The sequence below is a fragment of the Triticum aestivum genome, chromosome 4D (genome assembly GCF_018294505.1).
Source record: "Triticum aestivum cultivar Chinese Spring chromosome 4D, IWGSC CS RefSeq v2.1, whole genome shotgun sequence".
NCBI lineage: Eukaryota > Viridiplantae > Streptophyta > Magnoliopsida > Poales > Poaceae > Triticum > Triticum aestivum.
The window spans coordinates 9,451,230-9,595,408 of NC_057805.1; the positions used below are offsets into that span (position 1 = coordinate 9,451,230).

The window sequence follows — 144,179 nt, forward strand, 5'->3', positions numbered from 1 at the left end:
AACCAAACTAAAACATAAAGTTAAACTAAACTAAAAGCAACTAAACTACTTCCGGTCGAAGTGGAGGTCGAGCCAATCCTTCCTCGTCAGGTACGGTGTGCCGTGAGCCGGGTCCGGGCCGGTGCCATCGCCGGGGTCGTTGGGGAAGACACTCCTGCACTCTTCGATGTCAATCTCCTCATCATCGCCACCCACCTCGCCGCTATCCTCGCCGCCTTCGACCTCGTTGTCAGATGGGATAATGATAACCTCACCGCCGGCATCGGCAAAGGTCATCCGCTCCGCCTCCATGAGCTCCGGGTGCTCCCGGCGGAGCTCTTCCATGTAGGCCTCGTTGACGGCCTCGGCCTCGAGGTTTCCCTCGCCTCACGGTCCTCCCGCACCATAGCCGAGCTCACTACCCCCGGCTCCGGCGAGACAAGGTGGATCGAAGCCGTGCCGAAGGGGAAGTTGAGTCGGGCCGTCGCGCCGTGGTAGGGGACCTGCCAGTGGTCGTACTCCATGGCCGCGAGCTCGGCCGAGTGGAAGGTTCCGAGCCACCGCGGGATGTGGGTCTCCCGATCCGTGATTCGGCCATCCACATCCCCCAGTGCCGCTGCCGGACCCCGAGGTAGGTCCTCGTCAGCTGTCAGGGCGGAGGGAGGACGGGGAAGTCCTCAAACCAGCATAGGGCGCGACGGCGGGCGGATTGGGCGACCGACACGGTGGCTCGATGAAGAGCCCGCGGAGGACGACCCGCGCGCGTGGCGGCACGGATCTGCACTGCGGATCGGCAGACACCACGTCTGGCCATCGGAGGGGCGGGGGAGGGCGGGGGGCGCGTCGGCGGTGGTGTGGGGGGAGAAGAGGAGGCGGGGAGAAGAGGCGCCGATTTTACTCGACCGCGTAGGGATGGAGTAAATATACTCAGATTTTTAAGGATGAAGTAAAATGTTTACTCCACTAAACCGTATAGGGGATCGGCTAGGTCAAACTTAGTGGAGTAAAAGGCCACTAAGTTGATATAGGGGATCGGTTAGAAATGCTCTAAGATTCTGTTTCTATGCGTATATCTTTTGTTTTTTCCCCTTTTCTTTATTAGTTGATTTTCCTTTTCTTTTATGGTTATTTTTGGGATGTTGGATGAGTGTAAATGTATACACGTAAATAATATACAATATATGCAAAAAATTGCACTACTGTATTCCTATTCTTTGCATAAAAAGAGTGCAACTCAAGTGCAAAGTTGTGTGATGTTTTTGTTTCATTTTGTTTTTTCTGAAAGGATAATACATTCCTTGTACTGCCACCCACCTCTTTTTTACTTGTCCCGTGGCTCGTGTGGTCTGGAGGTCGATTGGGGTGGTATTTGGGACTGATTTGTGTCCTAATGATTATTGGCAATATTATGTTTGGTGTCATAGATTTCTCCCTGTTGAAACAGAATTCCATATGGTCGGACTGGCGGCGGTGGCTTGGGCTATCTCGCTGGCACGCAACAGGGCTACTTTTGAAAAAAAAAATGATCAAATGAGTAGGGCGTTTCGGTGCCCAGGCTCATCTGCACCCGCTTAGAAAATAATTCGTAAACAATACAAAACAAATTCAAAAAATTCCAATTTTTTTTGTGTGGTAGAAAATTTGATGCGTGAGACCCGCTCCAAATTTCTAGTCATTTGGACATCTGAGCAGCTCTCAGAAAAAAAAACAAATCGGGTCAAAACAGTACATGAATAGTAAACATTTTTACAGACCCCCAATTTGTCTCTTTTGCTGAGAGCTTCTCATAAATCCAAATAACTTGAAATTTGGAGCGGGTCTCACGCAACAAATTGTCTACCACACAAAAAAATTGGAATTTTTTGAATTTTTCTAGTATTTGTTTTGATTTTTTTCGTCAGCGCGGGTGCAGATGAGCTCGGGTGCAGAGATGGATTTTCGTGATCAAATCTCCTTTTGAGATTGTGTTATTGGTTTGTTCTTTTCTTTTATACTGGGCAGGTCTCCAACCAAAGGGGGAAGCAATGAAGCTACGTCAAGGCGTTGAGATGATTAGATCGAACACGATGAAGCTGATGAAGCTCTGTGAAGAATCCACACGGGCGGTCTATGATGCGGGGGGTGTTCTCTCCTGGTGATTTGGTGATCTGAAGACCTGTTGATACGTCGCTGCTGTTGCTGGCTATGCTCTTGCTGTTTAGTTGAAAACGCAGGCTTAGATTACTACTGCTCGCTGCTTTTGGTCTTTCGTATGCTAGACGATTCCTTTTGGTTCCCTAGATGTCTTGGGTGATGTTGCCCTGCAGTCTTTTGGGCGTGTAATAGGGTTAGGTACTTGGGTGCTGTCAGGTTTTCACCCCATAGCATTCGTTTTGACGGTGGGCGAATGCGGCGGGTTTCCTAGCTGTGCGTTCAATTTGCTACCTCTCTTTTTCTCTCCTCCTGAATGTTTCTGAAATAGTTGTATTTCCGTTCTTCGTAATGTAAAGGGGGTAAGCCCGGTTCAAAAAACATAATACATTCCTTGTTAGAAAACTCCTTTTTTTTTTTTACAAAATTTAACTATTATAAATTTCTTTTTTGCATATTATTAAAACAATGAAATTTCGGTGTTGTGTGCAAATTTTGTCATTATTTCGCTTACTTTAAATGTTGTTTTCTTCTTCTTGGAAGGTAATAGCAATGTCACTAATTCATTTGTTTTTATGTTTTTCATTTTGTTTTTCGTCTTAAAGAGTAATATCAATGCCACTAATTCATTATTCATTAGAAAAATTTATTTCTAGTTCTTACAATTGCGTGCTAGTATTTTAAAGGTTTTTTGTATTGTTTTATTATTCTTAAAGTTTAATACCAATGTCACCGATTCATTAATTCTTAGAAAATTTCATTTTTCATTTTGCTTTAGTTTTCATTTCATTTCTTTCTTCCTTAAGTGTAATACCAACACACCCAATTCACTCTTTTTTAGAAACTTCTTATTTGCGAACATTCCACCATTATATGCTTATCCTTGCATATCATAACAAAGCCCAATGTGTGCATTCATACGGGTGAGTGTATGTGCGTGTATATGAGCGCTTGCGTCTGTACTGTGTTAAAAAAAATAAAAATAAGAAAGCGCAATATGTAAAATGTGTGCAAATTTTGCCTTTATTTTTTTCATTTCCCTTTTGTTAGAGGGTAATACCAATGCCACCAATTCATTTTTCTTAGGAAATTTCATTTTCCATTTTTCGCATAAGTATGAATGCAAGCGCCATGCAATATGTAAATTATACTAGAGTGCAAAAATTGCACTATTATATGGTTATTTTTTCCATCTGAAAAAATCACAATTTTAGTGTAAAATGGTGTGCAAGTTTTTCGTTTTTGTTTTTATTTTCATTTTCTTTCTTCTTATAGAATAACACCAGTGCCACTAATTCATTCATCCTTAATTATTATTATTATTTTGATTTGTTTTAATTTCTCCGATAGATATTAGTTGACCCTCAAACGGATGTATCTAGCACTGAAATACGGTTAGATGCATCCGTTTGAGTGTCAAATAATATGGAACGGAGGGAGTAGTTTTTTATTTCCTTTTTCTTCTTAAAGGGTAAGACCAATGCCACCAATTCATCCTTCCTTAGTAACCTTTTTTAGTTTTTATTACATTTTCTTTCTTCTATAAGGGTAATAGTAATGCCACTAATCCATTCCTTCTAAGAAAACCTATTGTTTGCAAAAAAATCAATATAATATGCTTATTCTTGCATATTAGAAAAAGTGCTTTTTTTGTGCAAATTGTCTGCATTTTTTTCATTATTTTTTAGTTTGTGTAGGATCGAAAGTATGTCTAGAGGGGGGGTGATTAGACTACTTGACCAAATAAAAATCTAGCCTTTTCCCAATTTTAGTTCTTGGCAGATTTTAACAACTTAGCACAAGTCAAGCAATCAACCTACACATGCAATTCTAAGAGTATAGCAGCGGAATGTAAAACAATTGCATATGAAGGTAAAGGGAGGAGTTTGAGGGAGCAAACGCAATGTTGACACGGAGATTTTTTATCCGTGGTTCCGATAGGTGGTGCTATCGTACATCCACGTTGATGGAGACTTCAACCCACGAAGGGTAACGGTTGCGCGAGTCCACGGAGGGCTCCACCCACGAAGGGTCCACGAAGAAGCAACCTTGTCTATCCCATCATGGCCGTCGCCCACGAAGGACTTGCCTCACTAGGGTAGATCTTCACGAAGTAGGCGATCTCCTTGCCCTTACAAACTCATTGGTTCAACTCCACAATCTTGTCGGAGGCTCCCAAGTGACACCTAGCCAATCTAGGAGACACCACTCTCCAAGAAGTAACAAATGGTGTGTTGATGATGAACTCCTTGCTCTTGTGCTTCAAATGATAGTCTCCCCAACACTCAACTCTCTCTCATAGGATTGGATTTGGTAGAAAGAAGATTTGAGTGGAAAGCAACTTGGGGAAGGCTAGAGATCAAGATTTATGTGGTTGGAATGGAGTATTTTGACCTCACCACAAGTGTAGGTGGTTCTCTCTTAGAAAATATGTATTGGAAGTGTAGGCATGTTCTGATGGCTCTCTCCACGAATGAAGAGTGGGTGGAGGGGTATATATAGCCTCCACGCAAAATCTAACCGTTACACACAAATCACCAAACTCGGTGGGACCGAATCAGAGAAACTCGGTCAGACCGAATTGGTTCATAATGTGACCGTTAGGTGTTTCGGTGGGACCGACATGTCAACTCGGTGGGACCGCTATCATTAGGGTTAGGGCATAACGTAATGTCGGTGAGACTAATTACACAAACTCGGTGTGACCGATTTTGGTAATAGACTAACAGAGAGTTGGTCAGGCAAACTCGGTGGGTCCGATTCGCTCATCTTGGTGGGACCGAAACGTTATGCAAAGGAAACAGAGAGTTTGCATTGCAATCTCGGTGGGACCGATCGCTCATCTCGGTTGGACCGAAACATTACGAAGGGAAACAGAGAGATTACAATCCCATCTCGGTGAGACCGAGATCCCTATCGGTGAGACCGAAAAGACTAGGGTTTCTGGCAGTGGCTATGTCAAGTGAATTCGGTGGCTCCGGATAGAAAGAATCGGTGGGGCCGAGTTGGACTTTTGGTTTGGGACATATGTGGATATGAGAAAGTAGTGGAGGGTTTTGGATCATATCACTAAGCATTTTGAGCAAGCACCTCATTAAGCAACACCTCATCCCTTCTTAATAGTATTGGCTTTTCCTATAGACTCAATGTGATCTTGGATCACTAAAATAGAAAATGTAGAGTCTTGTGCTTTGAGCTTCAGCCAATCTTTTGTCCTTAGCATTTTGAAGGGTCCACTTTCTAATCCATGCCATGCCAATCATTGAGCTTTCCTGAAATATCTATCTTGAAATAGCATTAGCTCAATGAGCTATATGTTGTTAGGAATTACCAAAACCACCCAGGGATAGTTGCACTTTCAATCTCCCCCTTTTTGGTAATTGATGACAACATATAGATCAAAGCTTCGACAAATGATAAATAGTATTGAAAAAACATCGTCGCTTTGAGAAGTATGTGATAAGCAAGAGCTCCCCCTAAATTTGTGCATTATTTAAAATTTTCTTTTGAATGCAAATGCACAATCGATTAGGATCATGGGTTACTCTTCCATGTCACATACATCTTGGTGGAGCGCTCAAAATGATAGAAGTTAAAACACATGCACTCATCACCAAGCAAAGTGAATGATCATAAGAGGATATAAAGATAATATCATCCAACAAGCATTAAGGGTAGCATATGATCAAACACATGATCAACAAGTATCTCACAAGAACATAAAGTAGCATCACAAGCACACAATAAAGTTTCAAACCAAACCAAATAAGTGCAAAGAGAGATAAAAACCAACACTCTCTCTCTCGAAGCCTATGATCTATACATTTTTCTCCCCCTTTGGCAACAAGTTACCAAAAAGTTCAAAAATGCATAGTGCTAAACGACTCTCAGGCTTGATCTTCGGTAGGAGGTGTTGAGAGAACTCCAAGGACGAAGGCTTCTGATGAAGTAGCTGGAGCTGGTGGAGTAGCTGCTGGAGGTGGAACTGGAGCTGTAGCTACTGGTGCTGATGCTGTGGCTCTAGTGTCTGTCACTGGCACTGCAGCAGATCTCTGTCCTATGGGCACTCTGGCAAAAGCATCTGTGGTAGACCTGCCCTTCTTCTCCTCTGCTTTCTCCTAAAGTTGCTCAACTGCAGTTTGGATCTCTGTTACCTTGACATCAAGGTCATAGAATTTTGTCTCAATAATCCTTTCCAAGCTCTCCTGGTTCTTGGTCAGGGTGGCCAAGCCCTTCTCAATCCTCAGGGTGGATTGAATCAGATATCCAAGCTGGTCTTGCTTGCTCTTCAAGAATACCTGAGATGCCTCTTCCACAGTTGGCATCTTTGCAGCCTTCTCTGCCTTAGCCTTCTCTCTCTTTTCATGTGCTTGAGCTGAAGACGGTTCATTCTCATTCATCACAACAGTGTCATCTTCAAATTCAGGATAGATGGGCAGGTGCTCCTTATCCAAGATGCGCTTGCATTTGCCCATCTTTGAGTTGATGAGCTCCTGAATGTGTGGGGCATACCCACAACTTCTCTTCTGATCAGCTGCAGTCCTCTTGATTGTTTTAACAACCAGGCTCATGACTTTGAACTTCTGTGGGACATCAAATATGTGCAACAAGTTGATGGCATGTCCTCTGATCATCTTGTGATCACCTGACTTGGGTAGCAGTGTGTGCCTTAAGATCCAGTTGATAGTTGGCAGACCAGACAACAGATAGTGTACATATCCAAACTTGTGTGTATCCAAAGCAGCATCTGGGATCTCCTTGTACATGTTGGCCATACTGTTGTGGCCTTTCTTCTTCTATGCATAAATGCCCAAGTCATCCTCATGTTCCTCAGGAGCATTTATGAGCTTGGCCCACTCATCAACTGTAGATTGGTACCTACTACCCTCAGACATCCACACTATTCTTCCATCTGGATAGAAGTGGGCAGTGGAGTAAAACTGCATGATGAGCTCATCATTCCACTTGGTGAGCTTCTGGGCAACAAAAGTGTCCACTCCACATGCCTTGAAGCTATCAAGCACACCAGGGAAGTGATCTTCATTCTCCTTGATGAACTCCCAGTCAACCCATCTCATGTCACACACAATGGGCTTCTTGTCAAGCAGAATAGTCTCATAGAAGTCCTGTTGTTACTTAGTGTGGAATCTGTAGTCCACATCAGTCCTTCTCCTGATAGCATAGGGATCAGACTCTCTCCATAGTCTCAATCCTGCATCCTTCCTGATTTTCATATTCTCTGCAACTGGGTGTGCATCAGTGTGGTCAGGGATCTTGGGCTTTAGCTTCCTCAGCACAACAGAATCATCTTCTTCTTCTTCAGCAGCTTGAGGCACTGGGGCCTTGTTCTTCTCTTCAGCAGGTATGTTCCTAGTGCTTCTCTTGGATTTTGGCTTTGGAGCTGGAGCAGCAGCCTTGGGAGCAGCTTTGGGCTTTGATGGAGCAGCCCCTGATTTAATTGCATCTCCCATAAGCTTTTGTGCTTTGGGTGCTGGTGCAGCATCCTCTTCCTCTTCCTCTTCTTCAGAATCTCTCATCATTGATGGCTTCCCAATAACTCTGGCAATGGTCTTCTTGACCCTTTATTTTCTCTTCTTCCTTGTCCTTGTGGCAGCCTTTGGCAGATTGCTTGGTGTGCTCCTGCTGCCCTCATCATAGCTGCTAGAGGGACTAGTGCCCTCACTCAACTGAACCTGCTCTTCTGAATTGTTCTGGCTGTCACTTTGGTTTGACATCTCTGCAAATACTCTGACAGCAGACCCTGTGAATAGGTTATAGATGAGGTAGAGTGGATGAGCATCACAAAGTACAGAAGTTTTGCAAAAAGGATGACTTAAAAACTTAGTTTTAGTTCTTCATAGAAAGCATTTCGGATCTACCAATTTGTAATCTCGGTGATACCGAAGCAGCTTTTAGAACCTAAACTAGTGAACTCGGTCAGACCGAGTCACAGTTCGGTGGTACCGAGACTGCTAGGGTTTCACAAAGAATCGAACTCGGTGACACCGATTTGCAGTTTTCGGTCAGACCGAAAACGCGTGTGCTTTGGCCTAGGCCAAAATCGGTGAGACCGATTTCTACAACTCGGTCGGTCCGAGATGAATTCGGCGGAGACCTAACCCTAAATTTTCAAAACTAATATACGGGATGTTTTCGCTGGACAAGATGATTTCAATCGTGGCAAAGATCATGGCAAAGCAATGTGCTAAGAATCGGAGTTAGGGATTAGCACAAAGGTCAAGTTCGTACCCTAGTTCGGCGACGAACTTGCTACGACGGCAACGGTGGTGAGGATTTCCGTTGACGGCGGTGGAGACCAGCGGCGGGAGGTCGCTGGCGACGAGAGGACGATCCGGAGACCCGAAGAGGCAGAGCGGGTTATGCGCGGGCGAGAGGGTTCGGAAAAATTTCCAAAATTTGGCCCGTTGGTATATATAACCTGGCCCTGTCGGTGGGACCGAGTGGAACGACTCGGTGGCACCGAGATGCAAAACTGCAAGCAGTTACTGCAACTCGGTGTGGCCGAAAAGTTCTAATCGGTTGCACCGAGATTGAAAACCCTAGATCAACTTAGTGACTCGGTAGGACCGAAAGTAATGAATCGGTCAGACCGAGATGCACAAAGAGGTTTTGGAGGTTTAAGTCTATGACGAATCGGGAACTCCGAGTGCTCCTCACACAGAGTGGTTCGAATCTGACTTGATCAAACTTTGTGATGTAGCATGAATAGAGTTTGAGACGAGAAAAGCATAGATAGCTAGAGGGAGTTCTTAGGCATTCTTGTCCATCCATTTGGCAAAAGAGAAAGAGCCAAACAATCAAAACAACAGATGGATGTCCTCGAATGAGTGAAATATGCAACCAACATGCTCACACAATAAAATGGCAAATGAAATATGTGACAAAGCATGCACAAACACTCTAGCATCTATCAAGCAATTTGGCAATGACTAGGTCATCTATATATGAGTATATTGACTTAGGAGTCAAATGAGAACATTTGATCATAGGTCATACTCATCGTTTAAGCTCAAGTGGGGTTATCACTTTTACATAAAGCATTGATGTGTTCACACCATTAGAGTTGCTTTGACTCAATTGATTAGAGTAAAGCTCCCCCTAGATGTGATATCCCCCCTTAGAGGGATGAACTAACCTTGGGTTTTGTCGAAGATGACTTCATGTAGGTGTTGAAGATGTAGATGCTCAATGTTGATGTAGATCATTTGGAGCAATCCTTTGGAGTGAGTTGCACTTTCAATACCTACACGGGTTAGTCCCACAAGGAACAAACAAGGATATCCATAGACATAGAGTGATGCATACACAAGACGATGTCCATGAAAGCATTAGGTTACCTTGTCCCTTGTCTTACCAACAAGAGGGTTTGTGACTCCTTGAACTACTGCAAGATATGGAAGTTGTTTGCACTTGTTCTTGCCAAAATGATAAGAGTGAAGTATGTTGGCGGAGTCACCCTCAAGAACTCTCTAGTTCTTCTTCTTCTTCTGGATCCACACCATCTTGATGGGAATCCTTGGAGTTGTAGTTGTACTTGATGAAGTAGAACTTGATGTAGTCTTGGGAGCCCACTTGACCAAGGCCTTAGGTGCTTCTTCAAATGCATCAATTTCCTCTTGAAGCTTGTCCTTGCCTTTTTGCTTGTAGTCTTGTGGTGGAAGATCATCTTGAGCTTGTGTCCCTTTGAAAGAAGTAGGATCATACTTCTCTTGTTGAGGAACAAACTTCGTCTTGGGGTATTGATCTTCTTCCCACTCAACTCCATTGGCATTGAACTTTCGTTCAAAACCAACACCTTGATTCTTCTGGTGTCTTCCTTGCTTGCGCACAATTTCCTCAAATTGCTTACTTCCGGCAAGGCTCTTGTAAACACCTTTCTCTATAATTCCCTTCAATAAGCTATTTTCTTGCTCAAGTGTAACTTGGCTAAGAGAATCATTAGTGGAATCAAGAGAATTACTAGAAGCAACAATATTGGATTTAGCATGATTGTTGTTACTACTAGATGAAGCATCTTTCTTGTTCTTGTTGCTAGTTTTAACTTGTGGCATGTAAGTAGACAAGAGTAAACGCTTGGCAATGTAAGAACTTTTCTTGCGAAGATCATCATTGACTGCCTTTAAAAACTCATGCTCTTGCTCAAGGTTGAGCTTTTCAAAGCGTAGCTTATCATGAGTCTTTAAAAGTTCTCAATGATTTTCCAAGGTAGTTTCATGAGCTAACTTAAGAGTGTTTAGTTCTTTAGTTAGACGGTCAATCTCCTTCTTATCATCATCATTCGTTTTATCTTGATTAGCATGATTCATTGACGTTTCATCATAGTCTTCATCACTAGAGTTGTCAACAAGTAAATCATCATCACCTAGCAAATCATCTTCATCACTATTGAAATCAACATACTCGAGATGTGTTACCTTTGGACCTTTGGCCATGAAGCATCTTCCAATTCCTTCATTTGGTGAGTCAAATATGTCGTAGGAGTTGGTTGACACAAGTGCTAGACCGGAAACACCTTCATCTTGAGTATATTCGGAGTCGGAGTGATTGTCGGAGTCGGAGCCGGATACCCATTCAACAACATGAGCTTGATGTCTTCTTTTTGTGTAGCTCCTTGATGACTTTTCCTTCCTTTCCGAGTCCTTGCTTCTCCGAGAGGGTCTTCGTTCATAACGAGCATCTCTACTCCTCCTTTCTCTTGGTGGTGATTCTTCTCTTCTACTTCTTCTTTTGGGAGAATCTTCTCTTCTTTTGTAGGGTGTCGTACACTCATTTGAGTAGTGTCCGGGCCTTCCACAATTGTAGCAATTACGCTCACAACTAGAAGATCTTTTATCATTGTAGGACCTTGACTTGGAACTTCTTTCTTTGCTTCTACTCTTGTAGAACTTGTTGAAGTTCTTGACCATTAGGCTCAATTCTTCATTGAAGGTTTGTTTCTCACTTGATGATGTGGGAGCATCGCACGAAGCTTTGTAAGCACCACTAGACTTGTTGTGAAGCTCTTCCTTATCCTTGAGTGACATCTCATGAGCAACAATTCTTCCAATGACTTCCGTTGGCTTGAGATCTTTGTAATTGGGCATCATTTGGATCAATGTGCACACGGTATCATATTTTCCATCCAAGGCTCTTAGGATCTTCTTGATGATGAATTTGTCGGTCATCTCTTCACTTCCTAAGCCGGCAATCTCATTTGTGATGAGAGCAAGCCTAGAGTACATTTCGGCGACACCTTCACCATCCTTCATTTTGAACTTGTCAAGTTGACTTTGAAACACATCCAATTTGGATTCCTTGATGGAGTCGGTACCTTCGTGCATATCAATCAAAGTATCCCAAATTTCCTTTGCATTCTCAAGACGGCTGATTTTGTTGAATTCTTCGGGGCACAATCCATTGAAGAGAATATCACAAGCTTGAGCATTGTATTGTAGCATCTTCAATTCTTCCGCGGTAGCTTCACGGTTTGGTTCTCTCCCGTCAAAGAATTCACCTTGCAAGCCAATACACACAATAGTCCAAACGGCAGGGTTATGTCCAAGAATATGCATTTTCATCTTATGCTTCCAACTAGCAAAATTTGTACCATCAAAGTAAGGACCTCTACGGTGGTAATTTCCCTCGCTAGACGCCATACTCTCCTAGGTTGTGAAACCAAGGCTATGACCACCAAAAGCTATGGAAATCAAAGCAAATGGAGACCAAAGCTCTGATACCACTTGTAGGATCGAAAGTATGTCTAGAGGGGGGGTGATTAGACTACTTGACCAAATAAAAATCTAGCCTTTTCCCAATTTTAGTTCTTGGTAGATTTTAACAACTTAGCACAAGTCAAGCAATCAACCTACACATGCAATTCTAAGAGTATAGCAGCGGAATGTAAAACAATTGCATATGAAGGTAAAGGGAGGAGTTTGAGGGAGGAAACGCAATGTTGACATGGAGATTTTTTATCCGTGGTTCCGATAGGTGGTGCTATCGTACATCCACGTTGATGGAGACTTCAACCCACGAAGGATAACGGTTGCGCGAGTCCACGGAGGGCTCCACCCACGAAGGGTCCACGAAGAAGCAACCTTGTCTATCCCACCATGGCCGCCGCCCACGATGGACTTGCCTCACTAGGGTAGATCTTCACGAAGTAGGCGATCTCCTTGCCCTTACAAACTCCTTGGTTCAACTCCACAATCTTGTCGGAGGCTCCCAAGTGACACCTAGCCAATCTAGGAGACACCACTCTCCAAGAAGTAACAAATGGTGTGTTGATGATGAACTCCTTGCTCTTGTGCTTCAAATGATAGTCTCCCCAACACTCAACTCTCTCTCATAGGATTGGATTTGGTAGAAAGAAGATTTGAGTGGAAAGCAACTTGGGGAAGGCTAGAGATCAAGATTTATGTGGTTGGAATGGAATATCTTGACCTCAACACAAGTGTAGGTGGTTCTTTCTCAGAAAATATGTATTGGAAGTGTAGGCATGTTCTGATGGCTCTCTCCACGAATGAAGAGTGGGTGGACGGGTATATATAGCCTCCACACAAAATCTAACCGTTACACACAAATCACCAAACTCGGTGGGACCGAATCAGAGAACTCGGTCAGACCGAATTGGTTCATAATGTGACCGTTAGGTGTTTCGGTGGGACCGACATGTCAACTCGGTGGGACCGATATCATTAGGGTTAGGGCATAACGTAATCTCGGTGAGACCGATTACACAAACTCGGTGTGACCGATTTTGGTAATAGACTAACAGAGAGTTGGTCAGGCAAACTCGGTGGGTCCGATTCGCTCATCTCGGTGGGACCGAAATGTTACAAAAAGGAAACAGAGAGTTTGCATTGCAATCTCGGTGGGACCGATCGGTCATCTCGGTTGGACCGAAACGTTATGAAGGGAAACAGAGAGATTACAATCCCATCTCGGTGAGACCGAGATCCCTATGGGTGAGACCGAAAAGACTAGGGTTTCTGGCAGTGGCTATGTCAAGTGAACTCGGTGGCTCCGGATAGAAAGAATCGGTGGGGCCGAGTTGGACTTTTGGTTTGGGACATATGTGGATATGAGAAAGTAGTGGAGGGTTTTGGAGCATATCACTAAGCATCTTGAGCAAGCACCTCATTAAGCAACACCTCATCCCTTCTTAATAGTATTGGCTTTTCCTATAGACTCAATGTGATCTTGGATCACTAAAATAGAAAATGTAGAGTCTTGTGCTTTGAGCTTCAGCCAATCTTTTGTCCTTAGCATTTTGAAGGGTCCACTTTCTAATCCATGCCATGCCAATCATTAAGCTTTTCTGAAATATCTATCTTGAAATAGCATTAGCTCAATGAGCTATATGTTGTTAGGAATTACCAAAACCACCCAGAGATAGTTGCACTTTCAGTTTGCTTTCTTCTTAAAGGATAATCCCAGTGCCAATAATCCATTCTTAGGTAAACTTAATTATTTTGATTTTGATTTAGTTTTATTTTCTTTTTCTAGGTGTAATAGCAATGCTACTAATTCATTCCTTGTTTGAAAACTTATCTTTTGTGAAAGTTTCACTATTACATTCTTATTTTTACATATTATAAAAAATGGTTAATTGATAAATGCCACTTCAAATCTGGCGATTCCAAGAAATTCCACTGCAGTTTCCAAACTTTGAAAAATGCCATTTCATGCCATTTCCAGTGGCATTTTTTGAAGTTTGGAGTGGTGGTTTTCAAAGTTTGCAAAAATTGTAGTGGCATTTTTCAAGTTTGGAAATTGCAGTGGCACTTTTATGAATCGCCATAATTGGAGTGGCATTTATCTAATTAACCCTATAAAAACACAATTTTTGTGTGCAAATTTTGTCATTTTTTTCAATCCCTGCTTAAAGGGCAATGCAATTGCCAGTAATTCATTCCTATCAATGCCATTTTTAGATTTATTGGTTCCAAAGATTCTTTTCTACGAAATTTCATTATTACATTCTTATTCTTGCATATTATAAAAAAGCAAATTTTTGTGTAAATTATGTGCAAATTTTGTCATTATTTGTTTTTATTCTCTTTCTTCTTAAAGGGCAATGCATTTGCCACTAATTCATTCCTATCAACACCGTTCTTAAAGTTCTTGGTTTTTGTTCATATATTCTTTAGGTGTATAATAGGGTTATTATTGCATATTATAAAAAAGTGTAATTTCCATTTAGATTGTGTGTAGGTTTTTGTTTTAAGTTTTTGCTAGTTTCTTTCTTGTTTAAGGGTAACCAATGACACTAATTCATTCTTCTTTAATTTTTTTTATTCTTTGTTTTTTAGTCTTTATTAAGTTTCAATATAGGGGGAGAAGAAGGGTGGAGAAAGATGTTGGAAATATGCCCTAGAGGCAATAATAAAATGGTTATTATTATATTTCCTTGTTCATGATAATTGTCTATTGTTCATGCTATAATTGTGTTATCCGGAAATCGTAATACATGTGTGAATACATAGACCACAACATGTCCCTAGTGAGCCTCTAGTTGACTAGCTCGTTGATCAACAGATAGTCATGGTTTCCTGACTATGGACATTGGATGTCATTGATAACGGGATCACATCATTAGGAGAATGATGTGATGGACAAGACCCAATCCTAAGCATAGCACAAGATCGTGTAGTTCGTTTGCTAGAGCTTTTCCAAATGTCAAGTATCATTTCCTTAGACCATGAGATTGTGCAACTCCCGGATACCATAGAAGTGCTTTGGGTGTGCCAAACGTCACAACGTAACTGGGTGGCTATAAAGGTGCACTACGGGTATCTCCGAAAGTGTCTGTTGGGTTGGCACGAATCGAGACTGGGATTTGTCACTTCGTATGACGGAGAGGTATCTCTGGGCCCACTCGGTAATGCATCATCATAATGAGCTCAATGTGACCAAGTGTTTGGTCACGGGATCATGCATTACGGTAAGAGTAACGTGACTTGCCGGTAACGAGATTGAACAAGGTATTGGGATACCGACGATCGAATCTCGGGCAAGTAACGTACCGATTGAGAAAGGGAATTGTATACGGGATTGATTGAATCCTCGACATCGTGGTTCATCCGATGAGATCATCGTGGAACATGTGGGAGCCAACATGGGTATCCAGATCCCGTTGTTGGTTATTGACCGGAGAGTCGTCTCGGTCATGTCTGCATGTCTCCCGAACCCGTAGGGTCTACACACTTAAAGTTCGGTGACGCTAGGGTTGTAGAGATACTAGTATGCGGTAACCCGAAAGTTGTTCGGAGTCCCGGATGAGATCCCGGACATCATGAGGAGTTCCGGAATGGTCCAGAGGTGAAGAATTGTATATAGGAAGTCCAGTTTCGGCCACCGGGAAAGTTTCGGGGGTCACCGGTATTGTACCGGGACCACCAGAAGGGTCCCGGGGGTCCACCGGGTGGGGCCACCTATCCCAGAGGGCCCCATGGGCTGAAGTGGGGAAGGGAACCAGCCCCTGGTGGGCTGGTGCGCCCCCCTTGGGCCTTCCCTGCGCCTAGGGTTGGAAACCCTAGGGGTGGGGGGGCGCCCCACTTGACTTGGGGGGCAAGTCCCCCCCTTGGCCACCGCCCCCCCTTGAGATGGGATCTCAGGGGGCCGGCGCCCCCCCTGGACCCCTATATAAAGAGGGGGGAGGGAGGGCAGCAGCACCCAAGCCCTGGCGCCTCCCTCTCCCTCCCGTGACACATCTCCCTCCTCCCGCAGCGCTTGGCGAAGCCCTGTTGGAATCCCGCTACTTCCACCACCACGCCGTCGTGCTACTGGATCTCCATCAACCTCTCCTTCCTCCTTGCTGGATCAAGAAGGAGGAGACGTCGCTGCTCCGTACGTGTGTTGAACGCGGAGGTGCCGTCCGTTCGGCGCTCGGTCATCGGTGATTTGGATCACGACGAGTACGACTCCATCAACCCCGTTCACTTGAACGCTTCCGCTCGCGATCTACAAGGGTATGTAGATGCACTCCTCTCTCTCGTTGCTAGATGACTCCATAGATTGATCTTGGTGATGCGTAGAAATTTTTTAATTTCTGCAACGATCCCCAACAGTGGCATCATGAGCTAGGTCTATGTGTAGTTTCTATGCACGAGTAGAACACAAACTTGTTGTGGGCGTAGATGTTGTCAATTTTCTTGCCACTACTAGTCTTATCTTGTTTCGGCGGCATCGTGGGATGAAGCGGCCTGGACCGACCTTACACGTACGCTTACGTGAGACAGGTTCCACCGACTCACATGCACTGGTTGCATAAGGTGGCTAGCGGGTGTCTGTCTCTCCCACTTTAGTCGGAACGAATTCGATGAAAAGGGTCCTTATGAAGGGTAAATAGAAATTGGCATATCACGTTGTGGTTTTGGCGTAGGTAAGAAACGTTCTTGCTAAGAAACCTATAGCAGCCATGTAAAAAACTTGCAACAACAATTAGAGGACGTCTAACTTGTTTTTGCAGCATATGCCTTGTGATGTGATATGGCCAAAAGGATGTGATGAATGAAATATATGTGATGTATGAGATTGATCATGTTCTTGTAATAGGAATCACGACTTGCATGTCGATGAGTATGACAACCGGCAGGAGCCATAGGAGTTGTCTTAATTTTTTATGACCTGCGTGTCATTGAACAACGCCATGTAAATTACTTTACTTTATTGCTAAACACGTTAGCCATAGAAGTAGAAGTAATCGTTGGCATGACGACTTCATGAAGACACGATGATGGAGATCATGGTGTCATGCCGGTGACGAAGATGATCATGGCGCCCCGAAGATGGAGATCAAAAGGAGCAAAATGATATTGGCCATATCATGTCACTATTTGATTGCATGTGATGTTTATCATGTTTTACATCTTATTTGCTTAGAACGGAGGTAGCTTAAATAAGATGATCCCTCGCAATAATTTCAAGAAAGTGTTCCCCCTAACTGTGCACCGTTGCGAAGGTTCGTTGTTTCGAAGCACCACGTGATGATCGGGTGTGATAGATTCTAACGTTCGAATACAACGGGTGTAAGCAAGATTTACACATGCAATACACTTAGGTTGACTTGACGAGCCTAGCATGTACAGACATGGCCTCGGAACATGGAAGACCGAAAGGTCGAGCATGAGTCGTATAGAAGATACGATCAACATGAAGATGTTCACCGATGTTGACTAGTCCGTCTCACGTGATGATCGGACACGGCCTAGTTGACTCGGATCATGTTTCACTTAGATGACTAGAGGGATGTCTATCTGAGTGGGAGTTCATTGAATAATTTGATTAGATGAACTTAATTATCATGAACTTAGTCTAAAATCTTTACAATATGTCTTGTAGATCAAATGGCCCACGCTAATGTTGCCCTCAACTTCAACGCGTTCCTAGAGAAAACCAAGCTGAAAGATGATGGCAGCAACTATACGGACTGGGTCCGGAACCTGAGGATCATCCTCATAGCTTCCAAGAAAGATTATGTCCTAGAAGCACCGCTAGGTGAAGCACCCATCCCAGAGAACCAAGATGTTATGAACGCTTGGCAGCAGCGTGCTGATGATTACTCCCTCGTTCAGTGCGGCATGCTTTACAGCTTAGAACCGGGGCTCCAAAAGCGTTTTGAGCAACACGGAGCATATGAGATGTTCGAAGAGCTGAAAATGGTTTTCCAAGCTCACGCCCGGGTCGAGAGATATGAAGTCTCCGACAAGTTCTTCAGTTGTAAGATGGAGGAAAATAGTTCTGTCAGTGAGCACATACTCAAAATGTCTGGGTTACACAACCGCTTGTCTCAGCTGGGAGTTAATCTCCCGGATGATGCGGTCATTGACAGAATCCTTCAGTCGCTTCCACCGAGCTACAAGAGCTTTGTGATGAACTTCAATATGCAGGGGATGGAAAATACCATTCCTGAGGTATATTCAATGCTGAAATCAGCGGAGGTGGAGATCAAAAAGGAACATCAAGTGTTGATGGTGAATAAAACCACTAAGTTCAAGAAAGGCAAGGGTAAGAAGAACTTCAAGAAGGACGGCAAGGGAGTTGCCGCGCCCGGTAAGCCAGTTGCCGGGAAGAAGCCAAAGAATGGACGCAAGCCTGAGACTGAGTGCTTTTATTGCAAGGGAAGTGGTCACTGCAAGCGGAACTGCCCCAAGTACTTAGCGGACAAGAAGGCCGGCAACACCAAAGGTATATGTGATATACATGTTATTGATGTGTACCTTACCAGCACTCATAGTAGCTCCTGGGTATTTGATACCGGTGCGGTTGCTCATATTTGTAACTCAAAGCAGGAGCTGCGGAATAAATGGAGACTGGCAAAGGACGAGGTGACGATGCGCGTCAGGAATGGTTCCAAGGTCGATGTGATCGCCGTCGGCACGCTACCTCTACATTTACCTACGGGATTAGTTTTAAACCTCAATAATTGTTATTTAGTGCCAGCTTTGAGCATGAACATTGTATCTGGATCTCGTTTAATGCGAGATGGCTACTCATTTAAATCCGAGAATAATGGTTGTTCTATTTATATGAGAGATATGTTTTATGGTCATGCCCCGCTGGTCAATGGTTTATTCTTAATGAATCTCGAACGTGATGTTACACATATTCATAGTGTGAATACCAAAAGATGTAAAGTTGATAACGATAGTCCCACATACTTGTGGCACTACCGCCTTGGTCACATTGGTGTCAAGCGCATGAAGAAGCTCCATGCTGATGGACTTTTAGAGTCTCTCGATTATGAATCATTTGACACATGCGAACCATGCCTCATGGGCAAAATGACCAAGACTCCGTTCTCCGGAAAAATGGAGCGAGCAACCAACTTATTAGAAATCAAACATACTGATGTGTGCGGTCCAATGAGTGTTGAGGCTCGCGGAGGCTATCATTATGTTCTCACTCTCACTGATGACTTGAGTAGATATGGGTATGTCTACCTAATGAAACGCAAGTTTGAGACCTTTGAAAAGTTCAAGGAATTTCAGAGTGAGGTTGAGAATCAACGTGACAGGAAAATAAAATTCTTACGATCAGATCGTGGAGGGGAATATTTGAGTCACGAATTTGGCACACACTTAAGGAAATGTGGAATAGTTTCACAACTCACGCCGCCTGGAACACCTCAGCGAAATGGTGTGTCCGAACGTCGTAATCGCACTCTATTGGATATGGTGCGATCTATGATGTCTCTTACCGATCTACCGCTCTCATTTTGGGGCTATGCTTTAGATACTGCCGCATTCACTTTAAATAGGGCTCCGTCGAAATCCGTTGAGACGACACCGTATGAATTATGGTTTGGGAAGAAACCTAAGCTGTCGTTTCTAAAAGTTTGGGGATGTGATGCTTATGTCAAGAAACTTCAACCTGAAAAGCTCGAACCCAAGTCGGAAAAATGCGTCTTCATAGGATACCCTAAGGAAACCATTGGGTATACCTTCTACCTCAGATCCGACGGCAAGATCTTTGTTGCCAAGAACGGGTCCTTTCTGGAGAAAGAGTTTCTCTCGAAAGAAGTGAGTGGGAGGAAAGTGGAACTTGATGAGGTGATAGTCACCCCTTCCGAACCGGAAAGTAGCGCAGCGCGGGAAGATGTTCCTGTGGTGCCTGCACCGACTGGGGAGGAAGTTAATGATGATGATCATGAAGCTTCAGATCAAGTTACTGCTGAACTACGTAGGTCCACAAGGACACGTTCCGCACCAGAGTGGTACGGCAACCCTGTCATGGAAATCATGTTGTTAGACAACGGTGAACCTTCGAACTATGAAGAAGCGATGGCGGGCCCGGATTCCAACAAATGGCTTGAAGCCATGCAATCCGAGATAGGATCCATGTATGAAAACGAAGTATGGACTTTGACTGACTTGCCCGATGATCGGCGAGCCATAGAAAATAAATGGATCTTTAAGAAGAAGACAGACGCGGATGGTAATGTGACCATCTATAAGGCTCGACTTGTCGCTAAGGGTTATCGACAAGTTCAAGGGGTTGACTACGATGAGACTTTCTCACCCGTAGCGAAGCTGAAGTCCGTCCGAATCATGTTAGCAATTGCCGCATTCTATGATTATGAGATATGGCAAATGGACGTCAAAACGGCATTCCTTAACGGCTTTCTTAAGGAAGAATTGTATATGATGCAGCCGGAAGGTTTTGTTGATCCTAAGAATGCTAACAAGGTATGCAAGCTCCAGCGCTCCATCTATGGGCTGGTGCAAGCATCTCGGAGTTGGAACATTCGATTTGATGAGATGATCAAAGCGTTTGGGTTTACACAGACTTATGGAGAAGCCTGTGTTTACAAGAAAGTGAGTGGGAGCTCTGTAGCATTTCTCATATTATATGTGGATGACATACTATTGATGGGAAATGATATAGAATTCTTGGGAAGCATAAAGGCCTACTTGAACAAGTGTTTTTCAATGAAGGACCTTGGAGAAGCTGCTTATATATTAGGCATCAAGATCTATAGAGATAGATCAAGACGCCTCATTGGTCTTTCACAAAGTACGTACCTTGACAAGATATTGAAGAAGTTCAATATGGATCAGTCCAAGAAGGGGTTCTTGCCTGTATTGCAAGGTGTGCAATTGAGCACGGCTCAATGTCCGACCACGGCAGTAGATAGAGAAAAGATGAGTGTCATCCCCTATGCCTCGGCCATAGGGCCTATTATGTATGCCATGCTGTGTACCAGACCTGATGTAAACCTTGTCGTAAGTTTGGTAGGAAGGTACCAAAGTAATCCCGGCATGGAACACTGGACAGCGGTCAAGAATATCCTGAAGTACCTGAAGAGGACTAAGGATATGTTTCTCGTTTATGGAGGTGACGAAGAGCTCGCTGTAAAGGGTTACGTCGATGCTAGCTTCGACACAGATCTGGATGACTCTAAGTCACAAACCGGATACGTGTATATTTTGAATGGTGGGGCAGTAAGCTGGTGCAGTTGCAAGCAAAGCGTTGTGGCGGGATCTACATGTGAAGCGGAATACATGGCGGCCTCAGAGGCAGCACAAGAAGCAATCTGGGTGAAGGAGTTCATTACCGACCTAGGAGTTATTCCCAATGCGTCGGGCCCGATGACTCTCTTCTGCGACAACACTGGAGCTATTGCCCTTGCCAAGGAGCCCAGGTTTCACAGGAAGACCAGGCATATCAAGCGTCGCTTCAACTCCATTCGTGAAAGTGTTCAAAATGGAGACATAGATATTTGTAAAGTACATACGGACCTGAATGTAGCAGATCCGTTGACTAAACCTCCCCCTAGAGCAAAACATGATCAACACCAGAACTCTATGGGTGTTCGATTCATCACAATGTAACTAGATTATTGACTCTAGTGCAAGTGGGAGACTGTTGGAAATATGCCCTAGAGGCAATAATAAAATGGTTATTATTATATTTCCTTGTTCATGATAATTGTCTATTGTTCATGCTATAATTGTGTTATCCGGAAATCGTAATACATGTGTGAATACATAGACCACAACATGTCCCTAGTGAGCCTCTAGTTGACTAGCTCGTTGATCAACAGATAGTCATGGTTTCCTGACTATGGACATTGGATGTCATTGATAACGGGATCACGTCATTAGGAGAATGATGTGATGGACAAGACCCAATCCTAAGCATAGCACAAGATCGTGTAGTTCGTTTGCTAGAGCTTTTCCAAATGTCAAGTATCATTTCCTTAGACCATGAGATTGTGCAACTCCCGGATACCATAGAAGTGCTTTGGGTGTGCCAAACGTCACAACGTAACTGGGTGGCTATAAAGGTGCACTACGGGTATCTCCGAAAGTGTCTGTTGGGTTGGCACGAATCGAGACTGGGATTTGTCACGCCGTATGACGGAGAGGTATCTCTGGGCCCACTCGGTAATGCATCATCATAATGAGCTCAATGTGACCAAGTGTTTGGTCACGGGATCATGCATTACGGTACGAGTAAAGTGACTTGCCGGTAACGAGATTGAACAAGGTATTGGGATACCGACGATCGAATCTCGGGCAAGTAACGTACCGATTGAGAAAGGGAATTGTATACGGGATTGATTGAATCCTCGACATCGTGGTTCATCCGATGAGATCATCATGGAACATGTGGGAGCCAACATGGGTATCCAGATCCCGCTGTTGGTTATTGACCGGAGAGTCGTCTCGGTCATGTCTGCATGTCTCCCGAACCCGTAGGGTCTACACACTTAAGGTTCGGTGACGCTAGGGTTGTAGAGATACTAGTATGCGGTAACCCGAAAGTTGTTCAGAGTCCCGGATGAGATCCCGGACGTCACGAGGAGTTCCGGAATGGTCCAGAGGTGAAGAATTGTATATAGGAAGTCCAGTTTCGGCTACCGGGAAAGTTTCGGGGGTCACCGGTATTGTACCGGGACCACCGGAAGGGTCCCGGGGGTCCACCGGGTGGGGCCACCTATCCCGGAGGGCCCCATGGGCTGAAGTGGGGAAGGGAACCAGCCCCTGGTGGGCTGGTGCGCCCCCCTTGGGCCTCCCCTGCGCCTAGGGTTGGAAACCCTAGGGGTGGGGGGCGCCCCACTTGACTTGGGGGGCAAGTCCCCCCCTTGGCCGCCGCCCCCCCTTGAGATGGGATCTCAGGGGGCCGGCGCCCCCCTGGACCCCTATATAAAGAGGGGGGAGGGAGGGCAGCAGCACCCAAGCCCTGGCGCCTCCCTCTCCCTCCCGTGACACATCTCCCTCCTCCCGCAGCGCTTGGCGAAGCCCTGTTGGAATCCCGCTACTTCCACCACCACGCCGTCGTGCTGCTGGATCTCCATCAACCTCTCCTTCCTCCTTGCTGGATCAAGAAGGAGGAGACGTCGCTGCTCCGTACGTGTGTTGAACGCGGAGGTGCCGTCCGTTCGGCGCTCGGTCATCGGTGATTTGGATCACGACGAGTACGACTCCATCAACCCCGTTCACTTGAACGCTTCCGCTCGCGATCTACAAGGGTATGTAGATGCACTCCTCTCTCTTGTTGCTAGATGACTCCATAGATTGATCTTGGTGATGCATAGAATTTTTTTAATTTCTGCAACGATCCCCAACAAAAGAAGCCAGCTAGGCCTTTGAATCTAGATTAAATGGCAAAGAACGATTTTATTGACGCCAAAAACAAATTCAAACGCCTAACACATTGTCGCCCCGTTTTTCAGTATCTTTCTTATTTTAGGTAATATAAATGCCCTTAATTCATTTTTTCTTAAATAATGCTTTTTGTATTTTTTAGTTTTAATTCTGCTCAATCTGTATGACAGAAAAAGTCAATGTTGAGCGTGCCATGTATGTAATGTGTCTCTGTGTATTGTGCCTGTGTGTGCACATCCATGTGGGCTTTTTTCGTGGGCATGTGGGCGATTATGCATGCTTTATGTGGTGTGTTGTATGCATGTGTGTGTGCTCAGGGGTCGGGTGGTGAAGGGAAGGCATGAGGCCGGGTGGAATACGTGGGGCTACAAGATGGTAAAAAAATGTGATTGGCCCAAAAATAAAATACAGTCGACTGTACCCTAGTCGGTCCCATATTTTATTGTTTTAGAAACACCCCTATATTCTGAGCACAAAATGCTCTCATTTTATATGTTTGCCCCCTCCAGCCTTTTTTACCTCTTCTATTAGCCCCCTTGCACATGATTCTTAAGTTGGTCCCTACCTATCCACGTGGGGGAAATACCAGGATATGCACTCATGACTATAAGGAAACTGAGATACTGCAACGCAAATCCCCGTGACAATGGCTGAAACCATCACGAAAAATACCTAATGCGTGACTTTTTTAACCTAGTGTCATTGCTTACCGCTGATCCGTGACTTACCGCAGATATATGACGGACACATAATCGTTGTAGTCATGCATTATTCAAAGAGAATGTCATTGAATCGCATCAACCATATGGCGCCTCCTCGCTACTAAATTCCGTGATGGTTTGGTATTTTTCATGAAGAATATAGTAGGGTCATATGAAACTACAGTTGTGTGACACTCGTATTTTTTCATGTAATACCTAATCACGAGAACATGGATAAGTGAGTAGTAGGACCTTTGTGTCAATGTTCCAATAATAATCTTAATAAAAGAGAAGAATCTGTGCGTTTTTTGAACTTGTACACGGTGTATATGTTTTTTTAGACCAACATGTATGTATAGGTTGAAGCACAGCTCAGCCAACGGCCTAGTAAAGCCCACTGAACACAGCGGCCTTACTTTTATTCAGCATAGCCCGCAGCCTAGCAAGCCTAGAATAACGATGTCTCCTATTTACCGTTGTCGCCTAGAGGGGGGGTGAATGGACGCTTTAAAATAATTACGGTTTAGGCTTGAATAAATGGGGAATAAAACTAGCGTTTAATTTGTCAAGCACAAAACCTAAATCGACCAGGCTACCTATGTGCACCAACAACTTATGCTAAGCAAGATAGACAACTAAGTGATAGGAAGATATATAACATGAAACAATATGGCTATCACAAAGTAAAGGGCTCGGGTAAGAGATAACCGAGGCACACTGAGATGACGATGTATCCCAAAGTTCACACCCTTGCGGATGCTAAACTCCGTTTGGAGCGGTGTGGAGGCACAATGCTCCCCAAAAAGCCACCAGGGCCACCGTAATCTCCTCATGCCCTCGCACAATGCAAGATACCGTGATTCCACTAAGGGACCCTTGAGGGCGGTCATCGAACCCGTACAAATGGAAACCCTTGGGGGCGGTCACCGCAACCCGTACAAATCGCTCGGGGCGATCTCCACAACTTAATTGGAGACCCCGAGCTTGTTCCCAAACTTTCCACCACAATGACTGAGCTCCACGACACCAACCGTCTAGGGCATCAAAGCACCCAAGAGGAACAAGCTCAAGGGTTCCCAAACACCCAAGAGTAATAAGCTTCTCACCTTTCACTTCCACGTATCACCGTGGAGAACTCAAATTGATGCACCAAATGCAACGGCAAGGGCACACAAAGTGCCCAAGTCCTTCTCTCCCAAATCCCACCATAAATACTAATGCTATGGAGGAAGAACAAAGAAGAGAACACAAATAACTCCAAGATCTAGATCCAAGGGGTTCCCCTCACTTAGAGGAGAAAGTGATTGGTGGAAATGTGGATCTAGATCTCCTCTCTCTTTTCCCTCAAGAACTAGCAAGAAACATTGGAGGGATTGAGAGATAGCAAGCTCGAAGAAGGTCAACAATGAGGGTGAAACACGAGCTCAAGGGATAAGGTTCAATGGGGAAGAAGACCCCCTTATATAGGAACCCCCAAATCCAACCGTTATACTCACAGCCCGCACATAAGCAGTACTACCGCTTAGGAGAGTGGTATGATGTCTACTACACAACCTTCTTCTTGTAGACGTTGTTGGGCCTCCAAGTGCAGAGGTTTGTAGGAAAGTAGCAAATTTCCCTCAAGTGGATGACCTAAGGTTTATCAATCCGTGGGAGGCGTAGGATGAAGATGGTCTCTCTCAAATAACCCTGCAACCAAATAACAAAGAGTCTCTTGTGTCCCCAACACACCCAATACAATGGTGAATTGTATGGGTGCACTAGTTCGGCGAAGAGATGGTGATACAAGTGCAATATGGATGGTAGATATAGGTTTTTGTAATCTGAAAATATAAAAACAGCAAGGTAACAAGTAATAAAAGTGAGCGTAAATGGTATTGCAATGCTAGGAAACAAGGCCTAGGGTTCATACTTTCACTAGTGCAAGTTCTCTCAACAATAATAACATAATTGGATCATCCAAATATCCCTCAACATGCAGCAAAGAGTCACTCCAAAGTCACTAATAGCGGAGAACAAACGAAGAGATTATGGTAGGGTACGAAACTACCTCAAAGTTATTCTTTCTGATCGATCTATTCAAGAGTTCGTACTAGAATAACACCTTAAGACACAAATCAACCAAAACCCTAATGTCACCTAGATACTCCAATGTCACCTCAAGTATCCGTGGGTATGATTATACGATATGCATCACACAATCTCAAATTCATCTATTCAATCCAACACAAGTACTTCAAAGAGTACCCCAAAGTTTCTACCGGAGAGTCAAGACGAAAACGTGTGCCAACCCTTATGCATAGGTTCATGGGCGGAACCCGCAAGTTGATCACCAAAACATACATCAAGTGGATCAATAGAATACCCCATTGTCACCACGGGTATCCCACGCAAGACATACATCAAGTGTTCTCAAATCCTTAAAGACTCAATCCGATAAGATAACTTCAAAGGGAAAACTCAATCCATTACAAGAGAGTAGAGGGGGAGAAACATCATAAGATCCAACTATAATAGCAAAGCTCGCGATACATCAAGATCGTATCACCTCAAGAACACGAGAGAGACAGAGAGAGAGATCAAACACATAGCTACTGGTACATACCCTCAGCCCCGAGGGTGAACTACTCCCTCCTCGTCATGGAGAGCGCCGGGATGATGAAGATGGCCACCGGTGAGGGTTCCCCCCTCCGGCAGGGTGGTGGCTACAGAGGCTTGTGGCGGCGGAACTCCCGATCTATTCTGTTCCCCGAAGGTTTTAGGGTATATAGAGATATATAGGCGAAAGAAGTCGGTAAGGGGAGCCACGAGGGGCCCACGAGGGTGGAGGGCGCGCCCCCTGCCTCGTGCTCTCCTCGTTGATCCCCTGACGTGCACTCCAAGTCTCCTGGATTGCTTTCTCTCCAAAAATAACTTCTCCCAAAGGTTTCATTCCGTTTGGACTCCGTTTGATATTCCTTTTCTTCGAAACACTGACAAGGGAAAAAAACAGGAACTGGCACTGGGCTCTGGGTTAATAGGTTAGTCCCAAAAATAATATAAAAGTGTATAATAAAGCCCAATAATGTCCAAAACAGAATATAATATAGCATGGAACAATCACAAATTATAGATACGTTGGAGACGTATCAAGCATCCCCAAGCTTAATTCCTGCTCGTCCTCGAGTAGGTAAATGATAAAAACAGAATTTTTGATGTGGAATGCTACTTGGCATAATTTCAATGTAATTCTTCTTAATTGTGGTATGAATATTCAGATCCGAAAGATTCAAGATAAAGGTTCAATATTGACATAAAAATAATAATACTTCAAGCATACTAACTAAGCAATTATGTCCTCTCAAAATAACATGGCCAAAGAAAGTTCATCCCTACAAAATCATATAGTTTATTCATGCTCCATTTCCGTCACACAAGAATGCTCTCATCATGCACAACCCCGATGACAAGCCAAGCAATTGTTTCATACTTTAGTAATCTCAAACTTTTTTCAACCTTCACGCAATACATGAGCGTGAGCCATAGATATAGCACTATGGGTGGAATAGAATATAATGATGGGGTTTATGTGGAGAAGACAAAAAAGGAGAAAGTCTCACATCAACGAGGCTAATCAATGAGCTATGGAGATGCCCATCGATTGATGTTAATGCAAGGAGTAGGGATTGCCATGCAACGGATGCACTAGAGCTATAAATGCATGAAAACTCAACAAAAGAAACTAAGTGGGTGTGCATCCAACTTGCTTGCTCACGAAGACCTAGGGCATTTGAGGAAGCCCATTGTTGGAATATACAAGCCAAGTTCTATAATGAAAAATTCCCACTAGTATATGAAAATGACAAAACAAGGGACTCTCTATCATGAAGATTATGGTGGTACTTTGAAGCACAAGTGTGGTATAAAGGATAGTAACATTGTCCCTTCTCTCTTTTTCTCTCATTTTTTTGGGCCTTCTTCTTTTTTATGGCCTTTCTCTTTTTTTTCTCACTTGGGACAATGCTCTAGAAAATGATGATCATCACACTTCTATTTATTTACAACTCAATGATTACAACTCGATACTAGAACAAAGTATGACTCTATATGAATGCCTCCGGCGGTGTACCGGGATATGCAATGAATCAAGAGTGACATGTATGAAAGAATTATGAATGGTGGCTTTGCCACAAATACTATGTCAACTACATGATCATGCAAAGCAATATGACAATGATGAACGTGTCATGATAAACGGAACGGTGAAAAGTTGCATGGCAATATATCTCGGAATGGCTATGGAAATGCCATAATAGGTAGGTATGGTGGCTGTTTTGAGGAGATATAAGGAGGTTTATGTGTGAAAGAGCGTATCATATCACGGGGTTTGGATGCACCGGCGAATTTTGCACCAACTCTCAATGTGAGAAAGGGCAATGCACGGTACCGAAGAAGCTAGCAATGATGGAAAGGTGAGAGTGCGTATAATCCATGGACTCAACATTAGTCATAAAGAACTCACATACTTATTGCAAAAATCTACAAGTCATCAAAAACCAAGCACTACGCGCATGCTCCTAGGGGGATAGATTGGTAGGAAAAGACCATCGCTCGTCCCCGACCGCCACTCATAAGGAGGACAATCAAAGAACACCTCATGTTTCAAATTTGCTACATAACGTTTATCATATGTGCATGCTATGGGACTTGCAAACTTCAACACAAGTATTTCTCAAATTCACAACTACTCAACTAGCACAACTTTAATATCACTACCTCCATATCTCAAAACAATCATCAAGCATCAAACTTCTCTTAGTATTCAGCACACTCATAAGAAAGTTTTTTTACTAGTCTTGAATACCTAGCATATTAGGATTATTTAAGCAAATTACCATGCTGTTTAAGACTCTAAAAATAATATAAGTGAAGTGTGAGAGAATAATAGTTTCTATAAAACAAAACCACCACCGTGCTCTAAAAGATATAAGTGAAGCACATAGAGTATTCTAATAATTTCCGAATCATGTGTGTCTCTCTCAAAAGGTGTGTCCAGCAAAGATGATTGTGGTAAACTAAAAAGCAAAGACTCAAATAATACAAGACGCTCCAAGCAAAACACATATCATGTGGTGAATAAAAATATAGCTCCAAGTAAGTTACCGATGGAAGTAGACGAAAGAGGGGATGCCTTCTGGGGCATCCCCAAGCTTTGGCTTTTTGGTGTCCTTAGATTATCTTGGGGTGCCTTGGGCATCCCCAAGCTTAGGCTCTTGCCACTCCTTGTTCCATAATCCATCAAATCCTTTACCCAAAACTTGAAAACTTCACAACACAAAACTTAACAGAAAATCTCGTGAGCTCCGTTAGCGAAAGAAAACAAAACACCACTTCAAGGTACTGTAATGAATTCATTATTTATTTATATTGGTGTTAAATCTACTGTATTCCAACTTCTCTATGGTTTATAAACTATTTTATTAGCCATAGATTCATCAAAATAAGCAAACAACACACGAAAAACAGAATCTCTCAAAAACAGAACAGTCTGTAGTAATCTGTAACTAACGCAAACTTCTGGAACTCCAAAAATTCAGCCAAAATAGGACGACCTATACAATTTGTTTATTGATCATCAGCAATTGGAATCAATATTTTATCACGTTCTGGTGATGTTTAACAATTATTTTTGTGAACATAAAGTTTCTGCAATTTTTAGCAAGATCAAATAACTATCATCCAAGAAGATCCTATAGGTTTAACTTGGCACAAACACTAATTAAAACATAAAACCACATCTAAACAGAATCTAGAAGTATTATTTATTACTAAACAGAACCAAAAAGCAAGAAACTAAAATAAAATTGGGTTGCCTCCCAACAAGCGCTATCGTTTAACGCCCCTAGCTAGGCATGATGATTTCAATGATGCTCACATAAAAGATAAGAATTGAAACATAAAGAGAGCATCATGAAGAATATGACTAGCACATTTAAGTCTAACCCACTTCCTACGCATAGGGATTTTGTGAGCAAACAACTTATGGGAACAAGAATCAACTTGCATAGGAAGGTAAAACAAGCATAACTTCAAGATTTTAAGCACATAGAGAGGAAACTTGATATTATTGCAATTCCTACAAGAATATATTCCTCCCTCATAATAATTTTTAGTAGCATCATGAATGAATTCAACAATATAACCAGCACCTAAAGCATTCTTTTCATGATCTACTTGCATAGAAATTTTACTACTCTCCACATAAGCAAAATTCTTGTCTTTTGGAATAGTGGGAGTATCATAAGAGACTCGAATACTATAAATTGTTTCCACATTAAAAGAGTAATGTTCAGAAAAAGGGTACTCATAATCATGACAAGTTTTATAAATATAATCATCACTACTTTTTATAGCATAAGTATCATCACAATAATCATCATAAGTAGCAACTTTGTTCTCATCATAATCAATTGAGACCTCTTCCAAGATAGTGGAATCATCACTGAATAAAGTCATGACCTCTCCAAATCCACTTTCATAAATATTATAAGATTCAATATCCTCCAAAATAGTGGGATCATTACTTCCTAAAGTTGACACTCTTCCAAACCCACTTTCATCAATATAATCATCATAAGTAGGAGGCATGCTATCATTATTATAAATTTGCATATCAAAACTTGGGAGACTAAAAATATCATCTTCATTAAACGTAGCATCCCCAAGCTTGGGACAAACATTAATTGCAGCAAATATATTCTCAAAAACATCATCTTCATCAAACATAGCATCCCCAAGCTTGGGCCTTTTTCATATAATAAGCATAATCACTCTCATTAATAGTATGGATAGCACCAATAGTATAGTAATTATCATATTCTTCCAAGCAAGTGCCAAAAGGATTTTCAAGATCATAAGAAGTATCATTATCTTCCCAATCATAATCATCACAACAAGCAATAGGCATAACGAGATCATCATCAAGTGCATCATCTTCCTCAATTATTTTTGATTCATTTTCATGAGGCACAACAATAATAGGAGCAACATTATTTGGGAGAGATATCTTTTTACCTCTCTTCTTTTTTTCTTTTCTTCTTCACATTATGTACGGGTTTATCCCTATTTTTTGAGCTCCTTATTGATGAGATTGGTTGAATAGAAAGCTCCTCCTCGTTACCTGATTCATCATAAGAAATAATAGGAGGATATTGGGAAGTCTCTTCCCTTTCATGAGTGTTCTCTTCATCTTCTATTTGCTTTCTTTTCTTTATGTAATTGGCAATATAAGGATTTTCAATGCAATTCACCGCACAATACATATAAATTTCTTCTAGATCAATATCGAGGAATTTCTCGAGGTTATATTCTGGAATAATCTTAGTTTGACGTTTCATTTCTTCATAACCCAAAAGCAAACTAAGTTCATTATAATGTGCAAGGGAAATCAAGTCATCACAATTTTTGGACACGATTCGATCATGAAACAATTTGCATTTGATATTTAAATGACCATGTTCATTGCAAAGTTCACAAGTATGGCTAAGAAATTTTAAATTTTCAGCACTAACATTTAGCCTTTCTTGCAACCATTTAGTTTCCAAATGCTTATGCCTCTTGCAATATCTATCTTCCCTATTTGGTGTGTACTTGCAAACCCAATGCACTCCACAAAAATTGACATGTTTATAGGAGACATTTTCATCATAACTAGTGCAATCATCATTAGTACTATGGATATTCAAAGAGTTCATACTAACAACATTGCAATCATGCTCATCATTCAAAGATGTAGTGCCAAACATTTTAATGCATTCTTCTTCTAACACTTTGGCACAATTTTCCTTTCCATCATACTCACGAAAGATATTAAAAAGATGAAGCGTATGAGGTAAACTCAATTCCATTTTTTTATAGTTTTCTTTTATAAACTAAACTAGTGATAAAACAAGAAACTAAAAGATTCGATTGCAAGATCTAAAGATATACCTTCAAGCACTCACCTCCCCGGCAACTGCGCCAGAAAGAGCTTAGTTGACGGGGTGTGAGTGCCGCTTACCTAGCCTCCCCGGCAACGGCGCCAGAAAAGAGCTTGATGTCTACTACACAACCTTCTTCTTGTAGACATTGTTGGGCCTCCAAGTGCAGAGGTTTGTAGGAAAGTAGCAAATTTCCCTCAAGTGGATGACCTAAGGTTTATCAATCCGTGGGAGGCGTAGGATGAAGATGGTCTCTCTCAAACAACCCTGCAACCAAATAACAAAGAGTCTCTTGTGTCCCCAACACACCCAATACAATGGTGAATTGTATGGGTGCACTAGTTCGGTGAAGAGATGGTGATACAAGTGCAATATGGATGGTAGATATAGGTTTTTGTAATCTGAAAAAATAAAAACAGCAAGGTAACAAGTAATAAAAGTGAGCGTAAACGGTATTGCAATGCTAGGAAACAAGGCCTAGGGTTCATACTTTCACTAGTGCAAGTTCTCTCAACAATAATAACATAATTGGATCATATAAATATCCCTCAACATGCAGCAAAGAGTCACTCCAAAGTCACTAATAGCGAAGAACAAACGAAGAGATTATGGTAGGGTACGAAACCACCTCAAAGTTATTCTTTCTGATCGATCTATTCAAGAGTTCGTACTAGAATAACACCTTAAGACACAAATCAACCAAAACCCTAATGTCACCTAGATATTCCAATGTCACCTCAAGTATCCGTGGGTATGATTATACGATATGCATCACACAATCTCAAATTCATCTATTCAATCCAATACAAAGTACTTCAAAGAGTACCCCAAAGTTTCTACCGGAGAGTCAAGACGAAAACGTGTGCCAACCCCTATGCATAGGTTCATGGGCGGAACCCGCAAGTTGATCACCAAAACATACATCAAGTGGATCAATAGAATACCCCATTTGTCACCACGGGTATCCCACGCAAGACATACATCAAGTGTTCTCAAATCCTTAAAGACTCAATCCGATAAGATAACTTCAAAGGGAAAACTCAATCCATTACAAGAGAGTAGAGGGGGAGAAACATCATAAGATTCAACTATAATAGCAAAGCTCGCGATACATCAAGATCGTATCACCTCAAGAACACGAGAGAGAGAGAGAGATCAAACACATAGCTACTGGTACATACCCTCAGCCCCGAGGGTGAACTACTCCCTCCTCGTCATGGAGAGCGCCGGAATGATGAAGATGGCCACCGGTGAGGGTTCCCCCCTCCGGCAGGGTGCCGGAACAGGGTCCCGATTGGTTTTTGGTGGCTACAGAGGCTTGCGGCGGCGGAACTCCCGATCTATTCTGTTACCCGAAGGTTTTAGGGTATATAGAGATATATAGGCGAAAGAAGTCGGTAAGGGGAGCCACGAGGGTGGAGGGCGCGCCCAGGGGGGTGGGCGCGCCCCCTGCCTCGTGCTCTCCTCGTTGATCCCCTGACGTGCACTCCAAGTCTCCTGGATTGCTTTCTCTCCAAAAATAACTTCTCCCGAAGGTTTCATTCCGTTTGGACTCCGTTTGATATTCCTTTTCTTCGAAACACTGACAAGGAAAAAAAAACAGGAACTGGCACTGGGCTCTGGGTTAATAGGTTAGTCCCAAAATAATATAAAAGTGTATAATAAAGCCCAATAATGTCCAAAACAGAATATAATATAGCATGGAACAATAAAAAATTATAGATACGTTGGAGACGTATCATGGTACTACCGCTCGGACGACAGTACCCATAGAGCAGTGCAATGGCGAGGAGTCTCGAGGGGGTAGTGCTGCCGGAGCGGTACTACCGCTCGCCCCAGCGATACAACTGCTTGGGGTTGCAGCTCAGGAGCCCACAAAGGCAGAGTAGGAACAAATGAGAGAGACAGTACCACAACAGCAGTACGACCGCTCAAGAGAGCGGCACTACGGCTTAGAAGCCGTAGTGTCGCGCACCCACTGCCACCCTACCACCACTGCGAGCATAACGAGTCCAGAAGTAAGCGGAAGTGGAGTGGTAGTGGGCGGGCAGTACTACCGCTTATAAGCGGTACTACCGCTCGTACTACCGTTCCACTGCCATGCAACCCCGACATGAAAAGTCGAGTCCCCAGAAGCAGCGGTAGTACATGCGGAACTGGACAACAGTACTACCGCTTATAAGCGGTACTACCGCTGCCAAAAGCGGTACTGCCGCTTGAGGCTTTTAGGACACATGCACAGAAAACAGATGGATACAATAAAACCTAAACTGCCATAACTTTTGCAAATGAGCTTCGAATTGAGCAAACTCAAGCTTGTTGGATAGATGACGACAAATACCATCCAACAGTGATAGTAGAAGTGGCAGGGGGAGTATGCCTATGATATAGAGGTGTGAAACCTCTATGAATGAAGAACCGACAAAAACTCTAACATCGTAAACATCATAGAAGATGCATATATGAACTCCGTTTTTGATGAACTTGAGCTTGTCATGAAGATGATCATAACCTCTAAAACTGACAAAGAGAAACAGCAAACAAGAATCAAGGAAGATGATGCAAGGATGTAATGGTTTGAGCTCTCTACGAACGATACGATCAAGCTACTAACTTGAGAGCCCCCTTGATAGTACGTCAATTGATCCTATAATCCGGTCTCCAAACTATCACCGCGGGACCGTTAAAATAGAAAATGTATCAATGGAAAACCTTTATCTTGCACATAGTCCACTTGAGCTAGATGATGACGATCTTGACTTCCTCAAGTTGGACCATCTTTCTTGATTGCGTTGGCTCGATGAAGCTAGTTGATTGCTCCCCCATACTCTACTATGGGTGAGCCACTCTTCCGCACATCTTCACAAGTCCATTGCCACCACAATGAACGGTAAGCTTCAAGCCCTTGATCTCTTTGCAATGCACCCCTGAACTTGCACACCGCAACCTTGATGACGATCACCACTTGATGTCATCCTTCATGGGTTGTGTGAGATCTTCCTCTTGACGCAAACCCATGGAAATATACCTAACCCCACATAGCACTCTCACGTAGACCATGGGTTAGTACACAAAGTGTAATGGACAATGCTTACCATACCATGGGATCACCTAATCCCCTCGGTACATCTTGTACGCTTTGTGTGTTGATCAACTTGATTCATTCTTTGACTTAGTCGTGATCAACCTTGTATCATGTCTTCTCTATGCCCAATCATTGGATAATTCCTTGAATAACACCTTGGTCACCACGTAAACTAATTGAAACCAACAGATGGACTTCAAGAAGTGCCTATGGACAAATCCTACGAATATAACTCAAGGCAATCAGTAGTCCATAGAGAATATCATCAATTACCAAAACCACACATGGGGCACCATGCTCTTTCAACCGCGTAGGTTGACACTTGTCGACCAAACGCGCACCGGGAACTCCTATCTGCCGCATTTTGTGGCGAATAGACTTCGCGACACACACATACATAGCCTTGCAAACACACACCGGGGTATCCTGTCTGCCGCATTTTGCGGCACATAGATTCTTGATGCACACATATGCAGCCTTGCTGCCCGGCCCTTTTGCTGGTACCGTACGAGCAAAAAATCACAAAATTTGTACGCATGAAGAGGGATTGGAACTCCTGACCTCGAGCACCTAGCCACTGAAACCATGAACTTTTGTAACCAAATGAGCAGCATGAAGTTTTTAAGAACTGTAAGCAGCAACGGATTTGAACATTTATTGAAAATTTCGAACGTGTTTTTTTATGAAAAATGATTATTTTTGAAACGTGAATATTTTCTAAAATTATGAATAAATTCTTAAAACTCGATTAACTTTGAATTTTCTGAACAACTTTGGACCCCCCGTGAACAATTTTTAAAACGGGAACAATGTTTGAAATTCTGAACAACGCGGACATTTCTAAGAACAATTTCCTGAAAACAGAAACATTTTCTGAATCTGAGAACAATTTTTGAAACATCTTTTTACAATAAACAAACAAAATTTGAAAATGCGAACATTTTTTGAAATCCATGAACTTTTTTTGAAAACACAACTTTTTTTTTTGAATTTTTGAACATGTGTGTATATACATTTTTTGGACCAGCATGTATGTATATGGCAAAGCACAACACAGTCCGTAGCTGGAAGAACGCCCTTTCTTTAGATTTTTCTACGTGGGGCCTAGTAAAGCCACTTAAACAAAACAGGCTTTCTTTTCTTCAGCACTGCCCACAGCCTAGCAAGCCTAGAATAATGGCGTGTCCTTTTTACCGCGTAGGCCGTCACTTGTCAGACCAAACACGCACTGGGAACTCCTATTTACCGCATTTTGCGGCAATAGACTCACAACGCACCCATATGTAGCCTTGCAAACATGCACTGGGAGCTCCTATCTGCCGCACTTTGCGGCAAATAGGCTCGCGATGCACACATACGTAGCCTTGCTGCCCCACCATTTTCTGGCTCTGTACAAGAAAAAAATTACAGAATCCGTGCGCATGAAGAGGGATTTGAAATCCTGACCTCATGTTGTTACGCGCTCAAACCTAGCCACTGAAACCACTAAACTTTTGTAACCATACGAGCAGCACGGAGTTTTCAAGAACTATAAGCAGCGATCGATTTGAACATTTTTATGCAAATTTTGAATGTGTCTTTTTACGCAAAATGTATATTTTTTGAAACGCAGATAATTAAAAAATTTACCAATAAATATTACAGAACTCATTTTTAATTCCCTGTTATTGTTGGATCCCGTAAACTATTTTTGAAAATTGGAACAATTCTTGAAATTCTGAAAAACTTGAATATTTCTAGGAACAATTTCCTGAAAAACCGGAACAATTTTTGCATCTAACAACAAGTTTTTAAATGATTTCTTTAATCCGCAAACAAATTTTTGAAATTGCAAACATTTTTTGGAATACTTGAACATTTTTCAAAAACATGAACTTTTTTGAATCTGTGAACATGTGTGTATATGTTTTTTTTAACACCAGCATGTATAGATCGAAGCGGAACACAGGCCATAGCCAGCAAAACGCCCTCTCTTTAGATTTTTCTAAGTGGGCTGAAGCATTGAACAGAGCAGCCTTTGTTTTCTTCAGCATAGCCGGCACCCGACAGCCTAGCAAGTTTAGAATAATATAATGGCGTTTCCGATTTACCGCAAAGGTCGACAGTTGTCGACCAAACGCGCACCAGGAACTCATATCTGCCGCATTTTGCAGCAAATAGACTCGTGACGCACACTTAGGTAGCCCTGCAAATGCGCATCGGGAGCTCCTGTTTGCTTCTTAATGCGGCAAATAGACTCGCGACACACACATACATAGCCTTGGCACCAGACCCATTTCTTGGAACTGTACAAGCAAAAAATCATAAAATCTGTGCGCATGATGAAGCATTTGAACTCCTGACCTCCTGTTGTTAGGTGCGCTCGCCTAGCCACTAAAACCACTGAACTTTTGTAACCAAATGAGCAGACAGAGTTTCGAGAACTATAGGCAGTGACAGATCTGAACATTTCTTGAAAATTTTGAACGTCTTTTTTTTATCAAAAAAGATTTTTTTGAAACACGAATATTTTTCAAAGTTATGAATAAATTTCTAAAAACTCGTTACTTCTAAATTCCCAGACGTTTTTGGACTCCGTGAATAATTTTTGAAAATGAGAACAATCTTTGAAATTTGGAACAGTATGAACATTTCTGAGAACAATTTCCTGAAAAATGCGACCATTTTACGAATCTGATTTTGCTTGAAACAAAATCATTTTTTGAAACCCATGAACCAAAAATTGAAAATGCGAACTTTTTAAAATACCTGAACATTTTTTGAAAGCATGAACTTTTTTTAATCCATGAACAAATTTAGAAAACGGAAACATTTTTAAATTCTGTTTTTATAGAACAGAATTTTTTTTGAAATCCCCCAAACTTTTTACGGAAATGTGAACTTTTCTTAATTTATGAAAACTTTTGAAAACGGATTTTTTATTCTGGGGGAAATTAAATTTTGAATTTGTGATACCAATTTTGAAACATTTTTTTTTTAAAATTATAAAACGTGAACAAAATTAGGAATTAAAAAAACAAAATTCCAAAACCATAAATTTATGAAAAACATTAACAGAAAAATTAGAAAAAAAAAGTAAAAACAGAAAAAGGTGAAAACCATAAATGATCAAACATAAAAAAAATCATGAACCTACTAGAAGGTTCCAAAATATGTTGTTTAAGAAACAAAAGAAAACTGGAAGAACTGAAAAACTAGTAACCCCCTCCAAAAAGATAAACAGTTCAGAAACCGTTCCCAAAACTGGTGGAGTCCAGCAGAGAAAAACCTAGCTAAGGCTTTAAATGGTTCGGTTACATGCTCGCTCGCTTGTTCCTATGTGTTTGATAGACAACTTGACGCAATAAGCCTTAATTAGAGAATTCCACGCGCACCGCCCATTGCTCGCTACGTGGTTTGGGCCAGCCCAGGTAGCGTAGGATCACTCTTCCGGTTTTGGAAAGGTACTAAAACCATGCCAAACTATTTTTTTCATCCATTTTATTTGTTTTCTCATTTCTTTTTACTTAGCTGGCCCAACCTTCTTAGCTAGCAGGCACCAGTCTAGGGATATATGTTATTGTAGACTTGTCTCAATATGGCAACAATAATAGTACTATTTTATTTTCCCAAACACAAAACGATCTGTTGTTATATGTGCCCATATATTGCTACTAGTATAGTCCAACACGTGGGCAATTCCTATTTGCGGCTTTCTCCTTCGCACAGGCGGCACAAGTGACCCACAAATGAGATAGGTCGGCCCATTTAACAAAAGAATTGCTACCAGCATGGTTTTCGGAGCATTTTAGAAGGTTTTAACCAATTTTTTCTTTTACTGGTTTTGGCATTTTTATGTTTTTTGTTTTACCGGTTTTCTTTGGAATTTTTTTCCAAAAAAACTTCGACTTTTTGGACATTTTAAAAATTGTTCTTAATTTCAAAAATCACCGCGTTTAAATTTTTTTTATTTCAAATATTGTTCCAAATTTAGAAAGTCTATTTTTAAAAATTATTCACAGATTCAAAAAATATCCGTGTTACACCATGTTTTAAAAATTGTTAAGAATTTCGAAAATTCTGCACAAATACAACACATGTTTTCATTTAAAAAAATACTTTCTCAAAAAATGTTTGTCATTGAAATATTTACATTTTCAATAAGTGTTCAAAAATATGTTGGCGTTTAAAAAAATCTCAACAGTTAAAAAATATGATTGCTACAGTAGCCCCAGTTCGCTATACTATCATTTGGCTTGCTCGCTCCGGACTCGCGCAACAGTTCAAGGATGATCCGACCCACCAAGATGAGGCCCTTTGTGCGACAACCCTTCTATTTGACACAAAGAGCGTCCAATAGTAGCTCCCCAGCATGTGCAACCATGGTACCAAAGCCAACTTGATTACTCTGAATATGCAAGTCTCAAGTTCCTATGTTTTTTCCCATTGCTTTGAAGTAGCTAACCATTGTGCCGAATGGTAAGTTCCTATGTTAACTGCACGCGAGGATGGTGCGATGTACATGAAGTGCGGTCTTTCCCCTCCCTCCCACCTCTCGCGACGCTCCCACAAGCGTTTGAAGCTAACCCTAGCCACCACCTTTGGAGCCCCCCACCGCTCCTGCCCTTCCTTGCTGCTACCAGAGGACGCGACCGAGCAAAGGCCGGTCGGCACGGCCGGGGACAAGGAGTTCTCGTCCCCTCGTGCGGGTGGCTCGACGCGGGCCTGGGTGCCGCGCTAGGTGACGGGCACGTCAACGTAGCAGTGCATCGGTGTTGGGCGACGTCGGCGCCGTGATGGCGGTGTTGGGGAACGTAGCAGAAATTCAAAATTTTCTACGCGTCACCAAGATCAATCTATGGAGTTTACTAGCAACGAGAGGGAAGGAGTGCATCTACATACCCTTGTAGATCGCGAGCGAAAGCGTTCAAGAGAACGGGGTTGATGGAGTCGTACTCGTCGTGATCCAAATCACCGATGATCCTAGCGCCGAACGGACGGCACCTCCGCGTTCAACACACGTACGGAGCAGCGACGTCTCCTCCTTCTTGATCCAGCAAGGGGGGAGGAGAGGTTGATGGAGATCCAGCAGCACGACGGCGTGGTGGTGGAAGTAGCGGGGTTCCAACAGGGCTTCGCCAAGCGCTGCGGGAGGAGGGAGATGTGTCACGGGAGGGAGAGGGGGGCGCCAGGGCTTGGGTATTGCTGCCCTCCCTCCCCCCCACTATATATAGGGCCAAGGGAGAGGGGGGCAGCCTTGGCCCTTCCTCCAAGGAAGGGTGCGGCCAGGGAGGAGTCCATCCTCCCCAAGGCACCTCGGAGGTGCCTTCCCCCTTTAGGACTCTCCCTTTCCCTTATCTCTTGGCGCATGGGCCTCTTGGGGCTGGTGCCCTTGGCCCATATAGGCCAAGGCGCACACCCCTACAGCCCATGTGGCCCCCCGGGGCTGGTGGACCCCCGGACCCCTTTCGGCACTCCCGGTACAATACCGATAATGCGCGAAACCTTTCCGGCGACCAAAACAAGACTTCCCATATATAAATCTTTACCTCCGGACCATTCCGGAACTCCTCGTGACGTCCGGGATCTCATCCGGGACTCCGAACAACTTTCGGGTTACCGCATACTAATATCTCTACAACCCTAGCGTCACCGAACCTTAAGTGTGTAGACCCTACGGGTTCGGGAGACACGCGGACATGACCGAGACGACTCTCCGATCAATAACCAACAGCAGGATCTGGATACCCATGTTGGCTCCCACATGCTCCTCGATGATCTCATCGGATGAACCACGATGTCGAGGATTCAATCAATCCCGTATACAATTCTATTTGTCTACCGGTATAGTACTTGCCCGAGATTCGATCGTCGGTATCCCGATACCTTGTTCAATCTCGTTACCGGCAAGTCTCTTTACTCGTTCCGTAACACATCATCCCGTGATCAACTCCTTGGTCACATTGTGCACATTATGATGATGATGTCCTACCGAGTGGGCCCAGAGATACCTCTCCGTTTACACGGAGTGACAAATCCCAGTCTCGATTCGTGCCAACCCAACAGACACTTTCGGAGATACCTGTAGTGCACCTTTATAGCCACCCAGTTACATTGTGACGTTTGGTACACCCAAAGCATTCCTACGGTATCCGGGAGTTGCACAATCTCATGGTCTAAGGAAATGATACTTGACATTAGAAAAGCTCTTAGCAAACGAACTACACGATCTTATGCTAGGCTTAGGATTGGGTCTTGTCCATCACATCATTCTCCTAATGATGTGATCCCGTTATCAACGACATCCAATGTCCATGGTCAGGAAACCATAACCATCTATTGATCAACGAGCTAGTCAACTAGAGGCTTACTAGGGACATGGTGTTGTCTATGTATCCACACATGTATCTGAGTTTCCTATCAATACAATTCTAGCATGGATAATAAACAATTATCATGAACAAGGAAATATAATAATAACCAATTTATTATTGCCTCTAGGGCATATTTCTAACAGTCTCCCACTTGCACTAGAGTCAATAATCTAGTTCACATCACCATGTGATTAACACTCACAGGTCACATCACCATGTGACCAACATTCAAAGAGTTTACTGGAGTCAACAATCTAGTTCACATCACTATGTGATTAACACTCAATGAGTTCTGGTTTGATCATGTTATGCTTGTGAGAGAGGTTATTAGTCAACGGGTCTGAACCTTTCAGATTCGTGTGTGCTTTACGAATATCTATGTCATCTTGTGGATGCTACCACGCGCTACTTGGAGCCATTTCAAATAACTGCTCTACTATACGAATCCGGTCTACTACTCAGAGTCATCCGGATTAGTGTCAAAGTTCGCATCGACGTAACCCTTTACGACGAACTCCTTTTCACCTCCATAATCGAGAAAATTCCTTAGTCCACTAGATACTAAGGATAAGTTCGACCGCTGTCATGTGATCCATTCCCGGATCACTATTGTACCCCTTGACCAACTCATGGCAAGGCACACTTCATGTGCGGTACACAGCATAGCATACTGTAGAGCCTACGTCTAAAGCATAGGGGACGACCTTCGTCCTTTCTCTCTCTTCTGCTGTGGTCAGGTCTTGAGTCTTACTCAATACTCACACCTTGTAACACAGCCAAGAACTCCTTCTTTGCTGATCTATTTTGAACTCTTTCAAAATCATGTCAAGGTGTGCGTTCTTTGAAAGTATCATCAGCGTCTTGATCTATCTCTATAGATCTTGATGCCCAATATGTAAGCAGCTTTATTCAGGTCTTCCTTTGAAAAACTCCTTTCAAACAACCCTTTATGCTTTCCAGAAATTTTACATCATTTCGGATCAACAATATGTCATTCACATATACTTATCAGAAATGTTGTAGCGCTCCCACTCACTTTATTGTAAATACAAGTTTCTAACAAACTTTGTATAAACCCAAAAACTTTGATCACTCCATCAAAGCGTATATTCTGACTCCGAGATGCTTGCTCTAGTCCATGGAAGGATCACTGGAGCTAGCATACCTTTTAGCATCCTTAGGATCGACAAAACCTTTCTGATTGTATCACATACAATCTTTCCTTACGAAAACTGGTAAGGAAACTTGTTTTGACATCCATCTGCCAGATTTCATAAATGCAGCTAATGCTAACATGATTCCGACGGACTTAAGCATCGCTACGGATGAGAAAATCTCATCGTAGTCAACTCCTTGAACTTGTGAAAATACTCTTTGCCACAAGTCGAGCTTGATAGACGGTAACATTACCGTCCACGTCCGTCTTCTTCTTAAAGATCCATTTATCTCAATGGCTTGCCGATCATCGGGCAAGTTCACCAAAGTCCATGCTTTGTTCTGATACATGGATCCTATCTCGGATTTCATGGCTTCTAACCATTTGTCGGAATATGGGCCCACCATCGCTTCTCCATAGCTCGTAGGTTCAGTATTGTCTAACAACATGATATCTAAGACAGGATTACTGTACCACTCAGGAGTAGTACATATCCTTGTCGACCTACGAGGTTTGGTAGTGACTTGATCCGAAGTTTCATGATCACTATCATAAGCTTCCACTTCAATTGGTGTAGGTGCCACAGGAACAACTTCCTGTGCCCTGCTACACAATAGTTGAAGTGACGGTTCAATAACCTTATCAAGTCTCCACCATCCTCCCACTCAATTCTTTCGAGAGAAACTTTTCCTCGAGAAAGGACTCGTTTTTAGAAGCAATTACTTTTGCTTCCAGATCTGAAATAGGAGGTATACCCAACTGTTTTGGGTATTCTATGAAGATGCATTTATCCGCTTTGGGTTCGAGCTTATCAGCCTGAAACTTTTCCACATAAGCATCGCAGCCCCAAACTTTTAAGAAACGACAACTTAGGTTTCTCTAAACGTTGTCGTCTCGACGGAATTGCGTGGTGCCCTATTTAAAGTGAATGCGGTTGTCTCTAATGCCTAACCCATAAACGATAGTGGTAATTCGATAAGAGACATCATGGTATGCACCATATCCAATAGGGTGCAGTTATGATGTTCGGACACACCATCACACTGTGGTGTTCCAGGCGGTATTAATTGTGAAACACTTTCCACAATGTCTTAATTGTGTGCCAAACTCGTAACTCAGATACTCATCTCTATGATCATATCACAGACATTTTATCCTCTTGTCACGACGATCTTCAACTTCACTCTGAAATTACTTGAACCTTTCAATAATTCAGACTTGTGTTTCATCAAGTAAATACACTCAGCATCTACTCAAATCATCTGTGAAGTAAGAACATAACGATATCCACTGCATGCCTCAGCACTCATTGGACTGCATACATCAAAATGTATTACTTCCAATAAGTTGCTCTCTTGTTCCATCTTACTGAAAACGAGGCCTTTCAGTCATCTTGCCCATGTGGTATGATTTGCATGTCTCAAGTGATTCAAAATCAAGTGAGTCCAAACGATCCATCTGCATGGAGTTTCTTCATGCATATATACCAATAGACATGGTTCGCATGTGTCAATCTTTTCAAAAACGACTGAGTCCAAAGATCCATCTACATGGAGCTTCTTCATGCGTTCTATACCAATATGACTCAAATGACAGTGCCACAAGTATGTGGTACTATCATTACTATTTTATATCTTTTGGCACGAACATGTGTATCACTGCGATCGAGATTCATTTTAGGTGCAAGACCATTGAAGATATTATTCAAATAAAAAGAGTAACCATTATTCTCCTTAAATGAATAACCGTATTGCGATAAACATAATCCAATCATGTTTATGCTCAACGCAAACACCAATCTCGATGGTAGAGGGAGCATGCGATGCTTGATCACATCAACCTTGGAAACACTTCCAACACACATCGTCATCTCACCTTTAGCTAGTCTCCATTTATTCCGCAGCTTTTATTTCGAGTTACTAACACTTAGCAACCGAACCGGTATCTAATACCCTGGTGCTTCTAGGAGCACTAGCAAAGTACACATTCATATAATTTATATCCAATATACTTCTCTCGACCTTGCCTGCCTTCTCATCTACCAAGTATCTAGGGTAGTTCTGCTTCAGTGACCGTTCCCCTCATTACAGAAGCACTTAGTCTCGGGTTTGGGTTCAACCTTGGGATTCTTCACTAGAGCAGCAAATGATTTGCTGTTTCATGAAGTATCCCTTTTGCCCTTGCCCTTCTAGAAACTAGTGGTTTTACTAACCATCAACAATTGATGCTCCTATTTGATTTCTACGTTCGTGGTGTCAAACATCGCGAATAGCTCAAGGATCATCATATCTATCCCTGATATGTTATAGTTCATCACGAAGCTCTAATAGCTTGGTGGCAGTGACTATGGAGAACCATCACTATCTCATCTGGAAGATTAACTCCCACTCGATTCAAGAGATTGTGGCACTCAGACAATCTGAGCACATGCTCAACGATTGAGCTTTTCTCCCTTAGTCTGCAGGCTTAAGAAACTTGTCAGAGGTCTCATACCTCTTGACGTGGGCACTAGTCTGAAATCCCAATTTCAGTCTTCGGAACATCTCATATGTTCTACGACGTTTCAAAACGTCTTTGGTGCCACAATTCTAAACCGTTAGCATTACGCACTGAACTATCACGTAGTCATCAAAACGTGTATGTCAGATGTTTCGCAACATCTACAGACGACGCTGAGGTTCAGCACACCGAGCGGTGCATTAAGGACATAAGCCTTCTGTGCAGCAATGAGGACAATCCTCAGTTTACGGACCCAGTCCGCATAATTGCTACTACCAACTTTCAACTAAATTTTCTCTAGGAACATATCTTAAACAGTAGAACTAAAGCGTAAGCTATGACATAATTTGCAAAGTCCTTTTGACTATGTTCATGATAATGAAGTTCATCTGATTATTTAATGAACTCCCACTCAGATAGACATCCCTCTAGTCATCTAAGTGATACATGATCCGAGTCAAACTAGGCCGTGTCCGATCATCACGTGAGACGGACTAGTCATCATCGGTGAACATCTCCATGTTGATCGTATCTACTATACGACTCATGTTCGACCTTTCGGTCTCTTGTGTTCCGAGGCCATGTCTGTACATGCTAGGCTCGTCAAGTCAACCTAAGTGTTTCGCATGTGTTCCGAGGCCATGTCTGTACATGCTAGGCTCGTCAACACCCGTTGTATTCGAACGTTAGAATCTATCACACCCGATCATCACGTGGTGCTTCGAAACAACGAACCTTCGCAACGGTGCACAGTTAGGGGGAACACGTCTCTTGAAATTTTAGTGAGGGATCATCTTATTTATGCTACCGTCGTTCTAAGCAAATAAGATGTAAACATGATAAACATCACATGCAAATCATAAGGTGACGTGATATGGCCAATATCATATTGCACCTTAGATCTCCATCTTCGAGGCGCGGCATGATCACCTTCGTCACCGGCATGACACCATGATCTCCATCATCGTGTCTTCATGAAGTTGTCTCGCCAACTATTACTTCTACTACTATGGCTAATGGTTAGCAATAAAGTAAAGTAATTACATGGCGTTTTCATTGACACGCAGGTCATACAATAAATTAAGGCAACTCCCATGGCTCCTGCCGGTTGTCATACTCATCGACATGCAAGTCGTGATTCCTATTACAAGAACATGATCAATCTCATATATCACATATCATTCATCACATCCTTTTGGCCATATCACATCACTAGCATACCCTGCAAAAACAAGTTAGACGTCCTCTAATTGTTGTTGCATGTTTTACGTGGCTGCTATGGGTTTCTAGCAAGAACGTTTCTTACCTACGCAAAAGCCACAACGTGATATGCCAATTTCTATTTACCCTTCATAAGGACCCTTTTCATCGAATCCGATCCGACTAAAGTGGGAGAGACAGACACCGCTAGTCACCTATGCAACTAGTGCATGTCAGTCGGTGGAACCTGTCTCACGTAAGAGTACGTGTAAGGTCGGTCCGGGCCGCTTCATCCCACGATGCCGCCGAATCAAGATAAGACTAGTAACGGCAAGTAAATTGACAAATCGATGCCCACAACTACGTGTGTCTACTCGTGCATAGGAACTACACATATACCTAGCTCATGATGCCACTGTTGGGGAACGTAGCAGAAATTCAAAATTTTCTACGCATCACCAAGATCAATCTATGGAGTTTACTAGCAACGAGAGGGAAGGAGTGCATCTACATACCCTTGTAGATCGCGAGCGGAAGCGTTCAAGAGAACGGGGTTGATGGAGTCGTACTCGTCGTGATCCAAATCACCGATGATCCTAGCGCCGAACGGACGGCACCTCCGCGTTCAACACACATACGGAGCAGCGACGTCTCCTCCTTCTTGATCCAGCAAGGGGGGAGAAGAGGTTGATGGAGATCCAGCAGCACGACGGCGTGGTGGTCGAAGTAGCGGGATTCCAACAGGGCTTCGCCAAGCGCTGCGGGAGGAGGGAGATGTGTCACGGGAGGGAGAGGGAGGCGCCAGCGCTTGGGTATTGCTGCCCTCCCTCCCCCCACTATATATAGGGCCAAGGGAGAGGGGGGGCGCAGCCTTGGCCCTTCCTCCAAGGAAGGGTGCGGCCAGGGAGGAGTCCATCCTCCCCAAGGCACCTCGGAGGTGCCTTCCCCCTTTAGGACTCTCCCTTTTCCTTATCTCTTGGCGCATGGGCCTCTTGGGGCTGGTGCCCTTGGCCCATATAGGCCAAAGCGCACACCCCTACAGCCCATGTGCCCCCCCCCGGGGCTGGTGGACCCCCGACCCCTTTCGGCACTCCCGATACAATACCGATAATGCGTGAAACCTTTCCGGCGACCAAAACAAGACTTCCCATATATAAATCTTTACCTCCGGACCATTCCGGAACTCCTCGTGACTCCCGGGATCTCATCTGGGACTCCGAACAACTTTCGGGTTACTGCATACTAATATCTCTACAACCCTAGCGTCACCGAACCTTAAGTGTGTAGACCCTACGGGTTCGGGAGACACGCAGACATGACCGAGACGACTCTCCGGTCAATAACCAACAGCGGGATCTGGATACCCATGTTGGCTCCCACATGCTCCTCGATTATCTCATCGGATGAACCACGATGTCGAGGATTCAATCAATCCCGTATACAATTCCCTTTGTCTACCGGTATAGTACTTGCCCGAGATTCGATCGTCGGTATCCCGATACCTTGTTCAATCTCGTTACCAGCAAGTCTCTTTACTCGTTCCGTAACACATCATCCTGTGATCAACTCCTTGGTCACATTGTGCACATTATGATGATGATGTCCTACCGAGTGGGCCCAGAGATACCTCTCCGTTTACACGGAGTGACAAATCCCAGTCTCGATTCGTGCCAACCCAACAGACACTTTCGGAGATACCTGTAGTGCACCTTTATCGCCACCTAGTTACGTTGTGACGTTTGGTACACCCAAAGCATTCCTACGGTATCCGGGAGTTGCACAATCTCATGGTCTAAGGAAATGATACTTGACATTAGAAAAGCTCTTAGCAAACGAACTACACGATCTTGTGCTAGGGTTAGGATTGGGTCTTGTCCATCACATCATTCTCCTAATGATGTGATCCCATTATCAACGACATCCAATGTCCATGGTCAGGAAACCGTAACCATCTATTGATCAACGAGCTAGTCAACTAGAGGCTTACTAGGGACATGGTGTTGTCTATGTATCCACACATGTATCTGAGTTTCCTATCAATACAATTCTAGCATGGATAATAAACGATTATCATGAACAAGGAAATATAATAATAACCAATTTATTATTGCCTCTAGGGCATATTTCTAACAGGCGGTGTGACGGGCGACGTAGCAGGGTGCCCGCTCAGGTCAGAGATGATGGCTTGCGGTGCGCGACCCAGCCTGATATGGCCTCATGCGGGGCGAGCAATTGGCGGCATGGGTCACGGGCGGCTGCCCCTGTAGTGGCATACGACTAGTGAGGGTGGTGGAGTGACGGGGGTGATCGGCCTCTCCCTCCTCAGCTCTTTGGCTGAAGCGGCGTCAGATCAGGTGGAGGTGCGTGTTGGGCACCAGTCTAGTCAGATTCGTCCGGATTTGACCCCTATTCGTCGGGTGCAACGCGGGGTGGTGGTAGTGGCCCTTTGGGTCCCTGCGTGGATGTGGGCTGTGACTGCGTGGATGTGGGCTGCGACTGCGTGGATGTGGCGCATGGTGGTGGTTCGGGTCATTCTGCAGCGGCGGCTGGGCGTGCTCTGGCATCTATCTGTTGTCGAGTGGCTCATGTGGTTGTCTCCACTCCATTCCCAAGTTGTGCTTGTGCAGGATGCGCCAAAGGGCTGTACTTTTCCCCTATCTGTCCACCGTTGAGGGGTGATCTGTTTCAAGGGGCCATGACGTCATCCTTGCCTCCCGTCTAGTGGCGGTGTTCCACCGGGGAGCTCGCATTTGCTAGGGTGGGGGCAAGGCGGGGGGGTGTATGCCAGCTCTGGCCGGGCATGGACCTAGTGCTGTTCAGGGGCAGGGAAGAAGGTGCCTTCCCGCCCATCCCTTTTTTCATCTTGGTTACATCCTGGGGCAGGGATGGAGTTGGTGCCATGGATACCGGGACGACAGCATTGGTGGTGGGGGCCACGGTGCTCAGGGGCGGAGAATGTGGCTCGGGCACTGTCTTGTGACCATGGCCGTGTGGGCGGCGTGGTGGCCAGGGTGTGACGTTCGATGGCGGTGGTGCGGTAGACCGTACCATAATTTGGGGATGACGAGTGTTGGTTGGGATGAAAACTCATTCTGACTTGCCATGCCGTCGACGGCAGCGTTCTGGAGTCATCCCCTTCTTGAAGGTGTCGTTATGGTTCTCATTGTTCATCGTGGTGCTCCGTGGCAAACATTGATCCTTGGATTGAGCGGTGGCAGCGCTTCGGTATCGTTCCCTTCCTGAAGGCGCCATCTTGGAGCCCATGCTTCATCATGCACGGCTTCGTCTCATTGCGGTAGCTTGTCCACGGTTGAAGGCCCCGGCGACTCCATAGTGATGCTTATTGTTCATGTGTTGTTGGCTTGGAGTTGTATGGTGTAGTGTTACTGGTTTCAGCGTCTTTGTATCTTTCCTTGAGTGTGTACGTTGTATTGGATGATTTGGTGATGGTTGCTTATAAAGCGGGTGAAACCTTTTTTGGGTATGTACAAGAAATGCACCTCGAAATATGGCAAATAGCATAGATAAATGTTGTTTGACGGCCATCACAGAACTGTTCATACTTCCTCCGGTCCTTTTTAGTCTGCATATAAGTTTTGACCGAAGTCAAAGGATCTTTACTTTGATCAAGTTTATAGAAAAAAGTATCAACATTCACAATGCCAAACCAATATTGTTGGATTCATTATGGAATGTAGTTATATATTTTAACATAAATTTGGTCAAATTTTGCGAAGTTTGACTTGACACAAATCTAATACGCGGAGTAAAAAGGACAGGAGGGAATATGAATAGCTTGTTTCCGGTTTTGGGTGTTCATCGTAATACAATGAAAATATAATAATATTGTAAATTTTGGGTGCATCCTGTCCACCAAAAGTACACCATACTGGATCTTAAGTGATACGTGAACTGTACGTGGCATTTGTAAGGTGACTTAGGTGAGAAATACTCAACCAAGGCTGGAGCACGACAAACTTGATCAGCTTGAGTATGCAACTTCCAAATTGCACGTGATTGATACTGACGATGGCGTCATGTACAAGAAATGCTCGCGGCAATAGGCCAACTAGATCAGATTGAGTATGCGATTCCCAAGTTCCCATGACAACTGCCTTGCACGAGATTAGCAATGACGATGGCGTAGCTCATCACAATTGGCTATAAACTAGCTGAAAGTTTCTCTACACGAGGTCAGATCAGATCAGATGTTCAAAATGTATTGTTTCCAGTTTGGAACGGATGGCCCAAGTGCATCTTCTCGAGAGAAAAGATGCATATGAAGATGCAAGATTATTATAGTGCAAATGCATGCAGGGTGCCAGATCGATGCTTGCATCCGGATGTGGGCTGGGTTGTATACGAGTATGCCAACCATATATATCAATCATATGAGTCTAATTCTTGGTATATACTCCAACCTATTTCGCCTTTCTCCATTAATTGGTGGCACCCTAATTATTGTGAAATTCGCCATCTCTAGAGCACAACCCCATAATGTCAACGGTAGATCAGAGTATCAGATTGACTCGTCATCGACCGAACCATGTCCAACAAGGTGCGATTCATCCATTCTGGTGCATTGTTTCTCTGTGCTAGACCTAGAGGAGTGAGTTGTGGAACTATTCCACGACTTTGCAGGTGATCATCAAACTCGTAGCTCAGGTACTCGCCTTCACAATCTAATCATAGAAGTTTGATCTTCTTACCGAACTTTTCAAAGGTCTCTTAGACAGAATCCATATGTACTCAAGTCATCAATACAGTCACAAAGTACATGTAACCACTTCATGTTGTCGTGCACATTGGATCAAGAACTACATTCTCTAACTGTGTGGAGTAACCTAGATAGCCATTGGGAGTTTGACATTTTATTTGAGATGTGGAGGCTCAACTCATAAAAACCTGTCCATTGCTCATGGAGGCTAGGCTAGGATAGTTTATTTCGGTAGTTTTAAAATTCCTTAATTATATTATTAGGCAACTACAGTTTTGAAGCAGGCTCATGACCAAGTGGTTAGTTCGTGTTTGAGAATTTTGAGAGTTTGATCCTCTATCTTTTATGAATAAGCATGATGTTGCAATGCCCATATTATTTTTTAACGATGCATGCTTGATGAGAATATACTTTCATTTTATTATGTCTGATGGGCTCTCCCAAATATCAGGTATGTGCAGCCCGTAGCAGTACTTCACTATATTCATTAGTGCATATATTGAACATGACACAGGGATAAGATTACATTCAACACTCTTATCAATAAGCTATATTCATTAGCACATATATTGAACATGACGCAGGGATAAGATTACATTCAACACTCTTATTAATAAGAACTTTATTTCTAAGGCCACACCGAGCCGATAGCCAAAAGGCATAGAAGATAAAAATGAAAGCAAGTAGTACATGAGACTAGGACAGCATATATATGCCGCCCTTCTTATTGCTGGAACACTGAGAAGCGGAAAGATGACGGGTAAAGCACTAGGTCTTCTTAAGAAACACTTGCTTCTACTAATTTGGGGTTGGGCGCACATAAGCTCCAAGCTGGTCAACAAATTGGCCAGCCCGCCCGAAGAAGCCCACAATGCTGTGACGGTCTGGCGCAGTGGTACGGAAAGGGGTATTACCCGCGGATTGTTTTCCGAATGGTCCATATGTCTTAACATTGGTGACAATGGAAAGTGATGTGACAATATTCAATCCTAGAAAGTTACCGGTTGTGCCAAATATTTCCTTCAGGCTCTCCGAAGGACCAAGCTGCAGGATCTGTAAGGGAAGGAATGTGCAAGTGATTATAACACCATATATTATTTGCCTTCGCTCCTAGTGTTATTAAGCACCACAAGGGAGTAAATATGTGGTGTCAGATTGTCAACATTATTCTATATGTGATCCATGACCTGAGCCCATTATTCAACAAATCCAAAATTTCACTCACCGGCTGCTTAGTCCCGCCGCCGCCACCAAATGGACCGACTGTCCGCCTTGCGCCGTCTAGGCCGATGTAGGTGAAGGCAATGGAATCAATAACTTCGGCACTCTGAATTGTGACACTTTCTAGACGCTGAGGTAGCTCTGCCTGTGGGATTTCAAATGGTGTCCCTCCATTCCCACCCCACGGCCCAACCTTTGTCAGGGTGTTCTGCACATAAATATACATGTGTGTGTGTGTGTGTTAGAGCTAATTAGAAGTAGAATGATGTACTCACATTTTGCATGTGTCCAAACCATGACAAAAATACAAATTAGCTAGCTAAGCTTCCACAATTTAATAGATTAAGAAAGAAGACGAGGAAAAATGAATCTCACCGGCTTTGGGAAGTTGAAGCACACAACACGGAAACGAAGCTCTCTGATGTTTCCACCTGCCAATTCCTTGATTTTCTTGTAGGTGACAACACCTTGTGCAAAAGCGAACTCGCCAGTTCCACCCGTAACTACCCATTCGCCTTCGTCGGAAACCAAATGTCCTTGCACACTGAGGGAGGACCCCTTAAACCTAAAACACAAGTTTGTAAGCATCACACACGCAAAAAAGAAATAAGTATGGCAACATAAGTTCAAAGGGAACATTTTCTGAAAAATGCATGCATGGCGAACCTCTCATCGGTGAACACTGTGTTGAACGACATAAACCAGGCTCCGCTGCTCTTGCCGGACCCTTGATGCAGGCCTTGTGCACGCGCAACAACTTTTGCCGTGATTTCAGGACCATCACGGATGTCCCAGTCAGTAGCAACGGTGACACCGAACCCTTGGGGAAGCTTTGGGTTCACTGTAATGAGCTGGTTAGCACCATTTGTTGCTTCGAGCTGCTGCTGCACAAACAGGTGGAAGAGATGCTCCTGGTACTGGACCGGTGCGCTAACCGCAGCGGTGGTTTGGTAATATGAAGGGTTTGCCTTGGCCATGCTGATCGAGATTCGAGAGTAAGGAAAGCTGGTTTGGTGTCTAGGGTTCTTGTGTGGGTTGGGTGTGGAATGAGATGGAGTGAAGGGAGGCAATTTATAGGCATGTTAGGCACCACCGGGTTGTTTGAGCGCCTACACTCCCTCCGTCCGCGTCCGGAATTAACTGTCGCTGAAATGAGTGTATTTACACACTAAAACACGCTTAGTTACGCTCATTTCAACAACGGTTAATTCCGGACGGAGGTAGTACTATGGAATTTTGAATTCTGGAAGTGAACCCATCAGGCAAGTGCATGCTGCCAAACTTAATTTATGTGATCTTGTTGCTTCGGATCAGGATCACGAGCTTGATAAACATATCTATGTAGCCACGCCATTGCTTCAGATCTAGATGTACATCCACACTATGGTGACATTCGCTAAGTTAAAAACTGACAGTGGTTTAAGTGTCCCCACATATTGTGGATCTCCATACCATTTTGGGAGTGCAAAACTCCCTGCGATTGTATACAATTCTGCAGTCGCAGTTGTGACAGATACTAGCCATGCATCGTGATCACATGCGTATCAAGTATTTTGATGTAGGAAATGACAAATAAAAATTCGGAATTTCTGCATAAACTATGTGTGACGAATTATAGGAAAGAGATATATGAAAATAACATTGCTTCTAAAATTTAATTGAGTATGCACTGTCTAACTAACCTCAATAGTTCAGATCACAATTTACCATTAAGTGCAGCACCAATTAGACGTTCCTCTCAATGTTATACTTTCAAGTGTTGTTAACTTATGCATAAAGGACTGTACAAAATATGGGCTTGTTCGAGGCTTAGCGATCGTGGGAAGCAAGTAGACATTTCCTGGTCTTATTGCTTCTTGACAGTGCATGTGAATATTTTGTATGCGCTTCCGTTCCATTAGTTCTTTTACATAGCTGCAGTTTTTTGTAGAAACGTACTAGTTGCAGCTGTCGACGATTAAGGCACCACTGATTTTACATTGTACTTTTTTTTTTGCGAGAGATTTTACATTGTACTGGAGGCAGTGAGAGACAGTAGATCTCATCTAGGCAGAGATCATCGAGTCAAAAATCACGTGACGCCATGACCCAATGTGTGCACCGTGTCTGCCGCCTCGGAAGTATATATATATATATATATATATATATATATATATATATATATATATATATATATATATATATATATATATATATATATATATATATATATATATATATATATTTATTTATTTATTTATTTATTTATTTATTGTACTCGTCTGGGTTGGTGAAGCTCATCCACGGCGACAGTGAATCACGTGCAGGCATTGGGGCATGCATGACGTGACCTGCACGCCTACATATATATGCATGATGGTCACGTGCATGCTTTGCGTTAACTGGCGGATTAAACCACTACTTCGGTGGATTAGAGAGCACAAACTTTTGAGTTTTTAACCCGATGCATCACTCGTTACTAGGCGTTAATTAACCTATAAATCAGTCAGAGACCCAGAGAGTCGATCGGCGGTTACAACGGATCTGGTCGCATCATACTGTAGATCTTGATCACTAGGGCGATTAATTTATACAATTAAAACTAGCACATATAGGGACATGTTAGTACGTTGCAACGGAAGAAAATGTAGACCTGCATTTAAATTTAACCAAAATAGTCCATGTATACAATAGATACAAAATAATTTCAAGATTCCGCGTGGTATTGGAGATTTTACCAACCAACTATGATGCACTACTAAGCTGTCACTCTCAATCCGTCTGCTTCTGCCTCTTCATATCTTTCTTTTGGTGTGAAACAGTTGGGCAACCTGGCTCCAATGAGGGAGGGGCGATGACGGCGGCGCGCTTTTGGCTCTCTTCGGTGCTTGTATTCATCACTAAGTGGTCAACGAATCTGGATGTAATTTATACTTCTGATGTTCTTTATACTATCTTGATAGTTGATGAAAGATCAGAAGTTTCTTGCAAAATAAAATGGTTGGGTAACCTTGCAACTATTAAGATGCAAGGTTAACCCTTAAAAGATTAAATAAAAACTATTTAGAAGTGTATGTGGAATTGCGCTATAAAGTTTTCATCGAATACAAATTACAATAATACAAAAATGAGATATATCGATCAAGCTGACTAATCAGGGTAAATATATGCCACTTTCATAGATTACACAAGGAATTGATGAAATTTTTTATCATTTGATTTGGATCGAATAAAACTATGTCAGTTTCCTAGGAAGAAGCAAACTTTTTTAGAAGTGCAATATTGTTACCTCATTATTGTGAGCTAGATCAATATTTACATAGAGTGACCCTCAAGACTCCAGAAAAAACTTATCAAGGATCTGAAGATTAATTGTAGCAAGTGGCAACAAAGTACATGTTGGAGTATAATGTTCGGCCGTCTGAATGCACTGCCCACCTTTTCCCATCAGCCTGAGCTCATGGGGTGAACTGGTTAGATGTATAAACTTGTAATCAAAAGGTTCAGGATTCAAAACCCAGTAAACGTAATAAATAATTGCGGTCTGCCCCCGCTTTCGTTGCCCACGTCATGAACTACAGTGCTCTCCCATAGCTTGAGCTTTTGTCTTCACACGGAGGAAGAGCACCATCTACTGCATGGTGGAAGGCAAAGCACGGCTGCTTGGTCATACTTCCATATCACTTCCAGTTTTAGAACCCACAAATTACATGAGAAAACTGACCTCAAAATGCTTGATGAGCCCTTCTATTGGGCAGAAAATGACTCTGCAATTAATAGATCGCCAGGCAACAGAAGTCCAGGACCTGGCAGCCTCACTAATGAGTTTTATAAAGAGTAAAATGCATTGGCAGTCACCAAACTTGCGAAGAAAGCTCGCTTTGTGTCACTGTACTTAGAAATATGGCCAATACAGTCATCAAATACGACAAGACGTGTTTGTACAGCCACTATATCGCGTATGCCACCCGTCACCGCTCGGTTTGACCAGTCAGTGGCGTCCACGTCGGCCCGCTCGGGGATATTTTTGTAAATTAGCTGGCGCATGTAATTTCCATCGACCACCCTGAAATCTAGAAGTTGCAGCGGAATCCCTAACTCCTAATTCCCCACTCTGCCAGCGCCGCCGCGTTTGTACTACCGGCCTCTCCCTGCTGCTTACTGCCGCCCTCTCCCCGTTGGAGATTGCTTGCTGCCGCCCTCTGGACGCGTCTTCGAGGTTGCTTGGCTCCGCCATGTCGACAAGCTCGGCCAGGTCATCGCTCGGCGGCCGTTCGGTTGTGGTGCCGCTCATCAGATGCCCTTCTTGCCGACTCGCATGAAGTTTTATTTCTCGAGCACGGAGAAGCATGACGACGGGTGGGTCTTCTACAGGTGTCATGTCGGTGTAAGTGGAGTGCATCCCTAGTTCTTCCTTTTGGTCGATTTTTGTGGAACTTGTCATGGTGATTGTTCGTTTCTTTTGATATTTAGGACCATTTCTGGCATTGGGAGTTGGATACGTTGCCTACCTGCTGGATAAGCAGTTTCTCGTTGGCAATGAAGCCGTAGATGCATTAGGAGCTGCAGAGGATAGGAGGGAAGAGCTGATGCGAGCAAGGAGTCGAAGATTTGCAGGTGCAGTTGATGAAAGCCCTATGCTTCCAGGCATTGAAGATGGAATTCATGGAAGATTTGCAGGTAGCATGAGCAAGCAGCAAGCATAGGCACTCCTAGGGTTAGGCAATGAAACGTTGGTGATGATGAAGGCACCGATGGCGACAATCATTGTACTTGCAGTACTTGTAGCTATGTTACTGGTGAAGAAGTGATGGAGTTGATGCAGTGCTTGCAGCTATTTCACTGGTGCTTTGTGTTGTTAGATATGTCAGTGGCAATGCCTAGTTTGTTTAGGATATGAACTGGTAGTATGTGGTACTGTTGTCAGTGGCAAGTGACAATCTTTTGCGTTGTATGTGATGCTATTGCGCTATGTAATGCAAGTGATAATCTTTTAATGCAAATGAAAGTTAATGGATCATCTTGCTGTCATATGAAGTTATCCTTTTTATGTTATCATATTTGGCTTGTGTGTGTACATTGCAAAGCTAGATGATGTTGTCAATTTCGGCACAATATATTGATGTATGCTGCCAAATTGTAGAGGACAAATTTGACAAGGAAATATGAATTAGTATGATGCTTCTAGAACATTGGTGTGCATTTTGCCAAGAAAATAAGTATGCATCTGCTGCGAAATTGAAGAGGACAATGGTGAGAAGAATGTTGTTCATAGATATGAGTATGCATATGTTGTCAAATTTGCCAAGAAAATAAGAATGCATCTGCTGCCAAATTGAAGAGGACAAATTTGACCATTGTCATATCCAGGGCATTGTCATAACCAGAGCATTAAGCATTGTCATAACTAGGGCATTAAGTACCTTCTAGTACTGATTACAAAATGAGCAACAATTGATCCATACTCATGTGTCTACATCATTATGGATCAATGGCAACATTTTCCTACATTACCATTGAGTACATACTGCATTGGAGCAAAATGACTACATTGGATACTACATGGATGTTCTGTTGACCTTCTAATGCATCACTATCTCATCACCTGAAGATATCAAACATGGATATTCTGCTGGCCTTCTTATGCTGCCTTGCCTCATCACCTTATTGTTGTTGTGAATCAACATGTCTTTTACCCATTGCAATAGATAGCAGCCTAAGCTCCTCCTTTCTTTGTGCTGCAGCAGCCTCTTTCTCTGCTTTCTTCTCTGCTTTTTTTGTTACAGCAGCTTCTTTCTCTGCTAGCTTCTTGGCAGCTTCTTGTTCTTTTTTAGCCTTCTTCTCAGCCTCTTTCCTTGCTTTGTACTCAGAAGCTACAGTTCTCTTAACCTCCAAAATAATCGGCCTTGTCTCTGTTTAAGCCTGCTTTTTATTGCTGCTTCTTCTTTCCTCTACTCTCTGTTCTGAGCAGCTGCCTGACTCTTCCTCCCTGCCTCTGCTGGCTTCTTCTCCTCTTGCTTATGTCTCTTCCTGGAAGCTTCTTGTTCCTTCTTTTCCTGTTCTTCTCTCCTTGCTGCAAGTATAGCAATTTTCTTATCTTCTAAGTCTTTGTCTCTTTGCTTTTTTTAAGGCAAGCAACTTCTTGACCATCTCTCGTTACTGATTGGTGCTTGTGCTCCCTTGGTTTTGATTCACCAATAGTTGGGCAACAGAAATGAATGTAGACTCTGGAACAGGTCCTTGTGCAATCACTCTTTTATAAGGGTAGTAGCAATCCCATTGATTCGTTCCTTCTAAGAAAACCTATTGTTTTCAAAACTTTCACTAGAATATGCTTATTCTTGCATATTATAGAAGTGCATTTTTCGTGCAAACTGTGTGCATTTTTTTCATTATTTGTTTCTATTTTCTTTATTCTTAAAGGGTAATCCCAGTACCAGCAATTCATTTCGTAGGTAAACTTCATTATTTTGTTTTTTATTTTATTTTCATTTTAGTTTCTTTCTTTTTTAAGGGTAATGCAACGCTACTAATTTATTACTTGTTTGAAAAAAAAAATCTTTTTTATGAAAGTTTCACTATTACATTCTTATTTTTGCATATTATAAAAAAGCACATTTTTTGTGTACATTGTGTGCAAATTTTGTCATTTTTTTATTCTCTTTCTGCTTAAAGAGTAATGCAATTGTCATTAGTTCATTCCTATCAACACCATTCTTAGATTTATTGGCTCCAAAGATTCTTTTCTGCGAAAATTTCACTATTACATTCTTATTCTTGCATATCTTAAAAAAGCACATTCTTTCTGTAAATTATGTGCAAATTTTGTTATTAATTGTTTTTATTCTCTCTTTCTTCTTAAAGGGAATGCAATTGCCACTAATTTGTTCCTGTCATCACCATTCTTAAAGTTCTTGGTTTTTTGTTCATCTATTCTTTAGGTGTATAATAGGGTTATTATTGCATATTATAAAAATGTGTATTTTCCATGTAAATTGTGTGCAAGTTTTTGTCAGTTTCTTTCTTGTTTAAGGGTAACCAATGCCACTAATTCACTATTATTTAGAAAAGTTCATTGTTTGGTTTTTAGTCTTTATTTCAATTTTAATATGGGGGGGGGGGGGGGGGAGAATAAGGGTGGAGAAAGAAGCCACCTAGGCCTTTGGATCTAGATTAAATGGTGAAGAATGATTTTATTGAAGCAAAAATAATAATTCAAATGCCCAAGACATCGTCGCCCCATTTTTCATTTTCTTTCATATTTTAGGTAATATAAATACCCTTATAATTCATTTTTCCTTAAATAATGTTTTTTTGTATTTTTAGTTTTAATTCTGCTAGATCCGCATGACAGAAATAGTCGATGTTGGGCATGCCGTGCATGTGATGTTTCTCTGTGTATTGTGCATGTGGGCTTTTTTGCGTGCCATGTGGGCGATTGTGCATGCTTTATGTGGTGTGTCGTATGCATGTGTGTGCTCAGGCGTCACATCCTCTTGCTGGTGAAGGGAAGGCACGAGCCCGAGTGGAATACGTGGGGTTACAAGATGCTAAAAAGTGTGACTAGCCCAAAAATGAAATTCAGTTGATCGTGGCCTAGCTGGTCCCATTTTTTATTCTTTTAGAAATACCCCTATACCGTCAGCTCAAAATGTTCTCAACTTATATGTTTGCACCTTCCAACCTTTTGTACCTCTTCTATTAGTCCCCTTGCATATGATTCCTAGCTTGGTCCCTACCTATCCGCATGCGGCAAATACCAGGATATGCACTCATGACTACAAGAAAACTCAGATACTACAACGCATATCCCCGTGACGATGGCTGAAACCATCATTAAAAATGCCTAATGCTTGACTTTTGTACCTAATGTCACTGCTTACCACGGACCCGTGACTTACTGCGGATCTGGGACGGACACGTAATCATTGCCATCATGCATTAATCAAAGAGAATGTCACTGAATCGTGTCCACCATATGGTGCCTCTTGGCTACTAAATTCTATGATAGTTTGGTATTTTGCACGACGAATATAGTAGGGTCATATGAAACTGCAATTGTGTGGCGCTCGTATTTTTTCATGTAATATATCTAATCATGAGAACATGGATAAGTGAGTAGTGGGACCTATGTGTCAATGTTCCAAGAATCTGTACCTTTTTTTGAACTTTTGCACGCGTGTATATATATTTTAGACCAACATGTATGTATAGGTTGAAGCGCAGCACAGCCTACGGCCTAGTAAAGCCCATTGAACAGAGCGGCCTTATTTTTCTTCATCACAACCTGCAGCCTAGCAAACCTAGAATAACGACGTCTCCTATTTACCGCGTAGGTTGACACTTGTCGACCAAACGCGCACCGGGAACTCCTATCTGCCACATTTTTTGGCAAATAGACTCGCGACGCAACATACATAGCGTCGCAAACACGCATTGGGAGATCTTGCCTGCCGCATTTTGCGTCTCATAGACTCTCGATGCGCACATACGAAACCTTGTTGTTCGACCCATTTTCTGGCACTGTACGAGCAACAAATCGCAAAATGCGTACGATGAAGAGGGATTGGAACTCCTGACCTCGCGCACCAAGACACTGAAACCATGACCTTTTGTAACCAAGTGAGCAGCACGAAGTTTTTAAGAAATGTAAGCAGCGGCAGAGTTGAACATTTCTTGAAAATTTTGAATATGTTTTTTTTTGTGAAAAATGATTATTTTTATAAAACATCAATATTTTCTAAATTATGAATAAAATTTTCAAACTAAACTAGTTTTTAAATTTCTGAATAATTTTCGACCCTGTGAACAATTTTGAAATTCTGAACAACACGAACATTTTCCTGAAAACACAAACATTTTCTGAATCTGAGAACTATTTTTTAAACAAAAACATTTTCTGAAATCAACAAACAAATTTTTTGAAAATGCAAACATTTTTTGAAATCCCTGAACATTTTTGAAAATACGAACTTTTTTAAACTTGTGGACATGTGTGTATATGTTTTTTTTTAGATCAGCATGTATGTATAGGTGGAAGCACAACACAGACCATAGCCAGCAAAACGCCCTTTTCAAAGATTTTTCTACGTGGGCTGAAGCACAGCTCAGCCAGCGGCCTAGTTAAGCCACCTAAACACAGCGGCCTTTCTTTTGTTCAGCACAGCCCGCAGCCTAGCAATTTTTACGGAAATAGATTTTTTTTCTGAATTTATGTCCAAAATTTAAAAACGGAACATCTTGGAAATTCTGGAGACATTTTTAAAAATGCGAACATTTTATGAAATTCCCAAACTTTTGTAGAAAACACTAAAAATTGTATTTGTGAAATAGATGTTGAAACGAAACTTACATAATTTAAAAAATGTGACCAAAATTTTGAATTCCAAAAAATGGATCTCAAAAGAAGAAAAAGAAAAGCAGTCCTTCCCGGATTACAATCAGAATCAGGCCCTCTTTCGAATTACAGTCTCCCAATTTCCATCTGCTGCGCGACACGACACACCCTTGGCGCAGAGCCGGGCGGACACCAATCTTCGGAAGAGACCAATTCTTCGTGAGCCTTCAGCAGCTTCCATGCATCCTACAATTAATTGAAATTGTTACACATAAAACCGAGATTACAAGGTGGACAGGCTGAAGAGAAATCACAACAAACATTATAATTGCTGAATCTGAGGACACAATCTCAATACTATTACTCGTCTATGTAAAACTTAAGAGCAGGTAAGGGCATGCAAAGGAACACTATGCGCTAATGGCATAATCGCATCAACCACATTGATAGCCAGCACAAGAGTATAAGGTACAACAACATTAGATATTTGTTTACCAGAAAGTAGCACCCTGCAAGTTGAACACGCTAATCTCAGTGAGCTCTGTATCGTATATTGTCGTCTCGAGCAAGTTAAGCTGAACTGGCTCCCTCGACTCACACACATAGTCTTTGACGATTGGATAGATTTCCAAGATCCACTGGTTCTTGGTTATGTTCCATTGCTCGAGTCTGTAAGCCTCACAAATGTTGCCCTTGGTTACAACAAGATGGTCAAGTTAAGTAGGTTTCTTGGCAGTTCCTCTCCACGAGTTCTGAAGTTGGGGTTTAGGTCCGAAAAGGTAAGTCAAGATTGTTGCTTTCCTAGCTGTGGCTTCACTTCTTCTCTGCTCTGCTCATCTTATCATGTGTATATTATTTGCAGATTTGGGTGCAGCCAGAATGTCCAACGCAAGATCTGGCATCTGTGTTCTGCCAACTAAGGTTCGTGAACCTTGTTAAACTTCCTGAAGGGTATGATCTCACCTGGACAATGTTTATTCTTGAAGCTGCACCCTTACTGAAGGAGCTATACATGACAGTATGTGCTTTCCTAAAGTTCTCTTTTAGCCACATGTGCTTAATATTAGCTTTTTCAAAGTTTTCTCACCAGGTATATATATGTCTAAAGAAGGTTTATTTCTATGTTTGTCCTATTGCTGACATGCAGGTCTGGGATGATTTGTGTTCAATGGAAATGGATGAGGAGAAGAGAAAAAAGGAATTGTATAGTGAGAACAAGGGTGTAGAGTGGGGCTTGGCCGCAGCTGATTTCCAACACCGCGGTTTGGTCACACTCGTCATCTTTGGCTTTGAATCTGAAGATTATGTTGTTAATTATGTCAGACGTGTCATGGTGGCGGCGGTCAATCTAGAGGATGTGTTCCTCTATAGTAGGTTGGAGTTGGAGTGCGGCAACTGCGAGGACAAGAAGCCCACCAGGTTCGCCTGGACTAAAAGGCAGAAGATTTCACTAAAGAAGAGAATCACCGCGGGGGTTGAGTCGTTTGCCATAATCCACTCCAACAGGACGATAAGGGCTGGCCATCAAGCAAAAAAGCTTTACCCAGAGTGCTCACACTTTGACGCAAAAAGTTGTTGATTTAACAGTGAACTGTATTATCAACAGTGGTTGCTTTGAACTTTTGGAAGTGTTTGTTAGTACTTTGGTTATTAACAGTTCTCATTTTATTTTTGTCCGTCTGAACTGCATTATCTGTTCTGTTATGATGAAAGGATGATGAGTACTGAATGATTGAATCATTATAAAGTTAGAGGAAACATTTTGGCCATGAATGTGTCATTGGTAGTCTCAAAACAAGAAACATGAATAGCATGACTTATCTTGCTAAACTACTGTATTTACAATGACTAGTAGAAGGCCCACAATGCATAAGAATGAATTTGTCTTCATAAAATTTATCCATCTGAATAGTCTGGACTACCTTAAATACATACCATATATGAAGGAGACAAAACCCCACACCACACGATGCACTCTCTTTTTTCTGCCGGGCCCTCCCCTTACTACTCGTTTTCCTGCCATAGCGAGACATTTCTTTTTTTGTTGGAACCCTTTTCCTTTAAAAACATGTCTAACATGTAACATTAGGATCGTCGTGCATGTCATGTGACTTTTTTTATGGTAGATAACTTTTCTTCTTCCTACTATCTCTGCCATTGAAGCCCCCTTCTCCAATAAAAAATAATACATTTTTAATAGAAGGATAAACATATTGCGCCATAAAGCAAATGCAATCAGTGCATGTCATGTGACCTTGTCGTCTTTTATGGTAGATAACTTTTCTTCTACTCACTATCTCTGCCTTGGAACCCCCCCTTCTCTAATAAAAAATAATACATTTTTCATAGCAGGATAAACGTATTGCGCCATGAAGCAAGTGCAATCAGTGCATGCACACCGATATGTTCTCTGTATCAAAAATTTACTGGATTTTTTTTTGCAAAATCCAGCATATCTCCACATCTCGACTCAATTTTTTCAGATTCGTCTCGACTAATATTACAACCACTACCGTGACATCTCGTCCTTCTTGAATCCTTGTCGATAGCTACCGTCTTGTCCTCCTCAAATCCTTGTCGCTAGCAATCTTGGCATTGCACGGTCGTAATGGTCGTTGCTAAGAATTGTGACGCACACAGCAGGTCTTGTGGTGGTGTGTCTGATACAACTGCAGAGTGTCCATTTGTGTTTGTGCTTCTGTTAGGCAAGTCTGGTCAGTATGCATGTAAGATGTAGTCAATTTCATAGCTGAACTATCATGTATAGCAAAGAACAGTGTAGTAATAAAGATTGTTGCTTTCCTAGCTGTGGCTTCACTTTTTCTCTGCTCTGCTCATCTTATCATGTGTATATTATTTGCAGATTTGGGTGCAGCCAGAATGTCCAACGCAAGATCTGGCATCCGTGTTCCGCCAACTAAGGTTTGTGAACCTTGTTAAACTTCCTGAAGGGTATGATCTCACCTGGACAATGTTTATTCTTGAAGTTGCACCCTTACTGAAGGAGCTATACATGACAGTATGTGCTTTCCTAAAGTTCTCTTTTAGCCACATGTGCTTAATATTAGTTTTTCATGGTTTTCTTACCAGGTATATATGTCTAAAGACAATTTATTTTTATCTTTGTCCTATTGCTGATATGCAGGTCTGGGATGATTTGTGTTCAATGGAAATGGATGAGGAGAAGAGAAAAAAGGAATCGTATAGTGAGAACAAGGGTGTAGAGTGGAGCGCAGCTGCAGCTGATTTCCAACACCACAGTTTGGTCACACTCGTCATCTTTGGCTTTGAATCTGAAGATTATGCTGTTAATTATGTCAGACGTGTGATGGTGGCGGCGGTCAATCTAGAGGATGTGTTCCTCTATAGTAGGTTGGAGTTGGAGTGTGGCGACTGCCAGGACAAGAAGCCCACCAGGTTCGCCTGGACTAAAAGGCAGAAGATTTCACTGAAGAAGAGAATCACCGCGGGGGTTGAGTCGTTTGCCATAATCCACTCCAACAAGACGATAAGGGCTGGCCATCAAGCAAAAAGGCTCTACCCAGAGTGCTCACACTTTGACGCAAAAAGTGGTTGATTTAACAGTGAACTGTATTATCAACAGTGGTTGCTTTGAACTTTTGGAAGTGTTTGTTAGTACTTTGGTTATTAACAGTTCTCATTTTATTTTTGTCCGTCTGAACTGCATTATCTGTTCTGTTATGATGAAAGGATGATGAGTACTGGATGATTGAATTCTTATAAAGTTAGAGGAAACATTTTGGCCATGAATGTGTCATTGGTAGTTTCAAAACAAGAAACATGAATAGCATGACTTATCTAGCTAAACTACTGTATTTACAATGACTAGTAGAAGGCCCACAATGCATAAGAATGAATTTGTCTTCATAAAATTTATCCATCTGAATAGTCTGGACTACCTTAAATACATACCATATATGAAGGAGACAATAATCCTAGACGCACGGACCCTTACGAGAGTTTTAGAAAATCTCCTTCTAACTAATCTTTCTCCCCCTGATTTTCAGCTGGGGTTGCCCCATCCTTCCCTGATCTTAAATCCTGTTGGTCCACAGTCGATAGTCCGTTGAACCCGTAAAAGAACTTCCCGTAGATGTAGCATTACTCTGGAGGAGAAATATGGTTGTCCAGACTATCCGACTGTTATCACCAACACATGGTCTTAACAGAAAACCCCCCACCACACGATGCACTCTCTTTTTTCCGCCGGGCCCTCCCCTTACTACTCGTTTTCCTGCCATAGTGAGACATTTCTTTTTTTGTTGGAACCCTTTTCCTTTAAAAACATGTCTAACATGTAACATTAGGATCGTCGTGCATGTCATGTGACTTTTTTTATGGTAGATAACTTTTCTTCTTCCTACTATCTCTGCCATTGAAGCCCCCTTCTCCAATAAAAAATAATACATTTTTAATAGAAGGATAAACATATTGCGCCATAAAGCAAATGCAATCAGTGCATGTCATGTGACCTTGTCGTCTTTTATGGTAGATAACTTTTCTTCTACTCACTGTCTCTGCCTTGGAACCCCCCTTCTCTAATAAAAAATAATACATTTTTCGTAGCAGGATAAACGTATTGCGCCATGAAGCAAGTGCAATCAGTACATGCACACCGATATGTTCTCTGTATCAAAAATTTACTGGATTTTTTTTGCAAAATCCATCATATCTCCACATCTCGACTCAATTTTTTCAGATTCGTCTCGACTAATATTACAACCACTACCGTGACATCTCGTCCTTCTTGAATCCTTGTCGACAGCTACCGTCTTGTCCTCCTCAAATCCTTGTCGCTAGCAATCTTGGCATTGCACGGTCGTAATGGTCGCTGCTAAGAATTGTGACGCACACAGCAGGTCTTGTGGTGGTGTGTCTGATACAACTGCAGAGTGTCCATTTGTGCTTTTGCTTCTGTTAGGAAAGTCTGGTCAGTATGCATGTAAGATGTAGTCAATTTCATAGCTGAACTATCATGTATAGCAAAGAACAGTGTAGTAATAAAGATTGTTGCTTTCCTAGCTGTGGCTTCACTTCTTCTCTGCTCTGCTCATCTTATCATGTGTATATTATTTGCAGATTTGGGTGCAGCCAGAATGTCCAACGCAAGATCTGGCATCTGTGTTCCGCCAACTAAGGTTTGTGAACCTTGTTAAACTTCCTGAAGGGTATGATCTCACCTGGACAATGTTTATTCTTGAAGCTGCACCCTTACTGAAGGAGCTATACATGACAGTATGTGCTTTCCTAAAGTTCTCTTTTAGCCACATGTGCTTAATATTAGTTTTTCATGGTTTTCTTACTAGGTATATATGTCTAAAGACAGTTTATTTTTATCTTTGTCCTATTGCTGAGATGCAGGTCTGGGATGATTTGTGTTCAATGGAAATGGATGAGGAGAAGAGAAAAAAGGAATCGTATAGTGAGAACAAGGGTGTAGAGTGGAGCGCGGCTGCAGCTGATTTCCAACACCACAGTTTGGTCACACTCGTCATCTTTGGCTTTGAATCTGAAGATTATGCTGTTAATTATGTCAGACGTGTTATGGTGGCGGCGGTCAATCTAGAGGATGTGTTCCTCTATAGTAGGTTGGAGTTGGAGTGTGGCGACTGCCAGGACAAGAAGCCCACCAGGTTCGCCTGGACTAAAAGGCAGAAGATTTCACTGAAGAAGAGAATCACCGCGGGGGTTGAGTCGTTTGCCATAATCCACTCCAACAAGACGATAAGGGCTGGCCATCAAGCAAAAAAGCTTTACCCAGAGTGCTCACACTTTGACGCTAAAAGTGGTTGATTTAACAGTGAACTGTATTATCAACAGTGGTTGCTTTGAACTTTTGGAAGTGTTTGTTAGTACTTTGGTTATTAACAGTTCTCATTTTATTTTTGTCCGTCTGAACTGCATTATCTGTTCTGTTATGATGAAAGGATGATGAGTACTAGATGATTGAATTCTTATAAAGTTAGAGGAAACATTTTGGCCATGAATGTGTCATTGGTAGTTTCAAAACAAGAAACATGAATAGCATGACTTATCTAGCTAAACTACTGTATTTACAATGACTAGTAGAAGGCCCACAATGCATAAGAATGAATTTGTCTTCATAAAATTTATCCATCTGAATAGTCTAGACTACCTTAAATACATACCATATATGAAGGAGACAATAATCCTAGACGCACGGACCCTTACGAGAGTTTTAGAAAATCTCCTTCTAACTAATCTTTCTCCCCTGATTTTCAGCTGGGGTTGCCCCATCCTTCCCTGATCTTAAATCCTGTTGGTCCACAGTCGATAGTCCGTTGAACCCGTAAAAGAACTTCCCGTAGATGTAGCATTACTCTGGAGGAGAAATATGGTTGTCCAGACTATCCGACTCTTATCACCAACACGTGGTCTTAACACAAAACACCCCACCACACAATGCACTCTCTTTTTTCTGCCGGGCCCTCCCCTTACTACTCGTTTTCATGCCATAGCGAGACATTTCTTTTTTTGTTGGAACCCTTTTCCTTTAAAAACATGTCTAACATGTAACATTAGGATCGTCGTGCATGTCATGTGACTTTTTTTATGGTAGATAACTTTTCTTCTTCCTACTATCTCTGCCATTGAAGCCCCCTTCTCCAATAAAAAATAATACATTTTTAATAGAAGGATAAACATATTGCGCCATAAAGCAAATGCAATCAGTGCATGTCATGTGACCTTGTCGTCTTTTATGGTAGATAACTTTTCTTCTACTCACTGTCTCTGCCTTGGAACCCCCCTTCTCTAATAAAAAATAATACATTTTTCATAGCAGGATAAACGTATTGCGCCATGAAGCAAGTGCAATCAGTACATGCACACCGATATGTTCTCTGTATCAAAAATTTACTGGATTTTTTTTGCAAAATCCATCATATCTCCACATCTCGACTCAATTTTTTCAGATTCGTCGCGACTAATATTACAACCACTACCGTGACATCTCGTCCCTCTTGAATCCTTGTCGATAGCTACCGTCTTGTCCTCCTCAAATCCTTGTTGCTAGCAATCTTGGCATTGCACGGTCGTAATGGTCGCTGCTAAGAATTATGACGCACACAGCAGGTCTTGTGGTGGTGTGTCTGATACAACTGCAGAGTGTCCATTTGTGTTTGTGCTTCTGTTAGGCAAGTCTGGTCAGTATGCATGTAAGATGTTGTGACGCCCGGATAATTAAGCTACAGTAATCCCTCGTTAACGATGCCACGTCACCCCGTTACTGTTGATAAACTCTCGATGGTTCAGAACCGAAACAAATTCAAAATTTAAATAAAAGCAAACAACAAAAGTTTTCAGATGTTAAAACTAAAATGTTCGGATCGTGACAAATATTGCGTAGGTAGTTATGGTGAAGAAACAACATTTTTATAAAAAGTTTAAATGCACTTAAATGATTAAAACAGTAGCTAAAACTATTAAATAAATGCCTTTGATATTTTATAAAATCATAAACTATTTTATCTTGAGGTAAAACTTTTTAGGGTAGTGGGTTGTTTTGGAACACTAATTTGGAGCTATTGTCATGTTTTACTGAACTAAGAATAAAGTGTAACTAAAATAAAACAGAAAAGGAAAAAGAACTAAAACTAAAACAAACAAAAAAAGAAAAGAAAAACAACTGCCCCCCCTGACTGGGCCTTGGCCCAGTTGGCCGTGTGGCCGAGCGGCCTGCCGGCCCAACCCCCCCCCCCGCGCCCCTGGCCTACTAGGCCCCCCACCAGTAAACCCTAGCCGTAACCCCCCACTTCCCCACTCCCTCGTCTCCCTCCTGGCGCCGCCCCCCCCTCCCGCACGCACGCGACACACACACACACACCATCGCCGCCACCCTGGGCTCTGGAGCACCCGCGCTCGAGCCCCGCACCATCCGGCGACCCGGCGGCCGTGGATGAGCCGCCCGCCGGCGACGACCTCCGCCACCTCGCCTCCCCGCGTCGGCCTCGACAACCCCGGCCCGAGCCACCACCCGTGGCCCCATCACCGGACCGCCGCCGCCCGGAGCTGACCTCGCCTGACGCTGCCCCGCCGTCGCCGCGTCCCCGTCCTCCTCCCCGCCGGACTGCGTCCGCCTCCCCGACACGGCGACGACGCCTCGTCCCCATCCTCCTCCACAACGGTCGCCCCCGAGCCTCGCCGCCCCGCTTCTCTCCAACGCCGGTGAGGCCACCTCCGGCCTCCAGTCCCTTCTCCCTTCCCCGCGCCGTACCCGCCCGCTGCCCGCCTCGCATCGCCCCACCGCGCCTGTTCCGGTAGCCGCCCGTGCCGCCGCGGATGTCGACTCCGCCGTCGACGCCGGCCAAGTCCGGCCGCCCCGCGACCACCGGTCGACGTGGTCGACCCCTAGCTACCCATCGGTCCCCTTCGCGCATCGAACCGACGCCCGTAGCGCAAGCCCCGGCGGGTTCCCGCGTTGCTGCCGTTGCCGGCGCACTGTAACTCCTCGCCGGTGTTAACCACGATGACGTGGACGTCATTAACCCCCCTAACCAAATCCCTAACAGCCACTGACATTGGACCCCACAGTCCTAATTAATCTCATCGGTTTTGTTTAAAAGTCTGTTAAACAAATCACTCATTGACACTCGGGCCCCACTGGGCCCTTTGACCAGTCAAACTACTGACTAGGACTAGCCCAGTCAATGGTAGGTGGGACCCCGTGGCCCACTTTGACCAGTCAACAGGGACCAGTCAACTGCTGACTGAGCAGTCAACTGGGACCCACTGTCATCCTCACATACAAATAGCTGGGTACACTCTCTGTGTACCCGTAGCAATTTAACATTTAATTTCGAATTAAAACAATTTAGAAAATGTTTTAAAACTTTAAATATTAATAATAAATAATAAAAATAATAAATTAAATTAATAAAAATAAATAATTAAAATAATAATAAATAAATAAATAATAAAGATAATTAATTAACTTAATTAATCCTGTTAAGTTAAACTAATTAAACTTAATTAACCTAATAACTAGTTAACCTAATTAATCACTATTAATTAGCTAAACAGTCCCTGACAGGTGGGACCCATCTGTCAGGTTGACCAAGTCAACGGTCAATGTTGACTGCTGATGTCAGCATGACATCATGCCGATGTCATAAATCCAAATTTCGAATTAAATTAAATAATTAATTAAATTCCAGAAATTAATAAAATCTTTAGAAAATCATATCTTTTAATCCGTAACTCGGATTAAAATATTTTCAACATGAAAGTTGCTCAGAATGACGAGACGAATCCGGATACGCAGTCCGTTCGTCCACCACACCTCCCTAACCTATCGAACTCGCAACTTGCCCCCTCCGGTCCGTCTGTCCGAAAACGCGAAACATCGGGAATACTTTCCCGGATGTTCCCCCCTTCGCCGGTACCACCTACTGTCGCGTTAGGACACCCCCTAGCACTGCTCATTGTCATGTCACGCATCGTCATGCTTATGTTTGCATTATATTTACTGTTTCCTCCCCCTCTTCTCTCCGGTAGACTACGAGACCGACACTGCTGCTGCCCAGTTCGACTACGGAGTTGACGACCCCTCCTACTTGCCAGAGCAACCAGGCAAGCCCCCCCCCTTGATCACCAGATATCGCCTATTCTTCTCTATACTGCTTGCATTAGAGTAGTGTAGCATGTTACTGCTTTCCTATATCCTATCCTGATGCATAGCCTATCCTTGCTACTACTGTTGTTACCTTTACCTGCAATCCTACATGCTTAGTATAGGATGCTAGTTTTCCATCAGTGGCCCTACATTCTTGTCCGTCTGCTGTGCTATACTATCGGGCCGTGATCACTTGGGCGGTGATCACGGGTATATACTTATATACTATATACATGACACATGTGGTGGCTAAAGTCGGGTCGGCTCGTAGGAGTACCCGCAAGTGGATCTTTGTGGCGGAGCGACAGGGCAGGTTGAGACCGCCTAGGTGAGAGGTGGGCCTGGCCCTGGTCGGCGTTCGCGGATACTTAACACGCTTAACGAGATCTTGGTATTTGATCTGAGTCTGGCCATTTGGTCTATACGCACTAGCCATCTACGCGGGAGTAGTTATGGGTATCCCGGCGTCGTGGTATCAGCCGAAGCCTTCTTGACGTTAGCGACTGAGTGGCGCGCGCCGGATTGGACTGGAACGCCACTAGACTAGGTCTGCTTCCGGCCGCGTACGCAACGTGCAGGTGTGCATAGGGCGATGGGCCCAGACCCCTGCGCGCATAGGGTTAGACCGGCGTGCTGACCTCTCTGTTGTGCTTAGGTGGGGCTGCGACGTGTTGATCTTACGAGGCCGGGCATGACCCAGAAAAGTGTGTCCGGCCAAATGGGATCGAGCGTGTTGGGTTATGTGGTGCACCCCTGCAGGGAAGTTTATCTATTCGAATAGCCGTGTCCCTCGGTAAAAGGACGACCCGGAGTTGTACCTTGACCTTATGACAACTAGAACTGGATACTGAATAAAATACACCCTTCCAAGTGCCAGATACAACCCGGTGATCGCTCTCTAACAGGGCGACGAGGAGGGGATCGCCGGGTAGGATTATGCTATGCGATGCTACTTGGAGGACTTCAATCTTCTCTCTTCTACATGCTGCAAGATGGAGGCTGCCAGAAGCGTAGTCTTCGACAGGATTAGCTATCCCCCTCTTATTCTGGCATTCTGCAGTTCAGTCCACTGATATGGCCCTTTACACATATACACATGCATATGTAGTGTAGCTCCTTGCTTGCGAGTACTTTGGATGAGTACTCACGGTTGCTTTTCTCCCTCTTTTCCCCTTTCTATACCTGATTGTCGCAACCAGATGCTGGAGTCCAGGAGCTAGAGATCCCGAGGATGATTCTACATGGAGTTCGGCTTCGAGGAGTAGTTAGGAGGTCCCAGGCAGGAGGCCTTGCCTTTTCGATCGTTGCTACTTTGTGCTAGCCTTCTTAAGGCAAACTTGTTTAACTTATGTCTGTACTCAGATATTGTTGCTTCCGCTGACTCGTCTGTGATCGAGCACTTGTATTCGAGCCCTCGAGGCCCCTGGCTTGTATTATAATGCTTGTATGACTTATTTTGTTTTAGAGTTGTGTTGTGATATCTTCCCGTGAGTCCCTGATCTTGATCGTACACATTTGCGTGCATGATTAGTGTACGGTCAAATCGGGGGCGTCACAAGTTGGTATCAGAGCCGACTGCCTGTAGGAATCCCCCTTTCCAACTCCTTGGCCGAAGTCGAGTCTAGACATTTCAAAAACTTTTACTAACATGGCTGTGTGTCTTACGGGCCCACATCGCCATTGGGTGGTATTAGGATCTTTTACTCCCTTCCTATACTCTGGGACTCTGATCTCTCTTCTATTCGGGTTAAATGATTTTACTAAATCTAACATTAGGATCTCGTTATCACTTTCACCCGGAGAGCCCCTTATTACTGATGATCGTCTGCTGCACGTGAAGACCCTGAAGATACTCTCCGCTGATAACCCGAGAACTTGTGTTTATCGCTTTTGCAATTCCCTTTCATCGATAAACTCCTATGGATAACCACGTATACTCGCCACTCATACAATGTTTCCCAGTTGATCTTGTTATTACAAGATACCCCGAAATTCTCTTTGCTGCTCCGAGAATCTTTTGAGCTTACTGCCTTGCTGTTCTTTGCCACATGAATACCACTACGGATAATTTCTCGCACTTACCGAGTATCCGGTCATCCCCAGTTGATTCAAGTATTCCACAATAGTCTTCAAAATACTATTCGATCTTTCGAAAATCCTCAGGAGCCTATTGCTCTTGAAATTCTTGTTTGCTTGCATTATGGTTAATCCCATAAGTCTCGTAATCTTATTGGCATCTCTTGTCATTATCATTTTGAGTCCGTTGATTCAATTTGTTGCGAATGCTCGCAATCCTCAATCATATCCTAGAATTCATTCTTCCGGCTCAGACGACATTTTAAACGTGAGCTGGATCTCGACCTATCAAATTGCCATCGATTGTACCCCTAAGCCTACTCAACTTATCCATCCTTGATCAGAGCGTTGCTTCTGACCCCATGATTTGGAAATCATAATTCTTTTGCATTTGAACTTTGAGTTAGTCAGTTGCTTCTATAATCAGATCTCCTTGCATTCTCCTTCCTCTGGTTGAGTACCGATGCTCACATCAGATCCCTTGTGGACCATCGGTTCCTTTGTTGGATTTTATCCGACAGTGTCCTTCATAATGAATAACCTTGTGAGCCTTTCCATGGGTATATAATGCCTTTGGTAAATTGTATCATCTATTTTTGAACAATGCTCTTCTTTCGAGCTTGTAATATTTAGTCCGAAGTTTGTGGTATATGTTCCTAAGATGCCTTGATGGGTTGAACCTATACCTTCCCTAAAAAAACCGTATGAACCCGAAGGTTTTCACAAGCCATACCCTTCTGGTATTTTACCAGATAATTTTCTACCATACAACTTCATCGAACGCGAGAAGTGAATGAAAGGTTATGCATTGAAGAAGTGGGAGTCGACCTTGAACTTTGCGTTCATGCCCATGGACCCGATGAAGATCTTATCATTAAAGCTTTTCTTAAATTAAATTGTTCCATTGGTATAAGTTCATCTTATATCTGGGATCTGGCCTTTTTCAATCATGGTTCCGACCATGTTCTCTTTTAAATACCATTTCTCATACAAGTTGAGCACTTGTCTTCTGCAGAGCAATACCCTAGTCCAGCCTCTACCTTGATCTGTCGTCGAGTATTACCCCCTGGCATCTCGAGATTATCATGGAACTACATAACTTCTTATGAGTTCTTCATCAAGTGCTACATTCTCACTGATTCCAATTTTCCACGGGCTCTGAGTTATTAGTCACTCGAGAACACCGACAAGTGAATCGATTCCGCACTCCGATTCAATAACTCTAAGTAATTCTTGTTGCTTACGAGTTTAATAATCCTTCAAGTCATTACTAGCCTTATCGGCTATATCCTTATCGTGAAAACTTTTTAACTGTGCTACCCGGTCCTTCCCGGAACACAACTTTCGATGATGAGCTAAGCTTACGTCGATCTTCCTCGTCATATTAGTTCGCCTTGAACAACAAGCTTGATTTCAAGTTTGTGCCGTACCCTTGGTTCCATTAACCTATCGCTTTCATCATTCCTCTGACTCGATGTCATCGCCGATAGATTACATCTTCATGAAATCTCTCGACAAATGTGTCGTGATCAGCACCAACATTTTGAGCTCTTCCAGGATATCAGTCGAAATTCAGGATGAGAAATACCATCCTTGCCCCTCGATGATTTGTGTTATCATCGGCAACGTTATTGCCCCCCCCCCACTCCAATTCAGACTTGATCATGATATGGAGCTCTTTCCTATCTAGCTTATGTTATGTTCTACATTGAAGTGTGACTGTCCTTCATGTCAAGGATATTGTGAGAATTTCTCCACCTCTTGAGAATTCTTGATATAGTAATACTTCTCGCCATCTCCATTTGTTTTATGATCCCCATGTTGTTTCTAACCTGAATACCGACAATTGAACTATGATGTGCGACTTCAAAACTTCTAGCAACCCTATTGCTTTGAAGTTAATGGTCGATATTTCATTCTTAGACCATTGGTTATCGAATCACCATTCTAACATTGATCATTCTACCTAAGCCCATATTCGGGTGCACCTAACAACCAATGTTTAACTGTGTATGTTTTCCTCGAGCATACATCATTAAGTCATTCGATCTAGCTAATGTTATCTCCTTGTTCACATAGTGGTGGAAATCCATCTTTTGGAAATCTCAATGGATTGTCGCTGAGTCAATCAGTCACCTCCTCACCTCTCCTTGATGAAATGAACCCTTGTTCGGAACTCGCTTCCATAGTTCATCTCCCGAGAATCTTCGATGTCGTTTCGACAATTTGTGTTGCACCTTTCTTCTCAGGCATCCTGAGTCTGAGTTATCCTGACACCAATCAGATCTGAATCTCGGTCAGATATGATGGTTGGAACATATTTCCAAGAGTTATAACATTGGCCTATTTATGACCCGGTTGTTGGAAATATGCCCTAGAGGCAATAATAAATGGTTATTATTATATTTCTTTGTTCATGATAATAGTCTATTATTCATGCTATAATTGTATTGTCCGGAAATCGTAATACATGTGTGAATACATAGACCACAAAGTGTCCCTAGTAAGCCTCTAGTTGACTAGCTCGTTGATCAACAGATAGTCATGGTTTCCTGGCTATGGACATTGGATGTCATTGATAACGGGATCACATCATTAGGAGAATGATGTGATGGACAAGACCCAATCCTAAGCATAGCATAAAAGATCGTGTAGTTTCGTTTGCTAGAGCTTGTCCAATGTCAAGTATCTTTTCCTTAGACCATGAGATCGTGCAACTCCCGGATACCGTAGGAGTGCTTTGGGTGTGCCAAACGTCACAACGTAACTGGGTGACTATAAAGGTGCACTACGGGTATCTCCGAAAGTGTCTGTTGGGTTGGCACGGATCGAGACTGGGATTTGTCACTCCGTGTGACGGAGAGGTATCTCTGGGCCCGCTCGGTAATGCATCATCACAATGAGCTCAATGTGACTAAGGCGTTAGTCACGGGATCATGCATTGCGGTACGAGTAAAGAGACTTGCCGGTAACGAGATTGAACAAGGTATTGGGATACCGACGATCGAATCTCGGGCAAGTAACATACCGATTGACAAAGGGAATTGCATACGGATTGATTGAATCCTCGACACCGTGGTTCATCCGATGAGATCATCGTGGAACATGTGGGAGCCAACATGGGTATCCAGATCCCGCTGTTGGTTATTGACCGGAGAGGCGTCTCGGTCATGTCTGCATGCCTCCCGAACCCGTAGGGTCTACACACTTAAGGTCCGGTGACGCTAGGGTTGTAGAGATATATGTATGCGGAAACCCGAAAGTTGTTCGGAGTCCCGGATGAGATCCCGGACGTCACGAGAGGTTCCGGAATGGTCCGGAGGTGAAGAATTATATATAGGAAGTCCAGTTTCGGCCACCGGGAAAGTTTCGGGGGTTATCGGTATTGTACCGGGACCACCGGAAGGGTCCCGGGGGTCCACCGGGTGGGGCCACCTGTCCCGGAGGGCCCCGTGGGCTGAAAGTGGAAGGGAACCAGCCCCTAGTGGGCTGGGGCGCCCCCCTTGGGCCTCCCCCCATGCGCCTAGGGTTGGGAACCCTAGGGGGGGAGTTCCCCCTTGCCTTGGGGGGCAAGGCAACCCCTTCCCCCCTTGTGGCCGCCGCCCCCCCCCCTTGAGATCTCATCTCTTGGGGCCGGCGCCCCCCAGGGGCCTATATAAAGGGGGGAGGGAGGGCAGAAAACAACAGCCTTGGGCGCCTCCCTCCTCCCCTGCAACACCTCTCTCTCTCGTAGTAGCTCGGCGAAGCCCTGCACGAGACCCGCTACATCCACCACCACGCCGTCGTGCTGCTGGATCTCCATCAACCTCTCCTTCCCCCTTGCTGGATCAAGGAGGAGGAGACGTCGCTGCACCGTACGTGTGTTGAACGCGGAGGTGCCATCCGTTCGGCACTCGGTCATCGGTGATTTGGATCACGGCGAGTACGACTCCGTCATCCACGTTCATTGGAACGCTTCCGCTCGCGATCTACAAGGGTATGTAGATGCACTCCCTTCCCCTCGTTGCTAGTACACTCCATAGATGCATCTTGGTGAACGTAGGAAAAATTTAAAATTATGCTACGATTCCCAACAGTGGTATCAGAGCCAGGTCTATGCGTAGTTACTATGCACGAGTAGAACACAAAGCAGTTGTGGGTGTTGAGTTTGCCAATTCTTCTTGCCGCTACTAGTCGTTTCTTGTTTTGGCGGCATTGTAGGATGAAGCGGCCCGGACCGACCTTACACGTACGCTTACGTGAGACAGGTTCCACCGACTGACATGCACTAGTTGCATAAGGTGGCTAGCGGGTGTCTGTCTCTCCTACTTTAGTCGGAACAGATTCGATGAAAAGGGTCCTTATGAAGGGTAAATAGAAATTGGCAAATCACGTTGTGGTCATACGTAGGTAAGAAATCGTTCTTGCTAGAAACCTACAAACCACGTAAAAAACTTGCATCAACAATTAGAGGACGTCTAACTTGTTTTTGCAGCAAGTGCTATGTGATGTGATATGGCCAGAAGATGTGATGAATGATATATGTGATGTATGAGATTGATCATATTCTTGTAATAGGAATCACGACTTGCATGTCGATGAGTATGACAACCGGCAGGAGCCATAGGAGTTGTCTTTATTATTTTGTATGACCTGCGTGTCATTGAATAACGCCATGTAAATTACTTTACTTTGTTGCTAAACGCGTTAGCCATAGAAGTAGAAGTAATCGTTGGCGTGACGAACTTCATGAAGACACAATGATGGAGATCATGATGATGGAGATCATGGTGTCATGCCGGTGACAAAGATGATCATGGTGCCCCGAAGATGGAGATCAAAGGAGCATGATGATATTGGCCATATCATGTCACTATTTGATTGCATGTGATGTTTATCATGTTTTTGCATCTTATTTGCTTAGAACGACGGTAGCAAGTAGGATGATCCCTTATAATAATTTCAAGAAAGTGTTCACCCTAACTGTGCACCGTTGCGAAGGTTCGTTGTTTCGAAGCACCACGTGATGATCGGGTGTGATAGATTCTAACGTTCGAATACAACGGGTGTTGACGAGCCTAGCATGTACAGACATGGCCTCGGAACACACGCAATACACTTAGGTTCACTTGACGAGCCTAGCATGTACAGACATGGCCTCGGAACACGGAGGACCGAAAGGTCGAGCATGAGTCGTATAGAAGATACGATCAACATGGAGATGTTCACCGATCTTGACTAGTCCGTCTCACGTGATGATCGGACACGGCCTAGTTGAATTCGGATCATGTTTCACTTAGATGACTAGAGGGATGTCTATCTGAGTGGGAGTTCATTAAATAATTTGATTATATGAACTTAATTATCATGAACTTAGTCTAAATCTTTACACTATGTATTGTAGATCAAATGGCCCACGTTGTCCTCAATTTCAACGCGTTCCTAGAGAAAACCAAGCTGAAAGATGATGGCAGCAACTATACGGACTGGGTCCGGAACCTGAGGATCATCCTCATAGCAGCCAAGAAAGATTATGTCTTAGAAGCACCGCTAGGTGAAGCACCAATCCCTGAGAACCAAGACGTTATGAACGCTTGGCAGCAGCGTGCTGATGATTACTCCCTCGTTCAGTGCGGCATGCTTTACAGCTTAGAACCGGGTCTCCAAAAGCGTTTTGAGAAACATGGAGCATATGAGATGTTCGAGGAGCTGAAACTGGTTTTCCAAGCTCATGCCCGGGTCGAGAGATATGATGTCTCCGACAAGTTCTTCAGCTGTAAAATGGAGGAGAACAGTTCTGTTAGTGAGCACATACTCAGAATGTCTGGGTTGCACAACCGCTTGTCTCAGCTGGGAGTTAATATCCCGGATGACGCGGTCATTGACAGAATCCTCCAGTCGCTTCCACCAAGCTACAAGAGCTTTGTGATGAACTACAATATGCAGGGGATGGAAAAGACCATTCCCGAGGTATATTCAATGCTGAAATCAGCTGAGGTAGAGATCAGAAAAGAACATCAAGTGTTGATGGTGAATAAAACCACTAAGTTCAAGAAGGGCAAGGGTAAGAAGAACTTCAAGAAGGACGGCAAGGGAGTTGCCGCGCCCGGTAAGCCGGTTGCCGGGAAGAAGTCAAAGAATGGACCCAAGCCCGAGACTGAGTGCTTTTATTGCAAGGGAAGTGGTCACTGGAAGCGGAACTGCCCCAAATACTTAGCAGACAAGAAGAAGGCCGGCAACACCCAAGGTATATGTGATATACTAGTAATTGATGTGTACCTTACCAGTACTCGTAGTAGCTCCTGGGTATTTGATACCGGTGCGGTTGCTCATATTTGTAACTCAAAACAGGAACTACGGAATAAACGGAGACTGGCAAAGGACGAGGTGACGATGCGCGTCGGGAATGGTTCCAAGGTCGATGTGATCGCCGTTGGCACGCTACCTCTGCATCTACCCACGGGATTAGTTTTAAACCTCAATAATTGTTATTTAGTGCCAGCTTTGAGCATGAACATTGTATCTGGATCTCGTTTAATTCGAGATGGCTACTCATTTAAATCTGAGAATAATGGTTGTTCTATTTATTTGAGAGATATGTTTTATGGTCATGCCCCGCTGGTCAATGGTTTATTTTTGATGAATCTCGAACGTGATGTTACACATGTTCATAGTGTGAATACCAAAAGATGTAAAGTTGATAACGATAGTCCCACATACTTGTGGCACTGCCGCCTTGGTCACATTGGTGTCAAGCGCATGAAGAAGCTCCATGCAGATGGACTTTTGGAGTCTCTTGATTACGAATCATTTGACACGTGCGAACCATGCCTCATGGGTAAGATGACCAAGACTCCGTTCTCCGGAACAATGGAGCGAGCAACCAACTTATTGGAAATCATACATACCGATGTGTGTGGTCCAATGAGTGTTGAGGCTCGCGGAGGATATCGTTATGTTCTCACTCTCACTGATGATTTAAGTAGATATGGGTATGTCTACCTAATGAAACACAAGTCTGAAACCTTTGAAAAGTTCAAGGAATTTCAGAGTGAGGTTGAGAATCAACGTGACAGGAAAATAAAATTCTTACGATCAGATCGTGGTGGAGAATATTTAAGTCACGAATTTGGTACACACTTAAGGAAATGTGGAATAGTTTCACAACTCACGCCGCCTGGAACACCTCAGAGAAATGGTGTGTCCGAACGTCGTAATCGCACTCTATTGGATATGGTGCGATCTATGATGTCTCTTACCGATTTACCGCTCTCATTTTGGGGTTATGCTTTAGAGACTGCCGCATTCACTTTAAATAGGGCTCCGTCGAAATCCGTTGAGACGACACCGTATGAATTATGGTTTGGGAAGAAACCTAAGCTGTCGTTTCTAAAAGTTTGGGGATGCGATGCTTATGTCAAGAAACTTCAACCTGAAAAGCTCGAACCCAAATCGGAAAAATGCGTCTTCATAGGGTACCCTAAGGAAACTATTGGGTATACCTTCTACCTCAGATCCGAAGGCAAGATCTTCGTTGCCAAGAACGGGTCCTTTCTAGAGAAGGAGTTTCTCTCGAAAGAATTGAGTGGGAGGAAAGTGGAACTTGATGAGGTGATAGTCACCCCTTCCGAACCGGAAAGTAGCGCAGCGCGGGAAAATGTTCCTGTGGTGCCTACACCAACTGGGGAGGAAGTTAATGATGATGATCATGAAGCTTCAGATCAAGTTGCTGAACTTCGTAGGTCCACAAGGACACGTTCCGCACCAGAGTGGTACGGCAACCCTGTCCTGGAAATCATGTTGTTAGACAACGGTGAACCTTCGAACTATGAAGAAGCGATGGCGGGCCCGGATTCCGACAAATGGCTAGAAGCCATGAAATCCGAGATAGAATCCATGTATGAAAACAAAGTATGGACTTTGACTGACTTGCCCGATGAGCGGCGAGCCATAGAAAACAAATGGATCTTTAAGAAGAAGACGGACGCAGATGGTAATGTGACCATCTACAAAGCTCGACTTGTCGCTAAGGGTTATCGACAAGTTCAAGGGGTTGACTACGATGAGACTTTCTCACCCGTAGCGAAGCTGAAGTCCGTCCGAATCATGTTAGCAATTGCCGCATACTATGATTATGAGATATGGCAGATGGACGTCAAAACGGCATTCCTTAACGGCTTCCTTAAGGAAGAGTTGTATATGATGCAGCCGGAAGGTTTTGTCGATCCTAAGAATGCTAACAAAGTATGCAAGCTCCAACGCTCAATCTATGGGCTGGTGCAAGCATCTCGGAGTTGGAACATTCGCTTTGATGAGATGATCAAAGCGTTTGGGTTTACACAGACTTATGGAGAAGCCTGTGTTTACAAGAAAGTGAGTGGGAGCTCTGTAGCATTTCTCATATTATATGTGGATGACATACTATTGATGGGAAATGATATAGAATTCTTGGAAAGTATAAAGGCCTATTTGAATAAGTGTTTTTCAATGAAGGACCTTGGAGAAGCTGCTTATATATTAGGCATCAAGATCTATAGAGATAGATCAAGACGCCTCATTGGTCTTTCACAGAGTACATACCTTGACAAGATATTGAAGAAGTTCAGTATGGATCAGTCCAAGAAGGGGTTCTTGCCTGTATTGCAAGGTGTGCAATTGAGCACGGCTCAATGCCCGACCACGGCAGAAGATATAGAACAGATGAGTGTCATCCCCTATGCCTCGGCCATAGGGTCTATTATGTATGCCATGCTGTGTACCAGACCTGATATAAACCTTGCCGTAAGTTTGGTAGGAAGGTACCAAAGTAATCCCGGCAAGGAACACTGGACAGCGGTCAAGAATATCCTGAAGTACCTGAAGAGGACTAAGGATATGTTTCTCGTTTATGGAGGTGACGAAGAGCTCGTCGTAAAGGGTTACGTCGACGCTAGCTTCGACACAGATCTGGATGACTCGAAGTCTCAGACCGGATACGTGTATATTTTGAATAGAGGAGCAGTAAGCTGGTGCAGTTGCAAGCAAAGCGTCGTGGCGGGATCTACATGTGAAGCGGAGTACATGGCAGCCTCAGAGGCAGCACAGGAAGCAGTCTGGATGAAGGAGTTCATTACCGACCTAGGGGTGATTCCCAATGCGTCGGGCCCAATGACTCTCTTCTGTGACAACACTGGAGCTATTGCCCTTGCGAAGGAGCCCAGGTTTCACAGGAAGACCAGGCACATCAAGCGTCGCTTCAACTCCATTCGTGAAAGTGTTCAAAATGGAGACATAGATATTTGTAAAGTACATACGGACCTGAATGTAGCAGATCCGTTGACTAAACCTCTCCCTAGAGCAAAACATGATCAACACCAGGACGCAATGGGTGTTCGATTCATCACAATGTAACTAGATTATTGACTCTAGTGCAAGTGGGAGACTGTTGGAAATATGCCCTAGAGGCAATAATAAATGGTTATTATTATATTTCTTTGTTCATGATAATAGTCTATTATTCATGCTATAATTGTATTGTCCGGAAATCGTAATACATGTGTGAATACATAGACCACAAAGTGTCCCTAGTAAGCCTCTAGTTGACTAGCTCGTTGATCAACAGATAGTCATGGTTTCCTGGCTATGGACATTGGATGTCATTGATAACGGGATCACATCATTAGGAGAATGATGTGATGGACAAGACCCAATCCTAAGCATAGCATAAAAGATCGTGTAGTTTCGTTTGCTAGAGCTTTCCAATGTCAAGTATCTTTTCCTTAGACCATGAGATCGTGCAACTCCCGGATACCGTAGGAGTGCTTTGGGTGTGCCAAACGTCACAACGTAATTGGGTGACTATAAAGGTGCACTACGGGTATCTCCGAAAGTGTCTGTTGGGTTGGCACGGATCGAGACTGGGATTTGTCACTCCGTGTGACGGAGAGGTATCTCTGGGCCCACTCGGTAATGCATCATCACAATGAGCTCAATGTGACTAAGGCGTTAGTCACGGGATCATGCATTGCGGTACGAGTAAAGAGACTTGCCGGTAACGAGATTGAACAAGGTATTGGGATACCGACGATCGAATCTCGGGCAAGTAACATACCGATTGACAAAGGGAATTGCATACGGATTGATTGAATCCTCGACACCGTGGTTCATCCGATGAGATCATCGTGGAACATGTGGGAGCCAACATGGGTATCCAGATCCCGCTGTTGGTTATTGACCGGAGAGGCGTCTCGGTCATGTCTGCATGCCTCCCGAACCCGTAGGGTCTACACACTTAAGGTCCGGTGACGCTAGGGTTGTAGAGATATATGTATGCGGAAACCCGAAAGTTGTTCGGAGTCCCGGATGAGATCCCGGACGTCACGAGAGGTTCCGGAATGGTCCGGAGGTGAAGAATTATATATAGGAAGTCCAGTTTCGGCCACCGGGAAAGTTTCGGGGGTTATCGGTATTGTACCGGGACCACCGGAAGGGTCCCGGGGGTCCACCGGGTGGGGCCACCTGTCCCGGAGGGCCCCGTGGGCTGAAAGTGGAAGGGAACCAGCCCCTAGTGGGCTGGGGCGCCCCCCTTGGGCCTCCCCCCATGCGCCTAGGGTTGGGAACCCTAGGGGGGAGTTCCCCCTTGCCTTGGGGGGCAAGGCAACCCCTTCCCCCCCTTGTGGCCGCCGCCCCCCTTGAGATCTCATCTCTTGGGGCCGGCGCCCCCCCAGGGGCCTATATAAAGGGGGGAAGGGAGGGCAGAAAACAACAGCCTTGGGCGCCTCCCTCCTCCCCTGCAACACCTCTCTCTCTCTCGTAGTAGCTCGGCGAAGCCCTGCACGAGACCCGCTACATCCACCACCACGCCGTCGTGCTGCTGGATCTCCATCAACCTCTCCTTCCCCCTTGCTGGATCAAGAAGGAGGAGACGTCGCTGCACCGTACGTGTGTTGAACGCGGAGGTGCCGTCCGTTCGGCACTCGGTCATCGGTGATTTGGATCACGGCGAGTACGACTCCGTCATCCACGTTCATTGGAACGCTTCCGCTCGCGATCTACAAGGGTATGTAGATGCACTCCCTTCCCCTCGTTGCTAGTACACTCCATAGATGCATCTTGGTGAACGTAGGAAAATTTTAAAAGTATGCTACGATTCCCAACACCGGTAAGGTGATGATACCCAGCACACCTGGCGGGAGGACCTATTGCTATAAGTTTTCCCTTTTAGCAAGGTTAGCTGTTGTTCAATGAGGAAATTGTAAGACTTATTCTATAAGTTGTTCCTGATGGATCCTTTTTGTTTCCAAAGTCTGATCTTCACCTGTTGACCATGTCAATGCTATCTCGAAGCATGTCTATGGTACTCCGATTTTCAACAGGAACATTTGAAGCCCAATGCTAAATGTTTCCTGCTCAATTATCCAAACACCGTTGTATGGGTAATGCCATGAAATTTCTCTCCCCTACCTAAAGAGTTTTCTACATTATATCCTGTCATGAATATCATACTCAGCTTGTCCTTGGGAAGGATATAACCTTGAAATATGTGTTTAAACACATTTTCCTTTCCATTCTTCTGTTTAATCTGATAATCATATTTTCCTTTCCATTGTGTGGTTTAACCTTTCTAGTGAACTATATGATCTAAGCAGTAATATTCTCCTGCTTATGTAAACACCTCGGTGTACAACTCTGTCAGTAAGACCCTGTTATTATTGTTGGTGACATTTCGGTAACCACCGATGGACGAGAACTTTGCCTAATGGTCCGCCTCGTTTCAACGAGCAGGAAAATGGTTCTCTTCGTCCCTCGCCCTTGGTACCGACGATGTTGCTGACATATAACTGACAGGCTACCCTCTGACATGCCTTGCTATCATGATCGTGCAAGATATCACCGCCCTTCCTATTTTAACCCACATGGTGGGCCCATAACCCACAGTTCCACAGGATCGAAACCTGACTCTCCTGTGCACCCCCTGTTCCCAAATTTATTCATCGCGCGTGGCCTCGTATGTAATTCACGGGCCACCGTCCCAAGTGATCAATTCTGGTATCGGACACAATACTTATTCCCGTTGCTCTGAACCCCTTTTCACTCTGTTTCAGGCAATGAACGATTGCCTATCCGCTCAAAACTTCTTATTGCACTGTCCTACTCTGCTCTCGATATGTTTCATTTGTTCAACTCGAGAGATACTCATATGTTCATTCTTGGGATAACCCCCCAGATGATTTTCCCTTATAACATCCTATCGTTGAAGAGCTGCCCCTTACCTATTCGTAAGTACGATGGAGTTCCCCGAAGAAAGGACGACAACATCATCATGATGCATAGGAATAAAGAATTGAAGACATCAATGAAAGGGATTAACTTCTTCGAGAAGATCCGTTATAATTTCGTAACCAGAACTTTCCCCCTTACCCACCTCCTAAATCTCGGGACGAGCTTTCTTGTAGTGGAGGAGAATTGTGACGCCCGGATAATTAAGCTACAGTAATCCCTCGTTAACGATGCCACGTCACCCCGTTACTGTTGATAAACTCTCGATGGTTCAGAACCGAAACAAATTCAAAATTTAAATAAAAGCAAACAACAAAAGATTTCAGATGTTAAAACTAAAATGTTCGGATCGTGACAAATATTGTGTAGGTAGTTATGGTGAAGAAACAACATTTTTATAGAAAGTTTAAATGCACTTAAATGATTAAAACAGTAGGTAAAACTATTAAATAAATGCCTTTGATATTTTATAAAATCATAAACTATTTTATCTTGAGGTAAAACTTTTTAGGGTAGTGGGTTGTTTTGGAACACTAATTTGGAGCTATTGTCATGTTTTACTGAACTAAGAATAAAGTGTAACTAAAATAAAACAGAAAAGGAAAAAGAACTAAAACTAAAACAAACAAAAAAAGAAAAGGAAAAACAACTGCCCCCCCTGACTGGGCCTTGGCCCAGTTGGCCGTGTGGCCGAGCGGCCTGCCGGCCCAACCCCCCCGCGCCCCTGGCCTACTAGGCCCCCCACCAGTAAACCCTAGCCGTAACCCCCCACTTCCCCACTCCCTCGTCTCCCTCCTGGCGCCGCCCCCCCTCCCGCACGCACGCGACACACACACACACCATCGCCGCCACCCTGGGCTCTGGAGCACCCGCTCTCGAGCCCCGCACCATCCGGCGACCCGGCGGCCGTGGATGAGCCGCCCGCCGGCGACGACCTCCGCCACCTCGCCTCCCCGCGTCGGCCTCGACAACCCCGGCACGAGCCACCACCCGTGGCCCCATCACCGGACCGCCGCCGCCCGGAGCTGACCTCGCCTGACGCTGCCCCGCCGTCGCCGCGTCCCCGTCCTCCTCCCCGCCGGACTGCGTCCGCCTCCCCGACACGGCGACGACGCCTCGTCCCCATCCTCCTCCACAACGGTCGCCCCCGAGCCTCGCCGCCCCGCTTCTCTCCAACGCCGGTGAGGCCACCTCCGGCCTCCAGTCCCTTCTCCCTTCCCCGCGCCGTACCCGCCCGCTGCCCGCCTCGCATCGCCCCACCGCGCCTGTTCCGGTAGCCGCCCGTGCCGCCGCGGATGTCGACTCCGCCGTCGACGCCGGCCAAGTCCGGCCGCCCCGGGACCACCGGTCGACGTGGTCGACCCCTAGCTACCCATCGGTCCCCTTCGCGCATCGAACCGACGCCCGTAGCGCAAGCCTCGGCGGGTTCCCGCGTTGCTGCCGTCGCCGGCGCACTGTAACTCCTCGCCGGCGTTAACCACGATGACGTGGACGTCATTAACCCCCCTAACCAAATCCCTAACAGCCACTGACATCGGACCCCACAGTCCTAATTAATCTCATCGGTTTTGTTTAAAAGTCTGTTAAACAAATCACTCAATGACACTCGGGCCCCACTGGGCCCTTTGACCAGTCAAACTACTGACTAGGACTAGCCCAGTCAATGGTAGGTGGGACCCCGTGGCCCACTTTGACCAGTCAACAGGGACCAGTCAACTGCTGACTGAGCAGTCAACTGGGACCCACTGTCATCCTCACATACAAATAGCTGGGTACACTCTCTGTGTACCCGTAGCAATTTAACATTTAATTTCGAATTAAAACAATTTAGAAAATGTTTTAAAACTTTAAATATTAATAATAAATAATAAAAATAATAAATTAAATTAATAAAAATAAATAATTAAAATAATAATAAATAAATAAATAATAAAGATAATTAATTAAGATAATTAATTAACTTAATTAATCCTGTTAAGTTAAACTTAATTAACCTAATAACTAGTTAACCTAATTAATCACTGTTAATTAGCTAAACAGTCCCTGACAGGTGGGACCCATCTGTCAGGTTGACCAGGTCAACGGTCAATGTTGACTGCTGATGTCAGCATGACATCATGCTAATGTCATAAATCCAAATTTCGAATTAAATTAAATAATTAATTAAATTCCAGAAATTAATAAAATCTTTAGAAAATCATATCTTTTAATCCGTAACTCGGATTAAAATATTTTCAACATGAAAGTTGCTCAGAATGACGAGACGAATCCGGATACGCAGTCCGTTCATCCACCACACCTCCCTAACCTATCGAACTTGCAACTTGCCCCCTCCGGTCCGTCTGTCCGAAAACGCGAAACATCGGGAATACTTTCCCGGATGTTCCCCCCTTCGCCGGTACCACCTACTATTGCGTTAGGACACCCCCTAGCACTGCTCATTGTCATGTCACGCATCGTCATGCTTATGTTTGCATTATATTTACTGTTTCCTCCCCCTCTTCTCTCCGGTAGACTACGAGACCGACACTGCTGCTGCCCAGTTCGACTACGGAGTTGACGACCCCTCCTACTTGCCAGAGCAACCAGGCAAGCCCCCCCCCCCTTGATCACCAGATATCGCCTATTCTTCTCTATACTGCTTGCATTAGAGTAGTGTAGCATGTTACTGCTTTCCGATATCCTATCCTGATGCATAGCCTATCCTTGCTACTACTGTTGTTACCTTTACCTGCAATCCTACATGCTTAGTATAGGGATGCTAGTTTTCCATCAGTGGCCCTACATTCTTGTCCGTCTGCTGTGCTATACTATCGGGCCGTGATCACTTGGGCGGTGATCACGGGTATATACTTATATACTATATACATGACACGTGTGGTGGCTAAAGTCGGGTCGGCTCGTAGGAGTACCCGCAAGTGGATCTTTGTGGCGGAGCGACAGGGCAGGTTGAGACCGCCTAGGTGAGAGGTGGGCCTGGCCCTGGTCGGCGTTCGCGGATACTTAACACGCTTAACGAGATCTTGGTATTTGATCTGAGTCTGGCCATTTGGTCTATACGCACTAGCCATCTACGCGGGAGTAGTTATGGGTATCCCGGCGTCGTGGTATCAGCCGAAGCCTTCTTGACGTCAGCGACTGAGTGGCGCGCGCCGGATTGGACTGGAACGCCACTAGGCTAGGTCTGCTTCCGGCTGCGTACGCAACGTGCAGGTGTGCATAGGGCGATGGGCCCAGACCCCTGCGCGCTTAGGATTAGACCGGCGTGCTGACCGCTCTGTTGTGCTTAGGTGGGGCTGCGACGCGTTGATCTTGCGAGGCCGGGCATGACCCAGAAAAGTGTGTCCGGCCAAATAGGATCGAGCGTGTTGGGTTATGTGGTGCACCCCTGCAAGGAAGTTTATCTATTCGAATAGTCGTGTCCCTCGCTAAAAGGACGACCCGGAGTTGTACCTTGACCTTATGACAACTAGAACTGGATACTGAATAAAATACACCCTTCCAAGTGCCAGATACAACCCGGTGATCGCTCTCTAACAGGGCGACGAGGAGGGGATCGCCGGGTAGGATTATGCTATGTGATGCTACTTGGAGGACTTCAATCTTCTCTCTTCTACATGCTGCAAGATGGAGGCTGCCAGAAGCGTAGTCTTCGACAGGATTAGCTATCCCCCTCTTATTCTGGCATTCTGCAGTTCAGTCCACTGATATGGCCCTTTACACATATACACATGCATATGTAGTGTAGCTCCTTGCTTGCGAGTACTTTGGATGAGTACTCACGGTTGCTTTTCTCCCTCTTTTCCCCTTTCTATACCTGATTGTCGCAACCAGATGCTGGAGTCCAGGAGCTAGAGATCCCGAGGATGATTCTACATGGAGTTCGGCTTCGAGGAGTAGTTAGGAGGTCCCGGGCAGGAGGCCTTGCCTTTTCGATCGTTGCTACTTTGTGCTAGCCTTCTTAAGGCAAACTTGTTTAACTTATGTCTGTACTCAGATATTGTTGCTTCCGCTGACTCGTCTGTGATCGAGCACTTGTATTCGAGCCCTCGAGGCCCCTGGCTTGTATTATAATGCTTGTATGACTTATTTTTGTTTTAGAGTTGTGTTGTGATATCTTCCCGTGAGTCCCTGATCTTGATCGTACACATTTGCGTGCATGATTAGTGTACGGTCAAATCGGGGGCGTCACAGATGTAGTTAATTTCATAGCTGAACTATCATGTATAGCAAAGAACAGTGTAGTAATAAAGATTGTTGCTTTCCTAGCTGTGGCTTCACTTTTTCTCTGCTCTGCTCATCTTATCATGTGTATATTATTTGCAGATTTGGGTGCAGCCAGAATGTCCAACGCAAGATCTGGCATCCGTGTTCCGCCAACTAAGGTTTGTGAACCTTGTTAAACTTCCTGAAGGGTATGATCTCACCTGGACAATGTTTATTCTTGAAGCTGCACCCTTATTGAAGGAGCTATACATGACAGTATGTGCTTTCCTAAAGTTCTCTTTTAGCCACATGTGCTTAATATTAGTTTTTCATGGTTTTCTTACCAGGTATATATGTCTAAAGACAGTTTATTTTTATCTTTGTCCTATTGCTGAGATGCAGGTCTGGGATGATTTGTGTTCAATGGAAATGGATGAGGAGAAGAGAAAAAAGGAATCGTATAGTGAGAACAAGGGTGTAGAGTGGAGCGCGGCTGCAGCTGATTTCCAACACCACAGTTTGGTCACACTCGTCATCTTTGGGTTTGAATCTGAAGATTATGCTGTTAATTATGTCAGACGTGTTATGGTGGCGGCGGTCAATCTAGAGGATGTGTTCCTCTATAGTAGGTTGGAGTTGGAGTGTGGCGACTGCCAGGACAAGAAGCCCACCAGGTTCGCTTGGACTAAAAGGCAGAAGATTTCACTGAAGAAGAGAATCGCCGCGGGGGTTGAGTCGTTTGCCATAATCCACTCCAACAAGACGATAAGGGCTGGCCATCAAGCAAAAAAGCTTTACCCAGAGTGCTCACACTTTGACGCAAAAAGTGGTTGATTTAACAGTGAACTGTATTATCAACAGTGGTTGCTTTGAACTTTTGGAAGTGTTTGTTAGTACTTTGGTTATTAACAGTTCTCATTTTATTTTTGTCCGTCTGAACTGCATTATCTGTTTTGTTATGATGAAAGGATGAGGAGTACTGGATGATTGAATTCTTATAAAGTTAGAGGAAACATTTTGGCCATGAATGTGTCATTGGTAGTTTCAAAACAAGAAACATGAATAGCATGACTTATCTAGCTAAACTACTGTATTTACAATGACTAGTAGAAGGCCCACAATGCATAAGAATGAATTTGTCTTCATAAAATTTATCCATCTGAATAGTCTGGACTACCTTAAATACATACCATATATGAAGGAGACAATAATCCTAGACGCACGGACCCTTACGAGAGTTTTAGAAAATCTCCTTCTAACTAATCTTTCTCCCCCTGATTTTCAGCTAGGGTTGCCCCATCCTTCCCTGATCTTAAATCCTGTTGGTCCACAGTCGATAGTCCGTTGAACCCGTAAAAGAACTTCCCGTAGATGTAGCATTACTCTGGAGGAGAAATATGGTTGTCCAGACTATCCGACTGTTATCACCAACACGTGGTCTTAACACAAAACCCCCCACCACACGATGCACTCTCTTTTTTCTGCCGGGCCCTCCCCTTACTACTCGTTTTCCTGCCATAGCGAGACATTTCTTTTTTTGTTGGAACCCCTTTCCTTTAAAAACATGTCTAACATGTAACATTAGGATCGTCGTGCATGTCATGTGACTTTTTTTATGGTAGATAACTTTTCTTCTTCCTACTATCTCTGCCATTGAAGCCCCCTTCTCCAATAAAAAATAATACATTTTTAATAGAAGGATAAACATATTGCGCCATAAAGCAAATGCAATCAGTGCATGTCATGTGACCTTGTCGTCTTTTATGGTAGATAACTTTTCTTCTACTCACTATCTCTGCCTTGGAACCCCCCTTCTCTAATAAAAAATAATACATTTTTCATAGCAGGATAAACGTATTGCGCCATGAAGCAAGTGCAATCAGTACATGCACACCGATATGTTCTCTGTATCAAAAATTTACTGGATTTTTTTTTGCAAAATCCATCATATCTCCACATCTCGACTCAATTTTTTCAGATTCGTCTCGACTAATATTACAACCACTACCGTGACATCTCGTCCTTCTTGAATCCTTGTCGATAGCTACCGTCTTGTCCTCCTCAAATCCTTGTCGCTAGCAATCTTGGCATTGCACGGTCGTAATGGTCGCTGCTAAGAATTATGACGCACACAGCAGGTCTTGTGGTGGTGTGTCTGATACAACTGCAGAGTGTCCATTTGTGTTTGTGCTTCTGTTAGGCAAGTCTGGTCAGTATGCATGTAAGATGTAGTCAATTTCATAGCTGAACTATCATGTATAGCACAGAACAGTGTAGTAATAAAGATTGTTGCTTTCCTAGCTGTGGCTTCACTTTTTCTCTGCTCTGCTCATCTTATCATGTGTATATTATTTGCTTATTTGGGTGCAGCCAGAATGTCCAACGCAAGATCTGGCATCTGTGTTCCGCCAACTAAGGTTTGTGAACCTTGTTAAACTTCCTGAAGGGTATGATCTCACCTGGACAATGTTTATTCTTGAAGCTGCACCCTTACTGAAGGAGCTATACATGACAGTATGTGCTTTCCTAAAGTTCTCTTTTAGCCACATGTGCTTAATATTAGTTTTTCATGGTTTTCTTACCAGGTATATATGTCTATAGACAGTTTATTTTTATCTTTGTCCTATTGCTGAGATGCAGGTCTGGGATGATTTGTGTTCAATGGAAATGGATGAGGAGAAGAGAAAAAAGGAATCGTATAGTGAGAACAAGGGTGTAGAGTGGAGCGCGGCTGCAGCTGATTTCCAACACCACAGTTTGGTCACACTCGTCATCTTTGGGTTTGAATCTGAAGATTATGTTGTTAATTATGTCAGACGTGTTATGGTGGCGGCGGTCAATCTAGAGGATGTGTTCCTCTATAGTAGGTTGGAGTTGGAGTGTGGCGACTGCCAGGACAAGAAGCCCACCAGGTTCGCCTGGACTAAAAGGCAGAAGATTTCACCGAAGAAGAGAATCACCGCGGGGGTTGAGTCGTTTGCCATAATCCACTCCAACAAGACGATAAGGGCTGGCCATCAAGCAAAAAAGCTTTACCCAGAGTGCTCACACTTTGACGCAAAAAGTGGTTGATTTAACAGTGAACTGTATTATCAACAGTGGTTGCTTTGAACTTTTGGAAGTGTTTGTTAGTACTCTGGTTATTAACGGTTCTCATTTTATTTTTGTCCGTCTGAACTGCATTATTTGTTCTGTTATGATGAAAGGATGATGAGTACTGAATGATTGAATCATTATAAAGTTAGAGGAAACATTTTGGCCATGAATGTGTCATTGGTAGTTTCAAAACAAGAAACATGAATAGCATGACTTATCTTGCTAAACTACTGTATTTACAATGAAAATGCAGACCGGGAGCAGCACCAGGCCACCTCTGAAAACATGGAAGCAGAACAAATATACCTGTTGGGTATAAAAAAAACTATAGAAGAAGCATGCAATTACAGATAACTGTTGAACACCATGCTATTTCTCCCATGTGATTCTTGAATTTCGTCTGCACGATGCATCACATTATGACACTAATAACAGTTTGTGATCCTTGTGTACAACAGTTCGTTTTCACTGATCAAGTTAGAAGCATTGCCTCTCTAAACTCTCTGATCAAGTTAGAAGTACTATTATTTTTTGAGACAAAGTAGTCTTTAATTAGATTAGAGAGATTTGGGAGACATAGTGGCGCCCTGGGCCAAGTACGGACCTAGGTGGGCTATTGATTTGCACGCAAAGGCCCAGCTGCTGCCCAAGGCCTGCAATCCCGCACATCGCTGCTGATTCAGGGAAGCCGCACAGCCTGGCCACACCCGACCCGAGACCTAAATCGCCGCCACCGTTCCTCGCCACTGCGGCGACCGCCGTTCTCCTCCCCCTCCCACCCCGCATCGGAGAGGAAGATCGCCGCGCCAGCGCCACCATACCCGACCCTCGACTCCACCACTCTCGGCGGTGTGTGCTAGTCTAGTCTGTCTCCACCCCGACGAATTTGCTTCGCCTGATAGCGATTAGGCTGCAATGGGTAGATGATTAATTTTTGAAGCCCAGCTCATCGTTAATAACAGGCCGAAAGCCCAGAAACCCAGCAGCAGTGTGCAACGAGACGATCAGATTGTTCTCTTTTACCATCGTCTCGGACAAGGCAACAGAGAGCAGGCAGAAGGATGGTGAGTTTACTTCATCCCCCAGTTCACTTTCGGGTTCCGTCTCTGCTGGTTTGGGGTCCGCTTCTTCGCCATTCACGGCTGGAAGTTGGTTCCATCCCCTTCCGCCCAAACGCATGTGTCTTGCCCAAAATTGTCCAATGTTTGCTTAACGGGCCGGCCTTTGATGGATGTCTCAAGCCAAATGCGAGTTTTGCAGCACCTTTTAGGCTAATTCTTCGAGGCACTAGTGTCTAAAGACCCAGTTTGCAGCGTATATATTTTCAGATGTCGCGCTTCCTTCTCTCTCTGTTTCTGAAAAAAAAAACAGGCGAGTTGATATTTTTGTGTTTCAACTGTGCATGACTTGGTCAAGTTCAGAGAATCGATCTGCGTACTGTCAGTCTGCTTTCTCAGTTAACCTTTTCAATCTTCATGAACCTTGTACGTTTTGCATCTTTATTTTGCGTGGCTTAACTAATATTGTCCATGATTTAGGATGAGCAAGATGATAAAAGTACAAAGGCTGAGCTGAAACTATGTGGTGACATAGCTGTTAAGAGGAAGAATTACCGTGGCGCGTCAGCATTCTACAGCGAGGTCAGTATTGATGTGAAGAAAGTGTGCACGCGAGGAATACTCGATCTTTGTAGCATTACTTGTTGACCTGAGCTATATGGTTGTTTAATCTATCTCTTTTGTGTTATTTCCTATAACTGCCGTTGTTAACAAAAATAAGGTGGGAAGTAAAAACAGTAGTATTTGTTTGTTTGGATTTATGCTACTTAAAATATGCATGTGCGCAAAACTTTTTTCACCTTTCCTGCAATAAACATACATTTCTACTTATGTTGTACAGAGGGAGTATTTTATTATATGTTTTGATATTGTTGACAGGACTTCCACCATTTAAATTATTTCAGTTGATAATCTGTCCAACTATAAGCCAAATATCTATCTGTACTGCTACTCCGGACGAATTTGAGATGTGTTGTACATTCGTGTTGTCTGTAAACCTTTGACAGCCATTAAGGCACTAGCTCTGGCAACAGTACAAACAAATATGGCTTCAGCAGCCCTCTCTTATTTGAAAAGAATAAAGCTTCAGCAGTCATAGGTCCAGAGGTTTGAGAAACCTCAGTTCTCATGTTCATACTGATACCAACTTGAAGCATCACTAAATAAACCTGTTTGTCATTGCTGATATACTTGGAATCATTATTGTCTTGTTAACCTGTATGTTATTGCTGATATGCTTGGAATCAGTATTGTCTTGTTAACCTGTATGTTATTGCTGATATGCAGGCAATTGAGCTGGACCCTAATGATGCGACGCTGTACGCAAACAGGAGCCTTTGCTACCTGCAAATGACTGAAGCAGATAAGGCTTTGCATGATGCTAACACCTGCATAAAACTGCGTCCTGAATGGTTAAAAGGTTACTACAGGAAAGGATCTGCTCTTATGTCGCTCAAGGTGAGAATCCTAGCTAGTTTTCCTGACTTGCACTTGTGTGTGTGTATGTCACCACCTCCACTCGTATAATCTGCCTAGCTGTCCATCTTTAGGAGTACAAAGAAGCATGTGATGCGTTCGAAGCCGGACTGAAACTGGACCCTGGAAACACCGAGTTGGAGAAAGTATTCCAGTAAGCTCCTAAATTATGTTTCAGCCTTTTCTAATAAGAAGGAAACTCCAACTCCTCCGTTGTTTCTTGAATTGAGATGCTTGTGTTTGTGAGGGTAAATTACATTCTATGCCTAGATTGAAGGGCTGAAAACAGTTTTGTTTTGTTTCCTGGTTGCAGGGAGGCAGTTGAGGCGATGAAAAAGGATGACTTGGCCAGAAAAAGAGAAAATGCTTCAAGCCATCCAGCTAGAGAAAAACAGGCACGCAAGGGGCGCGGCCGCAACACCCACTGAGCTGCTGCAACAACGTACGCGGGCGATTGTGCTAAGCCAGCCACCGCCTGCATCCCTATGGGATTTCACTGAATTTCCCGTTTTGTACACAATATTTAGTAAAACGTACACTGTAGCTGTGAGATTGGTTTTTGAATTGCGCCGTTTACAGCTTGGTTCTGTTTTATATCACCAAACCGTATGTAACTTGGTTCAGTTTTATCACCAAAATTGGCAGCTATCTGTCAGCCTAGCTATCACCAAATTTATGTATGATCTTACGGTTCATGATGTGCTGGAGCTCTCAGAAATCAGAACGTTTGTACGATGCATCACACTATGACACTATCAGTTTGTGATCTTGTGTGCAACAGTTCGTTTTCACTGATCAAGTTAGAAGCATTGCCTCTCTATACTCACAAGCCCGGCATCAATCGGAATATCAGATGACACTAGAAAAAAAAAGACCTCACTATCCTTGGCCAGCTCCTTGTCGACGTCGAGGTCGGAGCCCGAGTGGCTGCCGGAGCTCGACATCGCGCTGGATTCGATCGGAATCGGAGAGGGAAGAGGAGAGGACAGAGCGAGAGAGCTATGGTTTGGAGAGGGGACGAATTGGGATTTTTCGTGGGGACGGCGTGGGGTCGGTGGTGGGCCGGGCTGACATGACGGATGCGCCTGTGCGTGCCCGGACAGCCCGGGCGTTTGAGGTCGGTTTGAAGCGCCCTGGTGGGTTGGTTTTCTTTTTATTGGTCAATGACCGGTCTGCACGCCGCGCCCATGTTTGCGTCATACGATGCCCATGGTGCATTCACCTCCGCCTCGTCGCGTCAACGGAAGGGTTGCGTGTCCGCCGCCGTGTTCAGACGTGAGACGGACCGCACCACCTCCGATGAGGCAGCGATGCCACACCTCGCGGAGGATCCATGCGCCATTTGGGCGGACGCGGTGGATACCCGACGGAAGGAGTCCGAGCATCGCCGCCGGGTGGCCTCTTCCCGGGAGTGGCAGAGCGCAAGCTGGACGGTCATCTCCTCCTCGGGGCCACGTGGGATGAGCTTCGGGTTGACGGATCTGAAGGTGTGCGACTAGGATCCGTTGCCCGTCATGCCGGAGATCGCCGGACAGGAGTTTGGGTGGTGGAGTGGCTAGGGTTTGGTCCGGGGAACGGTAGGGGACAAATATATGTGAGGTCGCGTGGGCCAATTTAGGCCGGATTCGATGTGGCAAACGCGCCGGTCAGGCCGGACGTTTGAGGCCGGTTTGAGGCGCCTGTCTGGGTGTTTTTCGACCAGTCACTGATCAATCAGCCCGTCCGAGTGTACATGAAGGTTTAGGCGCCCGACTGTGGATGCTCTTAGTACTCCCTTTGTTCCTAAATACAAAACGACTTTACGGGCTGTTTGCATAGTATAAAGTCTGTTTTTTGTTTTATTAGGAGAATCCGCACGAGTGGTCCTCTGCATTTTGTTCCTTTGAGCGACTTCAATATTCGGCGCCGCTTCTTCCGCTTCCCCAAACCCTCCCAAACTCTCCACTCTCCGAGGCGGCGGCGAGGCGGCAGGGCCCGTCGCCGGCGGCAATGGAGTGCGCAGACTTTAGAGTTGCGCTCGGCTTCGAGAGAGCCATTCGACGCGACCGTCCGTACGGCGGTACCCACGCCTCCCAGCCGAGGGCTCGCCGCAGATGGACTTCTTCGACGCGGCCTTCCAGGGCGACCTTCCCCGCCTCAGGGGTGAGCGACCTCCCCCTCGATCCAATCCGCCAATCGTCTGGCCGCGCACGTCCGCGCGCCGCCCCCTCCCTCCAATGCGGCCTAGGGTTTGGTTTCGGGGGAATGGACGGGGCGGTCCGCGCGTGCGTCTGCTCCTTTCGCTCTGCAATGTAGCGCCGCCGTCCATGTCTCTCACCTCAGATTTCTCGGCGTTGTTCTGAAGAGCTGGCGAGCGGCAGGGACGCGGAGGGGATGGCCTGGCTCGCCGATGTGTGTCTAGTGGGCGCGGGCCCGATGCAGACGGCGGCACGCTTGGGGAAACTGGACGCCGTCAGGTGCATGGTGGAGGAGCTGGGCTTCGATGTCAATGCTGGCAGCCAAGCCGGTATGCGTGCGCTTTCTCTGTGCTGATTGATTCTGTTCATGTTATTATGGTTAAGCCCAATTTCGCAATGTTGCTAGCGTGCACGATCTTTTAGTTTGTGTATATTTCAGTAAATTCATTCACCGCATCAGTTTCAGATACTCTAAGCACTAGTTACTTGTTTTTGATTTTATATTGGCAGGTGTAACTGCTTTGGCTGCCGCTGCAGCAGATGGAAGAATGCGTGTTATGAGGTACCTTCTGGACAAGGGGGCCGATCCAAATAAGCCAGCCAATTCAGGCCATTATCCTCTTCACCATGCTGCAAAACATGGTCTCTTCTGCGCAGACACTAAGCTTTCTGTCTTTAGAGTTGGTTGCTGTGCAAACAAGATTTAAAGGAGTGGTTCATTGTTCTCCTGAACAGTCTTCGACTCCTCACTAATGCAATTTGATCATTTGTGTGGCTTCTAGTTTTTGTTCTATCTTAGACGCTGAATTCTTGCACTTCTACCAAAAGTGTAGTTTATAAGAAATCGATTTGACTATTTTGCACAGCTCATGCTGATTTTTGGTGCTATCCAACAGCTTACAAATTGCATTTCAAACCCTCACTGAGGCGATGTTCAGTCTGGTTCTGATAATTAGCAAACTAGTATTCCTACTTATTTTGTTTCATTTTCATGGCATATTAGATGAACTTGGTCGCGTGACTTTGGAGCTGGGGGCCATATAGTAGATGGTGGCATTTACAGTTTCAGTTCAGTTTGTTCTCCCTACGAACTAATACGACCGGTCCCCAGTAAAAAAAGCTAACATGTATGGTCATATTTTGTGTTTGTGTCTCCTTATAACAAAACGATAACATATGTATGGTCTTATTTGTTCTCCCTATGGATTAATACTTTGCTCTTATTTTGTGCTTGTTTTTTCCGGTTCTGTAGCATTGGCATATCCCTTATAAATGAAAAATAACAACATTGCCTTTCAATCCCAAACAAGTTGGGGTAAGCTAGAGTTGAAACCTACAAGATCTCGAAACCTAGTTATGGTCCTGGCACTTGGATAGCTAACTTCCACGCACCCCTGTTTATGACACCCCTATCCATGTCGTGTCTCTTAAATAGTTTCAGCAAAATAATCATGACGTTGTTAACTCATGCCTGGCCTCTAGCCGAGGCATGCAGGTGGTGGTTCTTGATGATGTTTAAGAATACATTTCTATTGTTGTATGAGAAATGCTTATTTTTCATTGTAACATTATCTCTTTTTTTTTTCTGCACTATGTCTAGGACGTGATGAAGCAGCACGATTGTTGCTATCTAGAGGAGCTAGTATTGATGTAGCTTATCTTGGTCTGACACCACTACATTTCGCTGCTGGCTACGGGATGATTGGTGTCATGAAAGTTCTGTTGGGCACCATGCAGATGTAATAAGTACATTTCATGTTTTTGTATTTGAGCTTTATATGCTACCTTGTTAGAATGCAGATTCATCAACATTTAGTATGTTGGATTGCGGTTCCAAGCCTTGGTCTTCTCACAGCCTTTTATCGTAGCTGTAGATTTTCATCTCTTATATTTCTAAGTTCTAACTAATATTAGTTCAAAATCACATATAGAGTACTTAGCTAAAATGGCGGTTCAGATGGCTTTTCCGCAGGTCATACTTCATGCTACTCTGTACCATTGCTTACTTTTCTTAGCTGTGTGATCTTCAGTTCTTTCATGATGTCGTAGCAGATTTTTATGTTAAATGTACAGCTTGGGATCCCCTTGTTCCTATGCAGAAGCTGGATAGATTCCTGCTTTAACATGTGCATTTCTTATTTGATTAGCATAGTGTTATTCTGTCTTGTACTATTACTATGTCATAAACACTGGTTAGGTTGACAGAACTGTCTTTGCAGCTGAGGCTTAGCAATCTATATAAAATATTTATTGCAAACTGTCATTAGCATGGCTAATGATAGTTCTGTCATCCCACTTCCAGATAAAAGGAGAATCATGAGAACTGAAACATGTTGTGTGTCTCTATGTTCTAATTTCCATCTATTATTTTTAAGCATTCAATATCTGCCTATATCGAAGTCGTATTTTACACTAAAGATTTTCTGTAATAAAAAATGTAGCCGAACAAGGTCTCAGAAGAGGGAAGTACTCCGCTGACTGAAGCACTTCATGGCACCGATTCAGGAGTACCTGAATCTACTTCACTGAAGTGTGTCAAGCTGCTTGTGGAGGTCTGGTAACTGTCCACCTTGACCTCATGTTAATACATATAGTTTTCTTATGATATTAATCTATCACATGCATTGCATAGTCCATAACTTCTGATTTTATATGATCCATATCTACAGGCAGGCGCAGATGTAAATTCTGCTAATAGAGAAACTCCGTTGGTAATAGCAAAACGTTATGGCTTAACTGATTGCGTCCAGTACCTGTCGAAGGTTGGTGCAGACCCTAATATCACACATATTTGTATGAGTTTTGTTGCATTTTTACCTGATTGTGTCTTCTAGTGCTTGCAGTTTTCTTAGTCACTGCTATTATCTAGGGGATCGGGGACATATCTAGCATGTAACACCTATTTCCTACTATTTCGGTTCTCACATGCAAATCTACCCCTGAGTCATCTGATGAATGAAGTAAATCATGTATCGTCCCTTGATCAAACGACTGATAATCCTCTCAGATCTTATCTGTCACTGAGCAAGATTGTTTCTTATTCACTCCAGTCCTTGACAATTGAGGATTTGGTCTGATTTACTCCAGAAATTTACTAATATCCCTATATTATAAATATCAAGTACAATAGAAAGATGATCCCTTGGATGCAAGAAATCTCAACCAAACCACTCATTCCATCTTAGGACTCCTAATTGGACATGAACTCTAGAATACTTGGGTGCAGTTGATGCTGGGTTGGATATAACTAAGATAAGAACTCTTAGTTTGACACAAACTTTTCCTACATACTCCCTTGGTAAATACTCCCTCTGTCCCACAATATAAGACGTTTTTGCAAGTGTTAGCTTACAAAAACGTTCTTATATTATGAGACGGAGGGAGTACCATTTAGTGGTGCTTTAGCTCCTATTTAGCTTATTTTGGGGCTGTCACTTTTTGCCGTAGCCCGCTATTTTTAACTTTGGTAACTACTAAGAGAGCTCAGGAGTGCTTGCTCCTGGCTCAAAAAAGTATCTTTCGTCATTTGAACATTTTCCAAAGAAAAATTAGAGATGGACATGAGTGAGTGTTATATGTAGACTTCAATTTTGATGCAAAGACGTGCATTTCATTGCCCAGTGGAAAATCCATCCCAAACTCTCTCCTCTAATCATCTGTCTACAACTGTACGGCTTGGTTAAACAAACAGTACAACCTAGTTGGTTATGAGTCTTCCATTGTTATATGAAGTTTCATCGTCAAACAATGTCTTTTTTGGCACAAAAATAAACTTCTTTAATCTTCAGTGAACATTGTACATTTTGTATGTATATTTTGCTTGTCTTAATTTGTCTCTATGATTTAGGTTAAGCATGAAAAAAATACAAAAGTTCAGTTGAAATCATATGCCGAGAAAGCTATTAAGAGAAAGGACTATCATGGCGCGTCAAAGTTCTACTCCGAGGTTAGTAGTGATCTGAAGAATGATGTAGTATTGGTTATGCTACTCTAAGGTCTTTGCAAGATGCATATCAGCATATGCATGGAAGTTCTACAGTACACCTTATCCTCTCATTATACAAACATTGGGGTTTCTTTTTCAAAATGTCTGTTCATTGATGGAATCAAGAGTGTACTTATTTGACACCGTCGCCAGGTATAATATGTCTAGATATAAGCCAAGTAACTCTGTGAAGTACAATGATTGTTGAATCCACGACAGTATTACAAGATCTCCACTCTCCAGTCAAGTCTGGACACCTGTTATGTTGTTTGGAAACCTTCAACAGCCATGGCTGCTGGGAACGGTTCAAACCAGCTTCAGCAGCTCTCTCGCTATATTGGTTCTCAGTTTCAGTTCAGAACCATCATAAAGTGTGAACAGCCCTAATGTTATTGCTGATAGTCACAGGCATGGACTTGCGGAACCAGTGTTATCTTGTTAACTTTGGTAAACTTGGCTCTTGTCAGGCATACATAAGTAGCCCTGTGCAAGTTATAACAGACATATGCTGTTCCGTTCTTTTGCTCAAAAGACTTGTTTGCTTATGACACGTCCCTCACCATTTTCAATTCTCTGTTTTGATGTAGGCGATTGAGCTGGATCCTAGTGATGCGGCGCTGTACTCAAACAGGAGCCTTTGCTACCTGCAAATGACTGAAGCAGATAAGGCTTTGCACGCTGCTAACACTTGCATAAAACTGCGTCCGGAATGGATCAAAGGTTACTACAGGAAAGGAGCTGCTCTCATGTCGGTCGAGGTCAGATAAGTCACACAGATTACTCACCTTGCACTTGGTTGCATGGCATCTCCCTGTATACAGACTATAATCTGCCGAACCTCCCATTGGTAGGACTACAAAGGAGCTTGTGATGCATTCATGGCTGGACTGCAGCTGGACCCTGGAAACGCCGAGATGGAGGAAGTTTTCATGTAAGCTATTTTCCAAGAATCTCCCCACTGATGGGATTTTTTTTGGGGTGTTTGGGTGGTGGGGGGCGGGGAGGGTTGTTTGTTGATGCACACTTGCAGACTGGTCTAAACCGGGCGCCAATCAGGGAACGAACTTAACTTGGCTCATGTTTGCAGGGAGGCGGTCGAGGAAATGAAGAAGGATCACTTGGCTAGAAAAGGCTCCAAGCCATCCGATTAGAGGAAAACCGTGGATCGCCCTGCCCCGTTTCGTGTAAATATTTATCCTAGTGCCAGGAAACACACTCATCTTCTTTTTGGTACCGTACTGAGTAACAGAGCACTATGGACTCTGGTTTGCCTGTCAATGGCGCTATCGCAGAATGCCGCAGTAAACCCTAGGTGTAGTGGAAGTGGACGTTTCCTTTCCTGCGTGCAGCGAAAGAGGACCACGATGTTGGTCATCTATCTGGATGGGCATTGCTCCTTCAGTTTGTGTACCTTCTGTCGTGATCCGTTCGTCGATAGAAGTTTCCGTTGTTGCTCCATTGAGTTTCTCCGAGGGTGGTGGCGGCGGCTAAGCGTGTGTGCTCTGCTCCGCGGTAGAAGCTTCGAAACCGCCCTCCTGTAGGCGAAGATGTACTCGCTCACCCTTATGTGGCTTATTTCTGTACCCCAATTTTGAAAAGAGAGTCATGTATGTGGCTTATTTCTGTACCCCAATTTTGAAAACAGAGTCATGGACTGACCGGAATGGTAAATCCTCTGACCTGAATCGCTGCCCGGGGTAGCAGAGTAAGCACCAGATCCTGTCCCCAGTTTCAAAAAGATACATGATTAAGCTGAATTTAGGTCATAATAACCAGTTAGCAGTTTAGTTTGCTGGTAATGCTGTCAGTTTTTTGTTCGAGGAAGGCATTGGTGTCAGTTGAACTAGAGACATCTCATCTCAAACAGCTGGAATCACAAGTGACATTACATGCCGTAGAATCTCCAGGGTAAAGATGGATTTCATCATCAAGTAGGGCGCCGTGGCGATAGCCTGGCTGTCACTCACTCAAGCTCTGGCAAAAAGAGCTTCACTACCCAACTACAAACAGCAACACGATGAACAGTCCCATGAATCGCTACTAGACCAAAAAACACATGGAACTGACCGAAGAAAGATCACATCAAAAAGGAAAAATTCGGGTTAAGTTGACGGAAGATCGACCCATCTCCGGCCAAGGAAAACTGAATCTTGCGTCCGTCCCAAGGAAGGAGGTGTGCTCAGCTCATTGAGAGGGCGCCGCGTCGTCGTCCCTGGAGGAGACGTCGGAGAACTCGTCGGCGTACATCTCCTCGACCATGGGCTTCCACAGCCGCACCCGCGCGTTGATGAACCAGTTGGATATCTGTCTTCTGGTTAACCCCGTGCTCACGGCCAGCCTCAGCTTCTCGCTGTCGCTGGGGTACCTGCTTCACGTTGCAGCAAAACACACACAGCCGAGTGTCTGTCAACTAGCTTTGGATGTCTCGAATGCTACTTTCAATTACTGAATCTCAATATCTTCATGTTTCGAGTGATGCTTTTTTGAATCTAAATGTTTTTCAACGACCGTACTCGACTGTTCCGAAACATAAGGTGTATTGATTTTTTAAAGGTCAAAACTTGTCTATATTTGAATTTGACCAAGGTTATTGAGAAAATTTTTAATATCTACAAATATCCCTTCGTTCCAAAATAACCCAAATTTTAGGATTGTCCTAATTAAGCCAATCTGTTTGAATTTTGACCAAGTCTATTCGAAAAAATGTGCTAAGATCTACACATACAGATATTTCATAATGAATCTAGTGAAGCAAATTTATTGTATAGATGTTGGTATATTTTTGTATAAACTCGGTCAAACTTAACGAAGGACAAATCTAAAACTTTAATTATTTTGAAATGGAAGGAGCGTCAAAAGTTTATAGGTTATACTATGTCGGGATGCATGGCAGACAGAGCTTTGTTAGTGCTAAGCAGCTAGGGTGGGCACTCACGGATCTAGGAAATGGTTGAAGAGCCAGGCCCGGAGCACGGCCACCGACCCCTCCGGCAGGCCCCTCAGCGGCTTGCACACCTGCTCCGCCGCCCGCGCCGCCGCGGCCTGCTTCGTCCGCCGGACCAGCCGGCTCACCACGTCCTCCGTCTGCGCGGGGTCGTACTCGTCGTCGTCTTCGTCCTCCTCCTCCTCCTCGCTGTCATCGTTCGCCCACAGCGTCGCCCTCGGCGCCGGCGCCGGCCTTGTGATGACGGCGGCGAGCTTGCGGAGGATGGCGCGGCGCAGGTTCCCGAAGTGGCGCGTCATGGCCCGCGACATGAGCGACGTGTACCCGGCCGTCGCGGCGGGCCCCAGCGCCGGCTCGAAGGACGAGGCCACGCGGCTCAGCTCCTGGAAGTAGTGCTCCTGCCGGCCCTCCAGCTGCGAGAAGTCGATTAGCCGCCATGGCCATGGGGTTAGCTAGCCGAGGGAAGAAGAGACAGATTATATCACTAGCTGATAATGCAATGGAATAGTGCGGACTGACCTCGCTGAGAAGGCCGAGGAGCTTGGCATGCACCGCGCCGGCGCCGCCGTCGCTCCTGGCTTGGATCCCGCGGCGGCGCGTCGCTGCCGCCCGCAGACGGATCTCTCGGAGAGCCTGTTCGCCGGCCGCCTCGTCTTCGCTGCCTCCCCCAGCGCTCTCGTCGTCGTCGTCCCCGCCGACGACGGCGGAGACCGCGTCGCGCAGCAGCTCCTGCACGGGCCTCAGGTACCGGGAGCCACGCAGCACCGAGTCCACGGACGGCATAACCCCAGGCGCCAGAGCCGGCGCGTCCGCGTCCTCGTCGCGCGCGCAGCAACACCGGCGGCAGACGTCGTCGGCAGTCGCCGCCGGGGCGCCGAGCGTGAGCGCCAGCGGGCCAGCGGGCGAGGCAGCCGGGTGGTGCTCGCGGCAGCAGTGCTCCCGCAGACGGAGCAGCATCAGCGGGCCGTTGGCGCTGTCGGTGGCGACAGGACGAGCTTGCTTCGGCGAGCCGCTTTCCTGGAGGCGCTTGGTCACCATGTCTCCCTACCTACCACCACCACCGCCACTGACCATCGTTCATTAGCTTATCAAGAAAACATATCATCATCGTAAACTGAACTGATTAGTGCATGAGGATGAACTGAACTGATTAGTACATGATGATGAACAAGCATCAGCGTAAATGTGTCCATGCATGCATGCATGCATACCTCCTCTAGCTGTTGCCCTGGCCGGCCGGTGAAGAGAGGTGAGTGGTAGACCGGTGCTCCAGAGTAGAGCTACCGAGCTGGTGCAGAAGCACAATGGTATACGAGCTACCGGAGAGAGAGAGAGGGAGAGAGGGAGGCAGGTTCAAAGGGGCTTGGCTTGGCTTGGCTTGGCAGGAGAAGATATATATAGAGTGGTAGCTACTGTGCTGGTCATGGTCCATGCACATACACATACGCAGGCAGTGTGTATCTGCCCTGTATACTGCACTCCACAGCTCTACTGTGTGCTCTAGTGTAGAGGAGCCTCCGTTGGACAATGTGTGTTTGCATTGAAACGACGGCACCAACCATAGGAGGGAGGGAAGAGGCTTTTGGCACTGTGACTTCGGTGCAAGCAAGCCAGCAAGCTCTGTCTTTTGGCACTGTAATTACATGTCCTCCTGTCTCCTCCTCATCACCTATACCTCCTCTACTGCATGCCCTCCATGTCTACTACTGGTATCTATCTAGTACCGCCACAGCCCACAGCCTCTGCTACTACTGGCCGGGTATCTATCTAGCCCAGCCTTTCTTTCTTGGGGAGTGCAACCATGCCTCATGTCATATGCGAGCTCTCTCTCTCTCTGTGTATGTGTATGTGTGTTGGCCTGGCTGCAAAGCCACACACACACACACATGGTCGTGGTAGGGGCCCTCGGTCCGGCCTTGGTAGAGGCGTAGTGTAGTAGAATCGACCTCAATGCTGTGCTGTGCTGCCTTGTGTAGCTGTCCTAATCTATGGAAAGACCAGTGACTTTTTTCTTCTGGCTGCCTGCAGCTTCTGTGCCTGTTGATGCATGCTTGCTTGGTTCATGCCTCATGGTGTGTGTGTGCGCGCGCGCCTCCACATGCATGACATGACAAGCAAAGCACTCCGTAGCAATTGATCCGCTGCATGCTGCTGCCTCAGTACTCCTACTTGCGCCATGCATGCATGCTAAAGGTGAGCAGCAGCCTGACAGGTCCGCGATGCACATAAATGGATAGACACATCATACATCAACAAGTCCTTAATTCAGTCATGGCTGCATGCTGGGGAGAGAGAGAGAGATGGGGGTCGTGGTGCGAGGGCATCTCCAACGGCAATCACCGAGCGGACACCATGGATGCGTTCGGACGTGTCCGTGGACAACTCGGCCATCCCAACCGTGTCCCTCAAATCTGAATGTATCAGACGAACCCAAAGAAGAAAGAGATAAGTGGAAGACGGGTTGTAAATACGCAAAGATTGCATATCTTTTCATTGATAGAAGTAAAGAGAATGAGAACAATGAAGAATACAACAAATGACACGAACACAAGAAAGCATGAACATGATGCCAGAGCAGAGAGAAAGAGGATGCTCGGTCTCGGTCCAAACAGAAAAGACAACACAAGTAAACCCACGAAACTCCAAACTAGAGAGGCAAGCCAAAACCAACGAGACGTTCAACATCACCAAAGCCATCCACGGAAACGCCACGAGCGATCAAGATGTCGCCTTCATGAAGAAGAAGGGCGTCGTCGTCCGGTCCGAAGATCCGGGCCTAGGGTTTTTTGTGAGTTCGAAGAGAGGCGGAGATAAAGGCCATGGCAGCGCCTCCAAGAAGGAAAACACCCCCATGGCAGCGCCTCCTCCCCCGTTTTGAGAACAGTCCGTAGGATTTTCAACATCCAAACCATTTTGTGAACATTTAATGCGTGGAGTTGGAGGCCAAACAATATCCGGACAATCTTAATCGAATATTTGTTGGCTTTTTGGGGATTGCCCTAAAGGAGGAGGGGAGGAGGAGGTCAAAACAAACAAACAAAAACAGTTTCTGGAGGTGTCCATCGATGTCACTGGAGAGTGATTGATTGGACTGATCCTAAGCTAGCAGCAGCAGCAGCAGGGGCGGCGTGGTGGCGCTGTTTGTTGCTCTTTCTTTTGGGGCAGAGGGGCGGCTTTTTATTCGTTCAGGCGATCCCTACAGTGCCGTTCAAACTGACCTGATTTGAGCTGTGAACTGACCACGTTTCAGTTTGACCAATCGAATCAATGCCCGCACGCCTTTCATCACCTTCCGTCCCTTGTCTTCTACTAGTACATGATGATGCCACGGCACGCGTATCGCCTCAGCTCAACTGTACATCTTGGGTAGTAAATAGTATCATGTGTGCAAAGTGCCACAGGGAGGCCCAAACTTAACAGCTGGGTTCAGTTTGGCCAAAAGCATCTACTACAGAATCTGAAAGGTTGATGGGTATAGGGTGCTGGCGGCTTTGTTCATTTGGAAGCACCATAACGCGGTCATCTTTGACGATGCCCAGCTTACCTAGCTTAACTTGCCTACTTGACACGTTCAAGTCGGAGGTCACACAATCGGTGACAGCAGGTGCCGGATGTCTGGCCGTTCTGCTTCCAGCGATTCCTCTGCCTAGTGTGTAAGAGCATCTCTAGCGGATCCCGCAAACCGTTGTCCTGTAAATCTCATTTACGGTATCCCGTAAACGGAATTTATGGTACGACGGATGTCGAGACATATGACAGATCCCGCAAACAAACTGAAACACATACGACATATTCAAACTAGCAGTTCACGCCGCTTAAAACATCACTGGAGTTCATACTTAAAACATCACCGGATTGCAAACTAAAAACACAGTTCATACTTAAACATCACCGGAGTTCATACTTAAAACATAGGTCATACTAGTATAAAACAAAAATTAAACTAGATCTACTCGTCATCACCATCACCGGAGTTGCCAACACTGAGGTGGTGCTCCATGTGGGAGTTGGAGAGCACGAAGGCGAGGTCGTACTCCTCCCTCAACGCCGGCACCCACACCGCTGCAGCTTCATCCCCTGTGACGGCCGCGTCCTTCTCGTTGAACCAAGCACGCTCCGCCGCCCGGAGGCGCTGGATCGCGGGATCGAAGATCCGGTGGAGGTGGTCAAAGTTGGTCCATGCGTGCTGGCCGGAGCCACGGGACAACGCGCTGTGCTTCCACGCCTGCTCCTTGTGCCACTCCTCCACCGGCGGGCGGAGGGAGGATGATGCGGAGCATCCCACGGTCATCCCCAGGGACCTACCTACGTCTCCCACGACACCACTTGGACCAATGACAAGAGCTCGAGCAAAGGCTATCGAAACTAAGGTGAACTCGCTCCTCTCCGAACTACCACCTTCTACATATGAGACATGGCTACTACCTCAAGCGGAGACCCTATGTGAGATCAGGTACTTGGAGGGAAGGCACGGGACAGCTACACCCAACGGACAAGACAACGAGGACACCAAGTACAAGGACCAAGAGGAACTACCAGGAAGCTACAGCCCCCGGACGACCGAGCCCCTCCGGACGACCGGAACCACCATCACAGAACCAAAACATCGGAGGTATGGAGGCCACCGGACGACGACACTCCGGACGTCCGACGCCCACCAAAAATCCGATGCCGCCTGATCAGAGCCAAAACGTCGGAAATCCGACACTTACCGGACGTCCGAGCCCCCGCGAGACACCGGACGACCGGTAACTGTCGGACGTCCGACGCCTGTGTGTTGACTGCGTGTTGGGCCGAAGCCCATGTACCCTTTCGTAGACTATATATACTCCTCATCCTCCCTCCTATTAGGGTTAGCAAAGTATTAGCTCATTTGAGAGATAGAGCTTTGCTCATCCACTTGATACCTTCTCCATCGGAGTTCACGACCTCTACGGAGAAGATCCCCCAAGTGGATTCAAGACCCCTCACAGGAAGACCCCTCAAGACCTCCTCACGGAGAACTACCGCCTCTTGTATCGTCCTTTGTTGCATTTGGATCTTGTATCACCCTTTATGTTCATGGATCTAGCACATGTGTGATTGTTCTCGTTGATTTGAGTGTCTTTCTCTCACGTTTTACCCTCATGTTCTTCGTAGGATCCTCTCCATTTCGTGAAAGACCGGCCCTAGGGTTTCCACCATGCATCATCTTGGTATCATGAGCCTTGGTTGATCACGAATTTGGAGCCCCTACCCTTGTTTTGTTGATTTTGTCCCAATTTCGAAAATTCCCCACCAAAATAGCCCCAATTTTTTGGTGATTTGTTGGTGTGATGAAGTTTTGTTGGATTTGATCCATGGATTTGCTTTGACACGAGTGGATCTATCTTTCCCCCACCATCTCCACCATTTTCATCCACAAATTCGTCCAATTTTGCACGAACTTTTACATATGCACCACGAACCCTAGAGTTCATCACGTGCCCGAAATCGCCCAGGCACCGGACGTACGACAGCCACCGAACGTTCGACGACCACCACCGGACATCCGACGAACCCTGACGAAATTGAACTTTGTTCAATCCCACCGCTCCACTTCCACTTCCGCATACGCACTCCCATACCACTACACTTTCCGCAACCACCATCGCTTACCCGCTACCAATTCCGACAATTTTTGACACATTTGGTCTTTGAGAATTTGAGTTGCGATTTCCGTTTCCTAACGTGTTTCGGCTACTTAGGGACGGTTCGACGACATCACCGCCGCTCATCTTCGTCATCGACATCGACCACTTCACAATTTTGACACCTTCACCGTAAGCAAGAACGGTAACCTCTATATCATCTTGGTATCGTGGTATCCCATCATTGTACATTCTTGCCATTGCATTGATAACCCCATAGCCCATTTTCGCGTCACTTACCTATCGAGACTAGCCATTTGAGTATTGCTGGCAACGTTACTTGTGCACATTAGTGGTCATTGCATATATCACATCATTGGTATACATATCTTGGTATCATCTCTTGTGTCACAAGGTTGTCCTCGCATATACACAATTGCTATCTTGGTTCGTGAAGTTTTGCATAAGAGGCCAAAGAAAGCTCAAAAGAGAAAGAGCCAAACCAGCTTTTAAGCAAAAGGAAAAGATAAGCAAAGAGCTTTTAAGCAAGAACCATAGCATCATACTACATTAAGATTGTCATACTCGATCATCTTGGATCATATCATCGAAACACCATACATAGAACATACTTGGGATAGAAGTCATTGCATTTTGCTTAGTAGGTTGTGCACAATTCTCTTATCCGCCTATTGTGCAATCAAGCTAGCGTCTCTCTAGCGTTGTGCAACAGGAGCATTTCGTGGATTCCACATTTTGGCTCATTCCTTGGTTGCATGACCCCATCTATCTATCCGTGTGTGTGTTTCCGTGTGACATATCTTGCTATTGGTCTACTTGTTGCATTTGCAAATTTGCGAATCTTTTTCAACATTATTGAGTCTCACTAACAATTGCATAAATTTGGTCCACCATCCTAACCAAGCTCCACCAAAAGCTTTATGTGTGTAGGTGTGAGAGATTGACAAGATACGGTACCAATTGTTCTATTTCCTTGTTACATCATTGAGTGATCTTTGATCCATTCTCAACATCGGTCAAGGTACATTTGGTATTGTTTTTCCCTTTCTCCCACTCACACAATTACTTGGAATGATGGATAGGCCAACTACTTCTACCAACCCACTCTTCATCGAGCTAGACAAGGACCCGAACACCTACGTCACCAAGAACCACCTCTTCGGCGCACAAAGAGCTTTGCATCAAGAACAACAAGCATTGAGCGACCGCATCGACAACCTCGCCACCGACTTGCGACATTCTGAGCAACGTACAAGAGAATACTTCGACAACAAGCTCGACGAACAAAAACAAGAGAGTAATGCAAGAATGGGTGAGATTCGTGCCTTGTTGGTCAACCGCTCTTCTACCACTTCGTCATATTCAAGACGGAGCCGCTCGAGTCAACATTCCGACGACACCATCTCCGGCTCAAGTACACCGACATCGAACACTCTACGTCGAGCCACACACCAAGACCGTCAAGCAAACCGCAATCCTCTACACGACAATCGTCCACAAGAACAACTTGGCGAGCAAGAACATCGGCATCGCCAAAATCAAGCTACTCTTGCGCAAGCACAAGAACGACAACGCCTAGCCAACACGAGGAAGAGCGAGCACGCCAACACCAAGACGAGCAAGACGCCGAAGCTCTCCGTCAACAACAACAATGGCGTGAAGCTCAAGCACTTGAGGTGCAACGTGCCCTCCGAGAAACAAGTCGCGCTGTCGCCGCACGCAACCGACATACTCGTGAGCAAGAAGAAGCACTTTGCGATGAAGTTCAAGAGAGGAACTATCAAGCATGATTGCACCGACAAGTCCCACAAGTTCCTCCACAAGCTAGACAAGAACCACAAGTCCGTCAAGAGCAACAAGACAATGGGAATCCTCCACGCCTAGACCAAGTTGAGGGTGACAATCCTCCACGTCAAGGACGTCATCACCCTTGACCCCAACACAATGAAGAGCAACGCTATGGCAAGCTCAAGTTCACTATGCCCAAGTTCACCGGAAGCAATGACCCCGAAGAGTATCTTTCATGGGCATTGAAGGTTGACAAGATCTTTCGTTTGCACACCTATGAGGAAGAGAAGAAGATCGCCATGGCATCCCTTGAGTTCCAAGACTATGTCCTCATTTGGTGGGAGCAAACCATTGAACGCCGAGAAGCAAGAGGTGAACCACCAATCACAACTTGGGATCAGATGAAGGATGTCATGAGAGCGCGCTTTGTGCCAACCTACTACAACCGCGACCTCTTCAAAAAGTTACAACTCCTCAAGCAAGGAACAAAGAGCGTTGAAGAGTACTACAAGGAAATGGAAATTTCCATGATTCGAGCAAATGTCACGGAAGATGATGAGCAAACTATGCACGTTTCTTGAATGGACTCAATCATCCTATCAAGAAGATCTTCGACTTCCAACCTTACTCCAACCTTATCGAGCTAGTACACCAAGCTACCAAAGCGGAGCGACAAGTGCAAGATGACTTCAAGTATGCAAAGTACTCTTCCAAGAACTACAGCTCCAACAACCAAGCTTCAACGACTCCAACACCTTCTACCTCAACCAAACCTTCTACAAGCAACGGCGACAAGTCAAGTTACAAGAAAACTTCGACATCCTGAAGTCGTCCTCCTACTACAAGCAACTTCAAGCCGAGAGCTTCATCATCTACAACTCCACCGGATGAGACCATCAAGACAAGTTCCATCAAGTGCTTCACATGCGGCGGCCGAGGCCACAAGTCCTTCGAGTGTACCAACAAGCGCACCATGATCCTCAACGACGACAGCACCTATGACTCCATGAGTGAAGAGAAAATGGAAGCCCTTGAGCAAGTGGCCATGCACCGGCGCGTGAATGAGGATGAAGATGATCAAGTCTTTTGTGACGAAGATTCGAGCCCCGCTCTCGTTGTCTCCAAAATCTTGACACTTCAACATCAACAAGACGAAGACCAAAGATGCCATATCTTCCACGCCAAGGCGGGCATCAATGGAAGGTCCGTGAAGGTCATCATCGACGGAGGAAGTTGCCATAACTTCGCGAGTGAAGAACTATGCTCCAAGCTCCACTTGGTCAAGATGAAGCATCCTCGTCCCTACAAGGTCCAATGGCTAAGCGACTCCGGTGCTATACAAGTAGAGCACACCGTGCAAGTTTCCTTCAAGATAGGAGCATACAAAGACTCTTTGGAGTGTGATGTCGTTCCGATGTCCGTTTGCCATCTCCTACTTGGGTGACCATGGCAATTCGACCGTGGCGTCATCCACAACGGGCGTACCAATCACTATAGCTTCAAGATGAAGGGAAAGGAGTACGTGCTACGACCTATGTCACCAAGTCAAGTGATCGCCGACAAGCAAGCAACCACACATCATGGAGAGAATAGTGAGAGAGTGAGCCACCCTAAAGGGAGTGAGAGCCACAAGCCAAAAATGAGTGCCTCCACGATGAGCGACAAGAAAAACCTAGTTCTATTTGCTACCAAAAGTGAGATGAGAGAAGTGTGTGAGAACCCATCAAGTGTTATGCACTATGTCCTTTTGTGCAAGGACGAGGCAACAAAAACTAACACCTCTCACAATCTACCTTTAGTGTTATCTTCTCTATTGCAGGAATTCCAAGATGTATTCCCCGACGAGCTACCTCCGGGTCTACCTCCTCTTCGAGGCATCGAACACCGCATCGACCTCATCCCCCTAGCACCTCTTCCTAACAAGGCACCATGCTGCGTCAATCCCGAAGAAACCAAGGGGATCCAACGGCAAGTACAACAACTCATCGACAATGGCCATGTACGAGAAAGCTTGAGCCCATGTGCCGTACCGGTAATCCTTGTTCCAAAGAAAGATGGTACATATCGCATGTGTTCCGATTGTCGTCCTATCAATGCTATCACCGTTCGTTATCGATACCCCATTCCACGCCTTGATGATGTGCTAGATGAGCTTAGCGGAGCCACCATTTTCTCTAAAATTGATCTTAAAATTGGCTACTATCAAATACACATCCAAGAAGGTGACGAATGGAAAACTGCTTTGAAATCCAAGTTTGGCTTGTATGAATGGTTGGTCATGCCAATGGGTTTATCTGAAGCACCCGGTACTTTCATGCGCGTCATGCATTTTGTTCTTAGGCCCTACATTGGTGTATTCGTTGTGGTCTATTTCGACGGCATACTTGTTTTTAGCAAATCTCTTAAAGGTCATGTCACCCATGTTAGAACCGTTTTGCAAACTCTTAGAAAAGAGCGCCTTTATGCTAATATGGAAAAATGCCTTTTTGGTGTTGATAAGCTTGTTTTCTTGGGTTTCGTTGTGTCTTCGAAGGGTGTTCATATAGATAAATCTAAGATCAATGCTAATTAAACTTGGCCACAACCAACCAACTTGCAACAAGTGCGAAGTTTCCTTGGCTTAGCCAGTTTCTATCATAGATTCGTGAAGGATTTTACCACAATCGCTTCACCTTTACATGCCTTGAGTAAGAAAAATGCACCATTTGTTTGGGGACCATCTCAAGATACCGGATTCAATGAGCTTAATAATTTGCTTACGCATGGCCCTTTGCTTGCATTACCCAACTTTGATAAACCATTTGAGATACATTGCAATGCTAGCGGTTACGGCATAGGAGGCGTGTTGATGCAAGAGAAACACCCCATAGCTTTCTTTAGTGAACAACTTTCCGGAGCGCAACTCAATTACCCCATCTATGACAAAGAACTATATGCTTTAATTAGAGTCTTGCATGTTTGGGAGCATTATCTCCGCCCTCATGAGTTCATTCTCCACACTGATCATGAAACACTTAAGTACCTTAAGGGTCAAACTAAGTTGAACAAGCATCATGCTAAGTGGAGTGAATTCATTGTGTCATTTCCTTATGTCATCAAGTACATCAAAGGTAAGGAAAACGTTGTGGCAGATGCTCTTTCCTATAGATGCATGCTTGTTACCCAACTTGATTTAAATGTCATTGGCTTTGAGCACATAAAAGACTTGTATGCGCATGATCCTACTTTTGCTATTCCTTATGCCATATGTTTGACGTATACGCCTTGGGAACGATATTACATCAAAGATGATTATCTTATGAGAGCTAACAAACTTTGTATCCTGATACGTCTCCAACGTATCTATAATTTTTGATTGTTCCATGCTATTATATTATCTGTTTTGGATGTTTATGGGCTTTACTAAACACTTTTATATTATTTTTGGGACTAACCTATTAACCGGAGGCCCAGCCCAAATTGTTGTTTTCTTGCCTATTTCAGTGTTTCGAAGAAAAGGAATATCAAACGGAGTCCAAACGGAATGAAACCTTCGGGAGAGTTATTTCTGGAACGGAAGCAATCCAGGAGACTTGGAGTAGACGTCAGGGAAGCTTCGAGGAAGCCACGAGGCAGGGAGGCGCGCCCTACCCCCCTGGGCGCGCCTCCCACCCTCGTGGGCCCCTCGTGGCTCCCCTGACCGACTTCTTTCGCCTATATATGTCCATATACCCTAAAAACATCGGGAAGCACAATAGATCGGGAGTTCCGCCGCCGCAAACCTCCAGAGCCATGAAAAACCAATCGGGACCCTGTTCCGGCACCCTGCCGGAGGGGGGGATCCCTCACCGGTGGCCATCTTCATCATCCCGGCGATCTCCATGACGAGGAGGGAGTAGTTCACCCTCGGGGCTGAGGGTATGTACCAGTAGCTATGTGTTTGATCTCTCTCTCTCTCTCTCTCTCTCTCTCTCTCGTGTTCTTGAGGTGATATGATCTTGATGTATCGCGAGCTTTGCTATTATAGTTGGATCTTATGATGTTTCTCCCCCTCTACTCTCTTGTAATGGATTGAGTTTTCCCTTTGAAGTTATCTTATCGGATTGAGTCTTTAAGGATTTGCGAACACTTGATGTATGTCTTGCCGTGCTTATCTGTGGTGAAATTGGGATATTCACATGATCTACTTGATGTACGTTTTGGTGATCAACTTGCGGGTTCAATGAACTTATGCATAGGGGTTGGCACACGTTTTCGTCTTAACTCTCCGGTAGAAACTTTGGGGCACTCTTTGAAGTTCTTTGTGTTGGTTGAATAGATGAATCTGAGATTGTGTGATGCATATCGTATAATCATACCCACGGATACTTGAGGTGACATTGGAGTATCTAGGTGACATTAGGGTTTTGATTGATTTGTATCTTAAGGTGTTATTCTAGTACGAACTCTTGAATAGATCGATCCGAAAGAATAAATTTGAGGTGGTTTCGTACCCTACAATAATCTGTTCGTTTGTTCTCCGCTATTAGTGACTTTGGAGTGACTCTTTGTTGCATGTTGAGGGATAGTTATATGATCCAATTATGTTATTATTGTTGAGAGAACTTGCACTAGTGAAAGTATGAACCCTAGGCCTTGTTTCCTAGCATTGCAATACCGTTTACACTCACTTTTATCATTAGTTACCTTGCTGTTTTTATATTTTCAGATTACAAAAACCTATATCCACCATCCATATTGCACTTGTATCACCATCTCTTCGCCGAACTAGTGCACCTATACAATTTACCATTGTATTGGGTGTGTTGGGGACACAAGAGACTCTTTGTTATTTGGTTGCAAGGTTGTTTGAGAGAGACCATCTTCATCCTACACCTCCCACGGATTGATAAACCTTAGGTCATCCACTTGAGGGAAATTTGCTATTGTCCTACAAACCTCTACACTTGGAGGCCCAACAACGTCTACAAGGAGAATGTTGCGTAGTAGACATCATATCCCCGAGTCTTCTCTTCGTTTGTTACTTTTGCAAGAATCTCATGGAGGCGGACTTATGGGACACTTTGGACGCGACAAGACATTCTCTACGCTCTCAAAGAACTACTTTTGGCCCAAGATGTTCCGCGACGTCTCACGTTTCACCAACCGATGCTCTACATGTTGCAAAGCTAAGTCTAAAGCTCAATCCCATGGTCTCAATATGCCACTTCCTATTCCGTATCACCCATGGGAAGATATTAGTATGGACTTTGTGATTGGTTTCCCTAGAACTAGAAATGGCAAAGATTTCATGTTTGATGTTGTGGACCGATTCTCTAAAATGGCTCATTTCATCCCATGCAACAAGATAGACGATGCTTCACATGTTGCAAATCTCTTTTGTAGGGAAATCTTGCGCCTACATGGAGTGCCAAAGATGATTGTCTTAGACCGCGACGTCAAGTTCCTAAATTACTTTTGGAAGACACTATGCGCCAAGCTCGGAATCACGCTCTTGTTCTCTTCGGCATACCATCCTCAAACCGAAGGCCAAACAGAGGTCACGAACCGGACGCTATCTACTCTCCTACGCCTATTGATCAAGAACAACATCAAGGAGTGGGAAGAGTGTTTACCCATCGCCGAGTACGCCTACAATCGAGCACGACACTCTACTACCAGCAAGTCCCCCTTCGAGGTCGTCTACTGCTTCAACCCGTTGTCCCCATTGGACATTCTACCTCTTCCACTACAAGAGCGCATCAACATGGACACAAGTGCACGAGTGAGCTACCTCAAGAAGATGCATGAAGATACAAGGCACACCATCGAGCGCCACGTACAACGACTCGCGACCAAGCTCAACATCAACAAGCAACCCATGATATTCAACATTGGAGATCTTGTGTGGCTACACCTTCGGAAGGACCGCTTCCCCAACGAACGCAAGTCCAAACTTCTACCTCGAGCCGACGGACCCTTCAAGGTGCTAGCATGCTACAACAACAATGCTTACAAGATCAACTTACCACATGACAAGTACAACGCGAGCGACGTCTTCAACATCAAGGATCTCTCTCCATACCATGGTGATGAGTCTTTCGATCCGAGGTCGGATCTTTCCCAAGGGGCGGGGGGGAGATGATGCAGAGCATCCCACGGTCATCCCCATGGACCTACCTACGTCTCCCACGACATCACTTGGACCAATGACAAGAGCTCGAGCAAAGGCTATCGCAACTAAGGTGAACTCACTCCTCTCCGAACTACCACCTTCTACATATGAGACATGGCTACTACCTCAAGCCGAGACCCTATGTGTGATCAGGTACTTGGAGGGAAGCCACAGGACAGCTACACTCAACGGACAAGACGGCGAGGACACCAAGTAGAAGGACCAAGAGGAACTACTAGGAAGCTACAGCCCCCGGACGACCGGCACCTGTCGGACGTCCGACGCCTGGAGGCACCAGTCGAACAGCCGAGCCCTAGCCTACGCACACTCCAGCGGCCAGACGACCGACACCGACCGAACGTCCGACACCCTGCAGCCACCGGACGACCGAGCCCCTCCGGACGACTAGCACCACCATCACAAAAGCAAAATGTCGGAAGTATGGAGGCCACCGGACGACCGATGCTCCGGACGTCCGACACCCACCGAAAACCCGACGCCGCCTGATCAGAGCCAAAACGTCGGAAATCCGACAATTACCGGACGTCCGAGACCCCGCGAGAGACCGGACGACCGGTAACTGTCGGACGTCCGACGCCTGTGTGTTGACTGCGTGTTGGGCCGAAGCCCATGTACCCTTTCGTGACCCTAGACTATATATACTTCTCCTCCTCCCTGTTATTAGGGTTAGCAAAGGATTAGCTCATTTGAGAGATAGAGCTTTGCTCATCCACTTGATACCTTCTCCATCAGAGTTCACGACCTCTACGGAGAAGATCCCCCAAGTGGATTCAAGACCCCTCACGGGAAGACCCCTCAAGACCTCCTCACGGAGAAAAACTACCACCTCTTGTATCGTCCTTTGTTGCGTTTGGATCTTGTATCACCCTTTATGGTCATGGATCTAGCACATGTGTGATTGTTCTCGTTGATTTGAGTGTCTTTCTCTCGCATTTCCCCTCGTGTTTTTCGTAGGATCCTCTCCATTTCGTGAAAGATCGGCCTTAGGGTTTCGACCCTGCATTAGAGGAGCTCCCAGGCTCATCATCGTTGCAGCACTTGTGAGGCGGCTCGCCGCCGTGGCAGTCGAGCCCCCTCGTCCACCCCTCCTATCACCCACGCACGACGTCAGGGCTCGTTTCTAGTGGCTTTGCTCGCATTGCTCAGTTATGGCTGGTGAGGGAAGTTACCCGGTTATGAAACCATCTTGTTTTGCTTCGTACTTGCATTGCTAGTGTTCCCATGTATCTTATGTCTATTGTTAAATTCCCTAAATGGGATATCAAGGCTATTTCTTCTCAGATGGCTCTCCCTTTGTGGGGGAATGGTGGTGACGATTATAAGTATCACTTGGATAACTGGGGCCTTGTGTCCCAAAAGAAATATTTTGGAGGTTTAGGCATTCCTAATCTTAGGGAGTTTAAGTTTGCGTTGCTCGCATCTTTGGCCAACAGAATTTGTGGCTGGTGAGGGAACTTGCCCAGTTATGAAACCATCTTATTTTGCTTCCTACTTGCATGCTAGTGCTCCCATGTATCTTATGTCTATTGTTAAATCCCCTAAATGGGATATCAAGGCTATTTCTTCTCTTTTTGTGGGGGAATTTTGGTGATGATCTTAAGTATCACTTGGACAATTGGGGGCTTGTGTCACAAAAGAAAGATTTTGGAGTTTTAGGTATTCCTAGTCTTAGGGAGTTTAAGCTTGCATTGCTTGGATCTTTGGCCAAGAGATATTTTCAGGATGCAACAAAAATTGACTATCACTTATTCACCATAAATATAATATTTAAACCTACTGTGTTCGTGATGTGGTATAAGAAAAATGTGGGTTCCCCCTTTTGGAAAGGGCTCACTTGGGCCTTTGCAGTTGTTAGGCCTTTCTATAGATGGACTTTGGGTGATGGCATTAAGATTAGTTTTTGGCATGAAATTTTGGCGGGCGACAACATGTTGAAAACACAGTTTTGGGATGTTTTTGACATTTGCCAACAACCAAATTGCATTGTAGCTCAGGTCTGGGATGGATGCAATCTCAAACGCTCTTTTAGGAGATGTGGATATTGGCAACTACTGCTTATTTTGTTACAATCTTGTGTCCCTTCTTGTAATCCTGAAGGCCCTGTTTGGTTAACGGAAGCCTTTCTTTGGAAGATTCCTGTCCCTCCTAACATTCATGTGTTCTTGTGGCTGTTGTTAAAAACAAAGCACTTACCAGATATAATCTTTGTAAGAGACAACATGTGCAAGATCTAACCTACTTATATTGTAATGAACTTGAATATGTTCCTCATCTTATGTTTCATTGCATTGTGTTGGGGAACGTTGCATGGATAACAAAAAATTTCTACGCACACGCAAGATCTATCCATGGAGATGCATAGCTACGAGAGGGGGAGAGCATCTTCATACCCTTGAAGACCACTAAGCGGAAGCGTTTATCAATGCGGTTGATGTAGTCGCACATCTTCACGATCCGTCTCGATCAAGTACCAAAAGTACGACACCTCCGCGTTCAACACATGTTTAGCTCGATGACGTCCTCGTCTTCTCGATCCAGCAAGAGAGAAGTAGTAGATGAGTTCCGGTAGCACGATGGCGTGGTAACGGTGGTGGTGAAGAACAATCTCCGCAGGGCTTCGCCAAGCACAACGGAAACTATGATGGAGGATAAACTAGAGGGGACGGGGTTGCCAGCACCCGGCTTGGTGAATCTTGATGTGTCTTGGGTGCTAGCCCTGCCCCTCTATTTATATGTTGACCTCTGGGGTCGAAACTTGGAGTAAAAGCCTCCTCAAAGTCGGTTTAGCCCGCAAGGAAGAGTCCTTCTCGGACTTCCAGGACCAGACGCCATGGGCCTCGGCGTCAGGCCCAGACGCCATGGGCCTCAGCATCTGGCCTAGGGTCAGACGCCAGGGTCTCCAGCGTTTGGTCCCTGACCTCTGCAAAACTTCCTTTTGCACCGACCTAAAGCCCCGTGGGCCTTACCCCTTGGCCTAACCATATCATCCTATATATCAATCTTTACCTCCAGACCATTCCGGAGCTCCTTGTCATGTCCGTGATCTCATCCAGGACACCGAACAACATTCGGTCACCAACATACATATCTCATATAATACTATATCGTCAACGAACGTTAAGCGTGCGGACCCTACGGGTTCGAGAATGATGTGGACATGACTGAGACGCTTCTTCGGTTAATAACCAATAGCGGGACCTGGATGCCCATATTGGTTCCTACATATTCTACGAAGATCTTTATCGGTCAAACCTTTATGACAACATACGTAGTTCCCTTTGTCAGTTGGTATGTTACTTGCCCAAGATTCGAACATCGGTATCTACATACTAGTTCAATCTCGTAACTGGCAAGTCTCTTTACTCGTTCCGTAATACATCATCCCGTAACTAACTCCTTAGTCACTTTGCTTGCAAGCTTCTTGTGATGTTGTACTACCGAGATGGCCCAGAGATACCTCTCCGATACACGGCGTGACAAATCCTAATCTCGATCCATGCCAACTCAACAGACACCTTTATAGATACCTATAGACCATCTTCATGATCACCCAGTTACGTTCTGACGTTTGATAGCACACAAGGTATTCCTCCGGTATCCGGGAGTTGCATGATCTCATAGTAATATGTATTTGACATTGAGAAAGCAATAGCAATAAACTGAACGATCATATGCTAAGCTACCGGATGGGTCTTGTCCATCACATCATTCTCCTAATGATGTGATCCTGTTATCAAGTGACAACACATGTCTATGGTTAGGAAACCTTAACCATCTTTGATCAACGAGCTAGTCTAGTAGAGTCTTACTAGGGACACGGTATTTGTTTATGTATCCACACATGTATTTAAATTTTCGATCAATACAATTCTAGCATGAATAATAAACCTTTACCATGAATAAGGAAATATAATAATAACAACTTTATTATTGCCTCTAGGGCATATTTCCATCAGTCTCCCACTTGCACTAGAGTCAATAATCTAGATTACATTGTAATGAATCTAACACTCATGGAGTCTTGGTGTTGATCATGTTTTGCTCGCGGAAGAGGCTTAGCCAATGGGTCTGCTACATTCAGATCCGTATGTCTTTGCAAATCTCTATGTCTCCATCCTTGACCTTTTCATGAATGGAGTTGAAGCGTTTCTTGATGTGTTTGGTTCTCTTGTGAAACCTGGACTCCTTCGCTAAGGCAATTGCTCCAGTGTGGTCACAAAAGATTTTCATTGGACCCGATGCACTGGGTATTACACCAGATCGGATATGAACTCGTTCATCCAGACTCCTTCATGCCTTGCTTCCGAAGCAGCTATGTACTCCTCTTCACACGTAGATCCCGCCACGACGCTCTGCTTGGAACTGCACCAACTGATAGCTCCACCATTCAATATAAATACGTATCCGGTTTGTGACTTAGAGTCATCCGGATCCGTGTCGAAGCTAGCATCAATGTAACCGTTTACGATGAGCTCTTCCTCACCTCCATAAACGAGAAACATATCCTTGGTCCTTTTCAGGTACTTTAGGATGTTCTTGACCGTTGTCTAGTGATCCACTCCTGGATTACTTTGGTACCTCCCTGCCAAACTTATGGCAAGGCACACATCAGGTCTGGTACACAGCATAGCATACATGATAGAACCTATGGCTGAGGCAGGAACGACTTCCATTTTCTCTCTATCTTCTGCAGTGGTCGGGCTTTGAGTCTGACTCAATTTCACACCTTGTAACACAGGCAATAACCCTTTCTTTGACTGGTCCATTTTGAACTTCTTCAAAACTTTGTCAAGATATGTGCTTTGTGAAAGTCCTATTAAGCGCCTCGATCTATCCCTACAGATCTTGATGCCCAATATATAAGCAGCTTCACCGAGGTCTTTCATTGAAAAATTCTTATTCAAGTATCCTTTTATGCTATCCAGAAATTCTATATCATTTCCAATCAAAAAAATGTCATCCACATATAATATCAGAAATGCTACAGAGCTCTCATACGTCTCCGTCGTATCTATAATTTTTGATTGTTTCATGCTAATATTATACAACTTTTACATCTTTTTGGCAACTTTTTATATGATTTATTGGACTAACCTATTGATCCAGTGCCCAGTGCCAGTTCCTGTTTGTTGCATGTTTTTTGTTTCGCAGAAAATCCATATCAAACAAAGTCCAAACGCGATAAAAATTTACGGAGAATTATTTTGGAATATATGTGATTTTTGGGAGGTGCAATCAATGCAAACGGGGGCCCACGGTGACCACAACCCACCAGTATCTTGTGCCCTCCTCGAAGGTCGGTTGGGGCCCTTCTTCTGGCGCAAGAAATATAATTTATGGAAAAAAATAGTGTAAAAATTTCAGCACAATCGGAGTTACGGATCTCCGGGAATTTAAGAAACCGTGAAGGGCCAGATCTGGGGAACGCGAAACAAAAGAGAACTGAGAGGGAGATCCAATCTCGGAGGGGCTCCTGACCCTCCGCTGCCATGGAGGCCGTGGACCAGAGAGGGAACTCTCCTCCCATCTAGGGGGGAGGCCAAGGAAGAAGAATAAGAAGGGGGCTCTCTCCCCCCTCTCCCGGTGGCGCCGGAACGCTGCCGGGGCTAGGATCGTGACGGCGATCTACATCGACAATCTTGCTACCGTCAACACCAACTCTCTCCCCCTCTATTCAGCGGTGTAACACCCCTTCTCCCCGCTGTAATTTCTACTTAAACATGGTGCTCAACTCCATATATTATTTCCCAATGATATTTGGCTATCCTATGATGTTTGAGTAGATCCGTTTTGTCCTGTGGGTTAATCGTGATCTTGGTTGGTATGATTGTATATTTTATTTATGGTGCTGTCCTACGGTGCCCTCCATCTCGCGCAAACGCGAGGGTCCCCCACTGTAGGGTGTTGCAATACGTTCATGATTCGCTTATAGTGGGTTGCGAGAGTGACAGAAGCTTAAACCCGAGTAGGTGGGTTGTTGCGTATGGGATAGAGAGGACTTGATACTTAATGCTATGGTTGGGTTTCATGACCGTAATGATCTTTAGTAGTTGCGGATGCTTGCTAGAGTTCTAATCATAAGTGCATATGATCCAAGTAGAGAAAGTATGTTAGCTCATGCCTCCCTCATATAAAATTACAAGAATGATTACCGGTACTTGTTATCGATTGCCTAGGGACAAATGACTTTCTTGTTGACAAAAGCTATCCACTTTTATTATCTTGCAATTTATTCATAGTTTTATTCTCACAAAGTACTCATAGTTTTATTCTTGCAAATTAGTTTCATACTTGCTTTAGGAAAGCAAACATCAAGTGTGCGTAGAGTTGTATCGGTGGTCGATAGAACTTGAGGGAATATCTGTTCTACCTTTAGCTCCTCGTTGGGTTCGACACTCTTATTTATCGAAGAAGCCTACAAACGATCCCCTATACTTGTGGGTTATCAAGACCTTTTTCTGGCGGCGTTGACAGGGAGCAATAGCGTGGGGGTGAATATTCTCGTGTGTGCTTGTTTGCTTTATCACTAAGTAGTTTTTATTTTGTGCTCTTTTTTCTATCTTTAGTTATGGATAGGAAACGCGAAATCCAAAAAAATTAGTTGTACCTACTAAACCAATGGTTGTAGAACCACCCAAAATCTATCATACTACTCGTGATGTAACCCCAACTAGCTTAGTTGAGGGCAAATCTTTAGATGAGCATGCTTATTATGTGCGACACCGGTTATCTCAAAAAGGGAAACTTTTACTGGATCAAATTCATCGTTTGCAATGCTATGCTTGGAATTTATGTGAAATATATGATTTTACTTGTTGTTCTGAAGACCCTAAGAAACACCTTCCCTAACAATGTGAGTTTAGTGATAATGGAATCGTATCTTCTTATGCCAAAGGTGTTTATAATTATTATGATGTTGAACAAGTCAAAGAATTTGTTGCTTTTAAGGGTGCTTATGAAATTGGTTCTTTGATTGAAAAGTATGATGCTACTCTTTACAAATCTGAAAATTTTGCCATACTTAAATATTGCTATGAAAATTATTCTTCTAATGCTTATATTAAACCATATATTGAGGACTTCTCCGTTGTCCAAGAAGAGACTAACATTTTGCAGGAGTCTATGGAAGAAGAAATTGATGAAACTATGAGCTCATTGGATGAAAAAGATGATGAGGAGAGCGAAGAACAAAAGGAGGAAGAGCGGATTAGCTACTCGTGCCCACCTTCTAATGAGAGTAACTCTTCAACTCATACATTGTTTAATTTCCCTTCGTTCTTACCGAAGGATGAATGCTATGATAATTGCGATGATCCCATTGGTTCGTTTGAAATATCCCTCTTTGATGAACTTGATGCTTGCTATGCTTGTGGCCATGATGCCAATATGAATTATGCTTATGGAGATGAACTTGCTATGGTTCCTTATATTAAGAATGAAATTGTTGCTATTGCACCCACACATGATAGTCCTATTATCTTTTTGAATTCTCCAAACTACACTATATCGGAGAAGTTTGTTCTTATTAAGGATTATATTGAGGGGCTGCCTTTTACCGTTGCACATGATGATTTTGATTAGTGTAATATGCATGTGCTTGCTGCTCCTACTTGCAATTATTATGAGAGAGGAACTACATCTCCACCTCTCTATGTTTCCAACACGATAAAATTGTAAGAAACTACTTATGCTATGTATTGGCCTTTACTTGATGTGCATGAATTGTTCTTGTATGACATGCCGATGCATAAGAAGAGAGTTAGACTTTGTCATTGCTTGATATATGTTGCTTTGTGCTCACTACTAAATGCCAAATCATTGCTAATTAAAATTGGCTTTGATATACCTTGGGATCCGGGTGGATTCATTACTTGAGCACTTTATGCCTAGCCTAATGGCTTTAAAGAAAGCTCTGCCAGGGAGAGAACCCGAAAGTTTTAGAGAGTCATTTTATTTATGTTGAGTGCTTTTATAAAGTTTAAAAACAAAAACTATAGAGGGGAACTTAAAACTTCACAAAAAGGAAAGTGAAAGTGAGAGAGACGAACATTGTTGAAGTGGGGGAGCCCCTTAAACTTGTTCAGCCTCATGGAAACTTTGTGAATCTCAATTACAGAAACTTTTCAACAAAAATAATTATCCCCTTGTACAAATCCTTTGTATTGTAAAATTATTGTGCCAAGGTTTGCCTTTAGGTTGTGGGGCTTTTACCCTACAGTAAATATTCAAAAAAAAAGTTAGCCTTTAGGATGATTAGATTGCTTGTTGGTATGTGCGGTGCAGAAACAGAAACTTTGGCTGTAGCGCGTGAATTTTCATTTTTTACTGGTACGTCCAAAGGTTCTGAAACTTTTCGCACACTATCTCTATACAAATTTTTTATTTCGTCCTAAATTTTCAGAATTTTTGGGGTACCAGAAATATGGTAGATGTTCAGATTGCTACAGACTGTCCTGTTTAAGACAGATTCTATTTTTGATGCATTGTTTTGCTTGTTTTGGTGAAACTATCGATTCTATCGGTGGTATAAGCCATGGAAAAGTTATATTACAGTAGCTACAATGCAAAAACAAAATATGAATTGGTTTGCAACAGTACTTAGAGTAGTGATTTGCTTTATTATACTAATGGATCTTACCTAGCTTTCTGTTGAGTTTTGTGTGGATGAAGTGATCAAAGATCGAGGAGGTCTCGATATGCGGAGAAGGAGGAGAGGCAAGAGCTCAAGCTTGGGGATGCCCAAGGCACCTCCCAAGTAAATATTCAAGGAGACTCAAGCGTCTAAGCTTGGGGATGCCCCGGAAGGCATCCCATCTTTCTTCAACAAGTATCAGTATGTTTTCATCTTCGTTTCGTTCACGTGATATGTGTAAATCTTGGAGCGTCTTTTGTGTTTATTTTTTATTTTTCTTTTATGCACCATGCTGGTATAAAATATTCCATGGTTGATTTATAGAATGCTCATTGCACTTCACTTATATCTTTTGAGTATGGTTTTACAGAATGCTTCATGTGCTTCACTTATATCATTTGAAGTTTGGATTGCCTGTTTCTCTTCACATAGAAAACCGTTGTTTGTAGAATGCTCTTTTGCTTCACTTATATTTGTTAGAGCATGGTCTTTTGTAGAAAGAATTAAACTCTCATGCTCCACTTATATCTATTCAGAGAGTCAACATGAATTGGTCAATTGCATGGTTAGTCATAAAATCCTACATAAAACTTGTGGATCATTGAATATGATACGTTTGATTGCTTGCAATAGTTTTCGATATAAAAGTGGAATATGTGGGAGGTACTAGTAAATGGTTGTGGTTAGTAAGAATATTGGTGTTAAGGTTTGTGATTCCCGAAGCATGCACGTACAGTCTCTCGTTATGCTATGATGTTGGAGAATGATTTATTATTGATTGTCTTCCTTATGAGTGGCGGTCGGGGACGAGCGATGGTCTTTTCCTACCAATCTATCCCCCTAGGGGCATGCGTACTAGTACTTTGCTTCGAGGGCTAATAAACTTTTGCAATAAGTATATGAGTTCTTTATGACTAATGTGAGTCCATAGATTATACGCACTCTTACCTTTCCGCAATTTGCTAGCCTCTATGGTACCGTGCATTGCCCTTTCTCACCTCGAGACGTGGTGCAAACTTCGCCGGTGCATCCAAACCCCGTGATATGATACGCTCTATCACACATAAGCCTTATTATATCTTCCTCAAAACAACCACCATACCTACCTATTATGGCCTTTCCATAGCCATTCCGAGATATATTGCCATGCAACTTCCACCGCTTCTGTTTTGATGACTTGAGCATTCATTGTCATATTGCTTTGCATGATCATATAGCTAACATAGTAGTTGTGGCTCAGCCATCGTGCATCATTTTTTATACATGTTACGCTAGATCATTGCACATCATGGTACACTACTAGAGGCATTCATATAGAGTCATATTTTGTTCTAGGTATTGAGTTGTAATTTTTATTTCTTTTGAGTAATAAGTAAATAGAAGTGTGATGATCATCATCATTCATTATTAGAGCATGTCCCAGTGAGGAAAGGATGATGGAGATTATGATTCCCCCACAAGTCGGGATGAGACTCCGGACAATGAGAGAAAAAAAGAAAAAAAGAAAAAAAAGCAAAAAAGAGAGAGAAGGGGCATTGTTACTATCTTTTACCACACTTGTGCTTCAACGTAGCACCATGTTTTTCATATAGAGAGTCTCCTATGTAGTCACTTTCATATACTAGTGGGAATTTTTCATTATAGAACTTGGCTTGTATATTCCGATGATGGGCTTCCTCAAATGCTCGCGGTCTTCATGAGTAAGCAAGTTGGATGCACACCCACTTAGTTTTCATATTGAGCTTTCATACACTTATAGCTCTTAGTGCATCCGTTGCATGGCAATCCCTACTCCTTGCATTGATATCAATTGATGGGCATCTCCATAGCCCGTTGGTTAGCCGCGTCGATGTGAGACTTTCTTATTTTTTGTGTCTTCTCTATATTTACCCCTATCATCATACTCTATTCCACCCGTAGTGCTATATCCATGGCTCGCGCTCATGTATTGCATGAGGGTTGAAAAAGCTGAAGCGGGTTAAAAATTATGAACCAATTGCTCGGCTTGTCATCGGGGTTGTGCCTGATAAATGCTTTGTGTTAAGAAGACAGAGCATGACAAGACTATATGATTTTGTAGGGATATCTTTCTTTAGCATCGATATTTTGAAAGACACGATTGTTTGTTGGGATGCCTGAGTATTGATGCCTTTATGTCAAATTATAGACTATTGCTTTGAATCACTTATGTCTTAATATTCATGTCATAATTAGACATATGATCAAGTTTATGCTAGGTAGCATTCCACATCAAAAATTATCTTTTTTTATCATTTACCTACTTGAGGATGAGCAGGAATTAAGCTTGGGATGCTGATACGTCTCTGTCGTATCTATAATTTTTGATTGTTTCATACCAATATTATACAACTTTTACATATTTTTGGCAACTTTTTATATGATTTATTGGACTAACCTGTTGATCCAGTGCCCAGTCCCAGTTCCTGTTTGTTGCATGTTTTTTGTTTCGCAGAAAATCCATATCAAACGTAGTCCAAACGCGATAAAACTTTTACGAAGAATTATTTTGGAATATATGTGATTTTTGGGAGGTGGAATCAACGCAAACGGGGCCCTACGGTGACCGTAACCCACCAGGGCGCGCTGGGCACCCCCTGGCGCACCCAGGTATCTTGTGCCCTCCTCGAAGGTCGGTTGGGGCCCTTCTTCTGGCACAAGAAAGATAATTTATGGAAAAAATCGTGTAAAAATTTCAGCGCAATCAGAGTTATGGATCTCCGGGAATTTAAGAAACCGTGAAGGGCCAGATCTGGGGAATGCGAAACAGAAGAGAACATAGAGGTAGATCCAATCTCGGAGGGGCTCCTGCCCCTCCGCGCCATGGAGGCCATGGACCAGAGGGGGAACTCTCCTCCCATCTAGGGGGAGGCCAAGGAAGAATAAGAAGGAGGGGGCTCTCCCCCCCTCTCTCCCGGTGGCGTCGGAACGCCGCCTGGGCTAGGATCGTGACGACAATCTACATCAACAATCTTGCTACAGTCAACACCAACTCTCTCCCCCTCTATGCAGCGGTGTAACACCCCTTCTCCCCGCTGTAATCTCTACTTAAACATGGTGCTCAACTCCATATATTATTTCCCAATGATATTTGACTATCCTATGATGTTTGAGTAGATCCGTTTTGTCCCATGGGTTAATCGTGATCTTGGTTGGTATGATTGTATATTTTATTTATGGTGCTGTCCTACGGTGCCCTCTGTCTCGCGCAAACGTGAGGGGCCCCCACTGTAGGGTGTTGCAATACGTTCATGATTCGCTTATGGTGGTTTGCGAGAGTGACAGAAGCTTAAACTCGAGTAGGTGGGTTGTTGCGTGTGGGATAAAGAGGACTTGATACTTAATGCTATGGTTGGGTTTCACGACCTTAATGATCTTTAGTAGTTGCGGATGCTTGCTAGAGTTCCAATCATAAGTGCATATGATCCAAGTAAAGAAAGTATGTTAGCTCATGCCTCTCCCTCATATAAAATTACAAGAATGATTACCGGTACTTGTTATCGATTGCCTAGGGACAAATGACTTTCTTGTTGACAAAAGCTATCCACTTTTATTATCTTGCAATTTATTCGTATTTTTATTCTCGCAAAGTACTCGTAGTTTTATTCTTTCAAAATAGTTTCATACTTGTTTTAGGTAAAGCAAACGTCAAGTGTGCATAGAGTTGTATCGGCGGTCGATAGAACTTGAGGGAATATTTGTTCTACCTTTAGCTCCTCGTTGGGTTTGACACTCTTACTTATCGAAGAAGGCTAAAAATGATCCCCTATACTTGTGGGTTATCAAGCTCCCAGTCACTTTCTTGTAAATATAGGCTTCACCATTAGTATGTATAATACCATATGCTTTGATCTCCTCATCAAAGCGTATATTCCAACTCCGAGATGGTTGCACCAGTCCACAGATGGATTGCTGGAGCTTGCACACTTTGTTAGCACCTTTAGGATCGGCAAAACCTTCTTGTTGCATCATATACAAGTCTTCTTTAAGAAATCCATTAAGGAATTCAGTTTTGACGTCCATTTGCCAGATTTCATGATTATAAAATGCGGCAAATGCTAACATGATTCGGACTGACTTAAGCATCGCTACGGGTGAGAAAGTCTCATCGTAGTCAACCCCTTGAACTTGTCGAAAACCTTTTGCGACAAGTCGAGCTTTTTAGATAGTGACATTACCATCAACGTCTGTCTTCTTCTTGAAGATCCATTTATTCTCAATGGCTTGCCGATCATCGGGCAAGTCCACCAAAGTCCATACTTTGTTCTCATACATGGATCCTATCTCAGATTTCATGGCCTCAAGCCATTTATCGGAATCTGGGCTCATCATACCTTCTTCTTAGTTCGTAGGTGCGCCATGGTCTAATAACATGACTTCCAGGACAGGATTACTGTACCACTCTGGTGCGGAACGTGCTCTGGTCGACCTACGAGGTCCAGTAGTAACTTGATCTGAAGTTTCATGATCATCATCATTAGCTTCCTCTCTAGTTGGTGTAAGCATCACGGGAACAGTTTTCTCTGATGTGCTACTTTCTAATTCGAGAGAAGGTATAATTACCTCATCAAGTTCTACTTTCCTCCCACTCACTTCTTTCGAGAGAAACTCCTTCTCTAGAAAGGACCGGTTCTTGGTCACAAAGATCTTGCCTTCGGATCAGTGGTAGAAGGTGTACCCAATAGTTTCCTTAGGGTATCCTATGAAGACGAACTTCTCTGATTTGGGTTCAAGCTTATCAGGCTGAAGCCTTTTTTACATAAGTGTCGCATCCCCAAACTTTAAGAAACGACAGCTTAGGTTTCTTGCCAAACCATAGTTCATACGGTGTCGTCTCATCGGATTTAGACGGTGCCCTATTTAACGTGAATGCGGCTGTCTCTAATGCATAACCCCAAAACGACAGTGGTAAATCAGTAAGAGACATCATAGGATGCACCATATCTAATAAAGTACGGTTACGATGTTCGGACACACCATTACTCTATGGTGTTCCAAGTGGCGTGAGTTGTGAAGCAATTCCACATTGTTTTAAATGAAGGCCAAACTCATAACTCAAATATTCTCCTCCGTGATCAGGTCGTAGAAACTTTCTTTTCTTGTTACGATGATTCTCTACTTCACTCTGAAAGTCCTTGAACTTTTCAAATGTTTCAGTCTTGTGTTTCATCAAGTAGATATACCCATACCTACTCAAATCATCTGTGAAAGTTAGAAAATAACGATACCCGCCGCGTGCCTCAACACTCATCGGACCGCATACATTAGTATGTATTATTTCCAATAAGTCATTAGCTCGCTCCATTGTTCCGGAGAACAAAGTTTTATTCATCTTGCCCATGAGGCATGGTTCGCAAGTATCAAATGATTCATAATCAAGTGATTCCAAAAGTCCATACGCATGGAGTTTCTTCATGCGCTTTACACCAATATGTCCTAAACGTCAGTGCCACAAGTATGTTGCACTATCATTATCAACTTTGCATCTTTTGGCATCAATATTATGAATATGTGTATCACTACGACCGAGATTCAACAAGAATAGACCATTCATCAAGGGTGCATGACCATAAAAGATATTACTCATATAAATAGAACAGCCATTATTCTCTGATTTAAATGAATAACTGTCTCTCAATAAACAAGATCCAGATATAATGCTCATGCTCAACACTGGCACCAAATAACAATTACTGAGGTCTAAAACTAATCCCGAAGGTAGATGTAGAGGTAGCGTGCCGACGACGATCACATCGACCTTGGAACCATTCCCGACGCGCATCGTCACCTCGTCCTTAGCCAATCTTCATTTATTCCTTAGCTCCTGTTTCCAGTTGCAAATATGAGCAACGGAACCAGTATCAAATACACAAGCACTACTAAGAGCATTAGTAAGGTACACATCAATAACATGTATATCAAATATACCTTTGTTCACTTTGCCATCCTTCTTATCCGCCAAGTATTTGGGGCAGTTCCGCTTCCAGTGACCATTCCCTTTGCAGTAGAAGCACTCAGTTTCAGGCTTGGGTCCAGCTTTGGGCTTCTTCATGAGAGTGGCAACTTGCTTGCCATTCTTCTTGAAGTTCCCTTTCTTCCCCTTGCCCTTTTTTTGAAACTAGTGATCTTGTTAACCATCAACACTTGATGCTCCTTCTTGATTTCTACCTTTGCCGATTTCAGCATTGCGAAGAGCTCGGGAATTGTTTTTGTTATCCCTTGCATATTATAGTTCATCACGAAGCCTTTGTAGCCTGGTGGCACTGACTGAAGAACTCTATCAATAACACTCTCAACTGGAAGATTAATCCCCAGCTGAGTCAAGTGGTTATGATACCCAGACATTTTGAGTATGTGTTCACTGACAGAACTATTCTCCTCCATCTTGCAGCTATAGAACTTGTTGGAGACTTCATATCTCTCAACCCGGGCATTAGCTTGAAATATCAACTTCAGCTCTTGGAACATCTCATATGCTCCGTGACATTCAAAACGTCTTTGAAGTCCCGGTTCTAAGCCGTAAAGCATGGCACACTAAACTATTGAGTAGTCATCCGATCGAGTCTGACAGACATTCATAACATCTGCAGTAGCTCCTGCAGCAGGCCTGTCACCTAGCGGTGCATCAAGGACATAATTCTTCTATGCAATAATGAGGATAATCCTCAAGTTACGAACCCAGTCCGTGTAGTTGCTACCATCATCTTTCAATTGAGCTTTCTCTAGGAACGCATTAAAATTCAGGGGAACGGGAGCGCGGGACATTGATCTACAACATAGATATGCAAAACTATTAAGACTAAGTTCATGATAAATTAAGTTTAATTAATCAAATTACTAATGAACTCCCACTTAAATAAACATCCCTCAAGTTATCTAAGTGATACATGATCCAAATCAACTAACCCATGTTCGATCACCACGTGAGATGGGGTAGTCATCAATGGTGAACATCTCCATGTTGATCATATCTAGTATATGACTCATGTTCGAACTTTCGGTCTCCAGTGTTCCGAGACCATGTCTGTACATGCTTGGCTCGTCAAGTTTAACCCAAGTATTCTGCATGTGCAAAACTGTCTTACACCCGTTGTATGAGAACGTAGAGTCTATCACACCCGATCATCATGAGGTGCTTCGAAATGACGAACTTTGGCAACGGTGCATCCTCAGAGAGAACACTTTATCTTGAAATTTAGTGAAGGGATCATCTTATAATGCCACCGCCATTCTAAGCAAAATAAGATGCATAAAGGATAAACATCACATGCAATCAAAAAATATGTGACATGATATGGCCATCATCATCTTGTGCTTTTGATCTCCATCTTCAAAGCAACGTCATGATCTCCATCATCACCGGCTCGACACCTTGATCTCCATCGTTACGTCGGGGTCGTCTCTCCAACTATTCCTTCTACAACTATTGCTAACGCATAGCAATGAAGTAAAGCAATTACATGGCACTTGCATTTCATACAATAATTAAGAGACAACCCTAAGGCTCCTGCCGGTTGTCGATATTACAAAACATGATCATCTCATACAACAACGTATATCACATCACATCTTGACCATATCACAACACAAAATACCCTGCAAAAACAAGTTAGACGTCATCTACTTTGTTGTTGCAAGTTTTACGTGGCTGCTACGGGCAACTAGCAAGAACCGTTCTTACCTACGCAAAACCACAACGGTGATTATCAAGTTTGCTGTTTTAACCTTCTTCAAGGACCGGCCGTAGTCAAATTCGATTCAACTAAAGTAGGAGAAACAGACACCCGCTAGCCACCTTTATGCAAAACAAGTTGCATGTCTGCCGGTGGAACCGGTCTCATGTACGTGGACATGTAAGGTTGGTCCGGGCCGCTTCATCCCACAATGCCGCTGAATAAAAATAAGACGTTGGTGGTAAGCAGTATGAACATCACCACCCACAACTTCTTTGTGTTCTTCTCATGCATATCATCTACGAATAACCTGGCTCTGATACCACTATTGGGGAACGTGCATGGAAAACAAAAAATTTCTACGCACACGTAAGATCTATCCATGGAGATGCATAGCTACGAGAGGGGGAGAGCATCTTCATACCCTTGAAGATCACTAAGCGGAAGCGCTAATCAACGCGGCTGATGTAGTCGCACACCTTCACGATCCGTCCCGATCAAGTACCGAACGTATGGCACCTCTGAGTTCAGCACACGTTCAGCTTGATGACGTCCTCGCCTTCTCGATCCAACAAGAGAGGTGAATTAGTAGATAAGTTCCGGCAGCACGACGGCGTGGTGAAGGTGGTGGTGAAGAACAATCTCCGCAGGGCTTCGCCAAGCACAACGGAAACTATGATGGAGGATAAACTAGAGGGGACAGGGTTGCCGGCACACGGCTTGGTGAATCTTGATGTGTCTTGGGTGCTAGCCCTGCCCCTCTATTTATATGTTGAGCCATGGGGTTGAAACTTGGAGTAAAAGCCTCCTCAATGTCGGTTTAGCCCGCAAGGAAGAGTCCTTCTCGGACTTCCAGGACCAGACGCCACAGTCCTCAGCGTCTGGCCCAGACGCCACAGTCCTCGGCGTCTGGCCCAGACGCCATGGGCCTCGACGTATGCAAAACTTCCTTTTGCACTGACCTAAAGCCTCGTGGGCCTTACACCTTGGCCTAACCATATCATCCTATATATCAATCTTCACCTCCGGACCATTCCGGAGCTCCTCGTCATGTCCGTGATCTCATCCAGGACTCTGAACAACATTTAGTCACCAACATACATAACTCATATACTACTATATCATCAACGAACGTTAAGTGTGTGGACCCCATGGGTTCGAGAATGATGTGGACATGACCGAGACGCTTCTCCGGTCAATAACCAATAGCGGGACCTGGATGCCCGTATTGGTTCCTACATATTCTACGAAGATCTTTATCGGTCGAACCTTTATGACAACATATGTAGTTCCCTTTGTCTGTTGGTATGTTACTTGCCCGAGATTTAATCGTCGGTATCTACATACCTAGTTCAATCTCGTTACCGGCAAGTTTCTTTACTCATTCCATAATACATCATCATGTAACTAACTCCTTAGTAACTTTGCTTGCAAGCTTCCTGTGATGCTGTATTACCGAGATGGCCCAGAGATACCTCTCCGATACACGAAGTGACAAACCCTAATCTCGATCCATGCCAATTCAACAGACACCTTCAGAGATACCTGTAGAACATCTTTATGATCACCCAGTTATGTTGTGACATTTGATAGCACACAAGGTATTCCTCCGGTATCCGGGAGTTGCATGATCTCATAGTCGAAGGAATATGTATTTGACATTGAGAAAGCAATAGCAATAAAGTGAATGATCATATGCTAAGCTAATGGATGGGTCTTTTCCATCACATCATTCTCCTAATGATGTGATCCCGTTATCAAGTGACAACACATGTCTATGGTTAGGAAACCTTAACCATCTTTGATCAACGAGCTAGTCTAGTAGAGGCTTACTAGGGACACGGTATTTGTTTATGTATCCACACATGTATTTAAGTTTCCGATCAATACAATTCTAGCATGAATAATAAACCTTTATCATGAATAAGGAATTATAATAATAACAACTTTATTATTGCGTCTAGGGCATATTTCCATCACATTGTTCCTCAAGCTATTTGAGAAGTCTTAACTGATGTTTATGCATTCCCTATTTCCAAGAAAAGTATTGTCTCTAATATGGCTTGTGTTGCTTCCTTAGGGAATCTCCAACGGCGACCCTCAAAACTCCCGCATACATCCGGACCGCGATGTCCGGACCACGGAAGCCATCCAACACAGGCCTGTATCGGTCCGCGGCGCGGTCCGGACATACTTTCGCCTGTAAACCAAAGACAAACATGGTTGGGGGGGCTTTGCGGGCGTCTGACAGCAACCAAGCCCGCTTCTGACCCAAAACGGTCAGTGCCGCTCCAGAGCGTCAGTGCCTGCATTCATGCCCGGCCAGAGCGGACGCAACTGCTCACTGGCGCCAACATTGGAGTGGTGCGCCAGCCGAGAGAGCGCCTCCCGCGCCGCTTCCCAGTGCAAGTGACTGCTCCACGTTCAAACGACACGACGGCCGCCCGTCCGTTCGTCTGCCACCCACATTAATAACACGCAGTTGCCGAGGCGCCTACTCCGGTGCGACTCGTCCGTCCTCTGTCACCCACCATTGCTATATAAATTGTTGTCCCGGCCATAGTCGCAATCATCTGCCCCTGATCCCTCTCCATACCACTCCCACCATGGATTCCTCCCCCGCCAAAGCTCTCTGGGATGGGCTGATGCTACACCAGAAGAAGGAGTTGGCTGCCATTGCTGCCGGCAGGCAACTGGAGAATGACGACATCTCAATGGAGGACATGGCCGAGGATGAGCCGGTGCCACCCTCCTCCTCCTCGGTGCCACCCTCGTGCGGTGGATTGCACCATGACCATCGGTGAGGCTTGTGCCCATTACATGGACATGGTGCGGGAGGAGCAGTTTCGGGAGGCGCAAGCCGCCGCCGCCTACAACCACCAACTCCTCCAGGAGCACCTACAGGCGGAGGAGCAGCTCTCCGCCGACAGGGCGATTGCATTGGATGCGGACCCAGCGGAGCAGGCAGTGCTGCTCGACACCTGCCGCACCGCCCACGAAATCCGGCTCGCATGCTGGCGGTATCGCTAGCGGGCGGCGAAGGTGGCGGTCGCCTACAAGGAGTGTGATGACAAGGCGGTGTTCGGCGAGACCGACTACGAGGACGACATCATTGGCTCCGCCGAGGTCGTCCCCCTCCACCACGACCACGAAGTTGGCATGTCCGCGGGCGCCGCCGGCAGCGAGGAAGAGTAGTGCACGGTAGGTCGCCGCTACTCGGGTCCCTAGAAGGCCACCGCTCCTACCCTCCCATCAACGCCAAGCTTGTTGGGCTGAGCATCGGTGGCCGATTAGTCTCTTGGTGGCAGCGTGGAGGCGGGCAGCTTCACTTTCCGGGTCTCCGAAGGCGGAGCTGGAGAGCGCCGAGGCGGAACTGGAGAAGGCAAAACTTTAGTTCTCGGGGCTCATGGCCGGACACGGGGAATAGGCGCCGGCAATCATTTAGATTAAGTATTAATTATACCTCTAGAGCCGGACGAGCACCGCTTAGTTGATGTAAATGTAATGAAATTCGTCATGTTTATATGAAATCCGGTCGTGTTTGCATGAATTTCATCTGGTTTGTTGAAAAGGAGTTTGAAATGTATGCGGCTACGGTTAGATGGCGGCCTTCTGCATCCATGTCCGCGGAATGGTCCCCTATCCGTGGATGGATGCGGGAGAAAATTTGTGGGTCACCGTTGAAGATCCCCTTATGGAGCTTGTGCACTGTACGTAACGAGATGTTCTTTTAGGGCTTGGTCTTGAAAGATGTAAGATTCCTGTTGGGACAAATAGGCGCAGTGCTGGAAGGTCCTCTGCGATGACTCACAATTGGGCTTTTTTCGTGTTTTGACCCTTTTGGTCAAGTTTAGCCGGATCTGACCCCGGTTCGGTCTTTTTTCATGATCAGACCCTTTTTCCTACCGCCAGGGGGCTCGGCGGTAGGATTACGTAGCCTACCACCAGGGCCTTCGGTGGTAGGGAACTAAACCACGTCAGCAGCCTACACAGCCGCCGCCCCCCTCCGTCCCACCCTACCGACGCTGGTCCTGGCGGTAGCCTGTCTTATCCTTCCACCACGGGCCCCGGCGATAGGGTCTGGACAGTTATGCGCCAGCGGGCCGGCCGCCCCACCGCCATCTCCCCCACCTAGCCGGCGAAGAACATAGAGTTCTTCTCTCTCGCCCCCTCTCTCATCTCCTCCACCCCCTCCTCGGATCTTCATTGTTTCTTCACCGTTTTTGCGGATCGAGACGGCCCCGAAACGAGAAAAGTAAGCTCCTCCGATCCCTCCAACTAGTTTTGTCAAATAGCTTCCGATTCATCACATTATTTGATTCAAAGCACCCCTATTTTTGAACTAGATTTAAATCTTTTGTACCCTAGGATTGTTTTTGCTTGATTCTAGATGTTCTATTGTGTTGGATATGAACTCTAATCTAGTTGGAATGGTAGTGTGAAGATTAACCCTAGTTCATATTTTTTTGAAGGATTTTTTTTTGATATGATGCATGTTGGAGGAATTTGTTTTGATATGAGGCATGTTGATATGCTATGATGCATGATGTATAGTGGATGGTGTTTGAGAAAATATGCTTAAGATGAACCCTAGTTCATGTTTTTTTGTTTTTGAAAAAAATATGATATGATGCATGTTGGATGGTTAAATTGTATGTGTGTTTTGCTATGATGCATGTTAATATGATGTGATGCATGATGTATAGTGGATGTTGTTGGAGAAATTTATATGAATGAATTAATCATGTGGATGTTATATTTTTTTATGCTTATGCTTATGTTAGTTGAATATGATATGATTAGTCAATGTGATATGATGGATTGAAAGGATTGGTTAACTAGTTTGAAGATGAACCCTAGTTCATGTTCATAGTATTTTTTTACAATTGGTGAATATTATATGATTGATGTTAGTTGAACGGTTTAATATGATATGATGATTATATGTTGATCACAAAATGTTGTTGTTTCAGGAGGCCCCCCATTGGTCCGGCGATCAACACTAATCACACAATGCTTGACCCGACATTCGATAACGTTCATCGCACCCGTTACATCGAGAATGGAGTGGTAAATAACACTGATCTAACTTCTTGCATCAAAATTTTGCCTTCACAAAAGTTTTTACTAACTATTTTCATGTGCACATTGGCAGATGCTTCCGCCATTACGTATGAGGGGCCACACCAAGGTCAAAGAGATGAAGTACGACAACCGCTACGAGCTGTATTACAGGAGAGCCGGGCTCTTGGTTTCGTGCTCCAGTTCAAGTGTACGCCACCGACGCTTGTCCACACGGCTCTCACAGTGTTGGTGGACCGTTGGCGGCCATGCTCTCATTGGGCGCGTGGATAGGAAGAACTGGCCGGCCAGGGTTACCGCCCTCATCGGCGACTGCCCTGCCATCAAGAGTAACCGAACGTCCGGTGTACCATTGCCCTGGCTCATAACCCACCAGGCCGAATGCCCCCAAGATGCGGATCCGAGGACCGTGGAGCAGTATGCGAGGGCCTACCTGTGGTTTGTTCTCACAGAGGTGGTCTTTCCAAACTGCTCGGGGGACAACGCCCTATGGATGTACCTGGACTTCCTGGCCGACTAGGATGCAGGGTACAGCTAGGGGTCCGCCGACCTCACGTACCTCTATTGTTCGGTAAGACATCATATATCTCACGTATGTGTGTGCTGCTTTAAATTGCGTCATCTGATCATCTATTGTTGTTTGTAGCTGAACGACGCAACGAAGATGACCGAGAAAACGCCTGGGATGTGTGGGTGTGTCTGGGCCCTCTCGATTTGGAATTGGGAGCGGCTGTCGGTTGGTCGTCCTAAGAAACTGCAACGGACAGAGTGGACAGGGTATAGAGAAGATGGCGACACTGCTCGATACCCTACCGTTGCCTACTCTTGGGACACGGTTAAAGTCTTCTCCGGCAAGGGTAGTGCGTTGTACAAGGCCTTCACCAACGAGCTCGACAACCTGACATCTTTTTAGGTATATCAATGAGCGAGCTAGTATTTTAATGTAGCCACTTTCACGGTTGCTAAACAGTCTTTCTATAGGTTAACTGGTGGTCGTACCACGATAGAGCTTGGGGGTTCGAGCTGAACGAGATGTGCGAGCGGGACCACCTTCTCTTCCGGTGCATTGTCCCGCTGATATGCGTGTATGCCGTCGAATGGCACCTACCACAGTGCGTGGCCACGCAATTTGGCGTATTGCAGCACACACTGCCGGCAAGGCCCCACGACACCGGTGGTTACGACCTTCACAAGTATGGGCTGCCATCCCTTTTACAGTGCTTTCGTTAAGTTTAACGTTATTATGGTCTTTTGTGTTTTCTTGTTTGTTATGCCCCTATGCAGGAAGAGCAGGCAGTATTCTCAGTCGATAGTGGACTGGGCCGAAGAGCACAAGTCTTTTGTGACAATGTGGGACGAGAGGACGTTCCACAAATACGGGGAGAGGTCAGGCATTTGATGGAATGTGTATGAGAGGCACATGAATTGGTATGACGATGGCATCAAGTTTTGTTTGCGTCTGAGCACGGTGGACGAAAGCAGACATGACATTACTGTAGGAGGCGGAGGACTCTGAGGATGAAGCATACAAGAGAAACCTCAGAGATATGCAAGGTGATTTCAGGAATATGCACCCTTGATGAACAGAGTGGTAAGTTTTGTTGAAATGCATTCGAGCTAAGTGCTAATGATGATGACATGGTCATTCTCGCTAACTTATTAATGATCCTTGGATTTGCAGGCCGCGGAGCTGAACAGAAACATTTTCGATGGCTCGAATGCGCTAAGTTCTGACCCCGGAACCATGGAGGGTGACAACAAGCTGATGGAAGCGATGAAGGTAACTTTAAGCCTCATAGCATTCTATTCGAGCAATGCAAATTTGATCCATGCCATTTCTTACTTATTTGCAACCCTAAACCTGATCCAAGCCGTTCTCTTCTATATTTGTTTTTGCAGAAGATCATGAACCATTTCCACAGGCTAGCGGGCATGCTTGGGTGCGCTGCCTCGGTTGACGTGCATGGTCCTGCTCCTGGTGGGTCGACACATGCCCTAGCTTCATCAAGCCACGCCGACGGAGGTTCCTCGAGCCATGCCGCCTCGTCGTCTCGCCTTGTTGACGAGACCGAGGAAGGAGATGATCAGAGAGAAGATTACGAGGAGGAAGAGGAAGAAGAGGGAGAAGAGGAAGGAGGTGACGATGAAGAAGGTGATGAGGAGGAGTACGACGAAGAAGGTGATGAGGAGGAGTACGACGATGATGACGGATCTCAACCGACTCAGCCAACCCAGGAGAAGAGAGGGAAAGTTCCGAAGATCGACTGGAAGAGTCCATCCCCGTTTTAGAAACCGGTTCCTCGTCGTCGCCCGAAGAAGCCGGACGAAGGCCGCTCGAAGAGAAACGAGGAGCGTCCCGCCAAGAGGGGGAGGGGGAGGAACTAGAGTGATGTGCCTTGTTGAACTTTCTTAGTTATACAAGTTGGGCCATGTTGAACTACTCGGTTTTGTGTTATTGCTACCTATTTTACTATGTTGAACCTATTTGATATTTGAACTTATTGGATGCGTCGATTTGCTATATATAGCGAATGAAGTCATCATATTTTCATATGCAAAAACTATTTTGCTGTTGTGTGTTTATCTGTCATATGCAAACACTATTTGCATAGTTGTAATTGAAATAGTCAAGCTCTTGTTGAAAAAAAGTGGGTGAGGACCCTACCGCCAGGTACCACGGAGGTAGGATTTCACAGCTTACCGCCAGGCACCTTGGTAGTAGGATGTGAAATCCTACCGCACCTAACTCACCCTTTTCAGTCACAGAACTGACGCTGCGCCAGGCACACCCTACCACTGTCGGGTGTGGCGGTAGGGTGTGTAAACCTACCGCCCAAAACCGGGCGTTTTCTGTCATAGAACGAACCCACGAAGGCAATGCGCGCCATAGCTTACCGCCGCCCCCCTCGGCGGTAGCTTTAGCCACGCTACCGCCATAACCCTTGGCGGTAGAGTGGCTAGACCCCACAAACGGCGGGTTGACGGAGGCTGCCGCGCTATCGCCGGTGGCCACAGCGGTAGCTTGTTCAACCCTACCGTCAGGACCCATGACGATAGGTAAAGGGTCAGATCTCGAAATATTTTCAGATGGGGCTCAGATCCTGCTAAACTTGATCAAAAGAGTCAAAACACGGAGAGAAAAGCCTCACAATTGCTCATGAGAACGCCCTTCCAGGACCAACGAAGAGGCGAGTTCGTGAGAATCACATGGACGTGAGCCTCCCTACAAGTGGATATGGTGATGTACATGAACCTTCTTTTGGAGTTGCTCTGAGAAGATGCTATTCCAGCTAGAGTTTGTGTTTTTGCTCGGGTTGCTATTTTATTTGTAGGCTGCTGATGTTTACCTATTTAAAACTGCATGATCTTTCTTTCTTCTGGCCTTGCTACTTTGGCCTGGTCCGAGAGCTGGGAACAATCTATTGTGTTTTGCTTGCCTCGTTTTTAATAAAAATGGGGCGGGGAACCCCTTTTCATAAAAAAGAGGGGTTGTAGACTTATGTGTTGTGAACATTCGTGTTCTTTTTCAGAATTTTTCAAAATATGTAAATTTGGAGCATGGAGCATGCAAGATTTCATATCACCAGATACTTTCCCTGTTGATTAATATAATCCGTCGTGATGAGTTAATACTATGATGTTCCCGGGCTGACGAGGCAGCCGCGGCGGCAGAGCGCATTTACTCGTACAAATACAAATGCTAGCCGGTCCCCGGCTGGCCGCACACTGCACCGACACGGCCTACCAAGTCGTGGAAATGACCAGGTTTGCCTGACAGACAAGCCATTTCCACAAGTAGCTAGACAGGAGGACAGCATGCCGGCTTGAAGCCATGCTGATGCAGGCAAGACCATGGTAATTCCTCCGATTCTTTCTACTTCACATATAAAATTTGTGTAAAGTCAAACTTCACAAAGTTTGACCTAAATTATAATTTAAAAACATCAATATATACAATACTATGATCATACAATATAAAAAATAATTTCATAATGCATCTGATGATATCGATTTGGCATTGTGATAGATAGACATGATCAAACTTTACTATGCCTGATTTTAATCAAATCTCAAAACCGTATTTTTAGAAGGTGGAGTACTCAAACTCCGGTAAAATAATGCCTGAGGCGATTTTCACACGACAACTTCAATGCAAGCAAGTCACCAAACACACAACAACAAATATTTGCGGAAACTCTCAACTTGTCTTTAGGCGGCTGATTGGGCGAAGGTCATCCAATCGTGTCCTCAAAAGACCGCAAACACCATTTTTCTTTGATTTTTAAATTAACTTTTACATAGCCAATGGCCGCACTAGGAAAATATCTAGTGCTACCAGGTTTTAGGTGCTACCATGATACAAGCTCCTGAGCCATTGGATTCTAAGATCTGACGGCTCTCAATAACTTTGCAACATTTGCAAAAAGCCGTACGAGGAGTCCAAAAATTGCGCATAGGTCCAGCAGATCCAACAACTCCCGGATGCCGTCCAATCTAAGAATCCGACGGCCCAGATGCCCGTATCACTGTAGCATTTAAGCCTCGGTAGCACCAGATACTCACTTTGACTGCACTATGGTGACGGTGGACGCGAACTATGAGCTCAGATGGTAGACGGTGGGAGAATAGGCTTGGAGGTGCAAATTTGGAGGGTGGCCGTCCGGCTTTAAATAGCTGAGGCAAGCGGACCGGCAAAGGTTCAATACGGCAGTTGAAGTAGGCTTCTCAAATGGCGCACTAGCGTGAATGCGGGTAGATGGACGACCAGTCAAACGGTGTGAACGTGCGAACGGTTCTAGAGCGGGACGATCGGAGAGGATGTGTCTGGGATGTCGGAGTCCAATGTGACGGACATCTGAAC

The 144,179-nt window shown here is 44.5% G+C and overlaps 4 protein-coding genes and 1 pseudogene across 7 annotated transcripts; 3 read left to right on the forward strand and 2 right to left on the reverse strand.

Annotated features, from left to right (window-relative positions):
* Positions 1–51,481: 51,481 nt before the first annotated feature.
* Positions 51,482–53,168, reverse strand: LOC123099379 (myrosinase-binding protein 1). Its single transcript, XM_044521550.1, has 4 exons — positions 52,782–53,168; positions 52,491–52,680; positions 52,120–52,323; positions 51,482–51,947 (listed from the first exon to the last, which is right to left on the reverse strand). Exons 1-4 carry the CDS (start codon positions 53,090–53,092, stop codon positions 51,693–51,695), a joined length of 960 nt encoding a protein of 319 aa, XP_044377485.1. The 5' UTR covers positions 53,093–53,168; the 3' UTR covers positions 51,482–51,692.
* Positions 53,169–56,443: 3,275 nt separating this feature from the next.
* LOC123096557 (uncharacterized) lies at positions 56,444–63,010 on the forward strand. The gene is made up of 5 exons (XM_044518319.1): positions 56,444–56,453; positions 56,568–56,774; positions 61,930–62,210; positions 62,294–62,449; positions 62,579–63,010. Exons 1-5 carry the CDS (start codon positions 56,444–56,446, stop codon positions 63,008–63,010), a joined length of 1,086 nt encoding a protein of 361 aa, XP_044374254.1.
* Positions 63,011–93,384: 30,374 nt separating this feature from the next.
* LOC123099380 (protein STIP1 homolog) lies at positions 93,385–96,001 on the forward strand. The gene is made up of 6 exons (XM_044521551.1): positions 93,385–93,550; positions 93,664–93,765; positions 94,240–94,341; positions 95,047–95,217; positions 95,310–95,389; positions 95,549–96,001. Exons 2-6 carry the CDS (start codon positions 93,763–93,765, stop codon positions 95,661–95,663), a joined length of 471 nt encoding a protein of 156 aa, XP_044377486.1. The 5' UTR covers positions 93,385–93,550; positions 93,664–93,762; the 3' UTR covers positions 95,664–96,001.
* Positions 96,002–97,108: 1,107 nt separating this feature from the next.
* Positions 97,109–103,071, forward strand: LOC123095680 (ankyrin-1-like; annotated as a pseudogene).
* Positions 103,072–103,294: 223 nt separating this feature from the next.
* Positions 103,295–105,725, reverse strand: LOC123095681 (BEL1-like homeodomain protein 3). Of its 4 annotated transcripts, none has more exons than XM_044517225.1 (4): positions 105,489–105,725; positions 104,861–105,389; positions 104,333–104,754; positions 103,295–103,765 (listed from the first exon to the last, which is right to left on the reverse strand). In XM_044517225.1, the coding sequence occupies exons 2-4, from the start codon at positions 105,377–105,379 to the stop codon at positions 103,582–103,584; spliced, it is 1,125 nt and encodes a 374-aa protein (XP_044373160.1). In that variant the 5' UTR covers positions 105,380–105,389; positions 105,489–105,725; the 3' UTR covers positions 103,295–103,581. The 4 variants fall into 4 exon arrangements, with proteins under 4 accessions (XP_044373160.1, XP_044373159.1, XP_044373158.1 ...); XM_044517224.1 differs by having other exon boundaries at positions 104,861–105,407; positions 105,553–105,724; XM_044517223.1 differs by having other exon boundaries at positions 105,553–105,722.
* Between the last annotated feature and the right edge of the window lie 38,454 nt (positions 105,726–144,179).

Excerpts from the sequence above, each read along its gene's own strand:
- LOC123099380 (XM_044521551.1), top strand. Across the intron at positions 94,342-95,046 it reads CGTCAGCATTCTACAGCGAG|GCAATTGAGCTGGACCCTAA; the intron begins GTCAGTATTGAT and ends GCTGATATGCAG. Across the intron at positions 95,218-95,309 it reads CTGCTCTTATGTCGCTCAAG|GAGTACAAAGAAGCATGTGA; the intron begins GTGAGAATCCTA and ends GTCCATCTTTAG.
- LOC123095681 (XM_044517225.1), bottom strand. The coding sequence starts at position 105,379 with ATGGTGACCAAGCGCCTCCAGGAAAGCGGCTCGCCGAAGCAAGCTCGT. Across the intron at positions 104,755-104,860 it reads TCCTCGGCCTTCTCAGCGAG|CTGGAGGGCCGGCAGGAGCA; the intron begins GTCAGTCCGCAC and ends GACTTCTCGCAG. Across the intron at positions 103,766-104,332 it reads TTCAACCATTTCCTAGATCC|CAGGTACCCCAGCGACAGCG; the intron begins GTGAGTGCCCAC and ends TGCAACGTGAAG.
- LOC123099379 (XM_044521550.1), bottom strand. The coding sequence starts at position 53,092 with ATGGCCAAGGCAAACCCTTCATATTACCAAACCACCGCTGCGGTTAGC. Across the intron at positions 52,681-52,781 it reads ACAGTGTTCACCGATGAGAG|GTTTAAGGGGTCCTCCCTCA; the intron begins GTTCGCCATGCA and ends CTTGTGTTTTAG. Across the intron at positions 51,948-52,119 it reads GCGGCGGGACTAAGCAGCCG|ATCCTGCAGCTTGGTCCTTC; the intron begins GTGAGTGAAATT and ends CTTCCCTTACAG.
- LOC123096557 (XM_044518319.1), top strand. Across the intron at positions 62,211-62,293 it reads TGGGGTTTAGGTCCGAAAAG|ATTTGGGTGCAGCCAGAATG; the intron begins GTAAGTCAAGAT and ends TATTATTTGCAG. Across the intron at positions 62,450-62,578 it reads TGAAGGAGCTATACATGACA|GTCTGGGATGATTTGTGTTC; the intron begins GTATGTGCTTTC and ends GCTGACATGCAG.